Raw genomic sequence first — 144,179 nt, forward strand, 5'->3', positions numbered from 1 at the left:
TATGTATGTACATATATAAGCACTCATCGTTTATTAAAACAGCTCTAATTTGAGAGCCAATTTCAAGGGCAATTTATTTTCGTAGGTGCAACAGTAAAAAAAAGTTAAAGGTGGGGTAATTGATTGAAAATTGCACTCCAATTACTTTTATGAAAAATTCTCCTTTTGCATTCAAGCCCCTTAAATTCTGAAAAATCTTACATACACATATCGATAAGATCGATCGTTTAATCGACGAGAAAATCGAACCGATATTATTTCGATCTAAATCAGTGGCTCTCAAGTGCGGACCCAAATCCATGAAAACTATAAGAATTGGAAATGACTATGGCGCTACTTAAGGCTATTTAAATCGTGTTGTTTCTGACCAAAAATTTGACAACAAACATCAAAGAAAAATTTGGTGATCCACGTACATACATACATATGTATTAGTATAACACAAAATGTCTATACCCTTCAGGTATAAACACAGATAACCTAAACACAATCTGCTTTAGATCGTCGACTTTAGAGAGTCTTTAATTAATATTATGTATTAGATGTATTATGAGCATTTATAAGAATTGTAAATAGGTTTTTGAGCTATTTTTCCTATTATGCTGTACATTAACATTAGAATAATATAATACTATGATTACTAACAAAATTAAATTCAAATTGTAAAATAGAAAATGATCAGTAGATCAGTAGCTATCAAAATAGATATAAGATGTATTGTGAACATAATTAAGTAATAATAACAAGCTGATGATTGTGATTAAATTACTAACCACGTTTTCAATAGATCAAATATCACATGCAAATTAAACATTTATAAGCTGTTGTCTGGAGAAAATTGAAACCCTTTAACTGCTTTATTTACGAGGATTCGATTCAATTAAGAGGTCGTTTTAATTGTACGAATAAAGTTGAACGCATGATTGGAGGAATCCTTTCGACCTTTCGCAATAAAAAAAGATGTAATAATACCCGTTCGAAATTATTGTTTTATGCTGTAATATATTCAAACCAAAGCACTTAAAATATCCTTTTATTGGAGTGAAAAATTCGAACTTTCATATTACGGTAGCATTCGAACGGGTGAAATGAAAAAAAAAGGTATCGTTTGATTTGAAGTTGAACGACCGCCGATTTGAGAACCGGGTTTCTAAATTTTTTCGTTTTAACTTATCGGCGTTATGTGTGCAATATTCTTCGTTAATTTCACTTCATTAACATTCGAATTGTCGATGTTATATTTTATTCAAAGTTCAAAGCAATAATGACTCGCCTATGTGACCTCCTATTGGACTGTTAAGAATTCTAATGCCGAATACGGTTACGTTCCATATAATGTTTTTTTTTTTATATATTTTTTAGGTTTTTTTTATTATTATTAATTTGAGAGATTCGGAACGTATGTAATAAAATAAATAATAACTCGAAATTATCATATGAATATCGCATTTGAAAATACAACTTTTCCGTTTCTACCGTTACCCTTGAAATTTTTGATGTATTTTATTGGATAATAATTATGTCACATTGACGTTTTAATACGATGAATATTTGAGTGTGTTAAAATTTAGACGTTTTCTAAAATCGCAATTAAAGGTTTAGCCGTTCACGATTTTATAAGGCGTGCTGTTAAATTTGCGAAATGAGTCTGCCGTACGAAAATTGCGTGAGAATTCCTTTAAGAGCTTTTCATACTAATTATCTCGAGGAACTCATCTGACCTTTAACTTCTTCATGTTCGACATACTCTTCTCGGAATCCCAAGAATTGATTATCAAAATAAAATAAAACGCGTGGAAAGAATCTCCTACTGCTTATTATTTTTAAATCTTTGCGCGATTAAAGAAATGCAAAGCGCTCTCCTTCGGACACGATTCGCTGTGGAAATTGCGATCTCCTCTCGATTTTTTCGATATTGTTTCGCCGCTTTTGACCTTAAAGGATTGTAGGTAATTTGAGCAAAACGTCCAAAAATCAGATAAATCGCCTTTCTTTTATGACGAAGAATTCCGCGAAACCTTTCACCGATCGGATCGCATCTCATTTTTGCCCCTTTCGATATACATATGTATAAATATTATTATCTTATTTATTTAAAAAATACAAAAGGCAACGAAAATAATCAATGAACCCAGTAAGTAGATTGTCTTATCGCAAAAACTTAGCAATAAAACAGTAAAAGCATATCTTAGTTGAGTGTTTTCGTTAAACACATTTTGACCCTTACAATTAATTAATAATAATTAAATTAATCTTTTCGTATCTAATGTGAAAGTATTTATATTTTCCACGAACATATCTTGATATGAATGTGAACTAAATTCGAAAGACACGTATGTATGTATATAATTAATTTTTAACAATATCAAAACTTTGACAAGTTGAATGTTTATATTTATAATATTTAAATTTAACCTTTACTAGTACTATTTTTTTTTGTAACCATTTAAATGATTTTAAGAAATTTTAATTAAAAATAACAATCAAAACAACAAAATTAAAGGTATGATAGTGATCTTGATCTACATATGTAAAGTTGAATATTTTCATGTGGAATCTTTATCGCAGATATATGTATTTTTATTTTAATATAAAATTTTTACATATATATATACATATGTATATATACATATATATATATATATATACCAGGAAGGCCTAGCAGGTAAACCCCAATGCCCCTTCCTGGCCAATTTCAAACATCGATATACAAATTTTTAGAATAATTTTAACAAAGCATCATATGTAGAGCATCTATAGATAAATTTTTATACGAATCAGCAAAATTTAAAAAGGATGCTGAAAACTTGAATGGGTTAAAGGTTTGCAATTTGTTGGTACCGTTTCAATGAAAATCAGATAAATTGGCAAACTCTGATCGACCTGGAGTTTCAAACCAAGGTCTGATCAGCAGCAACAAGTGGGACTCTAACCCATAACCACTATGTTCGAAAGCATATATGCTAACCACTAGTCTAAACTGCTGGATCGATTAAACTTTTTAGACATATTAATTCAAGGATTCCTGAAGCATTAATCTATGTATATATATAAAATTGAATGTCTGTTTGTCTGTCTCGTATAGGCTCTGAAACCACTCAATCGATTACGATGGAACTTTCAGGATTTGTTGTATGCATGTGCGGGAAGATTACTGTGAAAAATAATCGCCCAAAAAACGGGAACGGAAACGGGAAAAACGGGAATGAGTGTCATTGCAACGCAATAATTTCAAATGTTTTCGCGTCGTGACCTGCGTTGTTTTCGCGTCGTGACCTGCGTTGTTAAAACAAATTAACTGCCTGCGTTTTTCCGAAAAATGGGAACGGGAACAAGAACGGGAATGGGAATGAGAACGGGAGCGGTAATTGCATGCGTTATTATGGCATTGCATCGAATGCCGGGTTGAGCTAGTTTTTTTATGAAAAATGTCGCTGACGTTTTTAAGCGTTATGGCGCCTTTCATTGTATTTCTAATTTAGTATTAAAAAAATGATTGAAACTTACAACTTTTCAACTTTTCCAAATCTGTACATTGTTATTTATATGTATATAAAATTTTATATCTTTCGATATATAATAACATTAATTTTATAGGCGACGAACATGTCGCTCGCGGCTGGCCGGGCGCATTTTGACGCGTTTTTTGGTTTAACGATTTAATTATTTCGGCTCTTTACGATTTTATGCTCCCCAAAATGTGGGTCGCAGTATTGACTTAATCGAAGTTGCCCACCGGGTCGCCATTTGCATATTTGCTCGCATCCTTACGTCCAATTTTGGGTCAACCAACACCGCAGCGGGTTCCTCATTGTCCTGAAAGGACCACCTGAAGCTCGGAATTATTTTTTTAGCGCACTTCCTTAAATATTAACCCAAGCGCAAATCCGCTATATTTACACGTACAAGTGGCGATTCGAGGAAAGTTCGCAAAAAAATAATAATATTATTACGAATGCGGTCGCCGTAAAATTTCAATGGGAGACCGTATAAAAATCGTAATTATATTTTACGCGAATAAATCGAAAACTGGTTACAAAGTGTTATTATATATTAAAAATATACACATTGGAGGGTCGCAATTTCACTTCGAACAGTGTCGAATTAAAATCAGATACAATGCAATTTCACGCGTCTCTTATCAATGCGAATCTTTATGCGAAATCATCTTCACATCTCAGATTACGCTCGAAAAGGCAATCCGAGGACTTTCTTCGATACATTTTTAAAAAATTCCGCTCGTAAAAAATAATGCGCTTTTAAAAGTATGACGAAATTGAACGATTGCATTGTGTAAAATAAATATGAAAAATGTTATAAAAAAGCGACATCGAACGTCATAAAGCATCATCCCCGTTAACTACACCGTTATTATTGATATTGCATATGATATTTAAAAATAATGTAGTTTGAATGCATCCATACTATATACATATCTCTTCAGCATCGGACACCTTTCCATCAGGTGCAGTAATTAAAATTTAATGAAGTTTCGCGTCGTGCGATTAAAACGAGATCGATCACAGTCGAACAGGACGTGATATTATCTCATATAATATTAAAAATCATCTCGGAAAATATCGATTTTTTGTTTAATTTCTTCGTAATGTTGACGTGCAGAATAACATGCTTCACTTTCTCTCAATACAAATAATGATAATCTAAAAAAATATTTTTTTAATAATATTTAATGAGCCGTAATTACGCAATGCTCTAATAAGTAGTTGAAAGCGAATTTTGGTACGTTGTTATTGAATCGTTAACGCGTTTAAAATCGATGTTACACATTTGGCAGAGACTTTCAAGTTGTACTTTAATGATATAATTTTATATTTATAAACTTTATAGGGAATTACATATACATATATATGTAGATATGTATGTCCATATACATATGAATGCTATATATTTTTTTTAATACGAGTTTATAGCGTACATGTAACTAAGGAATAATTATTTTTAAATAAATCCGAGCTATACATACAAGAAGCTTATATACATATAAGATATAACTAGTAATCGCAATACCCGTATACGGATTTATCAATGAAATTTCACCATCGGTTAATGCCGGTAAATTTAAATTTACTTATATGTATTATTTATAGTTTCTTTATAAGACATTCCCTTCTTTTTTGTTTTTCATAATTTGAAATTATTATCCGCTACTATATAGCTTACTAGCTGTATTACCCGGCTTCGCTCAGTATTTATAATATAAACCGCTTAAACATGACTAATCTAATAGTAAACATTTTATTAAAAAAAAAAAAAAAATTTTCCATCTAGGGCTTCGCCTACGGCGCTCCCTGAGCTTTTGCCTTCTAGGGCTTCGCCCGCCGCGCCCTCTGGGTCTTTGCCTTCTAGGGCTTCACCCTCGGCGCCCCCCTGAGCCTTTGGCCTTTAAAAAATAAGTTGAATTGGCGCCTATGAATCGAAAAAAAATAAATCGAATCATGTGTTCAATGACGTCACCGATCTACGGACGACGAACGAACGAACCAAGGATACATACATACATACATATATATACACAAAATATGATTGTGTTTAATTTGTTGTTTGTATATATATAATATGTATAAATGTATTTATTTGCTCTTTATTTGCAAGAGGATTTGAATTCTATTTATGAATGGGCTAATGTTAATAAACTTCCCTTCAATATCCTAAAGTGTCGGGTCATTTCTTACTCTCGTTCTCGTTCTCCTATTAAATATCCGTATAAATTTCATGATTCTCTTCTTCAGAGAGAATTATTTATATCTGATCTGGGAATAGTCTTCGAAAATAGTTGGAGTTTCAACATTCACATTGAGAATATCTGTGATAGGGCAACAAAAATCCTTGGATTCGTAATCCGTAATTCGTCTGAACTAGGGCTCACTGCCATTCGTCTCTTATATTGTACATTAGTTCGCAGTGTGCTCGAGTTTGGCTCCATTATATGGTCTCCCTATCAACTTCGTTACTCTCTAATGTTGGAACGAGTCCAAAGGAAATTCCTTAGATTTTTATATCTGAAGACATTTGGATTTTATCCATATCTGTTCCCTAGTGCCTTTGTCTTGGGATCTTTGGGTTTCAACTCCCTGGCAAAGAGAAGAGATTTATTTCTTGGGAAACATTTCGTAAAATTACTTAGAGGAGAGATTCACAATCCCACTATCCTGGAGAAACTAAAATTCTGGGCCCCGGAAAATCGTAGAGTTTTAAGAAAACATGATATATTTTTACCAATTAGGGCTAAATCAAACGTGCTCATGAACTCCCCCCTCTCGAGAGCTGTTCGACTCCTTAACTTACTGGCACAATACTTGGACCTATTCGATGCCAGTTATGTTGAGTTGGTGGAACACATCCTAAATAGCACGATATAAATTTTTCAATCTTATTTCTTTGTTTTTATTTTGTGTACATATTTTTTACTTGATTTTTATTATTTTTTATGATGTTTTTTTTTATTTATGATTTTTATTATTTTCTTATGTTTTTTTTTTATTTATGATTTTTATTATTTTTTTTATGATGTTTTTTTTTGTAATTTTTATGATTTTTATTATTTGTATTAAAATCACATTGACGCTTTGGGGCAACCTGTCAAGTCTCTGTGGTATTGATTTTTTAAAATAAAATAAAATAAAATAAAATATGTTTTGTTTATGTCATGTCTAATTTCTTTAGATATTATTTTGTTTCTTTTCTGTTATATTTTTGACCATTGTGGCGCATTAGGAATTCTTGTAATGCTACAATGGTCCAAACTTTAAATAAATAAATAATTAAAATTAATAATAAATGCTTTCTTGTGGGGTGTAAAATGCAATGTCTGGAATGATTATTATATTATATTATTTTAGGGTCACTATTGGTTTAGGGTTACTACTTATAGTGTTGTTAAGTATATAAGTATGTTATATTATAGTTATTAGTTTTAGTTTAAAATCTTTAATTGTTAAATATTCATTAGCAATTTGCTATTTAATAATAACAAAATAAATAAAAAATAAAACTCGTATATTGATTGAGCAGTTTGACGCCCATGGTTTGCGCAACGCACGATTATGACTCTTTAATTTCTTATGCTCATTGAAAACATCGTCATAGGAACTGTAACATTAATTTGTTCCGTATTAAAAATGAATTTATTTCTTCTACGACTTTACTCTTAATTTCCTACGTAATCTTTCGTCACGATCATGTATTTTTTGTTATTTTATTTATTATTTGTTGCGCTAATAATCGCATTACATTACATACACAGAAACGTAATTCGCTCTCCGCATTATGCTCCATATTAAGGGGATGAGCGTGCACAATGTCCAAGGATGTCGTTTACTTTACGCAAATTACACACAATGTCAATCCTTGGGGTCTTCGAAGGCTTTATCAATTACACAGCGAGTGATTTGCTCTATGGTGAGGCGCAAAAACCATTATTCTAATGCACTCCGAGAGCAAAACGTATTCTTAATGCATCGAACCAGTCGTACTCGGTGCACTTTTTGTCTACATTTATTACAGCGGCAGTCGTTCTTAACCATAGCCTTTGATACCATTATATAATGTAATTTATGACAATATTGAATGATCCATTTGAGAATCGGTGGCATTTTACGTGCAAAGCCTTCCACCTATTCAAACTTCATTAAAAAAAAACCGTGCAACGTTAATTACATGCATATACATTATATGTACTTATTTATAATTTAAATAAGACAGACAATCGATTTAATTTTAAACTAATTTCGCCAATGAAAAAGTGATATTATAATAAACTGCCTTACGAGTTAAAAAATCTGGAACTATTTTGATCTGGCAGTATTAAAAAAATATATCGCCCTACATTTTTACATTTGTTTATTATTATATTTATGTATATGCATTAAACAAACATATAAATAATTAATTAGTAATATTTATTGAAGCATTTATAAGTTAATCTATAAGTACGTAAGTATATATATATTATTTACTCGTGAATTATTATTTATAAAATAAAATTTAAGTCTAGTTACGATTCTTATTTCGATTTCAAATCTGACAACGTTTATTTATTTACTATCTATTATTATATTATATCGATGGCTTGGTGCTCGAATATTGTATGTCCATTTTTGAATTTGTGGTATACATACATACATATGTAAATTACCTTGAAAGGAGAAACCTGAATTATTTAATTATCTACAAACTTTTAATTCGTTAGAAATTCAAAAATGGACATACAATATATGTGCACCAAGTCATCGATATTAAGATCGTCGACTTTAGAGAGTCTTTAATTAATATTATGTATTAGATGTATTATGAGCATTTATAAGAATTGTAAATAGGTTTTTGGGCTCTTCTTCCTATTATGCTGTACATTAACATTAGAATAATATAATACTATGAATACTAACAAAATTAAATTAAAATAGAAAATGATCAGTAGATCAGTAGCCATTAAAAAATATATAAGATGTATGATGAACATGATTTAGTAATAATAAAAAGCATTCAAAAATCAAAATCAAAGCCATCGACATATAAGTTTCTATACGAAATGAGAATTTAACAAACAGTCGAAATTTCGAGATCGAATTCATCTATTGATACTTCGTATATCCACATAGGTATATTCAAAATGTGTTAATAAAGTTAAAAAAAAAAAACTTTGGAATTGAGATATATTATATTATATAAGGTACAAAAATGAAGTAATAAATATACAAAATCTTCGACTTTGTCTCCAATTTATCAACGATTTAAAAGATTTAAAACATAAATTCAAATTATAAAATGGGTGTTTCAAAAACACATGTTTTACTATTCATTATTTGAGTGTTCAGTTGACCAAAATTCATATATGTATGTACAAATGTATATATTTTATCATAAATGTTGAAAATGTTGAAAAGCGATGCATCACTGTGCATCAGAGCGTTAAATTATTATTAACACTCACATGCATCTGTGCGTCTCAAAAGTACGAGTAAAATGTATGCATGTATGTACATTTATATACGTATATACATACACATGTTTAATTTATATGTACATGCATTCATTTTGCTTCACTTTACCGCGAATGTCATTACTCGGCCATAATGAACGCCACCGAGTGATTTATTCGAGTCGATTAATTTAAACGATGCTAAAAATCATTTATTGCATTCAGTGCCTCGCGAGAAACGGATTAAATATTTGCACGCGACTCGATAAATGAAATAGGAAAAGCGCTTAATTACATATAAGGGTTTGCGAATTATTGCGCTCACGGTCAAGACTTCGACAGTGGTATCGGATTGAGAAATCCTACTCAATTTGCAGCTGCAGATCGGTCTTAGCTTATACTCTTTATTTAGCGTTGTTTATTCTATTACATATGTATGTATATCGATGGCAAACCTCGCCTATGGTTACTTTGGTGAGTCAGCATGATGAAAGAAGTCGAAGAAGACAATCGGACGATCCCAGCGATTCTAAGACGAGGAGACGCGAGCTGATCGTAACTCAGCCATTTTTATTGACGGTCATAAAACCTGTCAATGGTCACACAAGACAGAGCTTAAATCATCGAAAGCACTTTTACAATTCATTAAGCTTTTGAACCGATTCCGCAATAGTAGATGAGTCGAAGCTCCTCTCGAAAGCTGCGCTGAGGTCATAAGAGCCTACGCGTCGTAAATCCGCTTATTAAAAAAGGCCCCCAGCCATTATGATTTATGGACGGATCATTGTTTGATTTGCCTAATGGCCGCATAATTCTTCCACCTTCACGTAGGTATTCTAATCAAATCTGGAGACGGCTAATTTTCAATTCGGAAAAATAAAACACACCACGCATCGTGCATTGTGGAAATGGCCGCGCTGTAAATCTAATTTGCGAAATCGTCCACGAAAATCGTCGATGATTTATGTGCGAGCGATTATTTTCGGAGATTATCAATCTTGCCCAATTAGTGCGAGGCTTGACAGCTGTTAAAATTTAATTTGGTCGCATGTGTGTAGGTACAAACCAATTACTACATTATGATGTTAATAAAAAGAATATTATGTTGGAGTATAAAAAAGCAGAGGTCAAATATTTTTATCGCCAAACATTGACGTAACACTTTCGATATATAAATTATGTTATATTATTATATGTTTGTTGCAGTTTACGAGCGTGCCAAAGTCTTACGATTTGAAATAAATTTCGAATATTATTGTCGATTTATTAATTTTTCATTGTACATAATATGCATTCTAAGGACTTTTTTTAAAAAAAAATCAACATATCCATCTAACCTGGTACCAATTACCGTTATATGTAGTTGAAGTTTATTTTCAGTTGTAATATATTTTGACTAGATGGAATTTATTCCGTAAGTTGATTCATATGGCAAATTACACTCCAACTGGTCAAAATATATTACAACTGAAAATACAGTTCAGTTATAAGTTGATACCGGACTAGAAGGAGAGGTAAGGTTTTCGTGAAAACATCACTCGACTAGTAAATTGAGTTGGAAAGTCATATTTTTGTTTTGAAAACAATCTTGAGTTATCGTAATACGGTACTCATTACCTTTATTTGTAATACCTAGCAAATACTAACACATTATTGAATTCTATAGCAATTAGTAAAAACATTAGAGCTGTCAAAACTCAACACTTATATATATTACAACTGGCGTACATTTTCGAAAGTGTTTTGCGCTTGTAGAGATATGATTTGCTAGTTGAATTGTATTCGAATATGAATGACCTAAAACGCCATTTTTATTATACGAAAATATACGCCGTATTATATTATACTAAAACTAATATGTATGCATGTATATTATACAGAACATTAATTTCAGTGGCCGTCATGTTGACACACACGAAAATATATTTTAAAGATTAGACTCAATCATATTTGTAATCATATATATTATGTACTTTGTACATTTTGTACTTTGTCTTTATTATTTCATATCATCTTCTAACTTTGTGGGCATGAAGAATTCCCACATAACGGTATGGGCAGTCTCACATGTTAATAGATCGTTATATATTCAGGCAGAATTCACATTTGAATTATAAAACAATGCTACAATATTTGCTACAATATTTGCTTTAAATCGGAATTAATCGGAATAAATTCAACACTCGATCTATGTACATCGTGATTTCAATGATTTTCCTAATAGATACATACATATATTTAATATTAAAAATAAATATATAATATATAGATCAAATCTTTAACAAAGATTGGAGCTCAAATTGAAATATTTTTAATACAACATATAATATACATATATAGGTATGTATATAGGTTTTTGAGCTCTTTTTCCTATTATGCTGTACATTAACATTAGAATAATATAATACTATAATTACTAACCAAATTAAATTAAAATTGTAAAATATAAAATGATCAGTAGATCAGTAGCTATTAAAATAGATATAAGATGTATTGTGTGTATTGTGTATAATAATGAAAAGCATTTAAAAATCAAATATGTAGGTATAGTACTAAGAGGAAAACTTTCGACAAAGTGTATCGAACTGCAGACTAAAATCATTTAAATAACCTTACAGGTTCAAAAATCTCTTACGGTTTTCTTTTCCGAGTTATTTATTTCTCCATACACGAAGTCAATAGAATTTAAATTAACCATTCGACTTTTTCGAAACCAATCAAAGTGCTTCAGAGGAAAATCAGGCGAATGACAACGACTTCGGGTTTATGTGCGTTTGTGTCGATCTCTTGTGGCACTCCTACACGTAACCTATTGGTTTACGATGTTGATAAATCGAGCATAGATATGTGTTTATAGGTTTATTGTGGTCATTTTATGATTTTAACAAGAGTAGTAAAATGGGTGGTCAAACCGTCCGATATACGGCTTTAACGCAACAACTTTCTAAGGTTCTCATCCGTGAGGAAAAACTGTCGCAATCGGATTGTTTAGAAAAGGCGATCGTAAACACTCGAGAGCCAATCGATCACATAAAAATATACATGTACTTACATATGGATGGACACTCTTATTTGGATCCAAATCGTAAGTGACCCAATAGCCTAACATGCGACTGAGTGGTTGTAAATCAGCGTGGCATGAAGTGGAGACAATAAAATGCTAACATTTCCCATTAGCGGACAGTGTGAAATATTAAGCGAGGAAATTGCGTCAGTCGATGTGAAAATTTTTGCTCAAATTGACGATAAATTTTATAGCGAATTATCTTCTTGTATGGACTTGTAGAATATATGTATGTTATATTTCGTTTAAGTATAATCGTAAATTGTTTTACGATGTGTTTATTACTATTTTGTATATTGTAATTTCACAAATTAATTACGATATTTTTGTACTAAGACGGAATCTGCGCTATAAAAATTTTATTGTTTGAATTTAATAAAATATTGCCTCAGACGCAAATGTTTTACAAACTGGCATAACATAAAGGTTTATATATTTTTTTTTTGACTCGTCTAAAACAATTTTTTTTGTACCTACTGATTAAATTTGTATATATATATATATATACCTACAATAGATTTAATTTATTTAATGGATAATATCCAAATATGTATAGTATTTGCTGCTATACTTGTGTTTCACAGTCTCATACTATCCCTTATTAATCAAATCTTTTCAAACACTTTTGACCTACCATTGCGAGAAAAAAAAGTAAAACAATATGATTTCAACCGACAGATTTACATACATAGATGAATATATTGAACGATTAAGTATTTAATAATAATTAATAAAAAAAAAAAACACTTCTTTGTCGATTAAAATATTCATTTAGGACATAGGATTGAGACAATTATAAAAAAAACGCAAAAATTGCGATATTTTTACTCTGGCTATATATGTAATCTCAAAAACTAGACTATATTAAAAAATATGTATATTATATAATTTTTGTAATTAGTGGTTTTCAATTAATTCATATGTTTAGGTTTCAGTTGAAAAGTTAAAATATAACACATACAAATGTGAATTTATTTTGTCACTAATACTGAAATAATCGTATTAAAAAACGTAGATATACATATAAATATAAATAATATATATATGTAAATACATACATAAATACATACATTGGGCCTATCGGCTTTGCCGCCTCCCCCAAGTATATTAAATAAATAAATAAATTATAACAATAGCCATTTTCGATTTGCAAAAGTTATAAGTACATATTTATGTATGTAGGAATATGAATTTATTATTACAATTTTAATGAAAATTATCCAAATATTTATAAGTTATTATTTAATGAGACAATTAGAGGAAAAGGTCAATTTGGAATTCTTATCAAATTTTCATATCTTCCATAAATTACATACATATGTACATATGTTATTTAAATACAAACAGATTTGAAAAAGAATGACAGTATAAAAGAACCACTTTTAGAATTCAATGAAAATTTAGAAAATGTATCGGATAGTTCCTGAAGGAAAAAAGTCATTCTTATAGGTTTTATTTTACTTAACGATACTGTATGTTGACACGAAAATAAAAACTTCGATGAAAATACAATATTCTACCAAAATTTGAGTGGATTTCTCCTCACCCATCAAAACTGATTAGCAAAGTCTTTAAATCGTTAATGACAATGATTTTTTGATATTGAAAACGTTGGTTAACTTGCAATTCAATCAATCAACATTCAATGTGTGAATATACAGGATTTAATATTCGAAATATTTCTAGGAATTTAGGAAACGACCTCTCTCTAGTTTTGCTTATATAGCTCATATTTAAATATTTATTTTATTATACTTGCTTAGTAAAAAAATCTGCAGTCAATTTTTGAAAATCGGTAATGTTCATACATTGTTTATTACGAGTCACAGATATTAAGAAAATTCATATAGATCTACATATAATAGCAATCAGTTCAAATAAATCTATGCCATCAATAAATCATACGCAATAGTTTGTCAGCATGTTGTTAACCTTTGAAGGACGGAGCGTCGAGATCGAACGAATGTCCCGAACCGGGGTAGAGTAAGACCCCAGTATTTTTTAATCAAAACACATCTTTTCTCAATACAAATGGGTTCAATATATATCCTATTAATCATTTTATACATCAACATAAAAAGTTTTAGTCCTATAGCATGTTTTTGACTATTTTTGTATTAAAAAATAACGACAAGCATCAACACGCAAACGCGCATAGGTAAGGCCAACAGGTGACTGCACGACTCAATAGCCACGCGTCGAAAGCGACGAAAACAATAGCTTATGAAAATATAGCTTTCTCTCTCTCTCGCATTGATTCATCGATCAACAAGAATATGCAAGCGAACAGTCAAAAACATGACTTATCGTTACCGCCTTTAAATCATACTTTGGAACGTAGAAATGTATAAATGTATTTTTTACGATGTACCCCTTTTCTAAATCATACAAAATCTATTTAAATAAATTTCTTGTAGGTCATTCTAGGAATAAAAGTAATATAGGGTGTATATGAAGCTTTGAAAACCTTATAGTTATTACGAAAAACTTAAAAATTGAGGCACTTGCATACCCCACTTCGGTGAGGGAGGGTTAATTTGCATTTCCAATATTTTAGGTTGTGGCTATTTGCAGGTACTATATCTACGAATTATTGGCTATTTGTAGGTACTATATCTGCGACAGGCGCAAAGCCTTCTGCGTTTCTACTGTCAACGTATTTACTGTTAAAATTTTGTTTTAAACCTCTTATAATTTAGTTCGAACTCGTAAAGTGACGTAGAGTAAAAAATATAATCCAAATTAGTTACTAGTATTAATTGTTAGAAAATTATTATCATATACAACGTATAATACCTATATACAACTTAAAGCCGCGAACTAGCTAAATGATATAAATATATTAAAATAACGTGCGAAATTTATTTGCCTTATGTATAATGAACGATTGATTAAACTAGCATTAAAGCATTAAAGTCTAGCATACATTAAATGTAAGAAAGCGCATACGCAGAAGGCTTTGTGCCTGTGGGAGATATTGTACCTGCAAATAGCCAATAATTCGCAGATATAGTACCTGCAAATAGCCAATTATTTGCAGATATAGTACCTGCAAATAGCCACAACCAAAAATAAATAATCAATCTGCAACCTTCGTCGGTAGCAGCAGATCTTAAAAGCTATTAAAAAAGTTGCAAATAGCCACAACCAATATTTTTTAGGAAACAAGGTAGTTGGCCATATTTTGGCAACGATTGGCAAATGATAAATGATAAATGCAATTTTCTTTCACCGTTATTAATATTATATTTTTTATGTACCCTTAAGCGACCTCTCGCATATCCCAGTTATCGCTGCTACATATGCAGATGTGCAGATGAGAGAGTTGAAATTTTTTTGCGTAAAAAGTTTCACGTCAACCACTCGTCACTACTGGCGAAGAGCATGATCGAAAGCTGTGTAATGCATTTAGAAAAAATGTAAAGGGCCAATTCGGCGAAAGTGAAAATCCAGCTCGGCGGACACGATCAACGTTAGAAAAAAGCAAAAATCGCATAAATCACAATCAGAAGAAGAGCTAGAAAAATGAAAATAAAAAAACCGAAACGATATCGCCGACCATATATTACCAGGCATAATGCATAATTTATATTAGAACATGCGAGTGGAGAGTATCTCGCCCACCCGGCACAGTGTGTCCCACCACTCTCCGACTCTCGATGGGTATCTCACGGTCGAGTTCACCACAAATGCCCCTAATAACAATATAATCACGACGGTGCACAATCTATCACGCTAAATCTCCCACCTTATTTGTACGAAGAAAGAGCATTATTAAACTGTATTATTTATGTCCGCGCGCCGTTGGCGTAAATCACCCGGCTCTGCCTGCTCGCCCGATCGGCCACTTTGCCTTTTTGGGATTTTTCGCCCGTGAAAAGTGTATCGATTTGACGATCCTCCGGTCGATGTTGAGCGAAAGTATATTATAATATAATCGGTCGCCTAAATTCTGGCCGTGAAATTGAGCTATTATCCAATTTCGACTTATGCGAAGAAACCCTGTTTTTTTTTTGATATACGTAGTATCAATAGATGAATTCGATCTCGAAATTTCGACTGGTTTGTTAAATTTTGACCGTTCTCATTTCGTATAGAAACATATGTACATATCGATGACTTTGATTTTGATTTTTGAATGCTTTTTATTGTTACTAAATTATGTTCACAATACATCTTATATCTATTTTAATAGCTACTGATTTACTGATCATTTTCTATTTTACAATTTTAATTTAATTTTGTTAGTGATCATAGTATTATATTATTCTAATGTTAATGTACAGCATGATAGGAAAAAGAGCTCAAAAACCTATTTACAATTCTTATAAATGCTCATAATACATCTAATACATAATATGAATTAAATACTCTCTAAAGTCGATGATCTAAAGCAGATTGTGTTTAGGTAATCTGTGTTTATACCTGAAGGGTAAAGACATTTTGTTGTAATCACCGAGACTCTTCACAAGTGTGTTAGTATGGTTATTAGTGATTCTGTCATAGAATCTACTATTGAGTTTGTTAGTAATGTCTGTAACTAATGTTGTAAGGCGAGAATATTCTCGGAGAACGAGAATATTTTCCAAAAGATTATTCACCGAGAATTTTCTTTTCTCTTGGTTATAAAACATCTCCAGATAGTTAATTAGCTTATTAGATGATTCTAGGATATTTTCAGAACCTAATAGGAGTAATAGGACTTTCTAGAATGTCTGAGAGCATTTTGTATGACATATTTTCATTCTGACGACCATGAACGTTTTCCGCGAAATTCTCACAGGATTGCAATGCTTATTAAGAGGGCTGTACACCCGAAACCTTAATTTTGTTGCCGTTCCTTTCTTCGATATATATATTGAGTGAATGCGACAATATATATCAATATATATGTTGAGTGAATGCGAAAGTTGCGCTTCAACCAGATAATACGTATTTTAAATCGAGATTTCGTATTCTCCAGTTTTCTCCTCCGAAACCAATTTTTAAAAAAAATTCATCATCGGTATGAAAAAGATATTTTCTATGCACCTGTGCGCCTATTTTTTTTTAAATCGACTCTTTTCATGGATGTAAAAAAGAGGCGATTTTATTAATCAAAAAAATAAAAACACAGATGCATGCCAATGGTGGATATCCATAGCATATTAAAAAATAATTTTTCTAGTGCCATAATTGAGGAAGGGAGAAGTGTAATACGTTTGTATGGACAAGGCACTGGTATCCAGCCCTCTTAACTCTGGAAGCAATAAATTATACACATTTTTATTGCTTTGGTGAATATATTCCAATGAAATTGTTCCAACTTACTGATTTATAAATGCTCATAAAACATCTAATACACAATATTAATTAAAGACTCTCTGAAGTCGACGGTCTAGAGCAGATTGTGCTTAAACCTGAAGGGTATAGACATTTTGTTGTAATCACCGAGACTCTTCACAAGTGTGTTAGTATGGTTATTAGTGACTCTGTCATATAATCTACTGGTTAGTTTGTTAGAGATGTCTGGAACTAACAGAAACTAGCTGAATTTATGGCATGCAGATTTTTCACGTTAGTATATATGTATGGGTGTGTTATCAATTATTGGGGATTTATTTTGTATTATTTGCAGCTTGGAAAGGTTAGTATTCGAGGCGTTATCCCATACAGGTGAAGCATAGGTTAATAATGTTAATTTGAGCGCATGATATAATTTTAGTTTATTTTAAGTTGATAAAGGTCGATGATCTAAAGCATATTGTGTTTAGAAACGCGTGAAAAGATGTGTATGCACTAGGGGTCACAAATATTCGTAAAATCAATTATTCAAATATCGAATATGAAATTGGTAAAATAGTTGAATAATCCAATATTCGAATATTTTATACATGATTATGTATTGTATTGTATTTACATGTATTTACAATATGTACATACATTTGTTTACTATGATCAAAAAATAAAAGGGGGAATTTTAGTGAAATAAAATATTGATATGTTTTCATTTATTGTTTATTGTGATAAAAAATAAAAAATTATATATATTTAACTCCGAGTCTTCCCGAAAACTAGTTTGAAAACAAAAATGCATCCAAGATTTAAAATAAGTCATATTTGCAGTAGCGGCGCGTTAAGACAAAATTGCGTAAATCGAAATAAAAATCTTTCTTTAAAAACATGTATCATCTATATGTAATATAGATATAATATGTACATACGTGATGAATATTCCGTTTTATTTTCCAAATTTATAAAAAATGTTATATCTTTTTGAACAAAACTATTACGAATAATTAGCTAAGGATGCACTTTACCATAGGAAAACGTTGACAGATTAATATTTACGATTGAAAAATTTGTCTAATTCGTCGCGCATCCTAAACAAAAAAATGAAAACCTTGTTGAAATTCTTAAAGAAAGACGATTTTATTACTAAGGAACTTTCTAAATTACTCGAATAATATCCTATAAATTTTATAAATATTAGAATTTATGAATACTGAAAAAGGGGCGAATATATTCGATTATCGAATGTTCGAATATTCGATTGGGACCCCTAGTATGCACTCGGAGACCAAAAGAGGAACAAACAAATGACTAAAGTGATGATGATAGCAACGAAACTGATACGAATGACATCCTCTACAGGCTAAATGTCACTTTGGTCTAATTATAATTTTTTTAATTACATAAAAGTCAATTGATAAACTTTTCTGACGCACTTTGCGACGATAAATTTAATGTTATTATTTATTTTTTATATGGCACTGATATTGTATGTATATGTATAAGCAGTGATAAGGTTTTATTTTTTTAACCAACTTATGCTTATTATATAGTCGTCTGTTTGTTTACTTGTCTTTTATTTATTTAAGTTTAAGTTTGGATCATTGTAGCATTACAGGAGTCTCTAATGTCCCACAATGGTTGAAAAAATACACAGAGATCAGAAAAATAAAATATATACTTATATACATATATACACAGACAAAAAATACAGTAATACATAATCATAAAAAAACAATAGCATTATAATAATAGCAAATAAAGTAAAACATCAAATAATAAAATACAAAGTAGTTTGCATCACCAACAGCCAGTACCAATCTTTTTTTTGATATTTAAATGCTTTTTATTATTACTAAATTATGTTCACAATACATCTTATATATATGTATTTTGATAGCTACTGATCTACTAATCATTTTCTATTTTACAATTTGAATTTAATTTTGTAAGTAATCATAGTATTATATTATTCTAATGTTAATGTACAGCATATTAGGAAAAAGAGCTAAAAAAACCTATTTACAAGCACCAATATATAGGAATCAGCCACAAATACAAAACATCCCTGCGAAGCCCAAATCAGAGCAGAAAGAGAGCTGATCAGAATTTCACTCATACATCACATTCAATTATGAAAACAATGATGAGAGCAGGCTACCAGATAAATAAGTTAAAATAATCTCTCGTAACCTACACTCACACCGTCTTGTACCTTTAGCCAGTACCAATATATAATATTTAATGTATGTGTATATAAGAAATTAAATAAGATACTTATCTAATATATTAATTTTGACTTGGGCAATGCCTAGCATATCCCTGCAATTATGATTAGATCCTTGTTGACAGAGGTAGGCGTTCGGATGATACTTGTCGCACAAAAAATGGTTCACTATTTTCAATTACTATTATCAACCATGCTATTTTGCTCACTTGCTTTGTTAACTAATGGAGAGGTCTATTTTTTTTATTTAAAGAGCACCAAGCCGACGCCGAAGTCTACTTATTGAAATCACGAAGAATTAATTGATACATTATATACTTTTTTTTAAATATTGTACATTCATATTTACAGTTGGAAATAGACACAATATTAATTTATATTAAAAAGTCGAAGTTAATCTGAATATGAATCTGATATATTTAGTTGTATATTAAATTTAGTTATTGTAGAAATCCTCTGAACAAACTTTGAATTTTATCTTTATATATTCTAATTTTTTTTTAATTTATACCAGGAAGGCTTAACAGGTATTCTCAATGCGCATTCCTGCCCAGAAACATTGTACATTTGATACAAATATTATTATATTATACAAAGTAAATACATAATATATACACATTTACAAAGTAATATATAGACATCTATGGTCAAATTTGTAAATCTGCAGCATTTTTTAAACAATTCAGCGAAATTCAGTAAATACATAGAGATTTGCGAGAAAATGGGTAAGGTTACCAATTTGTTGGAACCGTTTCAATGAAAATCAGATAGATTGGCAAACTATGATAGAGTCACAAATCCCAGGTCTGGCCAGCACAAACCAGTGGGATTTGAACCAGTGACCACTTTGTTCAAAGCATTATATGCTTAGTCTATTCTACTGGTCTAGTCTATCCACCACTAGTCTATTCTACTGGTTCTATATACATAGATGCACAAAATAAAATAAAATAGTAAAAAGGATCATATTGACTGTTTCCAGCCAAACAAAGATGTTAAATTGATATTTTAATCTATTTTTTTTTCAACTTTAACAAAAATTTAATTATATTATAATCTACAAATATAATTTTCAATGGAAATTGACATTAATCTTTATAGTTAAAAATAGTTAAATCACACTCTATGTATATTATATTATATTTTGAAGATACATATTTATACGTACGTGCGTGAGTGAAACTAATATAGACTAATATATATATATATTTTCGGCCGATTTGTTAATCCATTGCCCGGTCGATTAATTGAATTCGATAAACAGAGCCATCAATTAGGAATTAATTGATACTTTTGTTGATTTTTAATTGATTTTTCGACACGTTTCGCCCGCATCGGTGAAAAGCTCGCCGATCGCGATGCTTTGGCTCGGAGCACACGACCGTTAGAAAGTTGTTCACAAATTAAAATATAACTCTATGGAACCAGTACCGTGGTCGATCGTTGTCCAGTCATAATTCTGTTCGATGCCAGTGTATATCTATGTGTTTGTGTGGATTTGGAATAAGTCAGTTTCTAGGCAATCTCGATTTTATTATCGGACACTATAAAACATTTTCACGTTGTTGGTGCGTGCGATGTCTCGTCGGGCACTCGATACTTTACGATTTAATAATTTTCCGACTATAAACAACGACGATCTAAAATTCCTCTGTATTTGGAGAGTGTTCCATTTTCCGATTTCGATACTACAATGCTGAACTTATCACGTAAAAAATAAAGATAGTCCGAAAAGTATATACCTACATACATATTAGCACCACGTCAACTTTTGATTGTACAAAACGCAACCTTTTATATACAATTTTCACATTAATATCTTATTTGATGAAATTTGACATTCCTTTCGTCATTTTTGCCTAAAAATATTTCAAGTTGCTTTAAAATTTCAAAGCAAACTTTCAATGTAAAAAGAGTCACTGATCAATCTCAATTTTATGATACATTAATCTATTCAATTATATTGAGCTGTCATCAAAATTTTAGTAACCATTCAACATACACAAATTTGGATCTATCTATGTACATATATCTATATATATATATATATATATAAAAATCAATGTTTATCTGTCACGTATGCGTTCCTATTACCATTCAACCGATTGCGATGAAACTTACAGGAGTTATTGTGTGTATGCCCGCGATGGTTTCTGTAAAAATACGATCGACCTGGCAAACATAAACCAGTGGGAATTGAACCCGTGACCACTTTGTTCAAAGCATTATAAACTAACTACTAGTCTGTGCTTATGTATATATATTATACATTTAAATAGGAACCATATTAAGCTTTATATAATATGTTTATGTATATATATATTATATATTTAAATAGGAACCGTATTAAGATTTTAAAAATGAATTGTTCTAGATTGATGATGAGTAATTCAATGCTATAAAATTGAACAAAATTATAAATATTATATTCATTATCATCATCATCTAAAGTCATTCGCTATCCATTGCTGGATGAAGACCTCTTCAACACGCTTCCATTCGTCTCTGTTTTGCGCAATTCTCATCCATCTCACTCCACACATCTTCCTAATTTTGTCTACCCATCTTTCTTGTGGTCTTCCTTTTACCCTTTTGCATTCTTTTGGGTACCATTCTAGCATTTCTTTTGTCCATCTTTCGTCCATTCTTCTAGCCACGAGGCACACCCATTGCCAATTCAACCTCTTCATTCTATCCACTATATCCATTACCCTTGTCATACTTCTCACCCACGTATTCCGTTTCCTCGTTACGCCAAGCATACAACATTCCATACTTCTTTGACTGCATTGAACTTTGTGTAGCAACTTGGCGTTCGATGTCCAAGTTTCACATCCATACGTCATCACTGGCAAATCACATTGATCGAAGATCTTTTTCGTCAGGCAAAGTGGCATTTTTGATTTAAAAACCGCATTCATTCGTCCAAATGCACTCCATCCTAATTTCATACGTCTCTTTATTTCTTCTTCTTTACTACCGGACATTTCAATTATTTGACCTAAATATAAATAATTATTTACTACTTTTACTATTTAATCATGTAATGAAATTCTATCAGGCATCCAATAACTATTGAACATTAGAAATATTATATTATAAATGTCAAATTTAATTTTTTTAAAAGGCTTAATGATAACGCACATCTAAAAGGTTACTTCCTTATATTCCAAAAAATCTAACAATTTATCTACTTAACTAATAGAGTAGTTAAAGTTTAGAACAGTCTGTAATACCAAAAATATATTTTGTATTAGTATAAACATCTTCAAAATATTTATTTATTTATTTAATATACTTGGGGGAGGCGGCAAAGCCGATAGGCCCAAGGGGTTTGATCAAACATATTTTAAAAATTTATAGATATGTATATGCAAATAAAATGAGAAAAATTAAAATACATTAAAAAAAACAATATTAAAATAAAATAAGAGAGCAAAAAATAAAATATATATAAACAAAGAAAACAGAAATACGATTATGTGAAAGAAGAATTACAGAAATCCTTTAGTTTTAAAAAAAGTATCAAACTTATCCTTAAAAATATTAACGTTATCAAAGGTTACTATATCATTGGGAAGACTATTCCAAACTTTTTGAAAAGAATGAATCTCTGATCAATTTATTAGATTTTTCTTTTTGGAGTCTAAGTGAGTAACCTCTGAGGTGAGTGTTTACATTGAATGTAATAAGATTAAACATATGTACATATGACAATTATAGTGATTATTAAGTATTTTATAGACTTAAATTAAGTCACCTCTAGATCTTCTCGACTCCAATGTAATATAATATAATCTAATTTATTCTTCAACATCAATGCATTCATTTGATTTCGATTTTTAAATGTTTTTTATTATTATTATATGTTCACCTTCATCATATATCTATTTTAATAGCTACTGATCTACTGATCATGTTCTATTTTACAATTTTAATTTAATTTTGTAAGTAATCATAGTATTATATTATTCTAATGCATAATAGGAAAAAGAGCTCAAAAACCTATTCATTTAGTTCATTCTCCATATGTAAGGATAGTTTTTATTTTTCTCTATTTTTCTTTTTCTTTCATTATTTGATTTTGTAATGTAGACAAACTCAATACCTTTTTCTATAGATTGTATATAAATAACCTATTCAGATTAGAAATATAACATTCATATTCGAACGTCTGCGCATCACACGGTCGATATATTATATCTGCAAAGCAACACGTACCAATACAACGCATTTCCTCCAATAAAGTATGAAATAGTACAAATCGTGCTTCGATTATTACATTTTTTATGATTTTTTTCAATAAAAACCTTTGGTAAATTACACGTCTGGCACACACGTAGGCGCAATACGTTATTGGGTGGGAAGAATATATATCGATCAGAATGGCATGTGCGTTCGTTTGGGTCGCTCTAAAACTTAAACGCTTTTCGGCATTATAAAAGTACCTACATATATGCATATGTCGGTAGACACGAACGTGTCCATAATAAAAGGTTTCATTAATAACAAACAATTGTTGCCGTATTCGAGTTCGCGCGATATCTGGACCGCTAATCGCCCGAATTATTCGACCTGAGTGTGAAATATCCCACGGTTCGAGATCTGCGCTTTACTTACAGGTCTTTCAAACCCTTTGAATTTTTTTTTTATTTTGATTTTGAAATCCACCTTTACATATGAGCTCCAAAATCAAACCAACAACCACGTTGAATAATTAAAGTTCAGACCTGAAAATCCCCTCTGGAGAAAGTCAGAAATGGCAGTCAGTAATATGCTTCATCTGTATGGAATAACGCCTCGAATACTAACCTTTCCAAGCTCCAAGTAATACAAAATAAATCCCTAAAAATAATTTATAATACACCAATATATACTAACTTAGAAAAACTGCATGCCAGATATAATATTCCGTTTGTAACAGACATTACTAACAAACTAACCAGTAGATTCTATGACAGAATCACTAATAACCATACTAACACACTTGTGAAGAGTCTCGGTGATTACAACAAAATGTCTATACCCTTCTGGTATAAACACAGATTACCTAAACACAATCTGCTTTAGGTCATCGACTTTAGAGAGTCTTTAATTAATATTATGTATTAGATGTATTATGAGCATTTATAAGAATTGTAAATAGGTTTTTGAGCTGTTTTCCTATTATGCTGTACATTAACATTAGAATAATATAATACTATGATTACTAACCAAATAAAATAAAATTGTAAAATAGAAAATGATCAGTAGATCAGTAGCTATTAAAATAGATATAAGATGTATTGTGAACATAATTTCGTAATAATAAAAAGCATTTAAAAATAAAAACATATACGCATATCAGTGTGTCAATAGTGCTATCACTATCGTTATCCCAATCAAACAAAACACTTAAACGTTAATGATACATTTTTTATTAGTCTGTAGGATATATAGCACAAGTTTTCGCATTTGGACTGACGTGAAAATAATATTATTCTATGCTTTTGATAATATCGAATTTATTACAATACCTTACGGTCGAGGCGTTTGATTTACGGCGCATAAAAATCTAGATTTACACTATATTTTTTTTGAACAATGCAAAATAAGAACAATGGTTGAACTCACCTGGTGGGCAGATCTCATTTATCCTCACGTTAACGCGTAGGCTTTGTACTAAGTGAGAATTATGGATCGAAGATCACAGTAATCATTGCCTATGTAAAAAGTGTTTTCGAACCGAGAAGAAGATCAAGATGAGACTTCAGATCGATTTTTTTAATGTCACTTGTGAAAATACATCTAAATGATAGTCACATTTGATCATATATTTTCAATAAAACCAAATTTACCACGATATATGTATATTGTGCGAGTTATTTTTATTAAACCAGTCGTCCTTTGCTGACGAGCTAAATTTTGCAAGTATGATTTTGTCAGCGTGTCTTTTGAAAAGGGCTGGTTTTTTAAGGCTTGAACTAATAACAGTTCATACCATATGACGTGAAGACTTCTTGTTGGCTTCGTCGATCTACATTTCTTCAAATATGGTACAGATATGGTACCGCTATCAATCATTTTCATATTTGACGATATATAAATGTATAGTGTGAATGAAACACAATTATAGAATACGTGGTAAAAATAGGAAAATACTTAAATAGAGAATCTGTGAGTGTGATTTTTATAAGCTTTTTATTGCTTTCACTTGCTTAGTTAGATGAAATTTCTGACGTTCGAAACTTGAGTACGGATTTTGAACCACTTCCTAACTTCAGATCGCTTTGATATTTTACCAACATACGGGGGTTAGCTTTCATTAAAGAAAGAAAATGTCTCCAACATGTAACTTAAGGAATTAAATCATTAAAACTTATATCGAAATCATTCACAATCGTAGAATAGACTAATGGTTAGTATATAATGCTTTGAACAAAGTTCAAATCCCACTGGTGTCTGCTGGCCAGACATTGGATTTGTGACTCCAGGTCGATCGTTTCCTATCAGAGTTTGCCAATTTATCTGGTTTTCATTGAAACGGTTCCAACAAATTGGCAACATTACCGATTTTCTTGAAAATCTCGAGTTTTCAGTAATCTCGAATTGCGTTGAATTTTATAAAATGCTGCAAATTTACAAATCTGACCATTAATGTATCTGTGAATGTTAAATTGATATCTATTTACTGAATTTCGCTTAATGCATTTACAACATTTGAACAATGAACGGCACGCTGGTTATCCGGGCTTTAGTGATGAGTCATCACTGATGACAACTGGCTATCCAAACGTGCCTTTCTACCGCTCCTGAATAACTTTTTTCACACTAGACATTTCATCATACTTCATTTATTTATTTACAAAATATCCGTCAGTGGCATTACAGACTGATTCAATCTATGTATATATAATTGAATGTCTATTTGTCTGTCTGTCTCGTATAGGCTCCTAACCCACTCAACCGATTACGATGTAACTTTCAGGATTTGTTGTATGCATGTCCGGGAAGCTTACTGTGAAAAAAAACGAGAAAAACCTCTTAATAATAATATTTCAAATTAAGATTTTACCAACGCGAAACTTTGAAGCGCCATTGTGTATTCATGGAAATGTGTTCGTTGGTAACCACGTTACCAGTTGGTTAATGACAACACGACTTTGAAGAGACGTTATTTGAGCTCCAACCATCACTTGAAACGGGAACGGGAATTGCATGCCTTATTCTGGCATTGAAACGCATGCCGGGTTCAGCTAGTAAATAAATAAAATATATGATCATATGTATGTATATTTATTTATTTTATTACATTTTATACCAGGAAGAGCTTACAGGTAAACCCCAATGCACCTTCCTGGCCAATTACAAACAATACAGGATTTTTATTATACAAGTAGCTGAATTACGAGACACTGAAAACTCGCAAATTAACGAGACATCTATGAATTGTACATACATTTTATTGTACATTAATCAAACTCAAATAGTGGTGACATTGTAGGTAGGAAGGTTTTTAGCCAAATTTTAATTGGGAACCGTTTCAACAATCAAATCAGAGAAAATTGGCAAACTCTGATAGGAAACGATCGACCTGGATACACAAATATCCAGCTCTAACCAGCAGCACTACAGATATACTCAGAAAAAGTCTTTTCAATCGAGGTCAGCTCATGGGATCGAACCCAGCGCCTCTCGGTGTTGGGCAGAAGCTTAACGAACAAGCTTTGCTGCTGGCATATACCTACATTTAGATTTCATTGTTGAAACGGTTCCCAATTAAAAATTGGGTAAAAACCTTCCTACCTACTATGTCACCACTATTTGAGCATGATTAATGTACAATAAAATGTATGTATAATTCATAGATGTCTCGTTTATTTGCGAGTTTTCAGTGTCTGTATTGCTGCTGGTCAGACCTGGATATTTGTGACTCCGGGCCGATCGTTTCCTATCAGAGTTTGCCAATTTTATCTGATTTCATTGTTGAAACGGTTCCCGGTAAAATTAGCCAAATATCCTTCCTACCTACTATGTCACCACTATTTGAGATTGATTAATGTACAGTAAAATTTATGTAAAATTCATAGATGTCTCGTTAATTTGCGAGTTTTTCAGTGTCTCGTAATTCAGCTACTTGTATAATAAAAATGCTGTATTGTTTGTAATTGGCCAGGAAGGCGCATTTGGGCTTAGCTGAAAGGCCTTCCTGGTATATATGTATGTAAAAAAAATAATAATATGTATGTATATGAGGATATTGAAAGTTAATGTTTCGTTTATATTGTTATCACTTATCACACCTCTTGTTTGTTCAGTTCGATTCCAGAACTTGCATGTGCTATCATTGCTGGCATGCAATCGCATTTGAAGGATAATTGTATCCGTGATTGGAAAATGTCGGAACCCTTCGATCAATCCCTCAAGGACAATATTGACCTTTCGATTCTGCGGAGACACCGTGAGAAAAGCGCATCTGCGCCGTTCAAAATTGCACAAATTAATTATCGAATGAGCGTTTGATCCGAGCTGGAGAGAGGGGCGAAGGAGGAGGACTTTGAGGAAAGCGATAGATGGTGATGATGCAAGTCGCCGAAGATGGTGCTGGTACCCATCGAGAGGAAAGGCCAACGAGAGCAGATAATGGACACGGGTATAAAGAGGTGTTACATCAACGGCGTTCAACTTTAACACCGCGGTCGGTCGTCGCAATTACGCTCTTTTATGTGTTATTTACATCTTTTGCCATTTCGTAATGTTACTCTTTGGCTCACTCTCTCTCTCTCTCTCACTCTCGCCACAATACGCTTGATTGCCTCTAAACTATTCCACTTTGCTCTGCCAGTGCTGTATGTATGTAACTCGCATCGGCGTTTCTTTCATCAATCATAAATATTTGATTTTGCGCCTACATATGTATAATATTAAATTCACACGCATAGATATCTGCATTACGCTCATGTGAACTTATAAGCTTATACCTAGAGATGTGCCAGCGGGAAATAATCCGGTTTATATTACACCGGGTTTGAAAAATTGAAAATTGAAAGAATGTATAGTTGGGTTTATTATCTCCAGACCTATTTAATATATATGGAGAGTATATAATGCGTAGAGCACTGGATGGTTGGAAGGGTGGAGTGTCCATTGGTGGAAAAAAACTATCCAATCTTCGGTATGCGGATGACACAACGCTCATAGCTAATAATCATGAAGAAATGGCCGAACTGATCCGTCGTGTTGAGACAGAGAGTAATGTGCTTGGCCTCCAGATAAACCGCCCCAATACAAAAATTATGATAATTGACCGTCACCAACAGCTGCAAAACAACAACTCAGCTTTAAACGGTATAGATGTGGTCGATAATTTTGTCTATCTGGGGTCACTCATATCTAACAACGGCGGCAGCGAATTGGAAATACGGCGCCGGATTACATTAGCAAAATCGGCAATGTCACAACTAACGAAGATTTGGAAGAATAGAGCCATTACAATTGCTGTCAAAATCCGTCTCGTGAAGAGTCTCGTTTTTTCTGTCTGCCTTTATGGTGTCGAGACGTGGACCATGAAGGCGGCGGATAGACGGAGAATCGATGCCTTCGAGATGTGGTCCTGGAGACGGCTACTGCGCGTGCCCTGGACCGACAAACGCACGAATGTGTCTATTCTTGAAGAATTGAAAATCAAGGATAGACTGTCAACAATATGCCTGAAACGTATATTGCAGTTCTTCGGCCACATTGCACGAAGAGGTGAGGAGAGCCTGGAGCGGTTGGTTGTGGTTGGTAGCGTCGAAGGCAGAAGAGCCAGAGGCAGATCCCCCACACGCTGGACTGACCAAGTATCTGCAGCGACGGGCGCTTCCACGGTAGCAAGTCTTCGCCTGGCCGAATTTAGAACTGAATGGAGGCAGCTGGTTGACCACACATCATAGTCACGATCCTCAGTGATGAGGGAACCGACAGCAATATAGTTGGGTTTAGTGCATCCGCTCTAAAATCGCCAGATTAACAGAACGGCAGCTTTAAACGTAATTCTCGTTTTCTCGAATGATAGATTGCACATCAGATGACGAGTAACCTTTCGATGTGCACAGATGCAATTATTAAAATTGAGTTGGATCTTTCTGGCGAGTTTAATAAGGCAAGATTCGGAACTTATCGAATCTTGAAAAATCCAACTCAATTTTAATAATTACCATTTTAATAATTGCATCTGTGCACATCGAAAGGTTACCCGTCATCTGATGTGCAATCTATCATTCGAGAAGATGAGAATTGCATTTAAAGCAGCCGTCCGTTAATCTGTCGCTCAATTTGTCTGGCGATTTTAGAGCGGATGCACCGCATCCTGTATAGGTATATATTGTAGCATATTTATTTATTTAATGTATTATTTATAATAATAATAATAGTGTGACCTGACAGGTTGCTCCAATGCGTCACACCAGTTCCAATCATTAATCCAATCATTCATCTCATTCAAATAGTTTCGTGTTGAATCTCAAGAAACTAACCAGCTCATCAACATGACAATTGAACAGGTCCCAAGCAAGGTCATCAATCACATTAAGGAACCGGATAGCCTGTACAAGAGACGAGTTGTTGAAAGCAGACGTTTTCGCAGGAATAGATTGGACAAGTAAATGATGACGCAAAGCTCTACCGCATTCAGGCGCCGAAAATTTAAATTTCAATAAAATCGAAGGGTTGTCGATTCTTCCCTTTAATACTCGAAAGAAATATTTGGAAATGGCAATAATTCTTCTCGAAGATAGTGAGTCAAAGCCTAGCATACCTTGTAAAAAGGCAGTGGGAAATAAATAGGGGTAATATATATTGTAGCTAAAAGGATATTTTTAATATTTCTGTAATGGAATTGAAGGCGTATTTTGCTTTTGAAATTAAGTACTTAAGAGGATTCTAAAAACTTTTTTTTATAATATGCACATCTTCAACTTCAAAGAATAAACATATATTTTATTCACATGTACATATATGGTAGATATTCAGACTTGAGGTCGTATTTCAAGAGCAAGGGTTTGCGCATACAAAAATGTGCATGTATAATACTGTAGCATATGCTAAAAGGAGCCGCCGTTATAATTGGTTTTCAAGGATTATCTCCAGGCTTAAGTGCTGTCGGCTAACAATTGAGACCCATCAATGGACTTAGTGGTCGGTAACGGCACCCAGCCACTTCCTGCTACAGTTCTCAGAACTGACAATGTGAAAGCGTGGGACTTCGTGCCGAGACCGTGGTACTGCATATCTGGTACATGACTATAACAATAGGTAAACAAACGTGTCGAGGAAGATGCACTGAGCGACCTGCCTTTTATAAGCAGGTACTTAGGCCATACCAAGGCATTCTGGACGGAGCACTGGCAGTGCGTGGATCTCCTTAATCACCTAATAAATGCTGTGAAGCGACTTTGGCTTTTTATTTGGATCCTCAACCCACCCCTACGCAACAATATCAATCAGAGTTAGTAGGCAAATGCTACCAGCCTCTACTTCTGAATCTTCAGAAGAAGTAAGCTGGTAGACTTTGGTAACACACACACACACAATACAAAGAAACAGATTAACCAATGATATTTTAAATTAAATTGACTCTTACAATTTTAATTTTATTATAAATAATTTTTTTTATATAATTTCAATAATTATTTTTTGTTTTACTTACTATTTTTCTATTAAATTATTATATTTTTTTTAAATACTAAACTTTAAAATTAAATATTTTTTTTGAGTATCAAAATTAGTTTGTTTAATCTAATCTAATATTACAAGCAGTAGATGATGAAATGCATACAACATATCTAATAAGTAATTCACCTGATAATTCCGATAATTCACCAATAAAATTTGAATTTAAAATCTGGAAGTTTTTGATTTTGATTTTGGACCCGGATCCGTTGGGCTTTGAAAACCCGGGTTTTTAGAAACTCCACTTGTACCTACATATTGTATAACATAAATAATGTATTTTTCGTGAAAGCTATAGAATTTTCTGGTAGAGTTTAGATAACTCCAAATCAACCATTGTTATCTGATTAACATTCAAGATTAAACAGCAAGATTGATCATGAGGATGCTATGACTTATTGCAATCAGGTGATTAGCAAATGATTGTTTATCTGCTTATTATGTCATTTTGATAGTAAATGATAATAAGTACATATATTATGAAACAATCTATATGGTGCCAGAATTGATATAATATTTAGGTCAGATTTTGAAGTATAAAAAACTAAGTAAAACGAAGAACCTCCTAAATTAATATTTTTAATTCTGTAATGTATCATATATCATATACTAGTGTTTTATATTATACATACCTAAATATGTACATACTCTAAGTTAGAAATCTTTTGATGTTACTGTAAAAATCTTTATTATATGCAAACAAATAGTTGGTTTTAATTTTGGAATCCAAAAGCATGCCCTCTTCTAAATTAAAATAAAATATTGTATAGTAAATCTTGGTTAGTAGATACATTAAAGAATTAAATGTTTTAAATTTAATCTAAAATAATAATGTGCCATCTATGAGCAACTCAACAAACTTGAACAACTGCAATTGATAAATCAGTACACTGCGTTATCGACGTATTGCTAGTACGAATTTTCAAATCTAAATAACAACACAATTCAGCCACGTCTGAAACACAGACACGAATGCTTTTCACCGAAAGACTGGTCAATTTTAATTCATATCAATTTTCGCATGCAGTTTAATGGTGTTGCGCAACTTTGAAAATCCCACGCTCTTGATATTTGAACTTATTAGCTCATTACGTGGGCCAAGAACACATCCAAGACATAAATCCGAGACGAGGAGTTCTGGATGGTATCTGTGGTGTTGACACGCCGAAACTATCTCACCAATAAATAATGGTTAATCCTACACACGATCGAAACCGAAAAACCAATTTTGGTGAAACGTCATAAATGTCTGCGCCGGAAAACTATAGCAAAATCTCGTTAGGTCGCATTATAAATCACTTGGACGTATATTTTGGATCTGCTCGACTATCAATAATATTTTAAGTGATTTCACTGCCTACAATTATAACAATATGCTTAGATTTATTGACAGTTTTTTTAAAACGTACGATGTTTAACTTTGAAATAAATTATATTTTCTCCTTCATCTGTTTGTTATGTTACTGCCTTAAATGTTACTCTTTAATTGAACATATGTGAAACATTTGTGTTTTTTTTATTATACAATTACTAAATTAGCAGATTCGTCATCTAATTCAGTCAATTTAAACTAAACCATTGTGATGGTTATTATTCATTGAAATTGGATTTCGTTTGCCTGAAAGTGGGGTTTCTTTCTGCAGGAGAGACAGAAAGAAACAGAAAAATACCAACATCAAATTGTTCCATTCCAATCCATGATGTTTGAATTGTTGACTCGGTTACACATAGTCGAATTTTCCACTTGTTCCTACGTCATTGAATTTTCCTCTCAGTTCTTTGTTGATCAACTTTCAACTCAGTTTAACGTTTTAGAATTTTTCCCGTCAGTTCCAGTTCGTCGAATTCAACTATTAAGTGACGGTATTTTTCATCACGTCGCAAATCTGACATCCAAGATGTTTAACGGATTATTGCGCAAATTATGGTCACGCGCACGACAATCGTTTCCACAAAAGCCGTGAATTCGGAATATATGGCACTCGAGTTCTCGTTAGTACTATATTTCGGGTGGGTAGCTTTCGATTGATGGAACTTTTGGGTGCCAGATGTTCCGTAATCAAGATTTTAATAACGTGCGTGAGTAATCACGCGAAATATTATAATAACGAGAACTCGAGTGCCAGATATTCCGTATTCGCGATCACAATCTGCGCAAAAATCCGTTTAACACTCGCCAGTCCCGAGACTGTCTTATATGTACTTTATAAATATAAAATACTATGTAGTCACGCGAAAACTGGTTGACCGATTTTAGGGTGTGACCAGTTTTAGAGTGTGACCAGTTTTCTCGTGACCAGTTTTAGTGTGACGGGTGATCACGTGTGACCGATCTAGAGCGACCTGTTCACATTTGACTAGTAATCACCGAACCGAATTTTAAATTGTAAAATTTACGGTAATTGGACTATTCGTCACATTGGGGTGGTCACAAAGACAATTTTTGCCATGAAAATCGCGAATACACAATATTTGACACTCAAGTTCTCGTTACTATGATAGTTATCGTTAGTATGATGGACTTTTCGGCTGCCGGATGTTCCGTTATAGAGATTTTAGTGACTTTGTGACGAGTACATAATTTGTGACCAGTAATCACCGAACCAAAATTTACAACATGATTGTTGTTTGGAATAATATTTTTACACTGGCAGCACAGTCAAACGTCAAGTCAACAAATTGTCAATATGAGAGTATGAGTGGTGGCGGTCGTTGAGGCCGTCGTACCTCACATGCGTCTAAGATTTAGGTACGTAATCAAGTTATTTACCGGTAATTATGTTCACCTTCACCTTACCGAACCTACCACAGCCACAATTTCCCACTCAACATTTACAATAAATTCCAAACATTCCGCTACAGAGCGTTTGCATTCCAAAACTAGGTTATATAGCACGTTCCAGTGCTATTTACGAACCTGCCCGTACTCTTCGTACATTTCATTCGAACGTACCGTACCGTTCACTGAACGATTTTCATTTTCAGGAACCAATTCAAAATCATCTTGGTTCTACTTTCGTGCGTGGTATTTTACAACGAATATGTAATTTACACGTTACAAACCTACCGATGGCCAAACTTAACTTGCGCACAGGACAGCTCGTGCTTGCGAATCCTGCTCGTTGCCGATCCGCAAATATTAGGCGAACAAAACGATGATTCGCCCTTCAAGTACATATTCAACTGGGACAGTGACCGGTCTGTATATACGTACATACATTGAGCAACTTTGTTATATTGATCCTTGTGTTTTGTTTCATTGCCTTTGTCCATTCCAGATATGTCGCCAAGACCTATGTCAAAGCCGTGTCTCACTTTGAACCAGACGTGATATTGTTCTTGGGCGATATCATGAACGAGGGAACCGTCGCCTCTGATGAAGAATTCCAAAGCTATGTTCAAAGACTGTCTTCGATATTTGTAACTTCATATCCCATGAAGGTATAAAACACTATATTATCTAGTAAAAATGTGTGTGTCTGTGTATTTTGGGGATTTTTTGAACACCGTTAGTCCTATCGAACTGAAACTTCTTAGTTGACCGGAAATTGTACCTCCCCTTATAGTAGGTGTCCTCTTTTTTTTAAGTTTTTGAATTAAATTATCTCCCAAACCGCTGACCGAATCAAACTGAATTTTTTTTACATGTATTAGAAATTATAAATTTTATATCCCAATATTTTTTGAATATTTTTACCTGAACCGAAAGTAGTAGAATCGAGGTTTTTTATGTTTTTCTCAGAAACCTTTCGGTTTATTGAACTGAAATTTCACATCTACAAGTTTAAGCTTAATACCAAGCTATGTATAAAATTTGGTAAGCATCCGTCAACCCAAAGTGGCAGTTTACTCTTGTTCGATTTTTCTTCCACTATTTTTTTCGACCCTTTTAACATGTGTGCTCTTCACGAAAAAATTCAAGTATAATTCTTCTATCAATGTGATGAAAATAAAAAATAAATCACTAAATTTAATAAACCGGAAGTGGGATTTTTTCCTCTTAGAAAGGCCATTAATGTTGTGACCACGATTCTGTCCACACCCCTGAATGTATCAAGCTGAAAATTTATATTTGTATTCTTTATGTACTAACTTAGAGCTGATAAGGCTTTAGAAGTAGTATTTTTTTTTTAAACAATATTCCATTATTTTATTTTGACCTTTTAAATTACTTTTATTTTCTTGATATTTAATGTGTATGACGATTATAGTGATTTTAAGTAATAACAAAAATTTCGAACAAAATCTGACAATCGGAAGTAGAACTATTGTCTTGTTTAAGTTTCCCTACATTTGCGCTCAATTTGTATCGAAAATGCTCTCATAGCCGGTATATGTGAATGTGTCTGTACGGTTCAATATCTAATTTTGTTTTGTGACCTTCTTATATTCCTCAAATACTTTAAGTCATGGGTTGGTCACATCCGAATTTTTTATTTAATATATAACTGTTTTTAATTAATTGATCATTGGAATTGTAAATTTTTATTTTATTATTTTCTACAATTATTTTACTTGATTTATTATTTATTTACATAATTTGAATTATAAAAATTATTATTATTATTATGTTATAATTGTAATCTAGGTTACTATTATTATTTTTTACTACTATCATTAGTAATACTGTTGTCAATATTATTATTATTTCTTTTTCTGTTATATTTTTTTAATATTAAATTTTTTTTTCTTATCTACATATACATATACATATATGTGAAAATTTTATAATTGGTTTATCTTTTGAAAAATTATATTTTATTAATATTTGTATGTAACCGTAAATTTTCCAAAAATAAATAAATATTACAACTAATTTTATTCTCATATTCAGCATGTTTGGATTCCCGGCGACAACGACATAGGCGGGGAAAATAAACCGATATACCCAAAAAAATTGAGAATGTTCAACGATGCATTCAATCAACCCGACTTCATGAGCATTAAATTTTTAAATATTTACAAAATAAACAGCATCACACAAACATATCCAAAATTACCGTCGCACCACATAATCATGACCAACAAGACGAACATTGTAATGTCGCACATACCGTTGCTGCTATCCCCTGGAAGATTTACAGGAAGTGTAAGTATTGCAATGGCAAAGCTCGCCTCATTAACAATGAACGAACTAACAGTTTGTATATTATTTTACAGGTGCTTACGAAGATCCAACCAGTGGTGATGTTTTCAGGTCACAAACACGCCGCTTTTCACTTACAGACCACTTTAGATACGATGTTCGTCAGTAAAGTCATGGCCATGAATCCTCAAAGCAAGAATAACGTCATTGATATCGTGTTCAGACAAGACACGTATCATGAGTTCATCGTGCCGACCTGCTCATACAGGATGGGAGTGCCTAATATGGGATTTGGTATCGCAGTTATAGGTAATATAAATATTTAGCTATTGTATATATGTACTTTAAGTGTGTTAATTAATTATTATATGGATTTTTTTTTCTTCAGATAAGTCGAAGTTATCATACTCCATACTGTGGTCTCCAAGGAGATACGAACAGCTGATAGTTTATGTTGTGGTCGTAATTTCTGTAATTTTGTATTTGATAACTGTGGCTATGTTCAAAATGGCGAGCGTAGTCTGCAGAAATATTCAATATTCGAAAGTGTAATTTTGATCAATTTTTCTCAATTAACTTGTGGTATATAAATTTTTACTCGTGTATCGATGTTTTGATTGTACTTTGTGCCAAATTTATAAATGACTTTTTCTGCAAAATTTATACTCAGTCGAAATGATGTGTATGTGAAATGGTAATAAAATAATTATGAAATGCATACCTTTTTTGTCGAGTTTATTATTTAAATTTCACAATTTTTATTATATTTAAACGACATTGAAGTTGTCGAAAAGAACTTTTATTGTTAAATTGTTGATTTAAAGCATGATTTCATTTTCGAGGAATTCAACCAGTCGTTATATCGATATAGGCACATTCGTAAACTATAATACAAGAAAAGTCAGAATCAAACTATGTACATACGTTCATATAGATACATATTTATATGTAGATATGACTAGATTACCTTGACTAAGTACACATGTATTAAAAAGATTAAAAAAAGAAAGGTTGTGGCTATTTGTAGGTACTATTCCTGCGACAGGCGCAAAGCCTTCTGCGCATGCGCGTGAACTTATAATTTCTTACATTTAATGTATACTAGACTTGTTTAATCAATCGTTCATTATATGTACATGAGGCAAATAAATTTCGCACGTTATTATAATAGATTTATGTCATTTAGCTAATTCGCGGCTTGTACTTGTATGTATGTATGTATTATACGTTGTATATGATAATAATTTACTAACAATTAATAATATTAACTAATTTGGATTATATTTTTTACTCTACGTCGCTTTACGAGTTCGAACTAAATTTTAAGAGGTTTAAAACAAAATTTTAACAGTAAACACGCTGACAGTGACAGTTTACGCGCATGCGCAGAAGGCTTTGCGCCTGTCGCAGATATAGTACCTGCAAATAGCCAATAATTCGCAGATATAATACCTGCAAATAGCCACAACCAAAAAGAAATACTCAATCTGCAACCTTCATCGGTAACTGCAGCCCTTAAAAGCTATTAAAAAAGTTCAATTATGAAAGGAAATTATTGCTAGTATTTTGCATTAAATAATCGGACAAGATAAGCTTAAAATTATTCACGAAGGAAGGGCAAGGGTTGAAAATTAATGTCACCCTTTAAAAATCTACATAAATATTTCAATATTAACTCTTGGTTTAAAATTTATATTAACTCTTGGTTTAAAAATATATTAACAACTGACCAAATGAGTATGAAACTTTCAAGTCAATAAATGGCAATATTTTGATCAATTTGTATTTAAATTGGTCATAGTTAGGTATATTATTGGTCATTAATTGCTTGACTATCGTATGTTTGTTAAAATATATGGATCAAAAGGACAGTTTATTTCTATCTACCTATTTATGTAATGAATTCAATTTTTTGACTTGCAAATAGTGATTTTCATAAAAAGATATGTTAAATTTCATAAATAAATACATAACCTTAAATAGTATTCTTAAATTTAAAAACATTAATATTTTGTACTATGAAATTAATATAAAATCAATTTGTCCCATTCTAATTATTTAATTATTAGGTCGATAATTTTTTTTAATGGTCAATATAATATACTTAGTATATTATCTAATCTATAATTTGGAAAGAGACTTTGTATGTATGTAAATATCCTTGGTCGTCTTCGTCGTCTTCGTCGTCGTCTTCGTCGTCGTCCGTAGATCGGTGACGTCATCGAACACGTGATTCGATTTTTTTTTTTTTCGATCCATGGGCGCCGATTTGTTTTTTTCGATTCAATGGATTCACCCCCGCGGGGGCGCAAAGCGAGTAGTTTCATGGGGCCCCGCCAGGGGCGCCACAAGGGGCGCAGCCCCGAAGGGGGCCCGGGGGGCGCAGCCCCGTGGGGCCCCAGCCTCATGGGGCGCAGCCCCATGGGGCTCAAAAGGGGGCGCCACAAGGGGCGCAGCCCCGTGGGGCCCCGAAGGGGGCCCGGGAGGCCCAGCCTCATGGGGCGCAGCCCCATGGGGCTCAAAAGGGGGCGCCACAAGGGGCACAGCCCCGTGGGGCCCCAGCCTCATGGGGCGCAGCCCCATGGGGCTCAAAAGGGGGCGCCAACAGGGGCACAGCCCCGTGGGGCCCCGAAGGGGGCCCGGGGGGCCGAGCCTCATGGGGCGCAGCCCCATGGGGCTCAAAAGGGGGCGCCACAAGGGGCGCAGCCCCGTGGGGCCCCGAAGGGGGCCCGGGGGGCCCAGCCTCATGGGGCGCAGCCCCATGAGGCTCAAAAGGGGGCGCCACAAGGGGCGCAGCCCCGTGGGGCCCCGAAGGGGGCCCGGGGGGCCCAGCCTCATGGGGCGCAGCCCCATGGGGCTCAAAAGGGGGCGCCACAAGGGGCGCAGCCCCGTGGGGCCCCGAAGGGGGCCCGGGGGGCCCAGCCTCATGGGGCGCAAGCCCTAATAGGCATTAACTAAGGGGGGCGATGATTAATTGCCCTAGACGGCAATTAATCATGGGGGCGCGGAGGGGCGAAGCCCTAAAAGGCAACTGATCATGGGGGCGAAGCCTTAGACGGCATTTAATCATGGGGGCGCGGAGGGGCGAAGCCCTAAAAGGTATTAACTAAGGGGGGCGAAGCCCTAAACAGCAATTAATCTTGGGGGCGCGGGGGGCGAAGCCCTAAAAGGCATTAACTTAGGGGGGCGAAGCCCTAGACGGCTTTTAATCATGGGGGCGCGGAGGGGCGAAGCCCTAAAAGGCAACTGATCATGGGGGCGAAGCCCTAAACGGCAATTGCTCATGGGGCGTGGAGGGGCGAAGCCCTAGAAGGCAAAGGCTCAGGGGGGCGCCGAGGGCGAAGCCCTAGAAGGCAAAAAAAATTTTGATTTTTTTTTTTTGATTTTTTTTAATTTTTTTTTTGATTTTTTTTTTTGATTTTTTTTTTGATTTTTTTTTATTTTTTTTTTATTTTTTTTTAAATTTTTTTTTTAAATTTTTTTTTTTAATTTTTAAATTTTTTTTTTTTTTTTTAATTAAATTAGCTTAGTCATGTTTAAGCGGTTTATATTATAAACACTGAGCGAAGCCGGGTAATACAGCTAGTAATATATATATTGATTAGATCATTCTGACCAATTGTTAAAAATTATGAACCTATCTTTGAAAATGCTAACCGAATAAATACATGCCATTATTTATTGACCGTTTTACTGTATTGTATGGTAATTATTGTCATGATAACAATGAACATGTATAAGAAGATAATAAATAAGCTTGCATAAACATCCAAGTACAATGTATGAAACAGTAAGTTGATTAATCCCGTAACGACATTTCCAAGCAGAAAAAACAGCAACCCATTTCTATTGATTGCCGACAGAATAATGGGAACTTGATAAGTACGTGATGTATCTTTATGTTTATCGCTAGACTTTGTCGGTGTATCGCTCAATTCAAACATGTAGAATAGAGTCAACATTGAAGAACCGATGGCGAATATAAAACTGCAATAACCAGCGTTAGCCAAACACCTCGATGTGCCAAAAACACCGTTCGATATGAAAGCAACCGTCCAGGAGACTGCGGCCGAAATCAACAGCTTATTCAATATTTCTTTTTCTGATTTAAACTCGTACTTTTCATGTATGATGTGTCCTATGTAGGACGAGGCTAAATATAGACTAATGTATCCCAAACATGAAACTATCCCTTCTCTGTTAGCCGTCAGGAAAGTGTCTCTGCTGATATTGCTGTAAACCCATTCGCTCAATCCGTTGTACAACGATATTTCGTGAAGAATCATAAGCGTGATGCCGCTTATCCACGCCGTCTTCTCCTTGAAGATGTACAGCAAAGATGTGCCGATGATTTTGGTTATGGCTAGTGTTATGAAAAAGTTCCAATGCAAGCCGTACTCGGTGATGTGTTCGTGATAGTCTACTTCTTTTATTATCATCACGCGAGCATAGCCTAATATGAACAGTACGATGCAAGGCTTTGCGTTTCGTTCGAGTGATTTAAACAGTCCGTATTTGGATACTTTCGAAGGTACTATAGCGTTGGTGAATATGAACAAACCTACTCCGGTGTCCATGAGACTATAGCCGTACCTTTCTGTCTTTGCAAAGTGCCGCGGGAAGATGTTAAAATCCACAGCCAGGATGCAATGCACTGTTAAAAGGCTCACTAAAGCCCGCAAGTAGGTGATGCAATGCCATTCCTTTTTGTTTTGAACTTTGAGCTCCCATAAGTGTGAGACGTTGCAAATTTTCTTCCAGTAGAGGCAGATGAATATCAGCAGGCTCAAGACCAACAGGGACGATCTGTGCTCGGAGGCGACCGTCGTTGCTAAGATGATTGGTAGTATTATGATGGCGAATTCTAAGCATATCTTGTGGAAGTAGTTTGCGATGCTGAAGTGGATTATTATAAAACGCAAGATGCAAGGTGTGAAGAATGTCGGTATTATGGTGGCGAAGGTGTCGAAGGCGGTTGTGCCATTGTTGTTTTGCATAAAAGCTTCATGGATCTGTTTATACTCTGCTGCGGACATGATCGATGAGCATACCTGGGAAAAATCAAATTAAATTTCTCCGATTACATTTGTGGTTACTAGAAATAGGCTGATAAAAAATCAAATGAATTTCTATGCTTGATATACTTTTCATGTTTGTTTTTTTTTTTAAATTGAAACCGAAATGTAATTATATTATATAAATACTCGTAGTTATGAATTGGAAAAGTCGGTTTGTGGAAAGATTGACAGTCTATTGGTCATTGATCGTTATTGCACATACAATAAACTGTGATTTGATGAATTAAAACAAAAAGTTGAAATATAAATTGGTTTTATAACTACATATATTAAATGGAATTTATAACCAACTAACCGAAGCCGATATAGAAAATTGCGCGAAAAAATGAAATTGCTGTCACTTGGCAACTGACAGTTCTATTAGTGTTGCCAGAGTGTAAAATGCATAATATTTTTTTATAGTTTTCCAAATCCGCATTTTTTGTAAAATGTGTACTCCTTTACTTAGCGGTCAGATAAATAGAAAGTAAAACGTTATTACAAGATAAATTCAATTTATGAAAGGCCGAAATATTCTGGTGTTATATAGTTGGTTCTTTTGGAAAAAAATTTAATAAATAATTTTAACTCCAAACCCAATATTAAATAAGACAAGGGAAGAAGAATATGAAGAACTATAATAGAAGAAATTTGTGCGTTTAATGAGTATGTACATATGTACATTTACATAAGTACTTGATTGTTTATGATAAATTTTGTTGACGAATTCGTCACCGCCAGGCAGACGGGAATTTACAGGCTTCGCTTACATCTCTTACCATATCGGATCGGGCCTCTAAAAACTAGTCCTTGGCCCTGGTAATATCCATGGGCAATATTTTCCAATTATAGAAATAATTTTGGATACCGTGATCAGAATTTTGTGTTTATATATGTACATTGAAATAAAAATATTCCACAAAGTAAAATAAGTTATCTTCTTTATTCAATTGATAAGTCTTTTATATCAGTTTTTAACTCGCACCAATCAAACATCACCTTTATTTTTAACAATCAGTAAAACACATGTATTATACAACAATTATGAGTCAAAAATGTAAACATATTACCTAGTAATTAAATCACTTCAAGTCTATAAAACTCGATGATTTTTATAATATTTCATGACTGGTTTCTTCAATTTCGTACACACTAATTTTTCATGTAATATTAGTTTTGCTTATTATATGTAAGTAACAATAAAAAAAAAACTAAGAATATTTAACTACTTTTCATATTCAAAATCGTGGTTATTTGATGGATGGAAAGGTTGGGGTATATGTGGTGGACGACGCTGCAATAGTGGAATGTCCACTTCTTCAGGAGATCTGAACACTTGAGGTCTTCTCAATGGAATAGAAGATGGCTGAGGACCAGGAGATGCTGTTGGCCTTATTGGAATTCTACGAGGTGTGACGACTTGTATCTGAAAATTTTTTGGATGTTAGATTTATCTATTTGTCGATGTCTTTAAAATGGTTATGACATGTATAAACTAAACCTGTGGTCTTTCAGCTTCTTCAGATTCGTCATCATCGAACCTTCCATCATGATACACTTCAGATGGATAAAAACGATCCGAGTATCTCAGAGTTACATTAGGTCTAGTCTGAGCTTCCTCTGCGTTTAATGGTTTGTACAAATAGTCATTTACGAAGTGGTATTTTGAAGACTTTTGACAAATGTTATCGTTCGATGGAGGCATGCAAATTAAATGAACCTAAAGGGAAATAAATTTATTGAAGGGAAAATTTAAAAACAATGAAAACTTTGCTGAAAAAAATTCAAACCTGGTGGAAAGTGAATCCATCTGGACAGATCCAGGAATGCTTCGTATTCTCTTGGCAGTAATGGAAGACTTCACAAGCGAGTCCCTCATCTGCGTAATACCCAGTAGATCTTCCGACGCAATCGAAATTCGAACTTTGCAACAATTCTGTCAACCTATCGGGTTCTTCTTTTTCAAGTTCATCTTCTTCTTCTATGAGCTCTTTCTAAATAGACAGAAGGATCAGTATAAGAAACCGCTCATTCTTTTGCAACGTGTTATAAAAGTTAATCGATTACCAATTTGATTGCAGATTTTTTATTTTGAACTTGAGGCCGATTAACCGTATTGTGGAAGCCTTCAATGTCCAATGGGAATGGTTTCCGTATTTGTTGAGCCTGAGACGAAATGCTGTCTCTCTGCCTTACATATTCACCACCGATAGCCTGATTTTGTACCAACTGCTGGGTTTGGTAAGCTCTGGGTCTAATTGTCTTTGCTTCCTATTTCAAAAAATCGTGACAAAGTTAAATTATACTGTGAAAGATTGCATCGTGAAAATAATCGAGCGCCGAATTGCTTATTTACCTGTGCGTTCAAAGAAAATACTTGCGGACGAAAATGGCGCAAATCTTCCGAAGCATCTTCTTGACATATGACGAAAGCAATCGACAAACTTATAAAAAGTAGTAGTATATGGCCTCTGAAAAGTATAATAAAAATAATGAAGTAAGACGCGCGTTGCTTTGATTAAACAAACATTCTCACATTGCTGACTGCACACTGTCGACTTCTTTTCTTTCTAAAAACACCTGCTTCATACGAGAAGTGCACACAGGAAAAGTACAACACGCACAACTCCATGGACCGTTAACATAGCTCATTTTATTATTATTATTTTTATATAAATGTTGTATAACAGAAGCATGGTTTCTAAACGTAACAGAGCAACGTAACGATTTGGTACGTTAGCTATTTACAAATCTGATCACCCGTGTATACCAGGTAGATAGATGTGACATAATTGATAGTAAAAACAAGTAAGCAAAGCGAAGAGAATCAGTCATCGACACGAAACAGGCGTGGGCAAGCAGCATAGGTGCACTTGAGTTCTGCTTGTTCAAGAAGCATGTGAGAAAGTAAATGTGACATGGACCAACCCTGGTGACCCAATATGAGATACCGGTTCGCCACCTGGTTGACTGGATAGCCTCAGGCCAGCCCCACTGTTATCACACATGTATGCACGAGCTCGGTGTGCAGAAAAATACGTAACTCTTGAACCGGTGGTTATGTGAAAAGTTGACTTATTACGAGCAAAATTATAATAATGCTCCCAAGAAGTCTACGACGACTTTTGTTTTCGTCTCGAGAGAGAAAACTACTTGGTGTACGCTGTCCGAAAACTGTTAATCATCTGCGTAGCATTGATGACAAGAAAGTTTTACTTTCTTCAAATGACAGATGACGCACTCTCTTACTTACTATTCAGAGCGATTAGCGCATCGTTAAATCTTAATTTATCGAATGAAACGAAAGTGAAAGATCTAAAACCACGATTGTTTCTGTAATTGCGCTGATCGACATAGGATGACGCAGATGATGCGCTGATTTTAAAGGTTACTTAAAATTCGCCACAAGCAAAGTTAAGCACACGAAATTTATCATATTAAGATGATTACGATTAATTTTAAGTTAATAATCATACGACAGTGATAACACCTCTCCGAAACCAGAGTTAGTAACCTATTTATCAATATGGTACCAAATTTATGGACTGAAGAGTAAAATTTGTGACACCTTGTATGAAAATTTGCACTACATATTAGTAGTCAAAGTAGATAGTGTTCAATTCTTCAACTGAGATTATTTTGATATGATTTTTGAAGGCTCTATAAAACTTCACTTATTGACCATTTTGTCAAAGTTTTGACAACAACCCTTTTTTTTAATTATATTTCATCGTCTGATTTAACAATTTCTGCGTCTGAAGACATTAAAAATTACTTAAAGTTATTTATGTGATGGAAAAATAATTAAACAAATTCCATTTTGAGGGATGAACATCAATATTTAAAATAAAAAAAATAGCGCGTATGCTACAATTACACTGTTCGACAAGAAAAATGGTTCAGAGACGAGATATGACCTTTCTTAATAGATCTATGCCCAGTAAACACGAATCTGGTAATAAAAAATGTTGATTGGCTCGAGATTCAAAGATGTATGTGTTTTTTAAATCGCGCGATTTTTCTATATCTTGGTGTTGTTCGGTCGATGTCTCAAAATCTGTCAATTTCCTGTTCAAAATGAATATTGGAATCTATATTTGGGTATTTTATCTTCCATTTGTAGTACTTTTCAGCTTTCAAATCTCTCTAAGTAGTCATCCAGTTCAAATCAAAAGTCAAAAGTACGTATTTTCACTTGGGATTTTTTCCCACTGTTATTACTATTTTATATTGAGTATTTTCTATTGAAACATGTTTATTGAGATAGTGTTCTGACCACACTATTTTTTTATTTTCGTTTAAAAGGGTTAATTGGAAGTGTGCTGAACTTTAAATCGGTAAAATTGCGAGCAAAAAGCTCGTACTAGTGTTTACTCGTATTTACACGAATCTGAATTGAATTAATAGGGATAAAATATTAAATTATCTTTATATGATAAAAAAATATAAATAAAAAACGATTAAAAGAAATATGTAGTTAAAATTCACACACACCCATTTTTTAAAATATAATACACCCCCCCCCCCCTATAAAGTCATTCCTTACTGGTCAAAAATTTTGCCCCCCTTCTGGAAAAAGCTGAATTGACGCCCCTGTATATTATGTATACATATTTAAATATCAATTTTTGGTTCAAGTGGCTAATAACTATATACTGTGTGCCAATAACTGCAACGCTACTTCTCCCACTTCAGAAAATAGAAATTTAATTCACTGAGAACAATCTAGTCGATATATAAAAGTATGTCACTCTTCAACTGTTTGTATTCATAGCGGAATATCACAGTCCAAGCTTATTTATTGGATAGTAAAAGCCTACTTATGTGCAAAAGAGAGACTACAACTGTCCAAATGTCAAACGAAAGCCGTCGAACCGACTTTTCCAAATTTATCGACCGATTTTGAAGTAAATTGCGAGCTTATTTTCCCCTTTCGCACGCAAGTCGCGCCAAAAGGGAAAACACGGTCAAGTACTGAACTGATCAGGTTATTGAACTTGCAAGGCGAATTTCTTCCGGTGATCCGAAATGCAGAATATCAAAATGATTGTGAAAGTGATTAGTTGCGGTCACGTCTTTTACACTCCACTTGCGTTTTCACGCTCTGGCGATTCGTATTTATAATATACCCATATAATACAATTCCGGAATCGCCAAGGAATTTCTCCATTTTTTACCGGCTCAATATCGACACGGTCGATTTCTTTCGCCAACGAAATGTGTATGTGTTCATGTAAAAGTTCGACATTAATTACAATTCAACACTTTCTTTGATTGATTCGCCGCCGGGTATTGAAATTTGCATCATGAGGATTGATGCTTCGAGAATAAAATTTGCATACTCGCTACGTGACCTGATATTGCCTCAAATCAAAACAAAACAAAAAAGCAGAATAAATAGGAGATGATTAGTAATGGAAGATGGAAAAAGTCAAAATATTTCAGGCCTGAAATATCACAAGTATTCCAAATATTATACAATAATGAAAGAGAACCACCAAATCTTTTAAAGATTCAGTTTTAATATATCGGATGTAAGGAATCGTCATCGCATCGATCGTTATCAACAATCAAGTTATAAAGGGAAATTTTTCCGATTTCAAATAGATCAATGGTAATTTGTATGGAATTGATTGCACTTGAATGACAGCACTTGGAGAAACTAGAAATCCGATTAAAACTCTCTAATAGGGTTTGATCCTTGCCGATTGAAAATGTTTTATTTATTCGACGCGATCCGATTAAACTTTCTCCGTAAAAAAGAAAATAAATTAAGACTGTTTCCCACCTGCCGTCCATTATTGATTCGGTGGTTGGTCACTTGATACTGAGAGGTTACTGAGCTGAGGAGCTTTCGCTACTCTTTATAAATATCCAACTGGCACCATTGCCTCTTACCGCCACTCTATTTAATGGTAGGATGGTAGGAGTACGATTGTTGCGATTTAATTTGTATTTTTTACTTTTAGCACACGTGCAAATTGTCGTGCAAGTGTCCGTACGTGTTGATAACAACTGTAGGAACTGTCAATTTAGCCATCGATCACTCGAAATGAATTTATTTAAGTCAAAATTTCTTTTACCGCACACGAACAAAGGCTTTCTTTTGGGATTCTTATCATTTGAATGTGACGGGTGTGGCTATAAAGTACCGTGAATTAATCTTTAAAATATAACCAAATCATGTGTTTCCATTCATTCTAGAAGTTATTATGAAACTGTTTAATTTATTTAAAATTTGGACATTATTTGAGCATTACTAATGCGCCTCAATGGTCAAAAATATAACAGAAAATAAACAAAATAATAACTATAGAAATTAGACATGACAAAAACAAAACATACATATATGTATATCGTTATCGTTCACCCGTCACATTGGAGCGATTTCTAATAAAGAGTGTATATTGATTGTAACAATAAAATAAAATAAAATGTATATGTCACAGTGAAATTATATTTCAAGTGAAAATATATTGTAACTGACGTTTCTGTTATTTTATTTTTTTATTTTTATTTTATTTTATTAATTGAAAAATCAACAGACAGGATGTACATAGATATGTATAAAACAACAAATAGTAAATAAATAATATATGTAACGACCGAGTCCAATAATAGATTTTTACAAAAATGAAAAAGATAAATATGAGGAAAACAAATTAAAAAGTAAAGAATAAAGGCATGACAAAATATGTAGAACATTGCATAATTAAACTATAGTATTAAAATATTTGGAAAAGGTTATAAAATAGAATATAAGAAGAAATTGAAATTTACAAATATAAAACAAATGAAAAAGGTAAATACAAAATAAACAAATGAAAAGGAAAAGAATGAAAGCTATAATATGATTTATATTTTCAGGGTTGGTTTTATTAATTTAAGATTAGATTGTTAGGTTTGGTATTATTATATTTAAGGGTTAGGATAGGTTAGGTTAAGTAAAGGTTGGCCCTATTGATTTAAGATTGGGTTGTTATAGTTAAACGTTGTAAATTCTTTGTTTGATACATTTTCACTGCTTGAATTGGTGAAAATATATTTGCACTTGAAATATGCTTTCACTGTAACATATAAACAAACAACACATTTAACATAATTATAAAAAACTATAAGCTTTAAACTAGCGGATAATAATAATTACAAATTATAAAAAACAAAGAAGGGAATTAAAAAGAAAAATAAATATATACATACATACATATGTATATATGTATGTACACAGACAAAATTAAATTTATACATAATCATAAAAAACAATAGCATTTAATAATAGCAGATATGTAAAAGAAAGCAGTTTTAAAAATAAGGCTGTGAATTCGTTAAAAAAATCCAACTATCTTTTTAATTTATATCAGTAAGGCCTAACAGGTAGCCTGCCTGGTCAGAAGCATTGTACATTTGATACAAGTATTACTATACAAATTAAATTGTACATATCAATTAAAATCCACACAGACATTTATGGTCAAATTTGTAAATTTACAAATTTCTTAAACAATTAAGCGAAATTCCGTAAATAGATATCAATTAACATTCACAGATACATTAATGGTCAGATTTGTAAATTTGCAGCATTTTATACAATTTAGCGAAATTTGAGATTGCTGAAAACCCGAGATTTTAAAGACTGGGTAATGGGTAAGGTTGCCAATTTTTTGGAACCGTTTCAATGAAAATCAGATAAATTGGCAATCGCTTATAGGAAACGATCGACCTGGAGTCACAAATCCAAGGTCTGGCCAGCAAAAACCAGTGAGATTTGAACAAGTGACCACTTCGTTCAAAACTTTATATGCTAACCAACCCGTGTCAACTGTGTCCAAAGTATCTATTCTGCTGGTTTGAATTTTTGAACTTTGAATTCGATTTTAAATTTTTGTTATTCCTATGGGTGGAAGACTATTTCAAGGTGTGGATTATATCGGTCTCCGTGACGAGCCAGAATGTTAAATTACAGAAAACGCAAATATCGGAAGGCAAAGATCGAAAATCGAAAGATCTCCCCCGCCATGGATAAAAATTGTTTAAAAATAGTAATAAATAATTAATAATTAATAATAAAGTATAGTAATAAATAAGAATAAATTGAGTGTGGTAGAGCATATTGAATTTCAATTTATATACAATATTTAATTTCGATTTATTATAGTAAACAGAATACGGGTCTAGGTGACGAGACAGAATGTTAAATTACAGAAAACACAAATATCGGAAGGCAAAGATCGAAAATCAAAGATCGAAAGTCGGAAGATCAAAAAAAAGGGTGCATGGTAAACGGTACATACTCACTTAATTTGCGCGAGCAGCATACAACAGGAACACGAGGAACAGGTTTTTCCTCCCGTATTAATGTGCGCGCGCAGAATACGGGAGGAAAAGCCTGTTCCTCTTGTTCCTGTTGTACCCTGCTCGCGCAAATTAAGTGAGTATGTACCGTTTACCATGCACCCTTTTTTTTTTTTGATCTTTCGACTTAAGATCTTTCGATTTTCGATCTTTGCCTTCCGATATTTGTGTTTTCTGTAATTTAACATTCTGGCTCGTCGCGTAGACCCGGATTATATATATGTACATACATACAGACGTAATTTTACCAACCAAGCAGGTTGAATTTTCATTGAAACATAATAAGTATAAAGAAAAGCTACCCAACATGTCGTTATCTTATTTATTTATTTAAAATTAAATTTAGAACATAGTGACTTAACAGGTACGCTACTATGTCTGGAAACATGTCAACAAGATTCATAAAAAATATCATACTAATAGTAATAAAAATAATAACACAAATAGTACAATGATACTGTCCACCTCCCTATAGCACAAAATATGGGTTTCATATTATGAGAAATTTTTTTTCTTGTTATAGGAAGCGTTTTATACGGGGAATGCCGCACGTTTTATAGGAAAAAATGTCAATTTGTCAATAGCTGGACAATTTGAAGCATCGTTACTTTTTCATTTATACCGAATTTATGATGAATACTTTCCCAAGCTTTGACATACAAATGTACATATGTAAGATTTAGTATTCAAATTCTGAAAAAGGGAACGTATAAATGATCAAGTTGGCATGTCTGGGTCGAGTGTACATATATTTAAGTTGGTATGATGCATAACGCCTTGAACAAACGACAATTGGTTTCGGCGCATCGGGCAGTAGGCATAGTTTACAACGCTGAACTAATGTCATTGGCTTGTACTACAAGTTTATAAATGTATGTAATATACATTGAGTATACGTCAAAAATTGAACCCTACACGAATGTGTCACTGTGCCAAGTCTGTTAGAATAGTCGAATGATCAATAAAGTTTGTATTTTTACTTTATCTATGTACGTAGTAACAATAGATTTGATTGATTCGAACTCAGAATCAATCACTGATTACGTTTTCATGATCTAGAAAAAAAATGTGGGTGTGTCTGTATATTTTGGGGATTTATTGAACACCGTTCATCCTATCGAACTGGAATTTAGTATCGGTTACTGAAATTCTTATCGATACAATGTAAATATTTAAGTTGACTGAAAATGGTGCCTCCCCTTTATAGATGTCCTCTTTTTTTAAGTTTTTGAATGCATTTATCTCCCAAACGGCTAATTGAATCGCACTGAATTTTTTTTACATGTGTATTATCTTCCACTATTTTTTCCGACCGTTAAAACATGTGCTCTTCACAAAAAAATTCAAGTATAATTTTTATACCAATATGATAGATATTACAAAAAAAACCACTAAATTTAACAAACCGGAAGTGGGATTTTTTCATCTTACAAAAGTTGAAAATGTTGTGACTACGATTCTTTCCACACCCCTGAAAGTATTAAGCTGAAAATTTATATTTGTATTCTTTATGTACTAACTTAGAGCTGATAAGGTTTTGGTCAGAATTCGTAAGCCGAAAGTAGTATTTTTTTAAAAAACAATATTTCATTATTTTATTTTGACCTTTTAAATTATTTAAATTTTCTTGATATTTATTGTGTATAATAAAGATAGTGATTTTAGGTAAAAATAAAAAATATCACTAAATTTAATGAACCGGAAGTGGGATTTTTTCCTCTTAGAAAGGTCATAAATATTGTGACCACGATTCTGTCCATACTCTTGAACGTATCAAGCTGAAAATTTATATTTGTATTTTTTATGTACTGACTTAGAGCTGAAAAGGTTTTGGTCAGAATTCGTAAACCGGAAGTAGTGTTTTTTTTTTTAAACAATATTTCATTATTTTATTTTGACCTTTTAAATTATTTTTGTTTTCTTTATATTTAATGTGTATAATACTTATACTGATTTTAAGTAATAAAAAAAATTTGAACAAAATCCGACAACCGGAAGCAGAACTTTTGTCTTGTGCAAGTTTCCATATGTACATACATTTGCGCTCAATTTTATCGAAAATGCTGTCAAAGTTATGTATTAGTATTTCATAATCTGTCTGTACGGTTCAATATCGAATTTTGTTTTCTAACCTTCTTATATTCCTCAAACACATAGATAAAGTCATGGGTTGGTCACATCCGATTTTTTTTTATTAAAGATATGTGTACATATGTATATATTTTTTAAATTTTAATATGTTCGTTTATCTCTCAAATGACTTTTGCGAAATGACAAATGAAAAAGTTAAATACGCAATTCTATGTATAATGTTCTTCTCGAACTCAAAGCAAAATGTTTGCATTGTCAATACGCCCACTGCAACCGATTTGTTACGAAATCTTGATCTCGATCAGCTTCTCATGCTGATACAAACAGACTAATGACATGAAATCTAAATCTATGTATGCAGTCATGAGTACATGCATCGAATTTTTTTAACACACCTCACATATAAAGGTGCAGTGATGCTAATCTTCGACACAAATTACGCTCGCTTCAGATGATCGAAACAATTCAGTTGGTTTGTTGAATAACACATGTCATGGATCAGTTGTTTCCTTTTATACTTCCAACCACAATCGATATTTATATAAATCAAAAATTATGAATCAGAATTTTGTTCCCGATACGTGTTTTCTTACATAAAAACGAATACGAGCTGAAATAAGGAAGTTTTTATCAATATTTTAATAATCACAAATTTTATACATAATTTTGTATATTGAAGCACATCTATTCATTTCAGAATGATAGACCAACTTTTCATTATACATATCATAAAGTTCAATTTTTTCTCGTGTTGCGATTTTAAGTTTGTCAATTTAGTTTAATTTTTTATAATTCAGCAATTAAATATTTGTTGAAGTTCTTTCCCTCTCTTTTCGAAATCTAAATCAACTTCCAAACTGGTGTATTTTTTATAACAATCCGCTTCAACTTGGTTTTCAATTTTGGGGAAACTTGAGCATGAACGAATTCATCTTTGATTAGCAGAAAAGATAGCAGCAATTAGGCAACAGATTTATTGCCACTATTATACATCTTATAGATAAGAGAAATGCAAGTGTTGGCCAGTTGGCTAAAGTACCATTAATGGCTGAAAACTTTTTCAGTAAAGTTGCAATTCCCTTTTATTATAACTTAAAAACTCTAAGTGGTCTATAAGTGCATACTGACCAGTTGTACATATGTAGTAGCGTTTAATCTAGACATACATATAGATATATTAGGTTCCATAGTTTGTTCTCTTCTATTACACGTACCAATACGAAGGCCTTATCACCTATGACCACTGGCATCAAATCGAGCCTTCTTTGACTTCAAGATTTTCAGACTATGACCTACACCTTCACCACCATGCACACTGTTGAAATGTTCTAACAACTTTTATGGTTTAAGATTAGAGTTTGAAAACATCTTGGAACATAAGATCCATTGAGGTCGTTGTGTAGCATATTTTTCTGTTGTACAAGTGAATCCATAACCAACATAATCGGCTTTCCACTGGCGTTTTTTTTAAATAATAATATGTACTTTAATAATTGAAAGAACGTATAAAATAATAATAATATGTACTTCAAAATTTTGCGAGAAAAATTCTTACGTTTGTGTGATCATTATATACTATTCAGGCTTTAATCATTGAACAATTAAGTATGTATTTGTTTCTGCTTTAATATGGTAGATAACGTTCGCAATCCAACTTTCATGTGTGTACACATGCTAGTCTCAAAAAGTTTATTGCTATCTGCCACTGTCGCAAAAACAATTGTAAAGAGTATACCAGTGGAGACGACGGTGTGCAAATTCTGAGAAAACTGTCGTTATTATTTGCGAGAAATGAGAAGAGAGCTCGATGCGATATCCTGCCATAAATTATATTATTTTAGTTATAGTTACCCAAGCGCTTTCGTCACAAAAAAATTGTGGCCGATGTCATTGAATATTAAAATAGTTTTCAAATATCACAAAACTAAATTTATATTCGCCTCCCACACCCCTTACATGCTGTTAGGACGCCAGGCGTTCTCAATCGAGATGCCACCTGACGTGTTTGTAGTTGCTCGGCAGTAGAGCGTGGCGTGGTTTCCCTCATTGTGCCCGTTGATCGTCTTCTCTGGTCTCTGCTGATGGCTTGGCTCTCTGTCTCCCCCTCTCTCAAGTACAGCGTGTGTGTGAGTGTGATGTGGGGAGAAGGAACATGGCGGGAGATTATATAACAATGAAACAGGTCTTAAGTCTGTTTATATATATATACATATATACAATTGTATTTCCGATTAATTGTACAAAAGGGGCGAAATAAGGGGGGGGGGGGGGAGTTTGTGTATCACCAAACTTGTATGGCGTGATGGATTGAGATTATGTAGCGACCTAACCCAAAACACGCGGCTACGTGGTCTCGCTTCGACGAAGAGAGACCAGGGTTCCTCACTTCAAACTGGACGTATATTGGAGCTGATCTCCCAGTATCGTTTGCCGATCAGGCCGAGCTGACCGGTGCGGTTCACTCGACGGATGCAGGAAACGAATAGGCAGAGAAACCACGCGCCAACCGCGGCGTCTCCTAAAAAACAATGGCGTCGTCCACACATACGGTATCTACACCCGATATTTACGAATTTTTCCATATCCAGTTCCCATATTGCAACCTGTGGTTGCTATTTAGGAACTGGTTATGGAAAAATTCCTAAATATCGGTGTATCGGGTATAGATATCGGTAGTGTTGACGTAGCCAATGGCCTGTTTTCATGGTTCGTAACGCTACGAACGCCGACCATCAAACAATATTGGTCTGAACATATGCCTTCTCTTATCCCATGGGGTGCGCTCTTTCAGGTCTGTTCATACCTAGTCAGCACGTACCGACTTCAGCAGGTATCCGGCCGTACGAAAAGTATTCTTTGGTACATTTTGTATGGGTATATTCATACCAACCGTCACGTTTACACCACGGCAGGCTTACAGCAGTACCCGACATTTCTTGTTCATACCTTACAGCAACTTCCGTCAACGTATCGTATCCGTTTTTTTGGCCATCGTGGAAATATACACGCGAATTACGTGCCATGAGTCAGCCGCTTTGCTGTTTTGGACCAATTATCGATAGTGACAGTTGACAGCTGTTCAATATTTCGACATGGTTTTGGCGCAAATATTTAAAAAAAATTAAAATTTTTTACGGAAATATTTAAAAAAATTTTGTCCATCATCCACAAGCTCCTTATACAGTGTCCAAAACTCTCCTTTGGTTTTTATATTTTTTAGCATGGGATGCACATCAAAACGCCTCCGTGCTTTTTTGTTGCCTTCTTGAGCTTCTTCTTCCAACAACAGCGCGATTATACATAATTTTTCGTTCAATAAACGTCGAAACATTTTTGCTGACTTGTATTCTGACGCGTAGCTACGAATGCACGTGTATGCATTCATATTGTAAGTACTCGACAATACGACGTAAGCAATATTGCGCCGTATCGTCATGGCCTGTAATGTATAAGTAAGCCGATTTTGCCTTGCACTCGGCCAAAGTGCTGTGAACATGACGTGACTGCGACGTGTAGGTAGATATGAATAGAAATGTAATAAAATGACATATTTGAAACGGAGTCGTGCAGTGCTGAAGCCGTGCAGTGCTGTTAAGTATGAACAGACCTTTCCTGGCGAACGATAGCTTCAGCAGCTGTAATGTGTGTATATATATGGGTGACCAGCGGCTGTGTGTGTGTCATCGTCTCGATCAGCTTGCTCTGGAACGGTGCGGGGTGGGGGAATTATACAAAAGAGTAACGGTTATGATCTCGTTTTTATTGATGAATAGATGGCGCGCCGGGGAGTTTCTCGGCGCCTCTCGCCTGTGCCCCTTTATGGCGGAGGCTGTGGATTGAGTAGGCTGTGGCTGGTCAGGAAGGGTAGACCAGCCACGCCAAGACCTTCTCGGTCGGAGTCTCACGAGCGTCCGAGAGCTCGCCGTGTTCGAGGCTTGGGTTGAACACGTGGTCGAGTATAGTCGGTAGACATAGAAGGTGAGGCACGACTATGGAAGAAGCCATACTCCTCGGAGGGTTTCTATGATGCCAATGAGCGCTCGCCGTGATCGCTTGGGTGGATCACGGGGCCAGCCTGCCTTAGTTCGAGGCCGGCTTTTACGAGGGACGCTGCATCTGGCGGTCGGACCCACGGGAGAATCTAGCACGACTGACAGATGGTCAGAGTAAAAGAGAGAAAACAAAAGCCGAAGCCGTAAGAGGACAACCAACGGCCATGAGGGTTTTTGGCTCGGACACCTGGTTAAGAACCACTACTCTACACGTTCTCCAATGGAAAGGTTCATTAAGGTTTTAAACACCAATATATTTACATGTAAATATTTTTAAACACCTCCAATTTATTTTAGACAAACAAACCGCAAATTTAAATCCTCTTTTAAAAGATTTCATGAAAATATCCGAAAGGGAATATCCTACGATCAACAGTTGGCAGCCAGGCTGTTTTTAGTCGTTGCGATTGGCCAACGTGCAAAAGTGACAGTGGCTGTGGCTGCGGCTGCGGCAGCTGTCACTCGGCTGGAGGATTTCGCCGGCAGCGGTTTCTCCCACTTCGCCCCCCTCCACCTGTCTCCTGTCAACTGTCAACTGTCAACTGTCACCTGTCACACTCTGGAGCAGCCATGGAGTCCGGCTCGATGACCCTGTCGGACATCGCGGCTCCATCTCGCCTGCAATTCGACCGAGGTACTCCAATCTGACACCACTCCACCATTCCACCACTTTCCGATGACTCATTTTCCATTGACCTGATTCGAACCTCCTCGAATATCAACACTGCGTTTTTTCGCACGAAAGAAATTGTCATCGAAAAATTCTCTTATCTAATTTGTACAATAGTTACTTTTGTGATACATATCTATACTGTATATATGCTATTTCATCATCTATAACAAAACAATTATTATATGACGTCAACTTATTAGTACACATACACAAATCACTGGTAATCGGTTATTTCACGTATGAATTAAAAGCAATTGAAGAATTATCTAATTTTCAATTTTTATGCACATCAACTTAACAATTGTAATAATTGCATTTCAGAACAACATAAAATTAAATATCGAGCCAAAGAAGAGCTGCTAAAAGAAGCGTTGGCCAAAGACGATACGTCTTTAGAACAGTGGATAGAATTTGCCAAAGGTGACGGAGGACTCGTCAACGGTAAATACACAATCATTCAAATTTAGAATTGAAATCCTACCCACTTGTTATACTAAATATGTCATTGAATGCAACATTTCCACAGATTCGATACGGAAAACAGTGTGGCCCGTATTAGTCGGCGTCACAAAGGATGAAATATCCGATGCACCGTCGCTATCCTCGCTATCGGGACACGACGAATACAACCAAGTGGTTCTCGACGTGAACAGATCTCTGAAACGGTTCCCACCGGGAATCCCATACAAACAGAGGGTCGCCCTTCAGGACCAGCTGACCGTGCTCATTCTACGCGTGATAATCAAATACCCTCATTTAAAATACTACCAAGTAAATAATCCAGCGAGAATATGACGTGACCTTGCTTTGAAATGGGTTCGTTAGTTGATGATTTTGAACTTTCAGGGATATCATGACGTGGCCATCACTCTCTTGTTAGTGTGTAAAGAGAAGGCGGCGTTTCCCGTGCTGTGTCGGCTATCTCATGGTGATTTGGCGCCTTTGGCTCCGTTCATGCAAGTCACCATGGAGCCGACTCAACACCTCTTGAATTTTCTTCATCCGTTGATTAGGTTAAAGAACGAACAGTTGGCTGATTTTTTAAAAAAGTACGGTTTGAATAATGTTGTTGATTTTTTTCTTGGTCGTTGCTGCATTGATTGATGGAATCTTTGATGGTTTTTCAGATCGACGGTCGGTACTATGTTTGCTTTGCCTTGGTTTTTGACCTGGTTTGGTCACAGTTTGAATCGTTATACGGACGTGGTGAGGTTGTATGACTATTTTTTGTGCTCTCCGCCGATGTTTCCGATATACGTCACGGCAGCGATCGTATTGTTTAGGGCTGTGGATATTTTTGAACTTGATTGTGATATGGCGACCGTGCATTGCTTTTTATCCGAGGTGTGTTATAATTTTTTAATACATTTAGTTCTGGAAAGTTCTTTCATATGTCGAACAAGATATGTATAAAATTACTTGTCTTTAAATGGTCAATATTTATATAGGTTTTAGTCCGTATAAATATACTTCTAGATTAGGTTAAGTTGAAATACTGACCATAAATATTGATCATTCAACACAAATCAGACTGACCATGATACCAACCATTGTATACTGACTGTTTAATATTGTTGCGTAGGGGTGGGTGGAGGATCCAAGTAAAAGGCCAAAGTCGTTTCACAGCATTTATTGGTGACTAAGGGCCGGGCCGCACCGTGCAACTTTGTCGGCCGACTTGTTGCGCGACACGAAAAAATGTATGGAAATGTGTGCGACAAATAAGTTGACGAGTGCGGCATGTCCCATCTACCTGCATGCATTGGTCTGGTCGCCCTCAACCATGTTGTTCGCGAGTTGAGCGGTGCGGCTCGGCTCTAAGGAGATACACGCACTGCCAGTGCTCCGTCCAGAATGTCTTGATATCGCCTAAGTACTGCCTTATAACGGATCGGTCGCTCAGGGCATCTTCGACGTCCAGTTACTTCACTATTATTTAGGCATGTACCCGGATATGTATTCCCACGACACTCAGTCCCACGGTATCGGTCACTTCTGAGAAGGGACCAATAGCGGCCAATTTGGTGGCCATTGTTTAGCCTACATGCACTTAGTCTAAAGATAATCCCTGAAACCAATTATAACGGTCACACAGTCTCTGGGATGCTACTCGGCCTAATCCGATTGCACTTACTCGGCGGCGTACGTAACAATATTGTAATGTGGGAACATTATGGGGAATTTTTGCCGTATAAAGTGCAATTATTAGTATAAATCAATTCCTCAGTTAAATCTCTTCCTTCTCTATCAAATATTTCTTTTTGATGAAACTTTAGTTCTTTGCATTCGAGGGCTTACAATGGAGACCCCCGAATTGGCCTAGTGGTACTCTAAGTGGTCGGTAGAATTCCTAGAACCCTGAGAGCTTGAGAGCTTGAGACTCACTTAAAACTGTATGTGCCTAGACAACGGAGAAACAAACGGATCAGGGAAGCTGTAGTGGGCGACTTGCCCTTTATAGGGAAGTACTTAGGCCGGTAAATGGACTACTAGTCATATGTGAACCAGTCACAGGACAACCGGTCGCTCTAGATCGGTCACACGTGATCACCCGTCACACTAAAACTGGTCACACCCTAAAATCGGTCACGAGAAAACTGGTTAACCGATTTTAGGGTGTGACCAGTTTTAGTGTGACGGGTGATCATATGTGACCGATCTAGAGCGACCGGTTGTCCTGTGACTGGTTCACATTTGACTAGTAATCACCGAACCCTTAGGCCATATCAGATTATTCTGGATCGAGCGTTAGCTCATTAAGATCATTCAATCCTGAATCATACAATAAATGCTGTGAAGCCACTTTGGCCTTTCGTTTGGATCCTCAACCCACCCTTACGCAATAATATTATATAAATGCAGGCCATTTTACTATAAACACTGACCAATAGTTGAATGAAAAATGAAAATAATCTGTAAAAAAGTTTAAATTAGCATTGAAAGTGATTAAAAGTTAGAGGTTAGAATATTTAAAATATGAAAAAACTTTCCGGTACATCTAATATGTGGTAAATATTTCATGTAATGCACTTTAAAAAAAAATGAATCGTATGTTTGTAGCTACCCGAAGATCTTCCGTTTGAGGATATTTTAAAAGAAGCTTCAGATTTGTATAATAAATTCACACCTGAGAGTATGAGAGAAAAAGTTTTATTGCTCGAAAAATTAGAGTATGCTTTCATTGTTATACAAAATAGTCGATACATTCGATGGGAATTGTATTGAAATGTTTGTATTTTAGGGAACAACAACGATTAGAAGACGAGGAGAGGGCGAAGAGACGACAGATCGCAAGACGCGGAGCTAACAATAATACGAAGTTGAACACGACGTTGAGGCAGTTGCGGCAGTTTGTAAACGACATACCGCTATTGGAAATCGTCCCGAGAAGATATCGAGCGTTGTTGGCGACGGCCACGTTATTCGCCGGAGTTTACGCTTTCTACAAATTCGATTATTCGGGATTCAATTACATCAGATAGCAAAAACACACGTACATGTTCGTTTTGTTTAATTTTTAGTGATGTTATGTCATTCCTTTTTACACATAATGTCCCCATTTTTAACGCGGTGCACTCGGTGGTAATTAAAAACGGTAACCGGATATGTTTTAATTTAGACATGACGATGTTGGAATGTTATTCTGAATTTTATTTATGTTGATAGTGTCGGGTTTGCTGACAGTTGTGTATTCCGAGTGCATCGTATCGTATTGATTAATGTTAAGCGCTTTAAAGTATTTCATTGTTCCTGGAAACCATCCTGCAGTCAAACTGTAGTATTGTCGTGGGAATATATATCGTATTTTGTGTTTGTTTTGATACCAAATATTAACAAATAAAATTTTATAAAGTAGAAAAACAACGAAAGCAAAGTGGCAAAACTATGTATTGTATAATTAATTTGTGCTAATTTGACTGGGATATGGTCTATTCAACATATATGTATGTGTATTATTATCGCAATTCATGAACTTTTTCGTATTACAGACGACACAACTTCATTTCAAAATTAATACATGCATTTAATGATATTTTTATATGTAATAGAAGTTTGTAAAATGAAACTCATTAATGTGTAATGAATTTGCCAATGAATATTGGGCTTGTATAGTATGTATTATAAAAAAATGATCCTGATTGTTTGCAGTTCAATATTGTTAAATTTTTAAAGATAAAGCACTGTATTTGAGGTTATGGTCTTCGCTGATTTGTTTAAAGATTACTGGTATTATTTATTTTACATGTAATAATCAGGATTGTAATGTTATTTGTGTAAAGTCTTAAATTTTAAACATTTTTCATTATTTAATTAATATATATATATATATATATATATATATATATATATATATATATATATATATATATATATATATATATATATATATATATTGTATAAAAAATACGAGACGCTTAGATTATAGGCTTGTTTGTTTAAAAAGTTGTATAGAGTATGGTTCGCGTTATTTATATTTTTTTTTATACCTTGAATTTAACTTATTTATTGTGAAAATATATATTTTTTATGTAAAAAATATAGTAAACTTATACGCTGATATTGTTTCATAGTTTTATTTCATCGAAATTTTACATTTTTTGAATACTAAAATGGTTTCGCGTTACGTAAAGTTCATATATATATTTTTGCGTCTGAAATTATAATCCATGAAACCTATCAACGGCGATGCGACGCCTGTATATTTGTTAATTGTGTTAGTGGTCGGCAGTTTGACTTTATCTACCGCGTAAGTAGTGTCTCGACATGCAGTTTATATATATCAGTATGTTCTATTTGTAAAAATTATCCACACTGAATGATATCTGATAATAATAATAACTTTAAATTGAAAGGTTTATTTTGGACGTCGGTCGCCGCAGCTTCTCTGTCTAGTAAATTGTGCAGCAATATCAAAATGCAATCGAAGTATCTGCAACTCGGAGAAAAGGGGCGACTTAATGTTTTCAATAATGTATTTTATCTTCAATACTTATGCCTTTAATTATATCTTTGTTCATTTATTCAACGCTATATACATATGCATCACAGAATTCGCGAGAGAAATTGATGATGACTTGCGGCATAGAGTTGATAACATGCAATTTTTGCCGATTGGAGCTGAAGATCGAACACAGTGGCCCGCCTTCATTGTGTATATCTTCACCAAATTGTAAGAATTTCATCCGATAGTTATAAATCTGTCGAAACTATTACATTACATACATGGTTTTAACACATTGTAGCAAACGAAACACTAAATGATTGCCCATGCGGTAAAATACTACTACGAGATTCTACAAAATATGGTTCTCCGTTGAAGTTGTGCTTCGTATCCAATCTCACATATAAAAGTTCCACAAGATCATTGATTTTCTCTTATGATTCTAAATTTGAGAATGTCAATGAAACATACTCCTTCATTTATGTGTCAAGAAGTGAGTTATTCTCCCGAAAAAATAAACACATTTCTTCAAGTTTATATTCAAAAATATAATACATACATACATTACAGAGAATCAACAAGACTTTCACGGCGAACTTGGGCAATCAGGACTGATAAGTTCACCGAATTTTCCTTCAATATATTACACAGATGTTGAAATTGAATACATTTTATCGTGCATCTCCAATGACTCGGTCGTTTGTGTTGTCAGTTTGATTTTCACAGATTTCTTTATATCATCCTCGTCAATAATGGAAGTAAGCAAAACACTCGGATTAATTTTGATCTGTTTATAATATTATATGCACTACCTAAAATGAAACGATTTCAGTTTTTCGATTCAGACGGAAAGCTGATTCAATTTGTGTCTGGAGCGAAGGCACGGCCGGCTTACATGGTCACATCAGGCCCAACAATGACTATAAGATTTTACGGCAACGGCGGCTCATCCCTCGGATACAAAGCCACATATAATTTTATATCTTTGCAGTCTAACTATAAAGTCAACACAGGTTTAGTATTCAGTTTTAATATTATACAAATAGTTCAATTCTTCTACTAAAGCTCGAATTCAATGTGTGCAGAATGTGGAGGAGAAATTCAAGATGTGGGAGGAAGCATCTACATGAATAACGTCACCGGTTACTATGACTGTGTTTGGATTATAAAGCCTCCACTGTCTATGGCCTATCTAAAAACGCACATCTATTTGAAAGTCACGTTTACAGGAAGCGGTACGTTTTTATATTCAAGACGTTTAACTTGTACAGTTCCGATGAATATATGTTTATAAACTAGGTGAATTGATTATCCACGACGGAGAAACTTCTAATTCTCGAATAATAGACACTGTTGCCGGTGTCGTGTCGAAGAATGGGTACGAAACAAGTCTGATGAATGGTTTTTACGTTTCTTACAAAGGAAACTTCGGAAACGATTCGAAGTTGATTTTGGCTTATACTGCATTTTCATATTCAAGTTAGTGAATTCATGTACTAATAATAATGTGCTTTGGAAGCTAGATCCATATTTGGTATGCTGATTGCCAAAAATGTCAACAGTTTTGAATATATTGTACATATATACCTTAGATTGTGGTTTAACTGTTCGTCTTTCAAATTTCGTCAATCAACACATACAAGTCTGCAGCGCGGCTGTCTTCCATAGAATTTCTGAACTTTGCACGGGATTTTGAGCCTTATATGCGCCTATTTCAACTGTTTTAAGGTTCAAAATTGGTTGAATATATTACTGAGAGTTGAATGCCATATATTCAATTTGCTTAAAATTCATATATACCAGTCAAAATTAGTTTTTTGTGGAACCATACTGAAACCTCGTTTATGTGACGTCACGTCTTTATACAATTATGAAGAATGATTATTTGACAATTAATCCAAAACTACGAGATATATTATGTATTTTATTGTTTAAAATAATACTTTATGTGTTTATTAACATATCTGGTTACTTGAGTAAATATTAAAATCTGTATTTAAGGTCGAAAACTCGATTGCCAAATTCGCGAAAAAGGTGCTGCGTACAGAGCCTGTTCACTATATTTATTGCCACGGGCAAAGGGTTAAGATATACCACAGTCCTATAGAAGGTTATAGTAGAATGTGGATATCCAATTTCATTTAATTTTTGCTTAAATACATGATTGTCGGGGAACAGACTTCATATTATACACAAGCTTATTAAAATATTGAATATATCCTTTACTAATTCATAGTTGTTAGCTTAGAAAATTTTTGATATCTAAATTCAATTATAAAAATCAATTTTATTCATTGCATCTCTGTAAGCTATCTCATCTGAAGACCATCAAAAAGTCTTGCTTTCAATTAGCCATACCAATCGTTGATCTGAATTTTGACAGACGATCCGTTGAATCAACATATAAAGCAACGGAGTCGATCAAAACTGATGCCATTTTTATTACAAGCTTCACTCTGTTCTTTAGAATCATTTCTAGGATTAAATATGATCGTTACGCTTTAGATTGTAGGCCTGTTGTGGATTATCCTTGCCACAACAACAGGTGCATATTATCAACGTTAATCTGCGACACTATAGATCACTGCGGCGACAACAGCGACGAAGAAATGGATTGTTCAGGTAACTACAAAGCATTTGTATTTTAAAAAGGAATATACATAGTATAAATGTGATTACAGGTTATTTAAGCACGAGCGTCCATCAATTCTGGTGGCCTTCGAGGACACCGAGTGAGAATCCGTACGTTAAAATAACAGTTGGATTATGGCTGTGCGGATTAGTGTTCATCAGTGGGTTGTCTTTCATCACCTTGAATAAGTGTCGAAGAAAGTTGTATCATAGAAACGTCAACAACAACAACGATTCGTTCATCGCTACGGATCAAATACAAACCATCACACAACTAATGAGTAGGATTCGCCATTACTATCATGTTGATTATGCAGTAATGTTGCAGTTTCTCACGTTTGCTGTTTAAAAGGTATCGGTGAAAGTGACGAGTTCGATGCACCGCCTGTGTATGAGCCTCCTCCTGATTATAGCCAAGCGATAAAATTGCCATATCAGAAGTTGTAATCCGGCACTAGGTTTGTTATGATTTGGATTCTGTGCATACGCTTAGTATACTCTACATATATTTAGCTTTGTAATGTTTAATCGTTAGATTAATGAATAAAGTGTACGGGAATCTTTGTATATATTGTTTTGCAAGTGATTATTTTCTACTTCTTGTTGTTACTCATTTTTTTGGTGATACTTTGTGGGCTTTTCTTTTGTTTTGAAAGGCCATGTACAGTAGAACCTCGATTATCCGGACTAATTGTGGATGAAGGTAGTCCGGATAATCGAAAAAATCACAAATGACAGGGAAAGAATTGTACATACAGTATGAATAATTTTTATTGTCCACATTTACATATATAACAACATGAAGATCAATATTAAATTATTCTTTATTCAGAAAATTCAATTATAGGACGGGTTAAAGGTTTCGACCGTTTCCCGGCCTATGGAAACTCAGTTGAGTTTGAAAGAGGATCGTTTATTTTTGTTCAATTGTTACAATGGTTATTGTATGTACGAAGAGGTTGAGCTTCGGAGAAGTGAGCTGGTTGAACTCCAGAGGTTCACTCTGGTGTTGGGAGCTGGTGCGTCGCTTTATATACGTTCTGGCTTGAAGCGTGCCGCGTGCAAATGCTTTGTCTTCGTTTCCAGGACACGTGTTGACCTGTTTTCGAGGCACGTGTGGTTTATAGCTACGGGGTCAGCGCCAGGACGTCGTTCGTTTGAGAATGGGGTCGTGTGCCACGCATAAACGACTTTTCAGGACATGTGTCGCGGTTGTCTGATGACATCACTGTTGGGTTTCGTTCGTTTTACGATCGAGCGATGAACTCTTTCTTCTGGAATGGTCGAAGGGGACGTTGCCCTTGAGTTATGCATGTTTGTACAGGAGCGATTATGAGATCACTGGTTTTGATTCGTAATAGCACAAGTCGTGCTATATTCCTACACAATTATGGATTTTTTTTTGAAGTTAGCTGTTCCTTTTGAAGCTGCCAAATCGCGAATACTTTTCATATAATAATGGGCCAGATATTGGCTGTCCAGACGATCGTCTTTGAATGAACTACATAAAAATGCACTCTTCGACTTCTTCATTTCCTAATTTTTTCCATAAACTTACGCGCTGAGCTTCCATCTTCTCACATTAAAGAAACAGTAAACTTCATAATTTTTTCACTTTGTTTTTTATATCCGAGATCGTTGACATTCCAACATTATATTTATTTGACAAAAACGTCGTAAGACACTGCTATTTAAGTATTCATTATATTTAATTTGTCTTAATGATAATACAACACGCTTTCTTTTCCATATTGGTTATATTAAAAATAAATATTTAAATCGCGATCAAATTTTCAAGAAACAAACGTCCTTTGAGTATTGAATTTTGAAGACAACTGATCCATTACTTCTGTCTTATTTTCGAAATTTTATGCTATCCATTTCAAAGCAGTAAAATTTGTGTTTGTTTTTAACAATCCGGATAATCGAGGTTCTACTGTATTAATGTTAATATAATAAATATAAATAATTTGATGTACATGTGTATAAATGATTTTTATTTTTAGGCACCAGCTATAAAACTATCCAACGAACAATGATTTATTTTGAGATTATATATGTATTTTAATGTAGATGAAAGTATCAAACGCTAAAATACAGAAAGGAATTCAATTGGTTTAATAAAGGTAATTTTGTACATAATAGTGGTTTAATTACAAAATTTTTGTTTCATATTATAGTTAATTTTATTTACTAAAAATCCAAAGTATCATTTCCTGAAAAAAAATAAAATTGCACAGTTAAAATATTATATATTTTAATATGTATATAAATATAATAAAAGAACGAACCATTTTCGCGTTTTCTTTTAGTGTGTTTTTCTAAATTGAAAACATGTTGTTGAAAAATTGCTACAGACTCTTGCATACTGGAGACGGCTTGTGAATGATTTGGCGCTTCATCGTCCACTAAATCATTTAATAGAGGCACTGAATCCGGTTGAAAGCTTGTGACTCGCTCTGCCGGAAAAACTACACAGATCTTTTCAGTTTTAGGATGAACACTGAACGGCGCCTTCAGAAGATGGTTCAGACCTTTTGTAACATTAATATCCAGACGGGGATAGCAGAGTTGAAGTTTTATCTCTTCTACCAAGTGTTTCATGCGACGATTACCAGTGTGCTATAAAAAAGTTAAACTGTAATAATACATAGTTTAAAAATTAATAATTCAAAAATAAAGAGCATTAAATGATGTACTTCTCTACAAAATGTTTTGTAAATTTGTTCAAACGCTTTCCATCTTAGTACAGAATCAGTATTCAATTCTTCGATAGATTTTTTGACTTGCGCTGCCAAAGTTTCGTCTGGTATGAGTTTTAATAATTTACCGAGTCCTTCAGGCGTTGAAAAGAATTGTTGATCTACAAGAATTTCTTCAAATGTTTTGTCTATGATTTCTATTGCAAATCTGTAAATATAAGTGTTATATTAATAAAAAAATATTTATTAAAAAACAGCATTTTATTTCAACACTAACATACTTTATACTAGTGTGAATATTATCGGAATTTAAATGAACTTTTTTCGCTTGAGACTCTCCGCCGGAGACGACGGCCAAGTAATCAGCTACAGCTCCACGTCCAGCTGACGAGAGTGACCTGGCCTCGGCACACGATACCCAACAATGAATTCCACGCCTGCCAGAATAGACCCACAAAACCCCAGTAAATCCAAAGTCATCTGAAAACATAAAATTGCACTTACAATATATCTTCTTCTTCTTGTTAATGCCTTGTCCACATCCGGACGTTGGCGACCACCTCGTCGATTATTTGAAGATATCCACATCGGTCTTCAGTGTTTCATACAGCTCATATTGTTTCGAAGCCAAGATAACTTTTTCCTGCCAATCCATTTTTTTCCTTCTATTTTCCCCATGGTTATCAAACGGAGAAATCCTTATTTTGGACCCCGTATCATGTGTCCGAGGTACTCCATCTTTCTCCGCTTGATGACAGAAACAAGTTCCCTGCCTCTCCCCATCATGCCGAGGACAGCTTCGTTTGATATCTTTTTGGTCCACGGAATCTTCAGCATACGCCTATAGACCCACATCTCAAAAGCTTCGATGCGGCTGATCATCTTGGTCTTCAGAGTCCACGTCTCACATCCGTGTAGTAATACTATCCAGATGTAGCTCTTCGCGAATCTCAACCGTGTATGAAGATTGAGATGCTTGTTTGTAAGCGCCGCCTTCATTTTTACAAATGCTGTTCTAGCCATCTCAATGCGGATTCTTAGATCTTCATCTGGGTCCATCTCTTCATTTAGCCAGGTGCCCAGGTATTTGAATCTTTTTACTCTTTCTATCAACTCTCCATCCAAGGTTAGATTCCCGGTGTCTGTTTGCATTCTATCTACTATCATAAATTTTGTCTTCTTTAGATTTATACGCAGACCTCTTCGATTGCTTTCTTGATGTACACGGTCTAGAGATCTTTGCAGGTCTGCTAAATTTTCAGCGACTAGTGCCGTGTCATCAGCATATCTTATATTGGTGATCGTCTCGCCACCCACCTTGATGCCCTCCGCCTCTTGGAGAGCATCGTGGAAGATGGATTCGGTGTAGGTGTTAAAAAGAGTAGGTGATAGGAGGCATCCTTGCCTGACGCCCCGTTCTATAGAAATCTCATCAGTGAATTGATCATCGACACATACTACTGCAGTCTGATTCCAATAAATATTTCGTAGCAATCTGACATCTCTGTCATCCAGGCCAATATTTTTTAATGTTTCCATCAGGCGAGCGTGTTGGACACGGTCAAAGGCCTTTTCAAAGTCTATAAAGTAGATGTACATAGGTTTACGGACTTCTCTGCATCTTTGGAGTAGTGTTTTCATACAGAAAAGGGCCTCTCGGGTACCCAAGCCTTGTCTGAACCCAAACTGCTCTCTGCTAATCGCCTCTTCACACCATGAGTAAATTACAATATATACTGTCGTCATAAAAAACAAAATATAATAGCAATACCAACCAGTCAGAGCTCGGTCCAAGACTTGACAAGCGATCACCATAAACTTCCAACACTTCTGGCATATATCAGCACCCTGACAACAAGTGCGCACATCGTCATAATCTGTAAGATCGATATCGAATACCAATTCTCTGGCTAGGACTGTCGATCCTTGTTTAGAGATGGACGGCCTGCAAAATGATACATGTAAGAGCAGTGTGGAAGCTAAACGAAAGCTTCAATTAAGGAATGACTTACTCTGAATCATAAACGGCGCCTATGTCTATTTTGTAAGGGCATTTCTTTTGAAGTAAGAGTTTGAGGTCGTGCGCACGTCTTATGGACAGGTAGCGAATGTAGACATCTTCGGCGAGGGTGAATGAGAGTTCTCTGTTGGCTAGAGGTAGAGGTGAACAGCCGGCAGCAACCCAACGACACCATAAACTCAATGGGAATTTCGATCGGTAGTATATAGATAGCAAATTGTTTAGAATTGGAACATCCATTTTCTATTCATTAATCTACAAATATAGTGTATGTTTAGAAAGTGTTTATATATTTTAAATGTGTGTTTTTGTATATTTACCGTATTTAAAGGTAGTATGAACTCACTCTTGATATTGACAAGTGACAGCTAGCGTTCCCGCGTTCAACGTTTTGATTAATGTTGCCACTCGTGATTTTTTTTTAATATATTGCTACTACAAAAAAATATAATAAAAATTTGATAAGTAGATGGGAGAAATCCCACGGTAAACAGATTTTGTGCAAATTGCGATCGCACACAAGATAATCGTTGCCACAAAAATCACGAATATAGAATATCTTGCACTCGAGTTCTCGTTAGTACAATATTTCGCGTTTTTCGAGTTTTTGGGTGCCAGATGTTCCGTGATCGAGATTTTAGTGACGTGTGCGAGATCACTTTTTGCGATTCCAAATCACATAGTTGTTGACTACCGAATTGTTATTGGTTTGAATTAAAACAATACATGAACTTTAATCGATGGCCAAATAAAATATAGTTTTCAGATAGTAGGTTCACAAGATTTTTATTAATGTCACAGAGTTCTTAATATTTAACTTTAAATTCTAAGAGGACCATAACTGTAATTTCCACTAAGAAAATCAAAATAATAAGTTGATTGGCACATACATATTTTACGTTCTTCATTGAAAGACTCATTATTTGAGCTCATAAATAATATGTTTACAAGGTTTTTTAATAGCGTTTTAGCCAATTTCCAAATTTATTAAAACCAGTCAGCCTCACTGGCATTCTAAACAGGACGAGCATTGTAGGAGCCAGGGCCGCTGAGAGGGGGGGGGGGGGGGTAGTTGGGGTTTAAGTTTCAGGGCTTGGACTACTTGAGGGGCCCCGTGTTGGGACGTTTTTTTCTAATAGTTCTGATAGATTTTTCACATATTAGAAATATATCTGTAGGAATCTCGTCGTCGTCATCGTCATCGAAACCTTCGAGAATATTCCGCAACAACAAAATACATCGAGCGGAACACCATCAAGCATTCCAGAAAATACTACGCCTCGACAAAAGTGCATTCCTCTTGTACGCATCAACAACTAAATGCTCGCACGCATCAATAACCACTTCCATCAAGCGTTCCAGAAAATTCTACGCCTCGACAAAAGTGCATTCCTTTCTTACGCATCAACAAACCACCACCATCGGTCAGGCGATTCCAGAAACACTATAAAAGGAGGTACAACCCAAACAACGCCAGTCGACCCAGAGCAGCAAGCGTCAACATACAGCTCCTGACCAGCCACCACTACACTACGCGGACTTGGAAGATCAACCAGCCGGACGAGCCAGCAACACACTGCCGTATCCAGAGACCTTCCGTACATAGCTGAATGCTGAGCCAACGACACTCTACCATATCCAGAGACCGCTGAACGACATACTTTTGCCCACAAATACCATACCTTTGTACAACCATAGGCAAACAATAAAACTTTATAAAACTAGCACAACAGTGTTTCGTTAGGCCGGGATACGGTCAACACACATGTAACCCGCCTACATTGGTACTAATCCGACGTGATCTACGCAACCTTCTGATCATCCAACAGCGCTGTCAACACATCGCTACCCCGCCTACATTGGTGACCCCATCTTTGAACCACACAACAGTGTTTCGTTAGGCCGGGATACGGTCAACACATCGTACCCCGCCTACATTGGTGACCCCATCTTAGAACTACGCAGCCTTCATAGCAGTCAACAGCGCAGTCAACACGGCAGCCCACAGTGCAGCCCTCACAACAACCAACAGCCGCCACGACAGCAGTCAACAGCGCAGTCAACACGGCAGCCCACAGTGCAGCCTCCACAACAACCAACAGCCGCCACGACAGCAGCCCACAGCGCAGCCTACATAGCAGCCTACATCGCAGCCCACATAGCAGCCCACATTGCAGCCTACATAGCAGCCCACATCGCAGCCTACATAGCAGCCCACATCGCAGCCTACATAGCAGCCCACAGCGCAGCCTACAAAGCAACCAACAAACGCCACGACAAGGCAACAGCCAGAAGCCTTCACGCAACCGCAAGCTTCGAGCAACCACAAGCTTCACGCAACCGCAAGCTACATGCAACCGCAGACTTCACGCAACCGCAGCCTTCAACGCAGTCTACAACGCAACCCTCAACGCAGACTTCAAACGCAGTCCGCTACATGTCCCCACAACTAGTGACCATGTCAAACAACTCCGCAGCTTTCGCCACAACAAAACGCAACCCGGAGACAACAACCAACGAAGACCAGCACTCAACGCACTTCGTCAACCAACGTTCTTCACGCAAGATCCGCTGTCGAGACAACTAACTCCAGCACAACCAACGAAGACCAGCACTCAACGCACTTCGTCAACCAACGTTCTTCACGCAAGATCCGCTGTCGAGACAACTAACTCCAGCACAACCAACGAAGACCAGCACTCAACGCACTTCGTCAACCAACGTTCTTCACGCAAGATCCGCTGTCGAGACAACTAACTCCAGCACAACCAACGAAGACCAGCACTCAACGCACTTCGTCAACCAACGTTCTTCACGCAAGACCCGCTGCCGAGACAACTAACTCCAGCACAACCAACGAAGACCAGCACTCAACGCACTTCGTCAACCAACGTTCTTCACGCAAGATCCGCTGTCGAGACAACTAACTCCAGCACAACCAACGAAGACCAGCACTCAACGCACTTCGTCAACCAACGTTCTTCACGCAAGATCCGCTGTCGAGACAACTAACTCCAGCACAACCAACGAAGACCAGCACTCAACGCACTTCGTCAACCAACGTTCTTCACGCAAGACCCGCTGCCGAGACAACTAACTCCAGCACAACCAGCAAAACAGTCACGCGAATGACTCCACGCAGAACACAGCAGCCTGCACAACAGCACCATCCAAGCCATCACAAACCTTCACTACCAACGCAGCTCGCCCAAAATAAGCAACCTGGTAGAGAACAAGACTTGGACCGGCATGCAACACAAGACCCGCTGTTGAGACAACTTTCTCCAGCACAACCGGACAAACAACGACGCCATCGAGTCAATAGACTCCAACACATCAAGATTCCCACAAAATCACACACATCGCTAACACTCACCGGAGAGCCATGTAGGAATCTCGTCGTCGTCATCGTCATCGAAACCTTCGAGAATATTCCGCAACAACAAAATACATCGAGCGGAACACCATCAAGCATTCCAGAAAATACTACGCCTCGACAAAAGTGCATTCCTCTTGTACGCATCAACAACTAAATGCTCGCACGCATCAATAACCACTTCCATCAAGCGTTCCAGAAAATTCTACGCCTCGACAAAAGTGCATTCCTTTCTTACGCATCAACAAACCACCACCATCGGTCAGGCGATTCCAGAAACACTATAAAAGGAGGTACAACCCAAACAACGCCAGTCGACCCAGAGCAGCAAGCGTCAACATACAGCTCCTGACCAGCCACCACTACACTACGCGGACTTGGAAGATCAACCAGCCGGACGAGCCAGCAACACACTGCCGTATCCAGAGACCTTCCGTACATAGCTGAATGCTGAGCCAGCGACACTCTACCATATCCAGAGACCGCTGAACGACATACTTTTGCCCACAAATACCATACCTTTGTACAACCATAGGCAAACAATAAAACTTTATAAAACTAGCACAACAGTGTTTCGTTAGGCCGGGATACGGTCAACACACATGTAACCCGCCTACATTGGTACTAATCCGACGTGATCTACGCAACCTTCTGATCATCCAACAGCGCTGTCAACACATCGCTACCCCGCCTACATTGGTGACCCCATCTTTGAACCACACAACAGTGTTTCGTTAGGCCGGGATACGGTCAACACATCGTACCCCGCCTACATATCTATAAGATTTTTTTTGGTTTGTCATAGGGTATGGAATTATTTTTCCAGGGCCCGGAATTCCTCACGATGGCCCTGGTATGAATCCAAGATTTCCATTGATATTACATATGTGTTTAACATCTGACGACTGATAATGGAAAAACTACATTGTATGTACATATGTAGATCAACTATTGTAGCCAAAATATGTAAGTAAATAGGTGTAGATTACATATTATTTTTTTAAAAAGAAAACGAGTAGTAATCGTCAATAAGTAAAAATAAATGTAATCCACGATTCATTTTTCATTTATAATATTTTACAAAAAAAATTAACAAAGAATACGTAAAGTAATTGAATTTAATAATAACATTCTTATACTCACATCAGTAAATTGTAAAATAATTTCTATATGTCTAGGAATATTTCATTGGCGGATCCAAGGGGAGGGGGCATGGGGCTGATGGCCCCCCCACCCTAGAGAATTAAATAAGGTATTATATACAATAAAAATGATGTATTTTTTTTTTAAATAATTCAGTTCAAATAATGTTTTACAAATAAATAAGCTTAAAGTAATAATTTTTTGACTGATTAAACGTTTTATTATTGAAAAAAAATATGAATGGCCCCCACCCTACCAATTTTCTGGATCCGCGCGTGGAATATTTGAGTAAGGTTTGGTGCAAACGATCGACAAGCGCCAGACAGCCTGAACCACAGATTAACTGGATGGCTGCTTTAAACGCAATTCTCGACTTCACGAATGATAGATTGCACATCAGATGACGAGTAACCTTTCGATGTGCACAGATGCAATTATTAAAATTGAGTTGGATCTTTCTGGCGAGTTTAATAAGGCAAAATTCGGAACTAAAGTATCAAAGGACAGAACATATACAGGGTAGGTATGTCGGGACTTCGGGTAGATTTCGCTTAGTGTAAGTGCGAGCAGTGCCCACGCATAAGGTACACGTGTCGTTAATCTGTGGTTCAGTCTGTCTGGCGATTGTCAATCGTTTGCACCACATCGATTTGAGTAATGTTAAGTTAAGCCATAATTTCACTAATGGCGTGCGTAACTCCGCATACTAAAGCCACTGAGGCAAATATCATTATGAGAATATTTTTCCACAAAATCCATTTCAAACGTCCCAAGTCGTTTTCCCACTTATATAACGTTTCAATTAATGCAGGGACAAATAAACCTAAAGTTGAATAAAATATGGCCCCAACCAATTCAATTATTGCATCAATCTTCGGAAGTGCAGCACCTATGCAAACTGAAAAAAATACTTAAGTCAACATTAAATCTTTTTTTTTAATTTAGATATTATAAAATCAAAATACATGTTTACCTGTAAACAAAACCCCAATTGTCAACAATGCAATTTTTATTATTTTTTTACAATTCTTTTTGGCCAAAGGTTCGACATATTTCCAAGTTATGTCTGCCGATACATAGAATTGAATCGGATATGTAAATAGAATTGCAATTATTATAAAAATTTTGGCAACTTGAGCAGCTCTAGAAATATTATAATAATCAGGTCTATGGATTTGGATTGTATAGCTTTAGAATTATATCTCTGAGTATTACACGGAATCCATTTGAAGGTTTAGAGTAATGCTACCGAACAGATCATCACCATATTTGACGTATCCAAAGAAACCCAACGAGGCATATAAGAAAACTACAATACTCATCGATATGTTCAATACTCCTGGACATCCAAGAAAATGGGACGGCTTAGCCATTTCATTCTCTATCGGCATAACGACGCCTATACCTTCCATTGCGAATATAACAGTGCTGGAAAAACATTGAATTGGATCAGTCTAATTGGCAGAGTTTGTTTTCTCAATTGATAGCTTACCTTATAAATAGTGGAAGTGCTTTAATGTCTGGAAATAAATTTCTGTTTTCTAAGCTCGGCATGTCGTCGAATATAAAATAAAATGATATTCCACAAACGCAAATGAGAAATACATTTGCCAGAGCTGAAAATGGTGCTAGATATTTAAGGTTGTTTATTTGAACCAGTAGAGAGAAGGGCACAAGAAGCATTCCACAATACATCGGCGTATCCAAGTCAAATGACGGAAAGCTGTTTTCAACCAACTAAAATTATCAATTTAATAAATTTAAAACAACAACTTTTTAAGTATAATGATCGTTTATATATCAAGATTACCTGTTCTACCGAATTCCCAATCAATACAACATATACACAACATGCTCCCAAGTATGTAAACGTTAAGGCTGAGTCGGTGGCGTGTCTAGATAAGGACAGTCGTGATCACATTATATTGAATACAACGTGATTTGATTGTTTATTTTCATTATTATACCTTGCCAGAGTTGAATATTTTCGTAAGGGTTTTGGACCATTCAAAAACACTTGCTCGCACGTCTCGGCGTATCCCAACGAGGGCTTCTTTATAGATTTGCATAATCCATGTGAAACTTTCACCTGTATCGGTTTACATTAAAAAAAATGGCACTTAGATGAATTAACTCTTATATATTGTAAAAGGATATATTAAAAGTATACCAAAATTTGAGCACAATGTGTACAAATGTAACCAATGATTATTGTTCCTATGGTTCCAGTTACTAATCCAGCACATTTGAAAGCTAGGGGCATTGCCAATATTCCTGATCCAAGAGAAGACTTTAAGAGATTAGCCAGAGATCGAACATCTCTGTAAAAAATATTTATAATATAATATCTGTACATGTACACTTTTTTAAAATTTTAATGAGAACAAGACGTTATAGTTGATTTATAATTTGTACATTTCTTATGCTTATTCTACCTTTCAAAATGTAAAAATTTATACTAGCCAACTTTTACTATGAGCTTGCACTTTAAAATTCATATAAAGCATGTAAATTAAAGTGGACAAATAAATTGCAGAAATTTTACTTACGAATTTGGATGCTTAACATCTCTATGTTCAAATGGATTATAAGAATTGCCTGTTGCGTCTTCATTGGTTTTATTATCAGCAGTTTCAATAGAACTAATAGATTGTCTTTTATTTAGATTAATAGAGCTATCAATAAAAATTGAATGTAAATATACTTTATAAGATTTTGTTGAGAAATCAAATTATGTTAAATAGAATAAAAATAATAAAAAAACTCACGGAGGTTGAAAATTGTTCAATATATTCAAATGAACCATCTTGATTTTATTGAAAAAAATTGATTTATATAATATATGTAGTCAAATGATTGACGAAATATTTTTAAATTGTGTCCATTACGTATAACAACCGCAGTATGAATAAGACATTCATACAGAACATGATAGAACAATTAAACCTTCCATAAAAAATGCAAACAGGGCCTTTAAAACTGCTTTTAATATTATATGTTAGTGTACAAACAATATCTGTAGTATATGATGTTGCCTATTGATAGCTTTAAAGTGAACTGACAGTGTTAAATGCTTCTCTACCTACAAATTTGAAATTGAACAGTGGTAAATATTTTATTTCAGTCATGCACTTGAAAAATGATGTACATGTGATATTGAATTTTACGATTTTTTTAAATGTACATATAGCGAGTATGTTTACATAATATGATAGTGATAGTATAGCTATGTATGTATATATCATTTTATTATCAATAGAAACCAATCAGCTATTGTTTCATCAAAAATAATGGCAAAAATCATCCTTTTGAGGACTCCTGTCTTAATATTTATTGTAAGGTAAATCATCATCATCATCATCTAATCACTGTTGGCTAAAGGCCTCTCCAACACGATTCCATTCTCACATATTCTCCTTATCTCATCTACCCATCTTCCCTGCGGCCTTCCTTTTACCCTTTTGCATTCTCTCGGGTATCATTCTAGCACTTATTTTGTCCACCTTTTGTCTATTCTTCTAGCCACGTGACCTGCCCATTGCCATTTCAATCTCTTTACTCTATCCACTACCCTTATCATACTTCTCACCCACGTGTTCCGCTTCCTGTCTTTCCTCGTTATGCCGAGCATACTGCGTTCCATACTTCTTTGAGTGCATTGGACTTTGTGTAGCATCTTGGCGTTCAGTGTCCAAGTTTCACATTCATACGACATCACTGGCAAAACGCATTCATCAAACAACTTTTTCTTCAGGCAGAGTGGCATTTTTTATTTAAAAACAACATTTATTTGACCTAAATATAAATAATTATTTACTACTTAATGATATGCTATTAGGTATGCAATACCTATTGAACATTAGTTTGGTCTTATCTACGTTAATTTTTAATCTTACTTTCCTACTTTCCCTGTCCAGCTGTGTTAGTCTGTTAAGTAGGTCAGCTGGATCGCGAGCTATTAAAACTATATCGTCTGCGAACCGAAGATGATTCAAGAAGCGACCGTTGATGTTTACTCCTGCTGTGTCCCATTCCAAGTTCCTGAAAACACTCTCAAGTACCGCATTGAATAACTTGGACGAGATGGTGTCTCCTTGCCTTACTCCTTTTCCTATGCTAAATTTATCAATATCTGAAAAGAGTTTAGCTGAAGCTGTGGCGTTCTTATATATTACAGTTAACAGCCCTGCATAGGGTTCCGACACTCCCTGTGTTTGTAGAGCGTTAAGCGTTAAGTTATGATGACGAATAATCGACAAAACCTAGGCACAATGGCCGTTGATATTCGTTGGCGCGCTCGGTTAGTTCGCCAACTCCTCGGAGATGGTCCATTGTGCTGAAATTTACTCTAAACCTTGCCTGTTCTATAAGTTGGTTTCCGTCGAGGATATTCTTCAACCTTTGTTTAACAGGTTTTAATTAAATTAAAATAATGTTTCGCACTGAAAGTCAGCCCTGTTATTAATTTAACGTTATTTCTTATATCTCGGACATCATTATGTGTGCCCACAATAAAAAATAATTATTGTGGTATGAAGTAAGTCGACAGATTGTTTGTCAAAGAATCTTTGATATGACAATAATATAATTTTATCTACGGCTGAAGTTGGGCTGATTACGGTGTTTCGTTTGCATAATATGTACATTCATAAAAGTGGCATTTATGTATTTGTTGAAAAATATACATTAGATTTTAAAGTGCCTTTTTTATGGTATTATTTATTCGAGGCAAATATCATTTTTAATAACATGCGATCCGTTGAAATTCGATTATTTTCTTAGGTGGGTGTTGAAATAATGATTTAATACGCGTCTTATCCGACACCATCTTCCACTAAACACCGGTCCAACATCCAAGGTGTTGATTAGGCATCGATGAAAAAAACACTTCTATTCCAATTTATCGACCAAATTCATTACAGAACCTGATTGGAAGTTAAACGCACGGTAAAAGTTCCGTTTTTTTAATAAAATAATTAAGTAAAAAATATATTCATACGTATTTTGACAGTTTTTTCTTTATGGTACAATCTAAACACTTCAAAATTATATGCCTTTACAAACGAAACAGTTTCATAAAGAACAATTTGTTAGTCAATTGGAAATTTTATTATTTTTATTACATTGTACATACATCATATTTTAATTTACATAGATATATACCGGGAAGGCCTAACAGGTAGACCCCAATGCGCCTTCCTAGACAATTAATTACAAACATTGCAGCATTTTCATTACATAAATCACTGTATTTCGATAGGCTGAAGAACACGAAATAACAATTGATTAATTAAAGAACTAATCCATTGAGATATCTATGGATTTTAGATTTGTACATAATTTTAACAAATTATACACACAATAAATACAGAAGATTTGTGACAACAGGAAAGATGATTTTTTGCCAAAACTGAGGAACCGTTTCAACAATTTGGCTTAGTGGTAGCGTATATATTTAGCACCACTGAGGTCAAAGGTTCGAGTCCTCGCCACTGCTGGTTAGATTTGGGGGTTTTGTGACTCAAAATCGATCGTTTCTCTATCAGAGTTTGCCAATTTTATCTGATCATTGCTGAAACGGTTCCTGAAAATTGGTATTAGATCTAATCCTGTTGTCACAAAATCTGCCTGTGTATAATTTGTAATAATTATACACAGTAATCTGAAATCTATAGATATCTCTATATTCATCTCTATAATTTCGTATTTATTATATGTATAAAAATTGTATACAAAAAAAAATCTAAAAATAATCCTTAGATGTCTCTATGATTATTATTTCTGATTAATTGTTATATGCTATATATTCTGATTGCATATGTATGTATTACTGTATTTCTGATTGTTTATGTATTCTGTATTTCGTTAACGTACACCCGTCGCATTGGAGCAAATCTGTAATAGCGAGTGTATATTGATTTGTAACAATAAAATAAAATAAAATAAACATTGATCAGATAAAATGGGCAAACTTGAATAGGAAACGATCGACTTGGAATAACAAATATCAAAGTCTGACCAGCAGTATTAAAGATTAACACGGAAGCGAACCCGGTAACCTCTCGGTGCCAAACATAAACGCAACCATCGAGCTATACTGCTGGCTAGTAATTCCAATCATGAATATGTGCCATAATTGGAATTACTCCAAGGCCAGAAATATGGTTAGACTATTTTTGAACATACATACATAAGTACTAAATATTTTTCAATCATAGCAGGACATAGAGACATCTATGGACAATCGACATTTTTATTTGATACATAGCAAATTTGTGAGAAATAAATTATCTAGGTAGCATTTTATAAGATTCAACAAATTCGAGATGCTAATATCTCGAATTTTTGAGAAACTGAAGGGGATAATACCGATTTATTGGATCCGTCACAATAATTAAGATAGATAAATCTAAAGACTCTAGCAGGAACAGTCGATCTATGATTTTTGATAACCACAAGATCTTCCCTGCAGTGTATTTGGCCGGGACTTGAACCCACGACCTCTCTACTGGTCTACAATAGCTCTACATACCAGTGCACTACGCTGTAGCTATATTTTATTTTTACATAGATATATACCAGGAAGCCTTGACAGGAAGACCTGAATGCGCCTTCCTGGACAGTTAATTACAAACAATGCAGCATTTTATTATTAAATAAATCACCGTATTTCCAGAAGCTGAAGAACACGAAATAACAATTAATTAATTAATTACAGAATTGAGACATCTATGAATTTAGATTTTGTACATAATTTTTACAAATTATACACACAATAAATACAGAAGATTTGTGACAACAGGAAAGATGATTTTTTGCTAATTTTGAGGAACCGTTTCAACAATGATCAGATAAACTTGGCAAATTCTGATAAGAAATGATCGATTTGGAGCCACAAATACCTCCAAATCTAACCAGCAGTATAGCGGATCGAACCCTATGATCACTTGGTGCTAAACATACACGCTACCATTAAGCCACCAGTTTGGCCACATGCTATTTTTGACATAGAACTAATGTATATGCGAGGTTACACATACAAACAGGGCCGTGCCTAGGAGTTCAGCCGCCTGTATGCAAACTTAAATCAGACGCCATTGATATATAATACACTAGATGGGCCCAGACGTTTTATTTTGGTCGGAGATCTTGTCTTCACTAACTGAGGGGTGCGGGGGGTTTAACTACCGGGGAAGTTGGGTTTTTTTCCCTACGACGCAGCGGTACCTACCTACCTACTAAGAGAAACTGTGCATGCTCCATGTATTTTGCATGCGCCAAAAGGGAGACAAGTATAACACGTGAGGGCGGATCTAGTATATTCTAGATCTATGTATGTCAGCCGCTCTTTAATTTTATCAGCATTTGTAGTAAATTATTTAAAAAATCTTACCTTGTGATAAATATTTTGTGAGAAATATAGTGTTACAAATTTTATCAATATATATATAAATAAAAATGAATGTCTGTTTGTGTCTCGAATAGGCTGCTAAACCACTGAACCGATTACGATGAAACTTTCAGGATTTATTGTGTGCATGTCCGGGAAGATTACTGTGAAAAAAAATGGGAAAAAACGGGAACGAAAACGGGAAAAACGGGAATGAGTGTCATTGCAACGCAATAATTTCAAATGTATTCGCTACCTGCGTTTTTCCGACAAATGGGAACGGGAACATTGCAAAGCATGCCGGGGTTCAGCTAGTTCACAATAAAAATTAACCAGAAAAACAGATAGAAAAGCAAAAAGTTTAGTTCTGAAAAGGACCAGACGACAAGACAGACTGAACGTTTTCAAATTCATTCATGAGAATATAATGTTTTTACTCCCAATCCCACATCTAGGACATTGTTCTTTCGATGACCAACCAATACTCAACAACAAAATAAAATTATTTTGAATATATATGTATATATACATACATTTTTATTCAAAATGTGATTCTAAAACGAGTATCCCGTAGTAAATTGGATGTTTTAAATCATACCATATTTGACCAATTTCGGATGAAGAGTCCGCGCCCATCTTCTAACCAGTTATTACCCAAAACGATCAGATAAATACGGCGGCAATCAACACCATTTGGTACAAAAAAACGATAAATAACCAACCGTTATCGACGAGGGGTGGCAGGAGCGCCATTAAGGGGGTGGATACCAATTTTTCACTAATACGCGGTGGCTTCAACACCTTCGCTCTATCGTCAAAACATCTGATCACAGATCAAGGATCCGGAGAACGCACTTTTGGAGGCTCGAGAAAGATTCGATTCGACTTTGGCAACAACAGACCGACACTCCTCGGGGCTTTCGCATCCTTTGAACGTGGCGTATCTGATTTTGTTTTCTGTTTTGACTGCTTTCCGAGCGGTGGTAGGTGTATTTATTATTTTTTATTTATTTATATATATTTTAGCTATCAAGCTAATTTAAAAAAAAATACATCTTAATTATTATACTTAACTCTAAAATTTATAATTAACTTATATGTACTGTCCCTCACAGAGGTGTCTCTTCGCACCTCGCAGGAATGCATCCATGTTTTTAGCAGACCTGACGCACTCAGGGAGGGCATTATACATGAGCACACCCCTGTGAAAAACACCCCCAGCCGTCTTATTCTTTCTTACTCTACTTACAACTAGTTTGTCCTTATTTCTAGTATAAAAACTATGTTTATCTCTATTCCTTATTATATAATCATCAAAATACTTAGGTAATAACTTATGATCTAACTTATAAACAAAAGACAATGTACTAATATTTAGACTAATTCTAATACTCATCCATCCTAATTCATCTAACATACTTCCAATACTCTTAAATCTACTCACATTCAAAATAGCTCTCATAGCTTTATTCTGTATTTTTTGCATTTTTTCTAAATCTTGGCCACTAAACAAATTAAGCACAGTGGCACAATAAACCACATGTGGCAAGACAATTGAATTAAACACTAAAATTTTACTTTTTTTACTTAAAATATTTCTTAATCTACATAATACACCAACTTTTCTAGCCATTTTTTTTATTATATAGTCAGCGTGCATTTTAAAATTTAGTCCTGAATCTATGTATACACCTAAGTATTTTATATTTTCAACTTTTTCAATTAACTTATCATTAATTCTAATTTCATTCAATATATTTTTATTTTTACCATTCAACCACATCATTTTTGTTTTATTCACATTCAACTTTAATTTATTTTCACACAACCAGTCATTCACATAATTTAATTCTATATTTAAAATCTCAGACATTACATCAACATTCTTTCCAATTATATATATCAATGTATCATCTGCAAACAAATGTATTTTACACATCTTAATTACCTTAACAATATCGTTTATATATAATATAAATAATAAGGGTCCCAATTTGGACCCTTGCGGCACTCCATGAGGTGTTACATATTCAGAGGATAACACCTTATCAATTTTTACTCTTTGCCTTCTATTATTTAAGTATGATTGAAGCCACTTTAATACTATACCATTTATTCCTAACTTATATAATTTTTGTAATAAAATATTCCTATCTACTGTCTCGAACGCTCGCTTAAAATCTAGAAAAACTGCTCCAACAACCATGCTAGATTCATCCATCGTCTCCATCCAATCAGAAACCACCAATTGGATAGCGGTTTCTGTTGAATGTTTCACTCTAAATCCAGACTGTTCCACAACCAAACAATCATTTATACTAATGAACTCTTTCAATTGAATCATAACGATTTCCTCCAGCATCTTCTCAACAATCGGTAACATATTGATGGGCCTCATTTCACTGGCTTTATGTGTGCCCGTAACCTTTGGTACCGGTACAATAGTAGACACCTTCCATGCATCCGGGACGGATCCCACTTCTAACGATTCATTTATTAATTTCAGTAACTGAGGTCCAACCATATCCCAAGTGTTGATTAAAATATCTAGAGTCAATCCATCCATACTAGAAACTGATTTCATGCCCTTCAATACACCATTTAATCCCTCCATTTCCACTAATTTAAACCTTTCAAACTTATTTAAACCCAAGTTAATATCATCATTCACACTATTATGCCTTGTTTGTATTGAATTAACTATATCATTCACACTATTGATGTAAAACTCATTCAATCTTTCAACCATATCCTCTTTATCATTATATACTACTCCCTCGACTTCTAATTCATTCAAAGAAACATTTTTTCCCCCGGAAATCAAAGTTTTAATTATTCGCCACATTTTTGTGGGATCTTTTTTTGCACCATCAATATTTCTTTCATGCCAATCCCTCTTCGCATTACGTAAAACATTCACACATTTATTCCTCTTTCTTTTATACTCTAACCAAGCCTTTTCTAATTGGATTCCATCCATAGCCTTAATAATTTTATATCTTTTATAACTAACATTCTTATCAACTAAGCTTTCCTTTACTTCCTTGGTAAACCAAGGTTTCAGCTTATGCTTATGCATGATTCTTGTGGTTTTTACGCATTTACTTTTAGAATATGTTATATTACGATACATTATCTCCCACATTTCATTCACACTATCACCATCCTTTCCCCATACACACTCCTTTAACAATTCATTCATCAATTGATAATCAATGTTTTCTCTTTCAGTCACCTGCATATTTTTAAGTCCTCCGTTACTAAACCGCTGTCCCAAAAACATGTTGACAATAGAATGGTCTCCTATTTTCGGTACATCTTTCACCTCACACCGCAGATCCATTATATTCGTTATAACCAAATCAATGAGAGAGCTTGATAAATTATTCACTCTCGTTGCTTCCGTCACTTTTTGTTTAAAACCCAATTCATTTACCCAATTTCTCAACTTTTTTACATAAAATTCTTCTGTCTGTAACCAATTAAAATTCCAGTCCCCAAACATAATTATATTTTTACTCACATCTATACTTCTTTCACTCAATTCTTCTAAAAATTTAAGAAATCTTCCACTTCTACCATTCGGAGAGCGGTAAATTACTAGCAAAAACACAGTAACTCCATTCACAAGCAGATCCACACCAATTGTCCAAAACTCACCATCAACCTTATTAACTATTACATTACCGTAACTTAAATCATCCCTTAAATACAATAGTACCCCACCCGTATGTCTAGAATTAGAGTCACATCTCAAAACACAATATCCATCTATATTCAGCTCAAAATCTTCAAAATCACTAGTTACATGCGTTTCACTTAAACCTATAAATAATGGTTTTTGACTTACAGTTAAACTCCAAACCTCATCCTTGTGAGCAAAAAAACTTTGTACATTTATACCGATACCTTTTGGTGGTTGCTATATATTATTATACTTAATTCTATTTCTCATTAATTCTATATTTCTTTTATATACACTGCACTTAGTGTCCAACGGTCCGTGATTTGTGTTCAAATTTAATTTTAATTTATTATTACTTTTAAAGCAATTATTACATTTTATTATTTTATTGTTACATCCCTCGCTTTTGTGCCCTTCTTCTCCACATTTCGCACATGTCACCTTGTTTCTACAATCCACCGCTTTGTGATTAAATCCGTAACAATTTAGACATCTTAGAATATTAATTTCTTCAAAAACCCTACATCTATCCCAATTTATATTTACTTTTCCATCTTCAATAAATCTTTTAAATGTATTGCAATCTACTTCCACTATCGCATTATATTTATTATTTTTTCTACTTTTCCATATTTTTAACACCTTCAGTTCACCATCATTTATAACTTCTTGATTTTGATTCATCAAACACTCAGCCAACTGTTCACTTGTAAGTTCCTCCGACATATCTACAATTTTAATTTTGGGATTTTTTAATTCCCCTCTTTTAACATTATAATTCTCCCCTAATTTATTTTCTACTTCTTTTATTAATTTAATACTATCCTGTGCACTGTTACACGTTACAGCAATGCCCCCTTTACCGATTTTTTTAACCCCTTGTATTCCTATTTTTAGTTCCTTAGGGTTTATTAAACTTTTACATTCTTCCTTTGTCTTGTCCGTTTCTTGGATTTTTTTCGGAACAATTATTGTTATGTCTTTATTATTCTTCTTAAGTGCATTTGCATAACTAAAACTATTTTCACTCTTATTTACACTTTTTAAAATGTTTAATTCACTGTTGGTTTTTATTATATTTATGTCTTTTTGTATATTGTTTTTCAAATTTTTAAATTCACTTCTTAATTCACATATTACATCCAAAAATTGTTCCTTATCATTATTTTCATTTTTACAAATATATTCAACTAATTTTTTTACTGATGTAATTAAAAATGTCTTATTGTCATTTGATATACTGTTAGTTTTTGTGGTCAAAATGTCCATAATTTTTTTTTCAATTGTTATTACTTCACTTATGCGTTCTGATGCCATTATTATACACTTAGGACGTACACATAATTATATATTACAAATTTATTTTTAATTTTTTAATTGTTACAATTTCGTTGTCCAAATCGCCACACACGTAATCAACGTCTGTACACGATCACGACACGAACAATGTATGGTGAAGAAGAAGCATATTTCACACAGTTAATATGTTTAGCCCGAGGCGTGCGGTAATTACCAGTGCTTTTGGTCAATTTAAAAGTGGACCGCAATGGCGCCCCCACCTGGACAGTGAGCTTTCGCATACTGCTTTGCGATTTTCGATGCTCCACAAATCGATGCACATTTGTCTCTCGTGCTAAGGCCCAAATTGAATCCATAATGCCCAGGAATAAATCAACGCTTAGAAACAATTTCTCGGCTGTCGTAGATTCAATGTCGATTGAAAGTCGAATGATAAATAATGCTTTTTAAAATTGACAAGTTGATAAAAGTTATTGATTATCAAGCATCGTATGCTAATTTTATCAAAAATAGTCACGAGTCGTATTAGGTGTGGAGTGTTGTAACTTTGTCATTTATTTTCAAGGAAAATGATTTTATTACGGTCGCAGTTTCAAAACTCGTACATATATAATATGATATTGATAATTTCGTAACAATTTGAGAACCTGACAATCTGTTTAAACACGACAAGATAGACTGCTAGTAAAAGTCGTGGGTTATAAAGCTATGTGAAATAATACTAGAAATATTTTTCAAAGAGTCGTATTACCATTATTAATCTATGCTTCACCTGAATGGAATAACTTCTCGAATACTAACCTTTCCAAGCTCCAAATAATACAAAATAAATCCCTAAAAATAATTTATAATAAACCCATATATACTAACTTGAAAAAAAATGCATGGCATATATAATATTCTGTTTGTTACAGACATTACTAACAAACTAACCAGTAGATTCTATGACAGAATCACTTAAAACCATACTAACACACTTGTGAAGAGTCTCGGTGATTACAACAAAATGTCTATATCTTTCAGGTATAAACAAAAATTACCTAAACACAATCTGATTTAGGTCATCGACTTTAGACAGTCTTTAATTAATATTGTGTATTAGATGTATTATGAGCATTTATATGAATTGTAAATAGGTTTTTGAGCTCTTTTTCCTATTATGCTTTACATTAACATTAGAATAATATAATACTATGATTACTAACGAAATTAAATTAAAATTGTAAAATAGAAAATGATCAGTAGATCAGTAGCTATTAAAATAGATATAATATGTATTGTGAACATAATTTCGTAATGATAAAAAGCATTTAAAAATAATAAAAAAAACCTTTGGATTTGGAAAACGTGGTATTTTTGACGACCTTGATTCCGATTTTGATTGAGAATTTAAAAGTATTTAATTATTCCTATTTGTATTTATTAAATATGTACATATATACATAAGATCATAAATTAACTTGTGAAAAATTTCTTAATAGTTTATTAAGACATTTTTACTCAATAGTATTTAATATATAGAGTGAAACCATAATTGTAATTATGTACAATATAAAGAATTAATTTAATTAAATCCATAATACCAATGCATTTTTTTGCAATTTCATTAATACATATGTATGTGATTACTTACGCGGAATTGAAACACAGTACTGACATACATGCACATATTTTGCAATATTTATAATTATTTAATTTAGAAAGTCAACATTTTCAAAAAATTATATTGACAGTATGGTATTTACATATGTGTACTGTTCTGTTCATGTCAAATTCTGATTTGCACAACATCCTCTATCGTTCGAAGTCGACATAATTGCACTCAATTGCATCAAACCATTTCTACCTATGATTATTTTGCAGTTGTTAAATGGCAATTTAATCGCAAATTCGTGTTATAAAATTAGGGACTCGAAATACTTCGCGATGAATTATGGTAAGAGCAGGGAGAGACCTCCATTCAAAGGTTAAATACCAATTTCCTCTTTCACCGGTGGGTTTTGCTCCTTTGAGATTTACTGCTTCGGGTGCTGGTAACCCGCTAATTACAAAATGAACCGACAACAATAAAAAAAAATCCAGCTGCCACACGTTTTTGAACACCTCATTGTTTGACCAGAAGTTGAAATTTTTAACCAATTATGTGTATACATACATACATACGTGAGCAGATGTTTCAAGTGAAAATGAAACTAGAATCGAATGTTTCAATTCTTTATTACAAAAAAATATTTACAATAAATACATACATATATATATATACTGATATTGATTCATACACAATAATACTGACTTGCATACTAAAAACTTAATTTTCATACACTTGATACGCTTTAGTGGCCCACCATGGCAACTTTTGTCTCAGATTTTGAGAGAACCGCGGACGGAACAATTTCTGTTTACCACCCTGCAGATAATTGCTTGGAGCTGTTTGCACATCGCAAACCGTTCCTCTGACCATTTCATCGACTGGGGCAGTGTAAATTCTGAAATTGACATCGTTGAAATCGAGATCTGCCTCCAAGAACACAGGCATCCTGTCAGACATGACCCAGAGGTTTCTATTAGCATCAATTTTAACATCGCTGGGAAAGACGAGACCCACATCGTCTCTGTCGACTACAGCATGATTCTCCGGCTTGTAAGGAAGGCTAGAGTGCCAGCATCCAATAGCATTTTGATCAATGAGATTGAAGAACATGAGTCCATCGTCGCTCATGACTTTGCTGGTTAAGTGACTGTTTGCAGCACGCGATTCCAATACCGTGAAATCGTGATAGGAATCTTCAGTACGGCTGCTGTCCCTCAAGATCCTTGTAGACACGGCAAACTCCCTATTACTAGCTAAAGGACTGAAGAACAAGGTTCTGAACCCATCATTCTTGATCGGTGACAAGGCCATGCCGAAGATGCCCTCAGCTCCCCATTGGAAGTTCAATCCGGCGACGTTGAAGTCTCCGAGGAGTGGATCAGGCATGAAGTAACTGTGTTCAAATCTCCAGGATCTGTTCTCTTCCCAAGAGTAAGCTACGAGACCGTATCCCAATTCGTCGGAGAAGTAAGCATAGGTGTCATCACAAGTTGTGCCAATGTCTACAGCTATGTTGGCAATGAAGGTGTTGGCGTTTGTGTCTTCTGGACGGAATTCGTATCTTCTGACTCTTCTGTCAGTGTTGAGGTCGAAGACGTTGATGGCGTATGGACATGGATTGGTTGTTGTATTACCTGGGATATTAATTGCAAAATTTTAATGATGTTTGATGGAATGACTCAATTTAAAAGCGATTTGTAACATTGAAGAACGTTCACTCAATTTTTAAATGGATTTGAACTGTTTGATTGGCTATTTAGCTTCCATTATCTAAATACACTATTTCATGTCCTAAAATTATGAGAGCAAATGTATAATGACTAAATAGTTTCAAAGCAAATGAAAAAAAACCTATTTGATTTTTACACTACATATATGTATGTATTACAATAGGTCAATATAGAATTTCACAATGTAGAAAGGTTTTATGAGTGTATGTACTACAATAGATAGTTTGACTTTGACCTTATTATTAATATAACCATTTATATTATCAAAACATTTCACTTTTTTCTGTTCGCTAATAATTTTAAGGGGCTTTTTTTTCAAAATTTGACATTCTTTTGAAGAATAACCAAATTATGTACATATGTAGGTATATAATACATATACATATGTACTTATAATGATTTCCTTATATGAACATTTCATATAAAAATGTACATATGTGTATGTACTGTGAATTTTACTGTACTATGGATGTAATTCTTAAAATATTATATTTTATATACGCTCGCTATCCAATTGGCAATTCAATACATTAATTAAATGTTTAAAATGTGAGGTTAGCAATATTTGAATCATTTAAAGAAACGTGTGTCATTATAAAAAATGAATAGTCATCCTGATATGATTAAAATTTAATACATTAAGTAGTGTATACGTAATCAGACACACTATAAAAACGATTTAGAACAAGGATTACGGTTTCAGAACACAACAATAACTTTCTAAAGCACCTGTGATTTAAACACATTATAATTACAATGGTTATTGTTTTATAAAATCTATACGTTAGAATAAAAAAAAAAACAGTTCAATGACTTACATACTTATGTACATGTGTATACTATTTTTGATACGCAATTTTTGTGAATACAAAATATCTGACCAAGGCTAAGCCTCGGCTGAATTATATAAACTGTGATTGATATGTAAATGCAAATTCTTATATTTGAATTTAATAATCATTACCAATTCCATAAGTTCCTGTGTCCAATACCCATAGTCTGCCGCAAGCATCGGCTTTCATACGATAAACTGTGGTCAATCCATTTGCACAGTTTCCCAATTCGTTTCCTTGCCAACTTGGATATGGAGTCAATCTTGGGGATTTTGTGAAGGCATCGTCAGCTCTAATATAATTCAATGTGGCCGGAATACCTTAAAATTAATAAATTTATATTTAGAATACTCCAAGTGTTAATTGCCCAAGGACTAAGAAATATATGCGTGCGTGTTGTAACGGTGATTTTATTTTATGAATAATTTATAAGATTATTTCATAAAAATTGTATTCATTATTTTTTTACTAGATGCTAACGAGCGTATTTCCTTTCTATTGGCATAGTATCTTAATTAGAATAACATTTTTCATATTGGAATTTTTGGAAAATGCTTTCCATCTGAAAATACATTACTATTTGGTCTCGAGTATTTTTTTTTATGCATTCTCGATTTAAATCGTAATGAACTTATCATGTCAAACATTTTTTATATGTGATGAAGTTTTTATTTATCTCTAGTGGTTTCACATTTGTCTTCTGGAGCGGATATAATGTAGAGCGAGAATTAATTATGACTCTGATTTGTAGATTGGGTTTTTGGCGGTGCCAGTTTTGCATGAAATTGTTAAATGAAATTTAAAAATTGTCGGATAAAATGAGCAAGCCCTGAGAATTAATTTACAAAACCAGAAGACCAGCAATAAATAAACTGAAAAAATATGTAAAATATGTATGTTATATATAATTTATAATATAAAATAAAACTGTGTGTTTTATTTTATATTATGTATATTAATATGAGTGAATTTCGATATTGTAATTTATATTATGATTGTATATAAAATGAAAAAATAAAAGCAATGTAAATGATATTCAAATTAATTCAGTCTTTTAGCATTTTTCTTAAACCACGATGTAAATCAAACTTGGTTACAAATAGCTATTGTTATAGCTATGAAAAATTTCAGGCATAATTCCCATATTACTACTTAATTAATTGATGCTAAAGTTAGATGTTAAATGTTTGTCCAGTGAACTAGGCCTGTAAAAATATTAACTAATGTAATTATTATGTAAAAATAAGGAAACGAGCGTGTTTAATGCATGGTCGGTTAAACTATTAAAAAAAACATATAAGAAAAATGTTACAATTGATAAAACTGCTTTAAGTGGTGGTTTCTCGCATTACGTCTGTTAAGCTTTAGTTTACTAATTATAAAACATAATTAGAATATTATATAAATTTTAATCGTATATTATTTTATTGAAATTTCCGTCTGAAGTGCATTAGTAATAGATATATATATATATATATATATATATATATATATATATATATATATATATATATATATATATATATATATATATATATATATATATATGTTATATAACAGTGCATGCTAAAAAACTGATAAACATATTTACATAAATATTTATTTGAAATTGAAACTAGTCCGTAATTCAATTGAGTGAAAGCACTAATGAATAATCTTATGTTAAATCAACTAGGATATGTCTTTCTTTCAACCCGATGAATAGATTGGCAGTAATCTTTTCGCATTATATTAATGAGTATATTATGTAGGTATATCGATAAAAAACAGTTCATAGAATATTTATACGTAACTTTTAAACTACGTGTCTAAATGACTGGTTAATTTTATTTGATTTTAAATTTTACATCCTACTCGATACATTTTTGCAACATTCGTGACAAGCTGTCCGTTTGATGAGATTAACGAATGATTTGCATGGGATAAATTAAAATTAATAATTTATGGTTTGTACGTGATTTATTGGGTAATTCAATCACTGTTGAAATATCTGAAAATAAATAGCATAAAAAAATTCTACGCATTTTTTTGAATAATTTATATGAGGTGAGCCATTTATATAACAAATGATATGTACATATTCGCAGTTTTAAGTAACCAAAATTCTTTTCACTACAAATTATGATTAAGATTTTTAGTAAAAGTATGATGTCTTTACTACGTAATAAAAAATATGTAAAAGATAATGCTTTTGTTGATTTTTTTAAGAGTAAAGATGTATGTGTCTTAATTACTGTATCTGTCAATATAGTTGAATCTTTTAAGCTAGTGGTTTTATTTAGAGCTTTATTTAATCTTTGCAATTGCTATTAATAATATATATATATATATATATATATATATATATATATATATATATATATATATATATATATATATATATATATATATCATTGTAATTTGTACCTTTAAAGTAAATCAATCTTTATGTCAAAACCTTGAAGCCAAATTTTGTCACGATCACAATATTTCACTTCGTAAATAAATAAGTGTCCGATAGTTTTAAGAAATTTCTTTTCAACTGAACAGGCTAAGCTTTGGCTTCAATTCCTTCAAACAAAGGTATCATTATTTCTTAATTCGATAAAAATAATGGAAGGAGAGAAAAGTACAATTGTTGAAATTTCAGTAGAAATGATCTCATTTTTAAATTAAAACATTAGGAATTTTAATACGAATATTGTTTCTTATCTAGAATTATAGGGTAAATAATTTAAGGAAACTACTAATTTTAAATGGATTACTTTGAAAAGTCAAGTATAATAGTTTTCATAAAGATATATTTGCCAGAAAACGAATATCTAGTACGGGAGAATGAATAATTTGCCGAAATTTCATATTTGAAAAGATACTTAAACGTTGAAAAACTTCATCAATCGAATAATGAAAAAAACCCATCGATAAGCGTTGGATATAAATTGTCAATCATTTTAACGAAAATTATATTCCTTGTGTTCATCTCAAAAAAATTGTCGAATTCGCACTTTGTTTACCTGGTACCAATGAGGCTACCGAACAAATGTTTTCGATTATCAATATTTTGTGGACAGCAGATAAGTCCCAGATGAATATTGATACCGTAAAAGCAATGGTTATAACAAAGTGCGAGTTTGAGTATAATCAAAGTAATAGTTTGAGTATATAACAAATAGAAAATTGTGACGAACTATTTAAAAATATTCTTAATTTAAATATATATCTTATTGTTTCATTGAGAGTGTTTTTCTTTACAAAAATGTCCCGGATTTCACTGCAGAAAAAATGTGTAACCCTATATTATAGATACTGTAAAATAGACTTATTAGAATATAAAAAAAAAATCTGGATTTTTCAGGAAAGTATAAAAACTGCTCTATTATACACACATATATCTGAAAACTAGAATAACGCCTTGAATACTAACCTTTCCAAGCTCCAAGTAATACAAAATAAATCCCTAAAAATAATTGTAATACACTTATTAACTTGAAAAAACTGCATGCCATATATAATATTCCGTGTGTTACAGACATTACTAACAGACTAACCAGTAGATTTTATGACAGAATCACTAATAACCATACTAAGACACTTCTGAAGAGTTTCGGAGATTAAAACAAAATGTCTATACCCTTCAGGTAAAAACACAGATTACCTATACACAATCTGCTTTAGGTCATCGACTTTAGAGAGTTTTTAATTAATATTATGTATAAGATGTATTATGAGCATTTAAAAGAATTGTAAATATTGGTTTTTGAGCTCTTTTTCCTATTACGCTGTACATTAACATTAGAATAATATAATACTATGATTACTTACAAAATTAAATTAAAATTGTAAAATAGAAAATGATCAGTAGATTAGTAGCTATTAAAATATATATAATATGTATTGTGAACATAATTTCGTAATAAAAAAAAGCATTAAAAAATTTAAAATCAATCTGAAAACTGAATAATTTTTGAAAAAAGAAAAGAGTCTTACCTTCACGCCATCTCGGAACTGAAACGAAGATCTTATTTCCCCAAACTTCGATCGCTACCGGCAGATTATTTTCAGGCACGTATGCCCTGGACTGCAAAGCATTCTGTCTGCTGAAATCATCAGGAAAGGCGTAATCCATGGACCTCCAGGCGAACTTTTCCTGAAGACGATACGCCGAACGAGCGCTACCAACCAGTGCCAAAAGCACCAGCGCGAAACAGAACTTCATCTAATCAAAACGAAATGATACGTTAATAGAAATTGAAAAGTGTAACATTTTCATACAAGACACTGATTCAAAATGCAGCACTTGCCTTGGTATGAGCGAACGTAAGGAATTGTGTAAATAGTTTGAGCCACCGACTAAATTGTAATGGAGTTGGAAACCGGCATTAAATAGGGAACCCTTCCAAAGCGATTCGAGTGCTTCGCGGTGGGAGTAACGATCGCGCAATCGAATACATCTAGTCTATTTTAGACTGTATTTTTTATTCCATAATGGCGATTAACGAATCAATTTAGCATTGGAAGTGACACTTAGATAATAATAAAGCTTAGCCTTATTTTTTTTTTATTTCAGTAGATAATCCTATTAAAGTACGCAAGTTTAAAGCAGCCACGCGAAATTATAACTATATATTGCTCGAATTTAGGGTTAGGATATCTATGAGTATGTATTTTTTATAAAAGTATTATAACTCCCCTCTAGAAAAATATATATATAAATCAATGTTTGTCTGTCTGTCTCGAATAGGCTTCTAAACCACTAAACCGATTGCGATGAAACTTTCAGGATTTGTTGTATGCATGTCCGGGAAGATTACTGTGAAAAAAAAACGGCATAAAACCTCTTAATAATAATATTCGTAATTATAATTGTATCGACGCGAAAGTATGAAGCACCAGTGTGTAGTTAAGGAAATGTTTACATTGGTAGCTGACTTGCGCGCACGCATGCCAACGTACAAATACATTACGTACCACTCATACCAACCTGACATTACGTACCACTCATAAAAATACTACATATGTATATAAATCAATGTTTGTCTGTCTGTCATGTATGCGTTCTATATTATACTATAATTTAATTTGATTATTAAATATTAATTTGAAACTGAAACATTCACTTATCGAAACGCATCTAGAAACGGGAATTGCATGCGTTATTGTATGATGGAACGATGGAACTTTCAGGATTTATTGTATGCATGTCTGGGAAGCTTACTGCGAAAAAAAAACGGCCAAAACAAGAGCAGAAACGAGAATGAGTGGCATTGTAACTCAATAATTTCGAATGCTTTCGCGTCGCGACATGCGTTGTTAGGGTAAAATAAACAAATAATTGAATAATTTCAAATGTGTTCGTTGCCTGCGTTTTTCCGACAAATGGGAACGGGAACGGGAACGACAATGGGAATGGTAACGGGTATTGCATGCGTTATTGTAGCATTGCAACGCATGTCGGGTTCAGCTAGTCAGTAATAAAATATTTAGGAGTAACGTTCGATAAAAGAATGAGATGGGCACCTCACATTGAGGCAGCGAAATGCATGGCGATGCGGGGTATATCCTCAATATACCCAATATTTAATCGCCATACTTCTTTATCAACTCAAAATAAAATAAAATCATATCGCGCGGTCATATTACCATTATTAATCAATGCTTCGCCTGTATGAAATAACGCCTCCAATACTAACCATTCCAAACTCCAAATAATACAAAATAAATCCCTAAAAATAATTTGTAACACACCCATATATACTAACTTGAAAAATCTGCATGCCATAAATAATATTCCGTTAGTTACAGACATTACTAACAAACTAACCAGTAGATTCTACGACAGAATCACTAATAAGCATACTAACACACTTGTGAAGAGGTAAAATTTTGTTGTAATCACTAGTCACCGGACCCAGAAGGTGCCGCGTATTGTTCAAAGGTTGTAAATGCATTGTTAAAGGTTTGCCGCACCTTTTTTACAAAGGATTTACAACAATGGAACAATGGATAGCACTGTGACTATCCGGTGTCTAGTAATCACACTCGATGATTACAACAAAATGTCTATACCCTTCAGATATAAACACAGATTACCTAAACACAATCTGCTTTAGATCGTGGACTTTAGTATTAGATGTATTATGAGCATTTTTAAGAATTGTAAATAGGTTTTTGAGCTCTTTTTCCTATTATACTGGACATAAACATTAGAATAATATAATACCATGATTACTAACAAAATTAAATTGAAATTGTAAAATAGAAAATGATCAGTAGATCAGTAGCTATTAAAACATAATTTCGTAATAATAAAAAGCATTTAAAAATCAGAAAATAGTAGTATGATTTTATTTTTTTAAAATGTATAAAGACTTTTTGACAGGATTCTTAAGATATGTGATGTGACAACAACGGGACATTAGGATGTCAAAATTGGGAAAAGGGTTTAAAAAAAATCAAGGATAAAATATTTATCAAAAATAAAAACCAGGAAATTGGAGCCGCAATGGTATTTTACTTTATTTACAATGTATGTATGCACGTAGTAACAATATATTTGTGATCATGCGAAAATACGAACTCAAGCTTTTGACTAATTTGAACTCAGAATCGATCACTGATCAAGTTTTCATGATCTAGAAAAAATGTGTGTGTGTGTGTGTGTGTCTGTGTATTTTTATATTTTGGGGATTTTTTGAACACCGTTCGTCCTGAACGAATCGAACTGAAACTAACTATCGGTGACTGAAATTCTTATTGATACGACGTTAATTTTTTATAAATTTTTAAATTGACCGGAAATTGTACGTCTTATACGTATCCTTTTTTTTTATTAATTTTTGAATTCAATTATGTATTTAATATCCCAAACCACTCCCAACAAAATTTTATTTTGACCTTTTGAATTATTTTTATTTTCTTGATATTTAATGTGTATAATAATTACAGTGATTTTAAATAATAAAAAAATTTGAACAAAATCGGACAACCGAAAGTAGAACTTTGGAGTTGTGTAAGTTTCCCTACTAGTGCGTTAAATTTTTATCGAAAATGCTTTGTTTCATTATCAAATTTTGTTTTTATACTTCTAACATCCCTCAAATACATAGACAAAGTCGTGGGTTGGTCACATCCGAATTTTTTTAAAGAAAATCACTACAAATGTACTTAGTTTTACCTTTATAATGGATGTTCGGTTGTATAACACAGTTGAATAATTTTATGACACAGCAATATTAAATCAAAAGTGTATTTTAAGTTTTAAAATCAAGAGCCAGTTCAGCCTACTTCGGTAGTTTCTTGTAAAGAAAATTAATGCAAGATTCAACGAGGCTCACATATTGCACAATTTATCGAGCCAATCATCCCGATGAACTTTTCAAGATTCCTAAATGTGGATTGACATATAATAGAACAATTATTAGCTTAAGATGGAATTCATAGAAGATTATTTTTGCCTTCGCATAGTTGATTCGTGGATTTTGTACTTACAATATATAATCTCTCAATAATCTCAAAAGTTATTTGAAAAATAATTTTAAGGCACTTTTAAAACATTTAACGGATTTAAAGGAAAGTAATTTTCTTTTATAAGTATAGGTATAATAAATCGAAAATTTTATCAAGGTTATGGAATTAGATTATATGCATTTTTCTAACTATTCCTTTGTCCTTATTTTTGAAATTGATTTTGACTATAAATTTATTATTTTATCTGCATACTACAACACACATATCTAAAAGCTATATCATTTTTTTTTATTGATTCATTCCAAGTGTATAATATTTTTTCACATCAAAGATAATGTGTTTATGTATATTTATATATAAATAATTAATATCTTATATGGAAAAGTCACGTGTAATTTATCGTTTGAAAAGTTAATCGTACTTAATGGACAATTCACAGGTGTTCTAAATAAAAATAAAATTCAACGACCTAACACAAAAAGTCGAGCTTATTCTCAAGTTTTAATATCAATCTCAACGATACGATAAATATCGACAATTAGCAGAAATATTGCACGTGTTAGCCTATTTGTTCATATACATATGTACGCTATTATACATACATACAGTTCCGTATGTTTAGTGGGTAAGTTTTCGCAAAAACTACTCTCTAACCAAGACTAATTTTATGTGCAATTATCTATGTATACACACAGTTGGTTGGCAGTAATGAGCGAATCGTGCTCATAACTAAATTTACTGCCCCAGTTTCTGCCCTAAAGGGTTTAATCGCTAAAGGCAAAAGAAAAAGGAAAATTGCTCGAATAATTGACATTTTCCAATTAGGACATTGATTGTATGCACACGACTTGTCGCGAATTTGATCTTACTATGAAAAGGTTCAAATTTTTAACGCAAATATCAAGCGTGAACTTGTCTGATATACGGTTGCGTTTTAATTGGATCGATTGCTTTAATAATAAGCGGTTAAAACTGTATTGATTCGAGCGTGTCGAATAAATTCGATACTTATACGCAGAGATAAATATCTGGCGCTCGGCAAGCCGTGTAAATATTAAATTGTTATAATGATATGATGTAAATTTGTCTTAAATTGTAATGCGCATTAAAAGGTTAAGAGAATAATTACTTGCGAAATTGTTTAGGTACGGAAAATTTGGTTCAAGGTTGAAACGGCTGAAATCTTAACCGAGAGGGATTAAATTCGAAATAAAATACAGTGTTTATAATTTTTTATATATAATATTCGGTGTTACGTTTTAGGCTAGTTGAAACTTTTGATCCAATTGCATGTTAAATATGTGATTATGTTTGCATTTTATGACGCGTTGCGAAACTATGAAAATTTCGCAGTGTTTTCGTGTGTCGTAAATTTAATTCTAAACACTGCTTAGTGGGAAATTTGTCCAATTTTTTTTTATGATTTAAGTTCTACGTATCCACCCGGAAGTCGCAATCATTTTCAAATGTTTCGCAATCAATCGATCACGGCTTATAATAAATTAAAATTAACGCACGTATCTTGTGTCCTGTTTAAAATTTGAATTAATACGGGCAAATTTCAAGGCTACCTTATGGTATCCGACCCGCGGTGTTATGTTGTTAATTTGCCTCAAAACCAAAAGCAAAAGTGTTCCATTTATGTATGGACACATTGAAAAACCTTGACAAGTCAATGCTCCATACTCGAAAACTTTCCGAAACATATTACATGTATGAGTTTTGAATTTATAACTCCGGTCAATGTCAAGTCGTGATTTTAATGGTTTTACGCTGAACCGATTGTGTGAATGTAAATTTGCTGATACAACCGTTGATTGCTCCATTTTATTTAATGACGTTTGTATGGGCGTAGTGTTTGAATTTTGAAATGTTTATTTTTTTATTATGAAATTTTACTTAATAAAGTTAAACTTTTCAGTATGGCGAATAACCCGTTAGATATATGTATTAATTATCGGTATAAATGATACATTGTAGTTGAAAAGATTTTTTTTATCGCGTAAAAGTGTTACTTGTGTTAAATATATCCATTTAAGGTATGTTTGGTTTACGTTACATGTAAAAAATAGCCGGTTAATTACTGTCCTGGGACCAATTTATACAAGTTCTATCATTCCGACCGGTTAGCAATGCATTTCGAGTAAATGATTGACAAAATAACCAGTTTCTACATAAATATATAAATCATAGAGATGTATTCCTATTGCAACTGTAAAAAGATACTGACACAGCTCTACATATAATATATTAGTAGTTCTCAAATGAAATTTTAACATGGCTGCATATTTGCTATCAGCCATTCCATAGAATTGTGGCAGCACCAAATTCTTCTTCAGTATGATTTAAAATTAAAGCTTTTATTGTTTCCAATATTTTTTAAATTAAAATATTATATTATCAACATGTTCAAAACAAATCGATTTTTACCGCAAGCAAAGTTTATTTCAATAAATTTAATATTATATGGATTGGTGGGATGTTTTAATTTTACAAAAATTATATTTAGAAATATTTATTTATTTATTTTTTATATATACATATATATCAGGAAGGCCAATGCGCCTTTTTTACAAGCCTTTTTATTAAAATTCGTTGAATTACACTGAAAACTCGCAAATTAACGAGACATCTATGAATTGTACATAAATTTTATCGTACATTAATCATATTCAAATAGTGGTGACATGGTAGGTAGGAAGGTCTTTTTAGCCTATTTTAATCGGGAACCGTTTTAACAATGAAATCAGAAAATTTGGCAAACTCTGATAGGAGACAATCGACTTGGAGTCACAAATATCCAAGTCCGACCAGCAGCACTACAGATATACTCGAGGTCAGCTCATGGGATCGAACCCGGCGTCTCTCGGTGATAGGCAGAAGCTTAACGACCGAGCTATGCTGCTGGCTTTATGTATTATATGTGTTGGAGATGAATTATGAATAGAAATAATCTTGTCTTTCCGGGCTTCCTTTAAAAGTTCAGCCATAAGTAAGTATATAGTGTAACCATCAGTGTGGTTTAGTATTGAGTGTTGTATTTTTTCGTGCTAGGTGTCACAGGTTCGATTCCCACTAGAGTCCCACTTGGTTTGTCGAGGTCGATCGTTTCTTATCAGAATTTGCCAATTTTTCATTGAAACGGTTCCTGTAAAATTGGCTTTTCCTATCCAATTTTCTATTGCAAACCCCGAGTTATTATTATATCTCAGGTTTCGCCAGATGTCTCTGTGGATGATTATTGAACGTAAAAATTCGTATTGTTACATGAAAAAAGTTATTGATCGATTTACATGTGTATGCATGTAATAATTATGTATTTAATATATGTAATATATATATATATATATATATATATATATATATATATATATATATATATATATATATATATATATTCTCGAGTCCTAATCTGTTTAGCACAACCGCCGCTTAGGAGCAATCTGTTAGGCGAGTGTGCATGATTAATTGAAATAAAATAAAATACATTAAGATTAAAATATATTAAGATGGAAAAGTGACAGCACTTGAACACCTCGAGTGACAGCATTGCTCTAGATAAATGACAACATGTAAATTGCCAGGATGTTTGTATAATATAGTAAGTAATATTTTAATGCAATTATGTAATGTAATGAGATTGTATCGCATACATTTATGTACATATGTATTTCTAATTTTATAATCATATTATTCTTTAAGTCTTTTGCACGTTTTTATTAAATGTGAATGAATTAAAAATAAATTCATATTACAAATATACACATATATATATGTATGTATGTACACAAAAATACGATGTATGTTTGTGTTAAAGTCGTATTTTTAAGAGTTATGAGGTGTTGGTTTTATGTTTACAGGTGCGATTGTGGAATAACTAGCGTTGAGGAATGTTGTTTGCGCATGTGTATCACGAAAAAAACTTGAATTCTGCTTAAAGAAATCGCACTGGGATTTGCACCTTACGGAAATGCATCTTTCCAGTCAGGAACTGCATGTCAATTATCGACTGCCGTTTTGATTAATTGCAGTTTCTTGCGTTTGTATCGATAAGTCAAGCACGCGTCGGATGCATCGGAAGTTCAAGAGATGCATCGAAATACTTCCTATCCGGCACATATATTTTTTATTTTTATTTTTTATTTTTACATATATACCAGGAAGGCCTTACAGGTAAATCCCAATGCGCCTTCCTGGCCAATTACAAATACAAATGCAGCATTTTTTTTATTATAAGTCGTTGAATTGCGAGACACTGAAAAAACTCGCAAATTAACGAGACATCTATGAATTGTACATAAATTTTTATTGTACATCCATCAAATTTCAAATAGTGGTGACATAGTAGGTAGGAAGGATTTTTAGCCAATTTTTTTTTTCCGGGAACCGTTTCAACAATGAAATCAGAGAAAATTGGCAAACTCTGATAGGAAACGATCAACCTGGAGTCACAAATCCAGGTCTGACCAACAGCATACTCTGAAAAATTCATTTTCATTCAGGGATAGAACCCGGCACCTTCTTGACGGTAAGCAGAAGCTTAACGTCCGAGCTATGCTGCTGGCTACATATATATGCAATCAAGTGTGGCAGTTGGGATATTGAGATCACGGAAGACGTTGAATTTACTGCTAATTAAATACATAAGATGTATTTACATATATTGCAGAAATAGCTGACCAGTTAACTAATGTTTAGTGTATAAACGAATTACGATATTGCAATCTTTAACCCTCCCACACCGAAGTGGGGTATGGAAGTGACCCAATTTTTACGTTTTTCGTAATAACTATGTGGTTTTCAAAGCTATACACCCTATATTTCTTGTATTCCTAGAATGAACTACAAAAAATGTATTTTAATACATTTTTTATTATTTAGAAAAGGGATACATCGTAAAAAAAATACATTTATACATTTCTACGTTCCAAAGTATGATTTAAAGGCAGTAGCGATAAGTCATGTTTTTGACTGTTCGCTTGCATATTCTTGTTGATCGATGAATCAATGCGAGAGAAAGAGATAGATAGGCGCGTGGCTATTGAGTCATGCAGTTGCCTGTTGGCTTTACCTATGTGCGTTTGCGTGTTGATGCTTGTCGTTATTTTTTAATACAAAAATAGTCAAAAACATGCTATAGGACTAAAACTTTTTTGTATTGATGTATAAAATGATTAATAAGATATATATTGAATCCATTTGTATTGAGAAAAGCTGTATTTTGATTAAAAAATACTGGAGTCTTACTCGAACCCCGGTTCGGGACTCCGTCCTTCAAAGATTAAACTATTATTTGGGCAGTTTGGATCTGTTTTTCAGAATTGGTGTTAAAAAAAAACAGAAATTATTAAAGTGTACCAATTTTTAACCAAAACATTGAAAGAAAAGTTCTGTTTATCAAAATTGTCATTTAGCATTGGTTTTCAAAAAGTCTGACCACTTCTGTGATTATAAGATTTAAGGCAATTTAATACCACGGGTTGTCAAAGCCCACACTTAATTCCGTATCAATGACAAAAATTTCTGACTGGTATTTTATACGCAATAATTCTCAATAAAGTGCCATTAATTGAAATTCTCGTCTCATTCCAGTTTTGTTGTATCTTGCGTTTATTTACTGCATGAGAAACTTGCGGTTAGTTTAACATATCCTATGTGTATTATAGGTTTGTTTTTCTCAAAACGCGAACTTGGAATAAGAAAGTTACACAGTCTTAGCACACATACATATATTAAATGTTGTAAGAAATTTTTCATCAAAAATAAAATCTATTTAATTTGGACTACGCATGAATATTTATAAATTCCAATTAGTAAGCAAACGAAAAGTTTGCATTTTTATTTATATAATAACAATTGTGAGAATGTTTGTTACATACATATTTAACATTCATTCATTTGTGCATTCGATTTGTAAACCCAAACCAAAAGATTAAATATCGAAGATTAGTTTCCTGTTTAGGTAAGGACTAAGATAAGTTAAAACATAAGTTCATACATACATACATATGTTACATTTAAAATTTCTAAGGCTTACTTTTAGACCTATCAGCTAATTTTTCATACCGAATATTTTATACATATGTATAGTATATGGGTTAATATTTATCTTAGCTGTCTTTTTTAGAATTCGAAGGCTTGAGCTGGCTTGCGACAGATTGAGGCCATATAATTTTTTCCATTATGTAATATGAGATTTAAGATTATGACGAAAATTGGGGCGGTAAGTCAGACTCAATGGTATTTGACAATCATATGGATTCATCTGATTTGGTGACTGATTGATTGAATGACCCGATAAAACTTTGAATTCAAATCTTTCTTCTTATACATTGCAGATGGAGAGATAATATCTTTGCTATCGATTGTACACCGATTCGAGATTTAAATCGCGATGTATTCGAAAAACGGGAATGTGTGGCATTGCAACGCAATAATTTCAAATGTTTTCGCGTCGCGACGTGCGTTGTTAGGGTAAAATAAATAAATAATTGAATAATTTAAAATGTGTTCGCTGCCTGCGTTTTTCCGACAAATGGGAACAGGAACGAGAACGAGAATGGGAACGAGAATTGCATGCGTTATTGTGGCATTGCAACATATGTCGGGTTCAGCAAGTAACTATATAAAATTGAATGTCTGTTTGTCTGTCTGTCTCGTATAGGCTCCTAAACCACTAACCGATTACGATGGAACTTTCAGGATGTATTGTATACATGTTCAGGAAGCTTACTGTGAAAAAACCTCTTAATAAAAATATTCACAATTACGATTTTACCGACGCGAAAGTTTGAAGCGCCATTGTGTAGTCGAGGAAATGTGTTCGTTGGTAAACACGTTGCCAGTTGGTTTATGACTAGTCACCGGACCCAGAAGGTGTCGCGTATTGTTCAAAGGTTGTAAATGCATTGTTAAAGGTTTGCCGAACCTTTTTTATAAAGGATTTACAACAATGGAACAATGGATAGCACCGTGACTATCCTCCCTCTATTTATGATGACACGGCTTTGAAGAGACACGAGTTGAGCTCTAACCAGTGGTGTAGTCGGGCCAGGTCTGGGCAGATCGCTGTCCTGGCACTTCTTTTTGAGCCAGGTCACCGCCCTTTTCACTTTGATTGAAATAAACATTGTTTTTCGAGTACAATTAAAACATATTGTGATTAAAATTTCACATAAATTTCTATAAACTTCTAAGTGGATCAATATACAATCCTCGTATTCTTGCGGAGTTGAAATTTAATGTTCCCAGCAAGTTCAGAGCTACTAGATACCGCGAATTGTTCTTCCCACCTGAGGCACGTACCAATTTAATGCTTTCGTCCCCTGTCGCCAGGGGCATCAAGCTCCTAAACCAGATTTCTATTGGATTGGATCTGTTAAATCTAAAATATACTGATCTGGTTGAGGTACTGTTTAGTTTGAGATCGTAGCAACTTGTAACATATTGCATTTTTATATTCATATTTTTACATTTTTATATTTTTATGTTTCATATTTTTATATATTTATCTTTCATATTATTATTTTTCATTATAATTTTATTTATCATGTTTTTTATATTTTTATATTTCATGTATTTACAATTTTATATTTTTATATTTTATATTTTTATTTTTACAATTTATATTTTTATATTTTATGTTTTTACAATTTCGTATTTTTATATTTTTATATTTCATGTTTTTACAATTTTGTATTTTTATATTTGTTTTATCCATATTTGTCTTTTAATTAATATATAATATTATTATAATATAATAATAATTAATTTCCTTTTTATATAACCATAGTGTCGACTTGGATTTGATCTGTAAAGTCACTATGGCAAATTTGTGAATAAATAAATAAATAAATAAAATGTTGTATTCCAAATATTGTGAGCTAACACTCGATCACCACAATCGAATAGTACTTCTTTTTGAACCAGGTCACCGCCCTGGTACTAGTTTTTCGAAAACAATTAAAAAATATTTCGACTAAAATTTCACATACAATTTTGTATTTCAAATATTGTGAGCAGACTTTCGTTCTAACACTCGATGACCACAATCGAATAGTAATCTGAGCACATTCAAAACTTAGAAGACGTTCAATGAAATTTATTGGCTTTTTTATCTAAACCCACCCAAAACTTCGAAAGAAAACATTCTTTGAACTATTGACCATACGCACTTGAGGATAGATAAAATGAGGGAACTCAGCTTAAATGAATAGTCATCTCTAAATTCACATGTTAAAATTTGATAGTTTTTTGACATATGTACATGGTTTTAGCATTCATAAAAGGAAATGGGACACAAACACGGGTTTTGCGAAATCAAGGATGCTGAAGAGGATGCATTATGGAAGTTTTTACTACACCACTGGAAACAGGAACGGGAACGGGAATTGCGTGCCTTATTCTGGCATTGCAACTCATGCCGGGTGGTGGTGCAATTCACATTAGTTTACCCTATGTTTAAGCGGTTCGAAAAATACGAACCTTTGAAAACTACCGACGGGGATGTTATCCCGTGCATATATGTATCTTCAAGTTCACTATTATTAAGTTAAAAAAAAAACATAATTAAAGATGTGTCGGTGAAATGACGAAAAGGCGCGTGCACAAATGGAAATGATTACAGGTGGGCGCGTGGCTTAGGTTTCATTCTTTTGGAATGAAAGTAAACGTGATGGATGTTGAGGTCTTGATACTGGAGGCTTTGAGTGCGAGATTAGACCTCATCAGCCCGGAGGCATCGTCGTCTCCGACATTCCTGGTCGTCCTTTCATTATAATTCAATTAGATTCAATTTCCTACGCCCGATATAAATGGCCACATTCACTCATTACGTCGCGCATAATCATCATAATTAAACGGCCTGATTTGATATGGGGCACTGATCAATGCGGAAAAACCCCGCGGAAATTAATTAGATGTGTGTTATACAATCCTTTCCACGTGATTGCACCTGCCTTTGTAGGAAAATCATCGACCAATTGATGAATCAATTGCAATAATATTATGTTTATTTATTCAATTGGATAATAAGTGTGGTGGCGTTTCGATTTGAACTATCATGTCTTTCTTAATGCTCCAGGCAAATATTGTCCAATTCAAAATTGCCAAGATTGCGATATCATTCTTGGCCGTGATGAATCGGATTTGGTTGTATATATATATATATTTGGTTATATATATATATATATATATATATATATATATATATATATATATATATATATATATATATATATATATATATATATTATATAACATTTAAAATGCAGGCTAAATATTTATGCCAGAATGATTCGCAATATATTCATATACCATTCGCAATATATTCAGCCAGCAGTTTGGCTTAGTGGTAGCGTATATATTTAGCACCACTGAGGTCAAAGGTTCGAGTCCTCGCCACTGCTGGTTAGATTTGGGGGTTTTGTGAATCCAAATCGATCGTTTCTCTATCAGAGTTTGCCAATTTTATCTGATCATTGCTGAAACGGTTCCTGAAAATTGGTATTAGATCTAATCCTGTTGTCACAAAATCTGCCTGTGTATAAGTTGTAATAATTATACACAGTAATCTGAAATCTATAGATATCTCTATAGACATCTCCATAATTTCGTATTTATTATATGTATAAAAATTGTATACAAAAAAATCTAAAAATAATCCATAGATGTCTCTATGATTATTATTTCTGATTAATTGTTATATGCTATATATTCTGATTGTATATGTGTGTATTACTGTATTTCTGATTTCTGATTGTTTATGTATTCTGTATTTCGTTAACGTACACCCGTCGCATTGGAGCAAATCTGTAATGGCGAGTGTATATTGATTTGTAACAATAAAATAAAATAAATAAATAAATATACGTTTTAGATATAAGGATAGCGTAATATTTTTTATTATTCCGTGCAAATTGTACAGTTGACTTTTCTTTGCATTAAATATGTTCGTGTATCAATAACTATAAATATGCAGAAAAAGCAATCAATAAGTGTGAAATTATTATTAGGTGTTGAACATGTACATATTACGTGTTGTGTTCAATGAAGTTTGAATTTGATTGAAGTGGGTAATTTTGCGGAAAAGATGTAATGATTTCGATGTGAAATTGCTGGTGTAACACTGTTGTTTGATTTTATAATAAGTGGATATTGTTAAAAGTACTCGGTTTCATTATGCGTGCGTTTTTTTTTTGTTTTTGCAAAATCATATACATATGTGTATATGTGCGATAAAATGCTATGCAAATTCGGATTGTGTGAAAGTGCTTTAATTGATGCTGGAATATAGAGTGGTTATAGTAATCAAAATTTTGACTATGACTCTATTCAAATTGGTTTTAAATTATAGTGTCGGAATTGGAACAACATCCAAATATAGTGTTTGTGTAATATATCATACATAGTTGTTGTATGCAGATTTTATGGCGAATATTATTTTATATGGGAATGTGTTTAGTTTAATTGGATTAATTTAAAATTATGAATAATAATTCCTTTTATTACATACATTATATAATTCAGTCAAATTAACTTATTAAAAATATTCAATATACATACGGTTTATACATTTTCGCTCTAATAATTTTTTCTGCAAGAAAGTGTTTTCAGTTTCATTTTAACGAATATTAGTAAAATTAAATTAGTTATTAGAAGTTTGTTTTAACGAAATTTTACTTGTTTATTTTAATTGAAAATATGTGTACATAATGATAGTCACATTTTAATTATAATTAAAATTATATTGAGACATCTATTGATATGAAATAATATTTAAAAAAATTAATACAATTTTAATTTGTATTTCATAGATGTCACTGTCATTTTTTTTTATTTCAATTGTCAAATAACTAATTCATAGTTTTATAATATTTATAGTACATATATCAATAGTATATAAATAGTTTATAGTATATCAATAGTTTATAGTATATCAATAGTTTATAGTATATCAATAGCTTATAGTATATCAATAGTTTATAGTATATCAATAGTTTATTATAGTACATATGTATATCAATAGTTTATAGTATATCAATAGTTTATTATAGTACATATGTATATCAATAGTTTATAGTATATCAATAGTTTTACTGACGTAATCATGTTTTTCACGTAAAATAAATCTATATTTTATTAAATTTATTAAAAAAGAAGAAAGTATATCCAGGAAAGAATTATTAACAGTAAGTGAATTAGTGCGTGTACTATGATAGTTCTAAACGTCATTAATATTTGTTTTAAGGCGGTCAGGGAGGATTGATGTTGGATCAGTGAACGCCTCAAAGCCCAAAGGTAATTTGTCAGAGAAAAAGATGAAACGTGTGTTGAAATTGAAATTCGAAATTGATTTCAAAGTAATTAGGCCAAAAAGCGGCTGCCGGCCATTTTTTACGTCCTGTCCACAAAAAAACCTCACACACTTTACCTGAAATACATTTTTACTCCACACAAATAAAGTATACACTACGATGTCTTTCCAAAACAATAAAACAACACCAATAAAAAACATTCGGCTTAGATAAGGGTTTCCAAGTTTTAATAGCACGTCACAAAATTTGATTGCGCTCGCGGAATACATCAAAAATTGGTATCTAAACGGCGTGTTAATTTTAATCTCGCACGCCTATTATTAATATCTAGTTTTGGTTGGTTTTTTTGCCTTTTCGAGAATTAGTAAAATTAAAAAAATAACGGGTGCGCTTCACAGGAAGCCGCGTATTAATCGACTAGAAGTTATATGCCGGCTTGTATCCGCCTACTACTGTTTCTCCTATTATGCCATAATTAGATTATCTTTGTTGTACGAAATCGCCATAAAACCTTTATCACAAACTAGAATGAAACATCAAGCTCTTTTCGAATCATTAACGGCACTGCTATCAAACCGTTTGATATATTGAGACGTTAATGCGTCTCGATTTCCCGCTGAGACCTTTCGTAGCGTCTGCTGATTTGTATTAAATAAATACATATATATTTAACAATGATCCCGTTAGGACTATTGTGTGATATTGGTAGGCTTGGATATAACAACTTTGATTATAGTTGTAATTTTACATTTCAAAGGAATTTTCGTAATAAAAAAACATATTGAAAATATCGACAAAACTTTCGCATATAAAATTGAGTTTAATCTTATTGAAATGAAATTTATATTACAAATTATTAACAATGTAAATAATATTTCATTTTTAATATGCATATTACACCATCATACATATGTATTGTATGAAATTTTCAAAATGTAAATAAATTATTTTTTATATTATATTTTCCACGAATTGAAATTGAATTATTTATAGTTTTGTATTAACTTTACATACATAAGTTAAGGCAATATAAAAGTGTAGCAGAATATAGCCCGGCTTTGCTCAGGACTCAGTGCTGTCATCCAGCGGGTTTTCGAGGGTTTCCAGAAACCCATTCATAAAAATCTAATGGGTTTTTGAGCTGTTTTTCCTATTATGCTGTACATTAACATTAGAATAATATAATACTATGATTACTAACCAAATTAAATTAAATTGTAAAATAGAAAATGATCAGTAGATCAGTAGCTATTAAAATAGATATAAGATGTATTGTGAACATAATTTCGTAATAATAAAAAGCATTTAAAAATCAAATTCATAAAAATCTGAAGTTTCCGGAAACCCGTTGTTCCAATTATACAATTTCCGTAATTTTTGTTAAAGTTCATCGATTTTAACTAATGAATAAATGAACTTGAATGCAATCTATCCCGAACAGCACTTTTCTGCAAATTTCGATAATAATAAACGAATAAATCTAAAAACACATCAATTTTTCTTATGTAATTAAACTAATATTAGGTATGTACATACATATATATAAGGAAAAGAAAAAATATTTAACACAAATATTTCAGGGAAAAAATTCCCCTGCGGCGGATCATATTCCATAAGAAATATACTGTCCAATTGTTCTATTTTGATTAGGACATCCATGTTTTTTGATATTTCTTATTTATTTCGAATACATTCTATTAATATTGGCATGCTTGATGAAAATATTCGACAGTGGTACTCTTTTTTTAATCTTATTATTAAATATGCACATACATATATTTCATTAAATGTTGGTCCTCCGCAAATATATAATATGTTTGGAAACCCTTTGTTCCGAAATTGGGGTGAGTGGGTGTAAGTTAAAAACAACACGTTGTGGTCTACAGTCTATGTTTGAGTATCAAATTGAATGGTTCTTAATCAAAAACTGTAAATTTGCATAGCGGACAAAGAAACAAACATCTTTACATAGTCGACAGAAGTATGTAAATTGCCAAAAAACATGCCAAATAGCATGGCACTAAATCAACGGTTATAAATTTTAACCATTTTTTACGTGAACATATATATTCGATGCATATTTGATGAAATGAAAACAGAATATTCAATGATTTATTTAAAAATGCAAACTTCAAGGTCAATAAGCTACAAGTTATTGAAACGATATTTTGATTTGATTTTTAAATTCTTTTTATTATTACTAAATTATGTTCACAATACATCTATTTTAATAGCTACTGATCTACTGATCATTTTGTATTTTACAATTTTAATTTAATTTTGTTAGTAATCATAGTATTATATTATTCTAATGTTAATGTACAGCATAATAGGAAAAAGAGCTCAAAAACCTATTTACAATTCATATAAATGCTCATAATACATCTAATACATAATATTAATTAAAGACTCTCTAAAGTCGACGATCTAGAGCAGATTGTGTTTGGGTAATCTGTGTTTATACCTGAAGGGTATAGACATTTTGTGTTATACTAATACATATGTATGTATGTATGTACGTGGATCACCAAATTTTTCTTTGATGTTTCTTGTCAAATTTTTGGTCAGAAACAACACGATTTAAATAACCTTAAGTAGCGCCATAGTCATTTCCAATTCTTATCATTTTCATGGATTGGGTCCGCACTGATTTAGATCGAAATAATATCGGTTCGATTTTCTCGTCGATTAAACGATCGATATGTGTATGTAATTATTCTAATGTTAATGTACAGCATAATAGGAAAAAGAGCTCTATTTACAATTCTTATAAATGCTCATAATATTAATTAAAGATTCTCTAAAGTCCACGAGCTAAAGCAGATTGTGTTTCGGTAATCTATTGAAACGATATATAATATATCTATTATTATTCGATGGGGCAAGAAAATTAATCTTAATATTTGGAATACGATAGTAAATTAGAAATACATTTTCTAGCATGCACAGAATGTACACTGTACAGTATCAGATATAATTGAGTGCTCATATACGAATTTACCGGCGATTTATAAACGTCAAAAAAAAATTAGACACGCGTCAAGCATGAGCACAAGCGACAATTACCCAGTCCAGTCCAGTATAATAATGCTTACACGCTAAAAAATGCACATAATTAATTCGGAAACGCCTTCAATCAAACTGGCTTCGATTTACAATGCGTGATCGTATGACATTCGATTTGGCATGCAAATGGATTCCGAGTGTGCAAAAAAAAAACAAATTGTGTGGAATCGCCTAGTAGGAGGAGGAGGTGGTACAGGGGGAGGCTTCGTTGACGCCGACAAAGCTCGTTTAATTAATCACTAACGAGACGATAATTAAACACGTCTATTCGTCTGCCGTGGGCTAACACTCATTAACTAATGGCCCAGACACGTGAAGAATCAAAAAGGACGAAAAAGTTGCGGAAGGCGCAAAAAAGTGCATCGGTTGCAGTGGCAGATCGTGAATGAATGCGTTTTTTGCGAGAGCGCATACTAATGTATGCAACTTTGCGTATATATTATACATCCATATTAACTCTTGAATGATTTAAAATACGCGAAAATACTACGTGAGCACATTAAAATGTTTTAAAAAAGGAATAAATTAATAAAAAGACCAAAAATTTCATTTCGCTCAAATCTGAGTCAAAAATCACAATGAATTTAATATATAAAAAATAATTTAAATATTATACACTGTGGGGATTACTATATTGCTCACAAGTGGTAATAAATTGTATCATTTATAATTACTTTTGATACGGTGTAATTTGTATGAAATATTATGTATTGCACAAATTAAACGTTAATTGAAAATAAATCAACCGAAACGGATACACTGTGAATTTATCGAAGTAATTTTAATTTCCGATCTTAATTGAATCTAAATTGAAATATCGTGAACTATTTATACGGCATTATCTAAAGTGTTCTTTAAAGAATATTTTTTCACGCGGTGTAAAATGTTGTAATTGATTGATCTATTTTAAGAAAAAAACAAGACAAGGACATGAATGGGTCCTGCCTACAAGCTAGAATACATTCTATGAAAAATTTAAACTTGTGTTGGTTTTATGTCACATTTTCAAATACATATAGAATCTCAAATTATAGATGGATATGTCTGGTAGTAAAGAAGAAGAAATAAAGATACCATCTCGTCCAAGTTATTCAATGCGGTACTTGAGAGTGATTTCAGGAACTTGGAATGGGACACAGCAGGAGTAAACATCAACGGTCGCTTCTTGAATCATCTTCGGTTCGCAGACGATATAGTTTTAATAGCTCGCGATCCAGCTGACCTACTTAAAAGACTAACACAGCTGGACAGGGAAAGTAAGATTAAAAATTACGCAGATAAGACCAAACTAATGTTCGATAGTTATTGCATACCTAATAGCATATCATTAAGTAGTAAATAATTATTTATATTTAGGTCAAATAATTGACATATCCGGTATTAAAGATGAAGAGATAAAGAGACGTATGAAATTAGAATGGAGTGCATTCGGACAAATGAATGCGGTTTTTAAATCAAAAATGCTACTTTGCTTGAAGAAAAAGATCTTTGATCAATGCGTTTTGCCAGTGATGACGTATGGATGTGAAACTTGGAAATTGAACGCCAAGTTGCTACACAAAATCCAATCTACTCAAAGAAGTATGGAACGTTGAATGTTTGGCATAACGAGGAAAGACCGGAAACGGAATACGTGGGTGAGAAGTATGACAAAGGTTGTGGATGTATTGGATAGAGTGAAGAAATTGAAATGGCAATGGCCGGGTCATGTGGTTAGAATAATGGATGAAAGGTGGACAAAGAAGTGCTAGAATGGTACCCCAGAGAATGCAAGAGGGTAAAAAGTAGACCACTGGGAAGATGGGTGGACGAATTTAGGAAAATATGTGGGGTGAGATGGATGAGAACTGCGCAAAACAGAGACGAGTGCAAGTGTTTTGGAAAGGCCTTCAGTGGATGGCGAATTATTTTATTTATATATTATCTTAGCTATCAAGCTAATTTAAAGCTACATCTTAATTACTTAACTCTAAGATTTATCATTAACTTATACATATGTACTGTCCCTCACAGAGGTGTCTCTTCGCACCTCGCAAGAATGCATCCATGGTCTTAGCAGACCTGATGCAGTCAGGGAGGGCATTATACATGAGCACAACCCTGTGAAAAACACCCCCAGCTGTCTTATTTTTTCTTACTCTACTTACAACTAGTTTGTCCTTATTTCTAGTATAAAAACAATGTTTATCTCTATTCCTTATTATATGTATAATCATCAAAGTATTTAGACTTATGATCTAACTTATAAACAAAAGACAATATTTAGACTAATTCTGTATGGCTGTAGATGATGATGCTATTTAGAATCAACATGCATAGGTTCAATTCGAGTGTTTGATTCTGTTTATATTTTTATATGAATTTTTACATGACCCGCAGACGAATTTATATCACGACATTTTAAAAGTGAGCCGATTTAATCTCGAGCAGACGGAAAAGGCTACACGAACAGGTAGTAGAAATCTCGACCGACCCTTCGATTCATAAACTCCTTTGTTTCGACCCTTATCAAAATGGATTACTTTGGCGGTGCTATGTGGCGATGAAAGTATTAGGTCCACTTTAATAATAGGTCGTAACCTATTTTCGTAATCTATTTTCCAGACTGTAGAATTTTATTTTTTCTCTAATTAGGCGCACCTACGAACTGGCTTGGCTACCAAAAAAATACATAAACTAGAATATGAAAAAAATGTATACATACATACATACATACAGTATATGTACACACGAGGCACGCTTCGTTTTAATTTATACGTATTTTGGCGTGCTTTCGGTTTGACACTTTATTCAAATTGGCCGTGTAGAGATGCTTGGTGTATCGACGAATTTAAACACGAGCTTCAATCGTCCATCAGCGAGTAATTAATTGATCGAGCTTGAACGCCGGTTTGCGTAATAAATCTTCTGCGGCGCATTAAAGGCAATAAAACCCCGGTAATACGTTTAAACGCGTTTAAAAAGGGGGGGGGCTCGATCCGCCACAATTGCTGTGTAAATTTTTAAATACACTTAAATAATAGCAATCACACCCGCGTTTTCACAGCCCGACGTCACACAGAACCTTCAATTCAATATTTAGATTTATTGCCCGTTGGTTATTATGTAACGCCGAGAGGGGTCCGATTTTATACATTATTATATACAGATGAATGAAAAAACGGCGTTCGATTAATAAAAAAACGATAGCTGCCGGTTCAATGGATGTTTTGATATGAAAAAAAAATGCGATCAATAATTATAGGTGGGTTAAAGTTTTATTGGAGCAATTTGCGAGTTGCAAATTAATCGAAAAATTTATAAGCTCTCATTAATCGGGCCGCTTTGCATAACTAGATTCGTGCGCGCGAGCTCTTTAGGCATAATTTAAAATTATTAATTGATACTTTGATTCCTCATTTTTCAAATGATAATAAACACGAAGATGTCGATGAATTATTTCGATGCTATTTTATGCGATTTTCGATCGCTAATGGACGGTTTCGAATGATTGAAATGATACGCGTATTCAAATGTCTTCAACGGCCTGTGAATTTATTACAATAAAAAAAACACACTGTTTTTAGTTTACGAAACAGTGGTTCGGTTACTTTGTTTAACGGTAGATTTATTTTAACTTCATGTGAGGAATTTTCAGCATTGACGGATTTTATACTGTTGTTTTTAAGCAATGCAGCTGCTTTTTAATTCACTTTGTGCAGAATTCGCGTTGATGCACCGATGCAATTTCGCGAATTGGTTGCATAAAAAAAATAAGAGCAAGGGTTTTCGTGTGTTATTAATTTCGCTAAGAATTCCGTATCGGTGACAGGTGATTGTTTCAGAAATGCTTGAAGATTTAGCCGCAATAAATAGTATGTAAATTACATATATAATATAATTAAATCAAGCTTTAGAGGATCGCTTAAGAAAAGGTCAACGTTTTAAATATATTTTATTACAGTTTCAACAGATTCAACACTACGTGTAAATATAATATTAACGTGCTTTTATCGTGTACATTTTTTTTTATTTATTCATGGTTATTTACATAAATATATAATCTTTTGTTATTTTCGAATGGTTATATAATATAAGCTGTATAGTGTAGCTTTAGCCTTTTTCAGTAGATATTTTTCTATGTTCATAATAACATACATAAAATATATTTTATATTGAAATGCTTAATGTAAAACGTGCAAAAGAAATAAATTTAAATAAAGAGGAAATGTTAAGTGAAAATATGTTCTGTATTAAGCATAAAATTAGATTTGAAATTCATATATTCGCCGAAATTCAACATCGACCAATTAACCATATTATAAATTATAGTCGCATTTCAAACGCTAACGTTTTTCACAAATCAATATGGATTCCGTTTGATTTCAATTTCAAATCATCTATAATAAAATAAAATATAAAACGGACATCAAAAAGTGATTGATGAAAATTTTAAATGCACTTTTTTTTCAATAGATTGCGGCAAAGCAAAGACGGATCAAAATCTTTCAACATCATTTCAAATCATTCTAATTAAGAAATTATAATGAATTGTCCAGCCAAAAAAATGTACAGGCACAAGATTACACACATAATCACATCTTAATATATCATACTTAAAAACATTTGATTTCTTTACCATTGCAGTGGTTTTTTATATCCATATCGGAGTTATTATATGTACACATACATATAATATAACGAGTCCTCTATAATCAATGCGGTGAGATCGTCATTTATCAATCGGCGTATACGCATATAATACATATATTAATTTGCAAATATCATGCTCTGATCTGACCTATACGTACTAATTTATGGATTTTGATAAATCGACATTGCCGCGTATAAATATAGAGTTCCTAGCCTAGGTAGCGGTATTTATCTACCAATATTTAGATAATACGGGCCCCCATACGTATGCAAATTGCCTCGATCCGGCGCTGTTTGATCTCGAGCTAGAGTTTTATACAAATATTGCGATCCACTACACGTGTCCAAAGACCGGGGGTACATTCTGGCAGCTATATTATTAATTCTACCCTTCCTCTCGCCCTTTGATTGGCCAGAGGACGGTATCACCTGTCGGCTCAGCTTTGTGGCTGGGGTCCCTAATACCCCAATCGCGATTAATAATCATTCGAATTTATCGAAACGCCGATGCGTTGGCTTAATCCGGCCAAATTGATTGCCAGATTAAAGTTAAGGTTATCATTTTTGCCGGAAAATTTCGATTTTGACGTAAAATCGCGTCAATTTGTGATACATGAAAAATGTCGTCATTATACATCCGAATGTATCTCTTGCATGATAAAATTATTTATACTGCTAAGGAGAGCAAGAATGTTGCTTTGTAATAGCAGTAATCAACAGTCAATGATCGCATCAAAGTTGTGCAAAAATATTTGAATAAAATTATAATAAGCAAAACTATTGTTAACTTCAATTATGTTTATTCAATGCTCATTAATATTACGATTTCAATTCAATTTTGAATTTGTATATGATAAATAATATGTGTTTGTACACATTTGGGTATAGTTTTGGTTTGGGACAATCTGTCATGGAAAATATCTAAACATGTTCGTAATAAATTATTATGCATTTATGAAATGGCGATGTATTAGTTTTGTGAAAATTTGAATTGTAGACATTTATTGAATTATGATTACACATTTCGTTAAGCAAAAATTGAATATAATATCAAAATGTTGCCTAAACAAACAAACCTTACCTATATTTAGATCAGAAACAAGCTGTATTATCAGCAAAATTAATCAAAAACAGCATTAGCAAAACGCAACATGATATAATGTATGCAAATACTGGAATTAAATTCCGGTAAGGTTCCGATCGATATTTTTTAACGTCTTAATTCATAGTTAAGACGATCGTATCGCCGTTTAAAAAACCCAAATTTTGGTCTCGATTCGGTCGAAATGGAGAGCTTTTTCCACCTCGAGCCAATTTGCGAAACGGAGCGTCATAAAACTCACCTTCCGGATATTTGAATAGGATAATCGCTCTCGAGGTGGTTTTTGCATATTGTGTTTGTTCGTCGGCATCCTATATTCGTATTTGCATAATAACAATATGACTACAAAGTATAGCCCTTGTATAAGGCAGTGGAAGGCGACCGACTATTTGCCCATTCGTACTACTAATCATACTAATCTCTGAGAATTTGCGTAGGTACATATGATACTAGATGAACTTGAAGAAAAAAATGCTTAATTTGTACATTTATTTTTTTGAAATGTACGCATGTGTGTATATTTAGAGTCGTTAAAATGATTATTTAATTGACGGGTTGTACGAGTATTGTACATATTATTTAACGTAACGTAATGTGTGTGCTTTTTGACGTATACAAATTGCATTTTAAATACTTGGATATTGTCAAGTTAACGATAAAAAATAATATACGAACATACGTTGGTAGGTATCTTGCCATTTTATGACGTTGTATAAAAGGTTAAACTTTAAGGTTTTGATAATCATTTATATATTTATGTGGCCTCTGATTGTATACCTCGAAATCGCGCACGCATCTTTCAAAATTTAAGATTATTTAAATTTTAACAATAAAACGATTAAATGTGATCATAGCTATTGCTGTCCAGCACTTCAAAGAACAGTCGATTGAATTTAGTTTGTTTGTTATTGATTTCAGCAAATACTTGTCGTGTTGCGGATGTGTGTGTGTACCATCTGAACAATATTTCTTGCGCAGGTGCTAAGGAAATGACATATCAATTTTTTATTGCTTTCTCTTATTTTCAGGGCTCGTGTAGGTACTTTGGCAAAATTTTATTTTGATTTTAAAATACCCATAAGCATAGATGATAGTTTTGAACAATAATGATGTATGGTATATTTTATGCAAATTTTATTGGACATTGAGCGAAGTTATTTATTAATATTGCCGATGTATTACGAAACACTATAATTTGCAATATAATATGTCTATGAATAATTATTTTGAGATTTTTATCAATGGCGATTCATTGTGTTATAGTATTTTTGATTAAATTGATTGCTAAATATTTGTATTGAAGTGTTTGTTAAAAGATTTTTGAGATGAAAGTCTGGAGATATTTTATAGTTATATATTTTTTTCTAATAAATAGAAGAGTTGGAAGACATAAATGAATCTTATGTTTTTTTTTTTAAAACTGTTCGTCTATTACCTTTACTTATAATGCTTATAGTCAGTTTTATACAAAAGGACTTTCATATGTAATTATGGGATTCCGTAAAATTTTTTTTAGATTATTTATTTCAATGTTAATTCTTTATATCATCGATATGTAACAATTTCTAAATCAGTGCTTTTTGAAACATCTTATATGTACAATATATTTATTTTTTATTTTATTTTATTTTATTAATTGAAAAATCAACAGACAGGATGTACATAGATATGTATAAAAAAACAAATAGTAAATAAATAATATATGTAACATCCGAGTCCAATCATAGATTTTTACAAAAATGAAAAAGATAAATATAAGGAAAACAAATTAAAAAGTAAAGAATAAAGGCATGACAAAATATGTAGAACATTGCATAATTAAACTAAAGTATTAAAATATTTGTAAAAGGTTATAAAATAGAATATAAGAAGAAATTGAAATTTACAAATATAAAACAAATGAAAAAGGTAAATACAAAATAAACAAATGAAAAGGAAAAGAATGAAAGCTATAATATGATTAAATAGCACATTACATAACTAAACTAAAGTATAAAAATATTGGAAAAATAGAATAGGAGAAGAAATGAATCAATCGGTCAAGATTCTCTTGATGTTAGACCTGAATTGATGTAGGGAAATACCAAATAGATCAACCTCATTCAGCTCTCCGTTATATATAATATTATATAAAAGTTACACGTCTACGTTTATTTTTCGTAATTTGGGCGATATATGTACTGTCGGCCTTGGGATTTATAATGGAATAAAAAAGTGACAGTTTTGAACCATGATTAATTTTCTTCAATAAAAGGTTTCCAACACCTACGGCGTGCTTGGACAACAGTCGCGTGACGACAATGACGGACAAGTCGCCGGGATGTCACTGGAACACTGCACCCGCAGGAATGCTTGCTGGTCTGCCGTGTTCCGTTACATTCGAAAACCGAGAATTCTCGACGAGAAAAAAAATCGAATCCCGATCGATATGTGCGCATCGTCCTTAATGGCTTAATACGGAGCGATCGCACGTACGGGAGTCCCCGAAACACTTCCATTGTCCGTAGCGTTGGATAACGTTCACCGTGTTTTATTTTTTCGGACTCCTCGGCGACATGAGATACGGTTATGACGGTGTCCACCGGTCGTACGACTTCATCAATATAAGGAAGTGGAGAATTTGTGTATTTGTTTATCGTACGAAACGTCAAGGGAGAGGAGCCGCCTCAACATTTATTATAACAGACGTTTAATTAATGCAATTGCTCCGCGAGTGAAAAGTTACGATCTTATCGCGTTTGAAGCACACGTCAAACAGAATTAACTCAAACGGAAGCCCTTTCAGATTACGAGGAAGACCGTGACCGATCGAGCGCGGCACTCTAGTCGCGTCAAATCCCGGCCTCGTTTCTGGACGATTAAAATTAATAAGCGGGCAATTGTGAATTGTCCAACACGGAAAGTCACTTTGCGGTCGAATTTTCCGAGTCGGTGGATTCTCAGAGCGAGATTTACGACCGGTGCGAGAGTTTGCGCTACCACATTGTCGGTTCATTTGTTAGGGCTCGTGGCGGTGTCGACGGAGTTATTTTAACACCTTTTTATCGCGTGAATTATTGACGAAATGAATCTCGGAGACGGCGAAGCTTATCAGATTGAGAATCGCTTTGTGCGCGCTTTCGGTCGACGGGTTTGAATCTTGCCCGCGCGTTCGAGTCTCTCCAGTGAGTAAGTCGACGTAAAAAGGATTAAACGAAACATGGACTTAAATACTCATATTTATTGACGCATTGCAGTGACATTAATTAGCCTGATGTCAAAATACACGCAAGAGGTGGAAATTTATTATATATCTACAAAGTGAATCAGCATAAATTAGAATCGTTTGAAAAAATCGCAGTTGCTAAAAAAATACTAAAATACGAAGTGCGATCAAAAGATTCTAAATGAAAAAACATAAGTAAAATTGAATAAATCGTTTGTATTAAATCATTAAATCAATATCTCGATTTATAAATGAGGTTATTCCAGAATAATTGTCTATATCTACATATATCGAATTATTCTTTTATCTGTATATTTACATACATACTATGTGTGTATGTTAAAGGTTTTCTGCAAGGTTCAAGCCAGCATAGAAATTCCCGGGAATCCATGGAAAATTTGATGTTCAGTGTCCCGGGAATTTTTATCTTGAATCCGGTGAAAACTATTTTAATCAAAACGTTCTTTAAATGTTATAATGAAGGCGAATGCATAACGCACAATGAAACTGTTATGAAACGAGTATATCCTTCGTGTGTTGACGATTCCAAAACGAAAAAAACTCTTTTAAATTCTGATATAGATGAGACGATTGTGTGTTTGACGAGGAATGAAGAAGTAAATATGGCGATTTTAAAGATAAATAATAAAAAAAATAGCTTCGATTTTAAAACAGACTGGTTAATTTATGTCCATTTTGACAATAAAACCAAATTCAACCGAAACTGACAGAGTTTTTTCCAATGCCGAAAATATTTGTGTCAAATCTTGTAATAGGATTTTGGATTCTCATTTAAATATTTTAGTATTCTTAGGAAGCTATTTCAAATAAATTTACTCATATAATACATTTTTTTTTTGTTAATATATATGTATGTATATTTTTTACTTGTTTTATATTCTGTAAACAAACAAATAATATTTTAATAAAAAGTAAATATTAAATCATGTGACCTGGGATCCCGGCAATCCCGGGAACGATTCCGAGCTCCGTCCCGTGTCCTAGGGTTTGAACAATTTCGGGAAATCAGAAACCCTAGTATGTATAATATTTAAGAAAACAAACTACTATACATATATTAGGTACCCACATGTATTTAGAACAGATGAAATATAAGTAAGTACCTACATATGTACAGTAGATTAATGTCTAATAACAAGAAGAATTATTTATAGCATATATTTCGGTACAAAGAATGTACACGTGTATGTATCCTGCTTTTTTATATTTTCTCATTCATTTTTGAAGCTCCCTATAAAAATATATGTAGTTATGTATGTAGATATATTTAATCTCATAAACTTTTCGAAGAAAATTTTTCTTCATATATCTATTGAATTTAGTTCAATCATAAATAGCCTATGCAATAAACTGATTTTGATTTGCTGAAATACACGTATCATGTTTTTATGGATGAAATTTTTATTGGTGCTTAAGTATTGTATAAGTAGATGAATAAATCGACCACATTGAAAATCCTTATATGAGTATAATATATGTATAGTGTAATATGAGTAGTAGAAATACGATTATGTATGTAGGTAAAATAAAACAATAGATATGTGATACGTAGTGTCAATTCATCGATAATATAAAATGCTAATTTGTTGTTTCGGTTATGTAATATCATAGGTGACAGTTTTGTCTTTAGCATATATTATAATTGTATAATAAATACATGTGTGGAGTCCGGTTGGTCGCGTGAGGGGCGCGTGCCGCCGCCCCCCACCAGACGCCGGCGCCCCCGGCGCCCCCCACAACTCCTACTCAGCCCCCCCTTCTTTGCTCACAGTCAGGTCTCCTTTGACTACCTGCACCTACCGGCTCACCGTCGCAAAGGTTGACCGACTCCACTGGCATGACTTTAAAATTGCACAAACGTGAAGCACGACGTGCTTAAGTCAAATAAAAAAATTATTACTTCATTTAAATACATGAAATTTTATATGTACAAGTGTATTTTATAATACACATCAAATTGGTTGAAAAATCTTAGTGATGGATTGATGTTTTTTTTAAACGAATTTAAAAAATTAGTTTGAGAAAATAGTAAAGACGATGATACTATAAATAGTCTGTTAAAATAAAATATTAAATAAGTCATCTATTGTATGTAGCAGCACTTCTAAATTTTGACTGAGAATATTTCGCCCGGTTTTCTAATGTTGAAGAATAAGTTTAGATATATCAATTTTCAAATAATAATGTTTCTTAATGACAGTCAGAGCTTACATGCATATATTATATATGTAAAGACGCTATTCTGTGTGTGTCTGTGTCCATCAATGACGCTCGCTGAACATTTATATAATAAAAACGGACGAGATGTTTGTATTTTTACTATTGTTTTGATGTTTGGTTTCAATTTCAGTTCCGTATCCGGATTCTTCTTTCAGTTCCGGTTCCGGATCTGGATTCTATTTTCAGTTCGGGTTTCAGATTCCTTTTTGAGATCCTAATCTTGATTCCTTTTTCAGTTCCGTTTCCGAATTGTTTTTGAGTTCCGGATCCGGTTTTCTTCTTCAGTTCCGGATTCCTTTGGACTTTTGCATATTTATTTTAAAAAGTTTCTACGCTGATTTCTATCCATATTTTTATTTATTTTATTTTATTTAAAAAAATCAATACCACAGAGACTTGACAGGTTGCCCCAAAGCGTCAATGTGATTATAATACAAATAATAAAAATCATAAAAATTACAAAAAAAACATCATAAAAAAATAATAAAAATCATAAAAAAATAATAAAAATAAAACGTCATAAAAAAATAATAAAAATCAAGTAAAAAATATGTACACAAAATAAAAACAAAGAAATAAGATTGAAAAATTTATATCGTGCTATTTAGGATGTGTTCCACCAACTCAACATAACTGGCATCGAATAGGTCCAAGTAATGTGCCAGTAAGTTGAGGAGTCGAATAGCTCTCGAGAGGGGGGAGTTCATGAGCACGTTTGATTTAGCCCTAATTGGCAAAAATATATCATGTTTTCTTAAAACTCTACGATTTTCCGGGGCCCAGAATTTTAGCTTCTCCAGGATAGCGGGATTGTGAATCTCTCCTCTAAGTAATTTTACGAAATGTTTTCCAAGAAATAAATCTCTTCTCTTTGCCAGGGAGTTGAAACCCAAAGATCCCAAGACAAAGGCACTAGGGAACAGATATGGATAAAATCCAAATGTCTTCAGATATAAAAATCCAAGGAATTTCCTTTGGACTCGTTCCAACATTAGAGAGTAACGAAGTTGATAGGGAGACCATATATGAAACATGTTGTATTTATAAGTACATAAAATATGTAAAATCAAACAAAGATATAAGAAAATGTTGAATGTATCTAAATTGTTTGTGACTATTTTAAATATTGCTATACGCTGGTCTTATTATGCATACATTTTCATTTTGAATTTTCTTTTCAATAAATAAAATAAAATTATGAATTTAATACCACATTGAACTTATGTTTAATAAAATAATAAATAGTTAAGTGATCGATTCGGTTGTTACGTATTTTTATTGAATACATATGTATGTACGAGTAGGTAGTATATCTGGTGGTTATAACCGTACCTGGGCGTGTAAGTCGAACGTACAGGTGCAATTTTGACGTGATGCCGAAACCACCTTATAATAAAACAACGCAAAGCAAACAAACCAAAAAAATGGCAGGTGAGATGGGAAATTTTATTTCGGCGCAAGGGAAAAAGAGAAAGGTCCCACCATTAATACGACCCTGCGCAGGCTCTTAAAGGTCACGCTTAAAACGATCTAGTATTGACCTATTCGAAAACAAAAACAAAAAAACCGCAGATTAAATAAAATATATTAATATCGTCGAAAAGGTTAAGTGTTATATGCAAAACCGCATCGCGTGGACGTAATTTAAAACGCGCGTCGCCTCATACGCGCTAATAACCCGACAGATACACCTGTCAATTTATTTGAGGGGAATCTTAGAGTGTTAAATTTTCCTTCGAAGAAGAGGTAGAATGGCCAACCGTCTTACATTGTTGTGGAAACGGGAATTTTGATTGTGATCGCGCCTCAACCGTCGTATTAACGATGAAACGTTGTGTTATCGATTACATACGTATTTTATGTGGTGTAAGATTTTGATAAAATAACCTATCTGTTATATATATAAATCGTCAGCGCTCAGGTGAAGCTGATGATTGTTTAAAATTTGCAACGCATTATCGACCGATTGTGATAACTTGAAGGTTGCCAAATCGTTTACAATATATTATATAATACATACGCATGCGAGAAACTCGTTTCCTTCCATCGCATTAGAGTGGTTCTCTGCCGAAAAAATACTACTGAAGTCCAAGTACATTTTGGTAAAAGTCTCAAAGTTTAACATGTGTATATTAGAATGTAGGATAAGTGTAAAAAATATTAAAATTATATATCAAACTAAATGTGTGCGATTATTTTTTTTTCTTAAAAAAACTTCAACAAAAAATCGCGCCGTTTTCGAGACACGGTTTTTAACTTTTTATATTAATTTTGTATATTTACTTATTCAAGATCTGTATTTATTGGTAAACAAAAAAAAGGGAAATGTTATTTAATTTAGTTTCAAAATAAATCAAATGTGGGACCACTATCTCTGTTGGTCAATTTGTGAACTGAGCGAAGAATTATTGCATATTTCATGAAGTAAGCAAATGTTTTTGAAAAAGTTTTAAGTGTGCATCGTTCAATAACTGAACATATTTTTTAACAAATTTCACGAATCATTTTGTAAATGAAATTGAATTTGAAAATGAAGCTCTTTACGAAACATCTCATGTTTCGTAAAGTCGGTATTGCAAGTGTTTGAGGTGTGCTTACAAATTTCCCCAAGTTCGACACATCGCACGAAACGAGCTTTTTTTCGTTCTTTGGGTGAGCTTCGATGCATAAGGTCGATGCATTCCGATGCATATTTTGCACGGTCGGACATGAGCGCGTACACAACGAAAACGTTCCCTTTATGTCGCGGTTTAATTGCTTCGTTTCGTGGAGTCGTTGTTTAACATTGCGTTGACAAAAAACAATTTAATTTGAGACCATCAGTCATCTCGCGCAAGAGTTGTAAAAGCGCGCCCTGTCGTCGACCACTTTCCATAATTGCATCGAGAGCTGCATTTAGGGAAGCTTGACCCAGAGCGGATCGGGCACCGTTGTCCCTAGAAGGGCGAGGCCTTTTAAAGTGCTTTAACGGTCTCTGGTCGTTGTTTTGGCGGCCTTGAAACATTTGAATGGACCGAGTGTTATCGAAGACGTGTGTCTCGAAGTGCAAGGAGTAACCATACGGAATTTTTTGTATGGTTTACTCCTTGTCTATATCCAAAAATTAAGTTACAGTACCATGTGATAGTATAGCAAATTCGGTGAATCTAAATTAAAAACTGCAAATTTACTAAGCCCATAAACGAACAAATATTTACTTAATATACATATGTAAATATACCTAATAGGCAGCGGTGTAGTTGGGCCAAGTCTCCACCCTAGTACTTTGATTAATATAAAAATAGTTTTTCGAGGACAATTAAAAAATATTTCGACTAAAATTTTGTATTCCAAATATTGTGAGCAGACTTTCGTTCTAACACTCGATGACCACAGTCGAATAGTAATCTGAGCACATTCAAAACTTAAAAGATGTTTAATGAAATTTATTGGCTTTTTTATCTAAAACCACCCAAAATTTTGAAAGAAAACATTCTTTGAACTATTTACCATTCGCACTTGAGGATAGATAAAATGAGGGAACTCAGCTTAAATGAACAGTCATCTCTAAATTCACATGTTAAAATTTGATAGTTTTTTGACATATGTATGTACATGGCTTTAGAATTGCTAAAAGGAAATGTTGCTGTTGACACACAAACACGGGTTTTGCAAAATCAAAGATGTTGAAGAGGATTTATAAAATATATCATAATTTAAACAAGTAAGAATATTTGGAACTACCAATATTAGGATACAACCTTTTTTTTAGTAAGGAAAAAAAGCGGGAGGGGGGGTCATAAAAATTAAACACCGAATTGGTTCATTTTTATTTAGCACTACACCACTGCTAATAGGCAAAGTAAGATTACAATTATTAGTATTGGACATAAAGAAGATTCGAATCTTGAGATCGGACTGAATTATTTCAAGATATTGTTAAAGTTAATACTGTTAACTATTTCAGATTACCATCACAATAACGAAACTAGTTCATTTTAATTTTGATCACATATTTTTTCATAAATGAAATAAAAAAATAAAAAAATCAACAATTGTACATTTATAATATATTTAACAATCCTATTAAAGTGGCAATCATACATCATACAACGAGTTTTTATAATTGTATGAAAATATATTTTATTTATGCAAATGATCTTATTTAATTGATATTCCACAGAGTGTATAAAAAAACCAAATTGAGGTGGGTACGCTTTCTTTTGTCATCTACATACTTACCTGGAAGACACAGGTGTATCGTAGACTGGCGCACGTCTTTCCTCACAAAAAATTAACATTAAAGAGTCACTCAATAAGTGATTCAGTTTTTTTTCGATCGTACGAGAGAGGATTCTATAAGAGGGGAACGATTAAGTCCACAATTATTTATGCGCCCGATGTACAGGTGCAAAGGTGCCATCGGGATGAAAGTAAAAACCAGAGCTTATCCCGAATTAAGCAGTTCAGCTGCTTCTTGCGATACTCTCGTACACATACATACATATGTGATACTTAGACGATATTCAATGAATGTTGGGTTTTCTTTTATTTATTATCAAAATGAATTTGACACTAAAATGCGACGAGGTGTTAATTAAAGCACTGCGTTATCCCTTCGAGAGACATTTTAATTGAGCGCGATGCAATCGTATGACCTCATCTGCTATCAATCTTTGTTCGAACAATTTGTTCGACACCTTGTACGACAGTAATCTTACTAGACAATCTCGTGTCTCACCGACTTCCAACGACAACTTTGTCCATAACTTCAACTTCGAATAGTGTACATCTTCTTGTCGAAACGAGCGACGACTTCTATCCCATTTTATTCACAAGGAAGACTACAATTTTAAAGAGAACGCAGGTATTAGATTTGAACGCACATTATTAATATAAATAGACGGTTGGGTGTCATTCCACAAGAATAAAAAAAAAGGATTGAAAAATTCAAACCAATTAGAGAGTCATAAATCTATGGGACACGTCAAAGTTTCGGGTCTCGGCAGACGATTAATTGAACCTTAATATTATATTATTTAGGATTTTTTTTAAATAATTTACTATCAAAATAATTTCCTAGCCATTCAACAGTCACATCTGCATACTAAAATTAATTTTACGTCTTTAGCGCAAAATATCAAAGAATGTGGTATTGGAAATTTTGAATAAATACGTCTATAAAATATTTTATATAATATCTTGCCAACATGTCTACATATTTATGAGCATATAAAAAAAGTGTAAACAAATAAATAAAAATATCGATAGGTTTGAAGTGTTCATTTTATGAATCGACATATTTTCAAAGTTTTACAGAATGAACCGTATAAAATTGCTCCAACTAATCTATAATGAAATGGGAGGGTATCCTTCTATTAAAAAGGATCGTCTATCTAGGAATACGATGTTTCTTGTTTGGGAACATAGCGGTACCATTATTCGATACTATGTCATTTCGACTGTGAATTCTGTGAATGTGCTTTTATATTGCCATTATGAGTGTATTTATTTGACATATAAAACAATTTCGGGGTGTATACTTAAAAAAATGTATTACTTTGGAAATTAACTCTCGGTCTATAGACATAATTTTGCGGTTTTATATATTTTTTCTGTCGAATAAAAAAATAAATGCCGACCAAACTTAACACTCGACTTGCACGAGTTTTTTGGTACCATCATACATATATATTTTTTGTCCGTGGTAAAAAATAAACATTTGTTGTAGTAGTAAGACATAATGGCACCCACATTGTGAATTGATACGTTGATGTGTCAATTTGAAAATCAGATATCGCCGAAACCCTTTCACCATTAATCCTCAGCGGGAGCGCGACTTCCAACAATAAAATAACTGTCATAATAAACGGTGCTAAGAGTTATTATCGACATTCGTCATTTTTTCCGTCACAATGTGGCGGCATGTGGGCGAGATGTGAAAAATTGGGCTGTCCATCAGCTCGGCGATAAGAAAGTCGTCTATGGATGCTTCAGTATTAATACAACAGTTTCATTTAAATCGATTGAAATTTTTACTGTTAATAAATTTAATTGAATTAACTCATAAATTCATTCAAGCTTACTCATATGAATGTTTCGACTAGCGTAATATTTATACATAATATTAAATAATTTAAATTTCAAACGATTTTACTACCTATGTATGTTACCTATGTATATACTAAAAATGTAAATTTAGTTATTTGAAAGGTTAGTTAGAGTAATAATCAAACTCGACTCAAACTCAGGGTCAGAATTACAACTACGTATGTACATATACATATGTTTTATATTATAAAATATTCCATTGCTTTTATATGCAGTTTTAATGATTCCCACACACCTTATTACTTTTTCTATGTATGTATATATAAGTACGTAGTAACAATATATGAAGTTTTGTAATCATGCAAAAATTCGAACTCGAGATTTTGACTGATTAAAACTCAGAATCGATCACTGATCACGTTTTCATGATCTAGCAAAAATGTATTGTGAATTTTTGGGATTTTTTAAACACCGTTAGTCCTATCAAACTGAAACTTAGTATCAGTTACTGAAATTCTAATCGATACGATGTAAATTTTTTAGTTGACCGGAAGTGATACCTTCACTTATGGGTGTCCTATTTTTTTAAATTTTTGAATTCAATTATCTCCCAAACCGCTAACCGAATCAAAGTGAAAATATTTACATGTAATAGAAATTATAAATTTTATAATGAAATATTTTTTTTATTGCTTCTATTCCCACTTTATACAGCTTTACTTTAAGTACACATGTACCTACTTAAAGTAAAGCTGTATAAGAATTTTATGTTTTAGGTACTACTTTACACATTTTTAGTTATTTCGTATAATAATATAGGGTTAGGTTTTTGAGAAATAGTCGAGTCAAAAAAAGGAATTTGTATTTTTCTATATAAATACATATTCAAATTCGTTTAAATACTTTTGAATTTCGAGATTAGTTGAAAGTCAACATTATTTAATTTTCTATTTTATATTCTGTTTTGTTTGATTTTGTTTTTCAATTTAAGAGCATTAAATGCATAATGTTCCTTACATGTATAAATATATAATAAAAGAATATATCCTATTCTTAATTAAATTTACAATTTACCACTTTATATCAGTCATTTTATTTAATTGATGAAAAAATGATTTTTTTCAACAAATTATAAGGATATTGGCTCTTTATATTTTATTTTTGGAATGTGATTCGGAATAATCGGTATTTTTTATGTAGAAAATTGATCGAAACATTATTTTCAGAACATATCATTTAAAACTGTAAAATATATGTATATTAGTTTAATTGAGTCTAATTGTTGCTATTTTTACTGTCGTTTGAAACAAAAAATAAAATATTGAAATTAAAATCGCTCACTCATAAACATTGAATGGTTCTTGGGATTATAAAAGACGAGGAATTTATTTCTAAATAAGCCTATGAAAAAATAAAAATAAAGGTGAAGGGTATCAAATTGATTGGTGTTGTACTACAGTGTTGGGGTCGAGTGCAATGTTTACCTGCTCGTTTGCGAGGATGAGGAGGGCCGAGAGGGCCGCGGGCCATCGTCCTGCCTAGCGCCTCTCCATTGTTGCTCCGATCCAACATTCATAACACTCCTTCAGCGGCACGCTTTGCCGCCATTTTTTTTTGTTGTTTTGCTTATTATTTTATTTTTTTCGCGAGAGGGCGGTACACTTTACGCTCGGAACGAGAGCGCGATGCATCCTGCTGCACTGCGGAATGCATAAAGACGCGCGATTTACAAGGGAAGCTTTCGAGTCTGGCGATTTGTCCGCGAGACGTTTACAAATTGCACTCGTGATAAGCGATGCCGGATCGTGTAATCCAAACAAACATTGAGATAAAAACGCGTTCGTTGTCGGATAAGCGAGATGAATGCTCTCTATCCGGTATGTCGACGACGAGAATGTGCAAAGTCACTTTCTTTCCGAGGAAACGTCGACGCGTGGACAAACGCGAAACCCACGATCTTCCCTGCGAATATATAATTTTCTTCACTATCACTGGATGAAAATACGGTGATAATATAAGTTACTGGAACGACATTTACTTAAAATTTGGAAGTAGATTTTTTATTTACGTTTTATTAATATTTTTTGTATACATACATAGGTACATATACATATACATACATGATTTTTGATTTTTAAATGCTTTTTATTATTACGAAATTATGTTCACAATACATCTTATATCTATTTTAATAGCTACTGATCTACTGATCATTTTCTATTTTACAATTTAATTTAATTTGGTTAGTAATCATAGTATTATATTATTCTAATGTTAATCTACAGCATAATAGGAAAAAGAGCTCAAAAACCTATTTACAATCCTTCTACATATACATACATATGTAGGTACCTATACAAAACGTTCCAATGAAAGATTAAATAATTTTCCTTTTATTTAAACTACTTGGTTAACTAACCAAGATTTCTTTATTATTATTATTATTAAAGCGTTACATTTATCTTATTGGTAGAATTTAATTATGTAACGGACAATTTAAATGAGATACGTAGAACTGTTTCACTTTAGCTTTGCTTCACTATTTAATTTTCTTCTGCTGCTGATGTGTTGACTGCTACTCTCGGAGTCTCGATGGTGATGACTTCCACTCTCGGAGTCTCGATGGTGACGACTGACTTATATTCTAACAGTAATGAGTTTATATACTATTCTTTAAAACAACATGAAGTGTTGAAAACACGTGTCGTGCAATTTTGGTTAGTCAGTGTCAATGGTGCTACTTATTAAATTCGGTGTGCCACAGATCAATGGTGTGTCTTATCCCCACTGGTAAGTCGACTACATTGACAAGCGAGGTACATAACAGTACATATATACACATGTACCTACATACATACATACGTATCAAGGTGTCCTAGTCTTTGACTCACTATCTTCGATAAGAATAATTGCCATTTCCAAATACTTCTTTGGAATATGAAAGGGAAGTATTGACAACCTTTTGATTTTTTCGGAGCCAGAATGTGGTAGAGCTTTGCATCATCGTCGACTTTTCCAATCTATGCATTGTTGCGAAAATGTCTGCTTTCTGTAACTCGTCTGGCTGCCCGGTTCCTTAATGTCATAGATGAGCATTTTTGCCTGTTTGATTGTCATGTTGATAGACTGGTCAGTTTCATGAGATTCAACACTCTTAGACTATTTGAATGATATTAATGATTGCTAATTTTTTCTTATTTTATTGCAAGACTGGTGTGACGCATTGGGGCAACTTTTCAGGTCACATTGGTAATTAATTTGTTATTATTATTATTCTTTATTTATTTTTATGTATTTATTTAATGAAAAAAACTACATATAAGTTACCAAGCGCAGATCAGTACATATGTACATACATACATACGTACATATATTGTTAAATAACATATAGAAAGAACGATAATGTATTCAACCACTCAGCAATCGATTGTAGATTTGATTTAATTTACTACGTCAAATCGAAACAGAAATCGCTCAAATTATTTAGTAGTACGAATGTGGGCTCTTAAATATGTATATAATAAATTTTTAATTAGTTTTAAAATCAATCGAATTTAGATATTAATATAATGATATGTTTGTAAATAAGCGTTTTTTAATCGCCCTGTCTGTTCCTTTCTAAATATTTTAAACGATGTATTTATGTATGTGGAGAGTACGCAAAACTCATACATCTGTATGCAACAGTGCAACTTTACGGTACGAGTCGATGAAATAGTGAACTACCTTATCGGTAATCATTACCGCATGCACCCACTAGCGATATGAATGAGTATCTGATATGTTTAGTACGTTACATTTTTCATTCATACACAAAAGCTCGCCTCCAACAAGCATAGGTGCTGCAGAAAAGCCCATTGAGCAAATGAAGATGTCAGCCGTTATCTGGTGTCATGAAAGACCCATGTATTGTCAGGGCCTCTGAGGCACAATGAGGCCTCCACTTGTAGGGTATTAATCAGTCCGACGTGGGAATGACGCCATCAGCAACAGCATCTCTGAAAGACACCCACTCGCCGGCTATCTCACTTTTACATTCACGTCTGTTTACACCTCGCCTTCTGTGAGCTCTTATCGCGTCTAATTAGCCTTTAACATCCGTATTCATCATCGGATTAGTGCTGTTCGTGTCTTTTGTGATTCGATTTGACGTTTGCTTACACAATGACCGTTGTTTCGGCACTTCGTATGAGGAATAAAAGTTTGATTCTCATTTATTATGGAACAAATTTAACAAATACGTATTTTATATTTTTCATCGGAAAAGATTATTGTTTATCAGATGCTGTTCAAATTTCAGTTTGTTTTTATAATTACACATCAAATCATCGTAGATGACACGGTACGTTTCAGTTGTCTGACCGAATCAAAGCGATTGAGATGGAACGATTGCCAATCGACGTTTTCCAATAGCCAATTAAGCCTTTCCCTCATTTCTTTTATATACAACAGAAAAAAATCAAAAGAAATCACATCATTAACCTGTCTTTTTGATATCTTTATTGTGACTGTCCGACAATTGTACGAGTCGTGTTTTTTTTTCAACATTCGTTAAATATCGTATCATTTCTAAGCATCGAGGATACGAAAGTTGCGTCGATTAATCTGAAGAATCCCGCATTTATTCTGGAAACTGGTTTTTATTTTTTTCCGTTTGTCAGTCGTTCGTTGTTTTCATTCTTTCGACTGGGATATGGCAAAGGCACAAATGAAGCCGTCTCGTTTTTGTAACCCTATGGTTGAAGATGGATTTGGAAAAAACTTTGTTTTGTCAGGGCGAAACACTTATCTTGTATCTGTGAGGACGAAATTGCTTGTGACGTGTGCCCATAGAACCAACATCTCCCATTAAAAAAAAGCACGAAACATATAAAAATAAAATTGAAACAATTCAATGACGAATGAGACGATAGCGTATCTATGCGTGTGACAGTAATGTAAATTTTCGATTTATAATAATGTTTAGCATATTTGTCGCGAACAAAGAACCGACACGATAAATCGCAGCACGATCCTTTTTGTTAATGAGAAACTTCCTTCTTTACAATTGAACGCTACCTTAGATGAAGTTAAGATATTTAACATCATTTGTAACGTCGTAAAATTTTTATTCACACCTACATTGTGAAGCAGAGCGCATTGTTCGTTAGATCCAAGAAAAGAAAACGTATATGTTTTGACACCCTGCTCATTTTTTGTCGCTATTGTTGAATAAAAAGCTTTTAAATTCACATAAAGGAAAAACAGGAGATTTTTCGACGATAAAATAGTATTAAATTTATTATTTACTGTGTAGTTTGAATGAGCTGCAGTAAAGTTACATCGGTAATGTATTGGAGCCGTGGACTTAAAGATATGGCCCAATTCCTGATATTGTCAGAAATGTTTTCAAATAGATGTATATCATACATATAATATAAATTATCTGAAAGCAGATATACCACCTATAGATATACCAAATTGTAAATATATTTGTATTATTTGAGGTTCCAAGTTAGTATAAATATTGGTAGAGGTTCTCCTTTATTAACAAATTATTCTTTTTATTTTTGCGACTTAAGGAAAGAAATTTTTGAAGATAATTTTATCACCATTCTTTATTTATTTTACGATGGCATATTTTCGCTTACGTATGCATATTTTAGCTTAGATGGCATATTTTACGATGGCATATTCTAGATTCCTTCTGAACTTAAGTCACTTTCTTATAACGAAGGATTGAAAAGAATGAATCTCACTACACTGGAGACGAAAAGAATAAGAGGCTACTTAATCGAAGTCTTTAAAATACTAAATAATCATTATAAATGTCCAATCTTTTTACATTCAACGAAAACACTCACCTCAGAGGTCACTCGACTCCAAAAAGAAAAATCTAATAAATTGATCAGAGATTCCTGATTTTCAAACAGAGTGGTTTCAGTTTGGAATAGTCTTCCCAATGAAATTATAATTTTTGATAACCTTAATATTTTTAAGAATAAGCTTGATGCATTTCTGAAACTTAAAGGATTTCTGTAATTCTGCTTTCCCAATATCTTATTTCTGTTTCTTGTTTAATTTTTTTCTCTATTATTTTTATTTGAATATTGTCATTTTGAATATACATATTTTACTTTTTTTCTCATTTAATTTATATGTATAAATCAAACTTCTTGGATCTATTGGCTTTGCTGCCTCCCCCAAGTATATTAAATAAATAAATATTTTAGCTTAGATGGCATATTTCAGTAGTCTTTACCGTAGGAAAATTATAAATTCTTATGGATCAAAAGGTTTTATAATGAATCTCTAAATATAGCAAATATAAAAACATATGTAGGTACTACTTGTATTCTTAACATGACCAAAGTTTGAAGAGTTAAAAGTGCCAAAGGTCAATTGATCAAATCGTCATCTTTCCTCCTTGTGGGTTCAGAGGCAAAGTACATTTTTAGAAATCTAATTTTTGATTGAAATTCTAAGCAGGCAAAGCCCAGGGGTCCATCGGGTCGGATGGGTAATCTTATCGTTACGCGAAGAACAACATTGTTAAGCATCGGTCACGGTAGATAGGGCCGTCCGTTTAACAGCCCTGATATATTGCCAGGGACGGCTCAGACACCAATGCGCCATATATCCCGTTGTAATTAGCCCGTGGGCGACCGATTTTGTGAAATATCGGCGGGGGCACAGCTATTCATCGTCCGACGGCCCAACCACCATTATTTTATGGACCTCTTAAGCGGAATGGATTCCGCCTAAGGTACTCCCTCATTAACATTGTCTACCGACTTCTTATACCACCAAAGCTACCATGTAAATTGAACGGAAACCCGCCGAAGCGCCGAAGATCGCTCTCACCGACGAGAAACCACCCTCGAGTTTTGAGCCCAGGGCTGATGAGGAAAAAAGTTGACTCCGAATGCGACTACACGTTGGCTTTGACCCTGACTACGATTCCAACTGCAAGAATGTCATCAGAAGTTTTACAGATTGGAAGATGCTATTTTTCGTAACCTGACTAGGTCGCAGAGTTGGTATCAGAATTGAAGTCATTGATATTGAGAATTTTTTATAAAGTGGGAGTTTCAAAATAGTCATATAATTGACTTGAAGTGTATCAATTATTTATGAAATCAACTTCAATATTTCCACCAAGAATCCATTGTTTAAAAAATAATCAAATATTAAATAGAAGAAGTCATATACGAATTAAATAATACATAGACACGTACGAGTTGAAGTTAAATTCAAAGTAAACTAAGCCTTTATTTTCAAAAATATATAATTTTAAATGATACTTGGGTATATATATACATATATATGTACATATGTAGTGTACGTATAATATTTGCATCAAAAAAGCACCAACTCCATATCTTTATGGTCTACTCGAGCAAATTACATTTTTAATTTTATTTATTCAATATCTGCAAGGGCAATGTAGACATTTCAGGGCATGAATTATGAAGTAAAAGAAAATTCATAAGTTATTATTATTATAATTTTTGAATTTCAATACAATAAAATAATGAAGATAATTACTGTCAATTTCCATACGATGCAAAGTATAATATATTATATAAAAATATCTATTTATTACAAAATTACGGTCAATCTGCAGCTTCAACAGCCCATTTCAATAACGACCAAATTGTACATTTTAAATGAAACGGCGTTTATGACCGTTTAAAAGTATGTAAATTAACATAAATCAAATGCATTTGTTGGGTGAAGCGTGCGCGACGGCCGGCGGCTAAACCACCCTTTCTCGGAAATAACCCACCCTTATGTTTTCATATGTGGCCCTTATTGACATCTTATACCCTTCGGCCGTGAAATAACAGCCCTCGACTGTCAATAAATAAAAAGACCAACCCGATCATTAAAATGAAACAAAAAAAATAGTCGTACGAATTGACCACAAAAATGCGTACGATATATTATACAATATACGAGTCAAAAGTAGACAGATAGTATATATTTTGAAAATGAATACTTTGATTGAGAAATATCCACTAGCTACTGAGATAAATCATATCACGTTCAGTGATTGTGATTGTGGAATGTAGTGGGTTATGCTTGTCAACTGTTGAGCTCATGTGAGCATTGTCAATCGCTCGAAACCGCATCTACGAAGGATGTTTACATCCCGTAGATCCTTTGAGAATCGCTGCCGTGTGAACGAGGATGTGCCTTAACGAATTATTGAAAATTGATAATGTCCGAGCTGCCGGAACGTGTTCGTAATATTTTATTAGCGTGCGAATCGATCGCCAAACGACTAAGGCGAGAAAACGCTCCCCTGCATTCATTATAACGGTGCATCGGTCGACAAAAATGCATAAATGCATAGCGACCATAACTTGGGCACGCTCATGTTTAATACATATCGAACTTCGGTATAAAAATTGATATTTTATTAAACCGTTAATGCGTTTGGCTCGCCATCGTCATGCAGCGGCCAAATCCGTGAAATTTAAACGAGGATAAAATTCGTGCAGCTCCAAAGTCGCCCTGAGCTGTTCTCAGTTCACGTGCGGTGCCTCCTTCTATGTATTATATTTTAGACGAAACAATTTTCACCTATCATTACTGAAGACGTTATCCGTGCATCGATCTGCGCGTGATCTATGACCACAAATTTACTCCAATCTCGAGTGAAATATTGCGGCCTTGCCCCATTTGTAAATGAGTCCTTGGGGATACGTTTTATGGTATAATTATGTATATTTTCAATGATTTATATGAATTTTAATGAGCCGGCCTTCTCTCTGTATCGTATGCAAACGAGAATAAAGCCACATTCCAGTGAGTGAACTTTAAACTTGCATGCATTTTAATATCGCCAAATGAAGAAAAATATGGCCAAAAGAATGGGGGAAAGGTGAAAAAGACATGTTCCAGAATGCTATCAAAGAAAGCGTAAAATGACCATTAATAAGACGAAATGATAAAAAAAAACGTACTTGGTTTGGAACAGATTATAATGGGAGTGGATGATGAAATGATAATGACGTTGATAACAATATAAACACATCGATTATATATGTACTTATAAGTAGTAAGAGCTGGATTTATATGCTAAAGTCATATTCGGTACTTTTTATAATAACAAAAGTGATTTATAAATGCATAAATAAAATGGAAATGTATAAATTTGCATAAACATGTAAACATTGTAAGGATTTAATATGCTTAAATATTGATTTTACCTTAAAAAATTACAGAATGTTGTTGATCATTAAAATGTCATAAAATTATTTGATAAATAATACAAGAAATATATGTATATATGTATTTAATTACTTAAAAAAACAATGAATTATTTTATGTTTATACTAAATGAATTATTCGTGTTTAATATTTTTGCATTAAGTCATTTCAATTTTTTATAAAAAAATAATTATGTATATACCATGGATGTATTATAAGTTTGTACAAGGTTGAATAATATATTCAGTAATTATTAAGAACAAACAAAAATTAAATATATATGTACATGTTTACATATTTGTACTACATATTATATGTACATGTATCAATACCAATAATAAAATAATAAGTTTTAATTTTAGTTATAATCTATTTGAATTTATAAACTCTATATAATATCTAATTGCGTATATATCTTTAAAGCAATATCCAATTGCGTGTATTTCAGTTAACCTTCCCTCACCGAAGTGGGGTATGCAAGTGCCCCAATTTTTATGTTTTTCGTAGTAACTATGTGGTTTTCAAAGCTATACACCGTATATTTCTTGTATTCCTAGAATGAACTACAAGACATTTATTTTTATATATTTTGTATGATTAAGAAAAGGGGCACATCGCAAAAAAATACATTTCTACGTTCCAAAGTATGATTTGAAGGCGGCAGCGATAAGTCATGTTTTTGACTGTTCGCTTGCATATTCTTGTTGATCGATGAATCAATGCGAGAGAAAGAGACAGCTATATTTTCGTAAGCTATTGTTTTCGTCGCTTTTGGAGCGTGGCTATTGAGTCATGCAGTCGCCTGTTGGCCTTACTTATGTATGTGCGTTTGCGTGTTGATGCTTGTCGTTATTTTTTAATACAAAAATAGTCAAAAACATGCTATAGGACTAAAGATTTTTTATGTCGATGTATAAAATGATTAATAATATATGTATTGAACCCATTTGTATTGAGAAAAGCTGTATTTTGATTGAAAAATACTGGGGTCTTACTCGACCCAGGTTCGGGACAATCGTTCGATTTTGACGCTCCGTCTTTCAAAGGTTAAGGAAACCTCTTCATTGAATGTGCATATATATGTACATAGGATCAAGATTTGCGAGCTGTCGCGTACTTTAAAAAGCTCGTCGACTAACTCTCCTCAGGCAAGTGAGCTTTACAGCTTAACAACGGACAACATAATCTTTTCAAGGTTCCTTGTGTACAAGTGCCCAACAAATTGATTTGGAACAGTCTTATAAACCGGAAAGACAATCAATAGTAAGCCTTGTCAATAATGCTCAATTAGTTTGGTATATATTTTTATATGGGGATTATCAAGATTAGGTGTGTGATATTCTGGTATTGCTCAGGTATATATATATACATATAAAGTGTTGAATAATGGCAGTTTTCAGTGCGAAATCGAGGTGTTACAATGCAAGAGTGCGAGTGTTAAATGAGATTGCGCGGTGAGTTGGTCAGAGACAAATCGTTCGAGCTCACCGAGCGCAACTCGCTTGCTGAAAAGCTCACGATTCCTTCACGTGTGAAAAATCGCTTTGCATATCTCATTTCGCTTATCGTAAATGGTGCAACCGTGTAAGTATTTTGGGCGTTGAAGTTCAAAAAAAAAATTAATGGCGCGGAAAAGTATTTTAAATATTTAAATTCCAGGGAAGAAGTACGAGCCGACAGAAGACGCCGGTTGATTCTTTGATAAATTCCTTATCTTTAGATGTTCGAGGAGAATATACATAATACAGATCCTTTCATATTGGCGACGAATTTATTCAAGGTTTCCACAACATTGTAAAATTAACAGAGGCTAAATAATTCTTAGTACTATTTCTATAGGTAGACTCTACAATGCGAAAATTGGGAAAACTTCAATCTCATTCAATATATGTATGTACATATTTACTTCAAATTCCATCATCTGTCTATTGAATGGACAGAATAGATATTTTAGTAAACATATTTAGATTCGACATACATATTTACATTCGAATTATCAATAGATAAAGTATTATGAATGATCGTAAGAAAATTTGACCTCGAAAATTTGACTGATTTATACTTAGTTGGAATTGAGATTTTTTTATGCTTGATCTAAATTCTTTCAAGCCACAAAAATGTCACCAAGATATTGTGCGTTAAATAGAAATAAATAAAAATGTTTCAGCATCATTCGATGTCACGACATGAATACACTGATGTGTGCTAAAATCTCAGATACCCTATTTTCACTTTTCTCCATAAGGTTGCTAAACCTCTCATTCATTGCATTCTAATTAGCATGCGAAAAACCTCTCATTCATTGCGTTCTAGTTAACATGCGAAATATTCATAAAAAAACAGTTGGTCCAATTGGTTTTTTATCTGAAATACATCAGTTGACCAAGAAATTATTATCACAATAAAAATGTAAAATTCAACGTATAGCATAATACAATGAAGTAGTATAGTATTAATAATAAATATCAATAGCAGTAATACGTAATAATCACCTACGTCTGGATACGGATTTGGCTTAAGAAGAAGATAATTACTATTAAATGGTAAAAAACAAAGTTGAATTGTACTGATTAGTCGAGAAATAGGTATACATATTTATTTATTATTTTTATAATAATAATAACAATAATATGACCAATGTCACCTGACAGGTTGCCCCAAAGTGTCACACCAGTCTTACAAAAAAAAAGAAAAGAACAATAAATATTATCAATCATTCATCTCATTCGAATAGACTTGTGTTGAATCTCATGAAACTGACCAGCTCATCAACATGACAATTGAACAGGTCCCAATGTTCATCTATAACATTAAGGAACCGGAAAGCCTTTACAAGAGACGAGTTATTGAAAGCAGACGTTTTCGCAGGAATAGGTTGGAAAAGTAAATGATGACGCAAAGCTCTACCACATTCAGGTGCCGAAAATTTAAATTCCAATTAAATCGAAGGGTTGTCAATTCTTCCCTTTATTACTCCAAAGAGATATTTGGAAATGGCATTAATTATTCTCGAAGATAGTGAGTCAAAGCCTAGCATACCTTGTAAAAAGGCAGTGGGAAATAAATAAATAAATTTTATAGGTTTAACGTAATGTGAATTTTCCTTATATTAACAATATCTATAGCAACTAAAAAAATATATTCAATTTTAATTTATCAAAAAAATTATGGTGTGAATTTTCATCATATTACGACTGTTCCACGCAGTGAAACTGTGGCGGTCGTTACCGAGAATTATTAAAAGCTTTTGCGGCGTGCAAGAGTGGTGATCCAATTTGCTCGGTCCAATTAGTTCGACGTGAGAAAATGGCGGTCGATTCCGCAAAAGCTCTGCAACGAACATTGGCAAAAAATGGCGGCCTCATGCCGGGCAGCTTTAATTGCGAACGAGGAGAGCAAACGAGACGTGTCAAATCTCTCTGCAACCGACAAGTTTTTCTTTGCAGACACTTTGCGCCTTTTTTCGCGAATCAAAGCTCACTTCATTAACGACGACGAGCTTTTTCATTAAAGCTCGACGCGTCAATTACGCAGCCGCAAAAAGCTCTCGCCTATACGGAGATCCCCAGAGAAGTAACGAGGAAATTACCAGCTTATCTGCTGTTGCTGAACCAGATTGAGAATATCCATTCAATGCAATTGTGAACGGCTGTGAAAAAAACTAACACAAGGTTTGATTACATATTGATAAATGTAGTTTTCCGCAAGAAAAACCAACCAATATAATTATAATAGATACAAAAATCAATTTCTAAGCATGTTTATACAATCAAATTATGCTGTTATAATAAGACATCGGATAGGATGATTTCATTCATGAAAAAATACTAGAAATATTCGTTAAATGAAGAAAAAGTACCGTTCACAATCTTAATACTAAAGCTTGCCTATCAATGAAAATTGGTGACACGAAAATCGACTCACATATTTATGTACATCTTATCGCTGTAAAACAACCAAGTTTACTCTGGAACTAAGATTTATCGTCGATTAAGAAATGGTGATTTACGAAAGAATTCGATCACATAAATAGTTGTTTTGAACATCGCTCGTTGATAAATCTGACCGACTAAATATATATTTTTTTATTATTCCTGTTAAAGTATGTATGTATGTACATATCTACTATATAGAACATAGATCAAGTTTTATCTGTGAGATGTTTCTGTTTTACATAAGATCGTACTTTATTGTAGGATTTTATTTGAAAATTTAGATACATTGAGTCATTAATTTCGTAATTAGATATGTATGTGTGTATTTTTGTGTGATAGTCATACTTTGACAAGGTAACGGTTACAGTGTGACCAAAATTTAGTCCACGAATGTAAATGAAATGTTGGAACACACACGAGGGTGACTATAATTTCTCTTTGTGTCATTTGAATACAGGATTATCCCGTTGGTATTTCTGATCTCATAACTTTCGTGTCACCGTCGAGTTGTTGTTTTTAACACTCATTATTGCAGCTCGTTGAATATGATTGGTTCACGTGGGTGGGTCCTTCAATAAGTGAACACAATTACACTTCATTTTGTCCTTGTGAAGATGCTTTAAATCTCTTGAATGATTTTTATCATTACGATGACGTTTCGAACGACTGTATTATACGTTTTTGTGCGTATAAAGTTAATCTATGCCCTATTAATATAATTGAGAAATTGTACCCGTATTGTATTGCTAATGGCGCATATTATTTTATGGCCAAAATCTGGTTTACGTTTAATGTATGTAAATGGTAATGATCTATAAAATTATAGTACTATATTTATGTGCTATTTCATCTTAACTCTGATCGGAAGCATTATTACTTGTGATCACCGGCTCTAGGCTTTTTCTCAATATGTTGGAATGAATGTGTCATTATAATTTTATTCGAAAAATTTGTTTAAAAATTGAATTAATTTTTATGACAGTTATGGAAATATTGGACAAAAACTCTAAAAGGTTGTATTTTAAAACGGCGTATTTTTTTTGAAGGAATTTTTATTATGTCGTATGTTGATATAATACAAATAAGCATTTAATTTATAATACAAAAAACGAATTCAGGATTCATATTGTAAAATTTATTGAAAATTATGTGTCTAAATTGAGTTTGAAGGTCATTAAAATATCTTGAATTCTTATTTACCACAAATTGTTGAGAAATTGAGTTGATTTATTCATTTGCCGATAGCGTCAATATAAAAATAAAATTTAGACGTTTCTTATATTAATCAGTTATATTATTTTATGACTGAGAATATTCCAAATAAACTATTCGAGTGTTATTAGTTTTTATGCTATAAAAAATCATAAATGGTGAATAGTAATGTCTCCTTTTGGTATTTTTTTCGCCATAAGGAATTGTAGTGATGTAAATCCGTTATTTATTTATTATTAAAACGACAGATAAATAGCTATTTATTGTATGTAAATAATGAAAAATATTTTCAATTTTATTGAATGAAAAAAAATCAAACATTTACACATGTACATTTATGTAAATACACATTTATATTTAAAACTTAATTTATTATTCATCCAGGTGCGTATGAATTTTAGCACAATTCTTTTAAACCAAAGTATAATTATTTCGATCCAAACATTTTTTTCACACTGAAATAACATCCACGCGTATTATATGTACATGTAATATGTATTTCGATAATAATATTACGTGTGGCATTTCACACGGCGGGTTGTGGCGGCGAGTGTCGCATCAAAAACGCATTAGCGGCTCGAGATGACCCTTTGGGTCTTGAAAAAAAGTTATCTCCTGTACAAAGAAAGTCACTCATGAAATCATTTAAATTAATTACTATTTACAATTTAATTTCGACAACGGTAGCAAGACCGATCAGATTAAGCGGCGGAGGTCTCACTCTAAAGTCACCCTCCCACTGTTGTTGATTGACGTTGTTTGATGCGAGACACTTTGAAATAAAGTAGGCAGGTAAGTGCGTTCCAGATATTAAATAGGGTTTTCATTTGTCGAGATAAAGAGTGTTTTTTGGTAATTGGATATCCGAATCGGCATTAATTCACGCGAGAAAATCCCCGCCGTAAAGTGCATTAGCTTATCTCTGTGACTATACATATTCGTAGAATATGAAA

At 33.4% G+C, this 144,179-nt stretch overlaps 8 protein-coding genes across 10 annotated transcripts; 3 read left to right on the forward strand and 5 right to left on the reverse strand.

Annotated features, from left to right (window-relative positions):
• The first annotated feature begins 33,817 nt into the window (after window positions 1–33,817).
• Mppe (Metallophosphoesterase) lies at window positions 33,818–37,266 on the forward strand. Of its 2 annotated transcripts, none has more exons than XM_077431498.1 (6): window positions 33,818–33,940; window positions 34,177–34,389; window positions 34,470–34,632; window positions 36,026–36,280; window positions 36,352–36,586; window positions 36,666–37,266. In XM_077431498.1, exons 1-6 carry the CDS (start codon window positions 33,924–33,926, stop codon window positions 36,827–36,829), a joined length of 1,047 nt encoding a protein of 348 aa, XP_077287624.1. In that variant the 5' UTR covers window positions 33,818–33,923; the 3' UTR covers window positions 36,830–37,266. The 2 variants fall into 2 exon arrangements, with proteins under 2 accessions (XP_077287624.1, XP_077287623.1); XM_077431497.1 differs by having other exon boundaries at window positions 33,883–33,952.
• Window positions 37,267–39,951: 2,685 nt separating this feature from the next.
• On the reverse strand, window positions 39,952–41,720 carry LOC143911988 (glucosaminyl-phosphatidylinositol-acyltransferase PIGW-like). The gene is made up of 2 exons (XM_077431092.1): window positions 41,651–41,720; window positions 39,952–41,328 (listed from the first exon to the last, which is right to left on the reverse strand). Exon 2 carries the CDS (start codon window positions 41,311–41,313, stop codon window positions 39,952–39,954), a length of 1,362 nt encoding a protein of 453 aa, XP_077287218.1. The 5' UTR covers window positions 41,314–41,328; window positions 41,651–41,720.
• An 839-nt stretch (window positions 41,721–42,559) lies between these two features.
• LOC143911989 (uncharacterized) lies at window positions 42,560–43,986 on the reverse strand. The gene is given in 6 exon segments (XM_077431093.1): window positions 42,560–42,760; window positions 42,821–43,054; window positions 43,125–43,328; window positions 43,447–43,605; window positions 43,691–43,805; window positions 43,871–43,986. Coding segments are annotated over 6 exon segments (1,029 nt in total).
• A 12,275-nt stretch (window positions 43,987–56,261) lies between these two features.
• LOC143911770 (TBC1 domain family member 20) lies at window positions 56,262–60,508 on the forward strand. Its single transcript, XM_077430799.1, has 7 exons — window positions 56,262–56,463; window positions 56,824–56,943; window positions 57,029–57,273; window positions 57,349–57,551; window positions 57,630–57,846; window positions 59,563–59,672; window positions 59,744–60,508. The coding sequence occupies exons 1-7, from the start codon at window positions 56,400–56,402 to the stop codon at window positions 59,982–59,984; spliced, it is 1,200 nt and encodes a 399-aa protein (XP_077286925.1). The 5' UTR covers window positions 56,262–56,399; the 3' UTR covers window positions 59,985–60,508.
• Window positions 60,509–61,361: 853 nt separating this feature from the next.
• Culd (CUB and LDLa domain) lies at window positions 61,362–67,007 on the forward strand. Its single transcript, XM_077430800.1, has 12 exons — window positions 61,362–61,474; window positions 61,552–61,672; window positions 61,746–61,937; window positions 62,015–62,202; window positions 62,277–62,457; window positions 62,530–62,679; window positions 62,744–62,923; window positions 63,950–64,066; window positions 64,126–64,356; window positions 64,428–64,533; window positions 66,082–66,201; window positions 66,388–67,007. The coding sequence occupies exons 1-10, from the start codon at window positions 61,418–61,420 to the stop codon at window positions 64,520–64,522; spliced, it is 1,512 nt and encodes a 503-aa protein (XP_077286926.1). The 5' UTR covers window positions 61,362–61,417; the 3' UTR covers window positions 64,523–64,533; window positions 66,082–66,201; window positions 66,388–67,007.
• On the reverse strand, window positions 64,831–69,200 carry Prim1 (DNA primase small subunit). 2 transcript variants are annotated; one of them, XM_077430801.1, is made up of 7 exons: window positions 69,118–69,200; window positions 68,790–69,052; window positions 68,553–68,722; window positions 67,059–67,257; window positions 66,775–66,985; window positions 66,367–66,697; window positions 64,831–66,291 (listed from the first exon to the last, which is right to left on the reverse strand). In XM_077430801.1, exons 2-7 carry the CDS (start codon window positions 69,035–69,037, stop codon window positions 66,269–66,271), a joined length of 1,182 nt encoding a protein of 393 aa, XP_077286927.1. In that variant the 5' UTR covers window positions 69,038–69,052; window positions 69,118–69,200; the 3' UTR covers window positions 64,831–66,268. The 2 variants fall into 2 exon arrangements, with proteins under 2 accessions (XP_077286927.1, XP_077286928.1); XM_077430802.1 differs by having other exon boundaries at window positions 64,833–66,291; window positions 69,144–69,197.
• A 3,993-nt stretch (window positions 69,201–73,193) lies between these two features.
• On the reverse strand, window positions 73,194–76,227 carry LOC143911697 (proton-coupled amino acid transporter-like protein pathetic). The gene is made up of 9 exons (XM_077430699.1): window positions 76,085–76,227; window positions 75,866–75,991; window positions 75,487–75,637; window positions 75,284–75,405; window positions 75,127–75,211; window positions 74,809–75,053; window positions 74,532–74,744; window positions 74,290–74,459; window positions 73,194–74,214 (listed from the first exon to the last, which is right to left on the reverse strand). The coding sequence occupies exons 1-9, from the start codon at window positions 76,120–76,122 to the stop codon at window positions 73,982–73,984; spliced, it is 1,383 nt and encodes a 460-aa protein (XP_077286825.1). The 5' UTR covers window positions 76,123–76,227; the 3' UTR covers window positions 73,194–73,981.
• An 11,663-nt stretch (window positions 76,228–87,890) lies between these two features.
• On the reverse strand, window positions 87,891–94,174 carry LOC143911617 (protein yellow-like). Its single transcript, XM_077430586.1, has 4 exons — window positions 94,125–94,174; window positions 93,811–94,039; window positions 89,976–90,164; window positions 87,891–88,915 (listed from the first exon to the last, which is right to left on the reverse strand). Exons 2-4 carry the CDS (start codon window positions 94,037–94,039, stop codon window positions 87,999–88,001), a joined length of 1,335 nt encoding a protein of 444 aa, XP_077286712.1. The 5' UTR covers window positions 94,125–94,174; the 3' UTR covers window positions 87,891–87,998.
• Between the last annotated feature and the right edge of the window lie 50,005 nt (window positions 94,175–144,179).

Source organism: Arctopsyche grandis, chromosome 5 (assembly GCF_051622035.1).
Source record: "Arctopsyche grandis isolate Sample6627 chromosome 5, ASM5162203v2, whole genome shotgun sequence".
NCBI lineage: Eukaryota > Metazoa > Arthropoda > Insecta > Trichoptera > Hydropsychidae > Arctopsyche > Arctopsyche grandis.

Bases quoted from the DNA above. Each gene is read 5' to 3' on its own strand.
- Mppe (XM_077431497.1), top strand. From the start codon at position 33,924: ATGCGTCTAAGATTTAGGTACGTAATCAA. The intron at 36,281-36,351 runs GTAAGTATTGCA...ATTATTTTACAG, and splicing joins CTGGAAGATTTACAGGAAGT to GTGCTTACGAAGATCCAACC. The intron at 36,587-36,665 runs GTAATATAAATA...TTTTTTCTTCAG, and splicing joins ATTTGGTATCGCAGTTATAG to ATAAGTCGAAGTTATCATAC.
- LOC143911697 (XM_077430699.1), bottom strand. From the start codon at position 76,122: ATGGTTCATTTGAATATATTGAACAATTTTCAACCTCC. The intron at 75,638-75,865 runs GTAAGTAAAATT...TATTTTTTACAG, and splicing joins GATGTTAAGCATCCAAATTC to AGATGTTCGATCTCTGGCTA. The intron at 74,215-74,289 runs GTAAACATGTAT...TATTTTTTTCAG, and splicing joins AATTGGGGTTTTGTTTACAG to TTTGCATAGGTGCTGCACTT.
- LOC143911988 (XM_077431092.1), bottom strand. From the start codon at position 41,313: ATGTCCGCAGCAGAGTATAAACAGATCCATGAAGCTTTTATGCAAAAC.
- Culd (XM_077430800.1), top strand. From the start codon at position 61,418: ATGCAATCGAAGTATCTGCAACTCGGAGAAAAGGGGCGACTTAATGTT. The intron at 61,475-61,551 runs GTATTTTATCTT...TATGCATCACAG, and splicing joins GACTTAATGTTTTCAATAAT to AATTCGCGAGAGAAATTGAT. The intron at 61,938-62,014 runs GTGAGTTATTCT...CATACATTACAG, and splicing joins CTTCATTTATGTGTCAAGAA to AGAATCAACAAGACTTTCAC.
- LOC143911617 (XM_077430586.1), bottom strand. From the start codon at position 94,039: ATGAAGTTCTGTTTCGCGCTGGTGCTTTTGGCACTGGTTGGTAGCGCT. The intron at 90,165-93,810 runs GTAAGACTCTTT...ATTAATTTTAAG, and splicing joins AGTTCCGAGATGGCGTGAAG to GTATTCCGGCCACATTGAAT. The intron at 88,916-89,975 runs GTAATGATTATT...TTAATATCCCAG, and splicing joins CACAGGAACTTATGGAATTG to GTAATACAACAACCAATCCA.
- Prim1 (XM_077430801.1), bottom strand. From the start codon at position 69,037: ATGGATGTTCCAATTCTAAACAATTTGCTATCTATATACTACCGATCG. The intron at 67,258-68,552 runs GTTGGTATTGCT...TTATGTTTTCAG, and splicing joins CTTGGACCGAGCTCTGACTG to ATGACTTTGGATTTACTGGG. The intron at 66,292-66,366 runs GTTCGTTCTTTT...ATTTTTTTTCAG, and splicing joins TAAAAGAAAACGCGAAAATG to GAAATGATACTTTGGATTTT.
- LOC143911770 (XM_077430799.1), top strand. From the start codon at position 56,400: ATGGAGTCCGGCTCGATGACCCTGTCGGACATCGCGGCTCCATCTCGC. The intron at 57,274-57,348 runs GTAAATAATCCA...TTGAACTTTCAG, and splicing joins CTCATTTAAAATACTACCAA to GGATATCATGACGTGGCCAT. The intron at 57,847-59,562 runs GTGTGTTATAAT...GTATGTTTGTAG, and splicing joins TGCATTGCTTTTTATCCGAG to CTACCCGAAGATCTTCCGTT.